This window comes from Dipteris shenzhenensis, chromosome 23, assembly GCF_047967505.1.
Source record: "Dipteris shenzhenensis isolate YYH24624 ecotype China chromosome 23, Dip_SZ_1.0, whole genome shotgun sequence".
NCBI classification, from domain to species: Eukaryota; Viridiplantae; Streptophyta; class Polypodiopsida; order Gleicheniales; family Dipteridaceae; genus Dipteris; species Dipteris shenzhenensis.
In genome coordinates this window covers 44951987-45096165 of record NC_141618.1, presented here as the reverse complement: position 1 = coordinate 45096165, position 144179 = coordinate 44951987, and the positions used below count along the sequence as shown (strand labels likewise).

General features: G+C 43.7%; 2 protein-coding genes and 1 pseudogene across 3 annotated transcripts; 2 read left to right on the top strand and 1 right to left on the bottom strand.

The window, feature by feature from the left end:
* Nucleotides 1–3522: 3522 nt before the first annotated feature.
* Nucleotides 3523–16059, bottom strand: LOC147887445 (calreticulin-3-like). Its single transcript, XM_087394130.1, has 14 exons — nucleotides 15880–16059; nucleotides 15515–15622; nucleotides 15188–15380; nucleotides 14829–15087; nucleotides 14692–14748; nucleotides 14454–14501; nucleotides 14268–14354; nucleotides 14046–14103; nucleotides 13837–13904; nucleotides 13632–13727; nucleotides 13453–13509; nucleotides 13242–13367; nucleotides 13084–13125; nucleotides 3523–3897 (listed from the first exon to the last, which is right to left on the bottom strand). Exons 1-14 carry the CDS (start codon nucleotides 15965–15967, stop codon nucleotides 3886–3888), a joined length of 1299 nt encoding a protein of 432 aa, XP_087250256.1. The 5' UTR covers nucleotides 15968–16059; the 3' UTR covers nucleotides 3523–3885.
* Nucleotides 16060–36444: 20385 nt separating this feature from the next.
* Nucleotides 36445–37685, top strand: LOC147887444 (uncharacterized; annotated as a pseudogene).
* Nucleotides 37686–51908: 14223 nt separating this feature from the next.
* LOC147887443 (protein SLOW WALKER 1-like) lies at nucleotides 51909–122252 on the top strand. 2 transcript variants are annotated; one of them, XM_087394826.1, is made up of 14 exons: nucleotides 51909–52168; nucleotides 52248–52310; nucleotides 52407–52475; nucleotides 84744–84796; nucleotides 85319–85415; nucleotides 85566–85642; nucleotides 85738–85810; nucleotides 86278–86338; nucleotides 86469–86668; nucleotides 100734–100970; nucleotides 101107–101226; nucleotides 101654–101760; nucleotides 120708–120814; nucleotides 121044–122252. In XM_087394826.1, exons 1-14 carry the CDS (start codon nucleotides 51977–51979, stop codon nucleotides 121076–121078), a joined length of 1491 nt encoding a protein of 496 aa, XP_087250952.1. In that variant the 5' UTR covers nucleotides 51909–51976; the 3' UTR covers nucleotides 121079–122252. The 2 variants fall into 2 exon arrangements, with proteins under 2 accessions (XP_087250952.1, XP_087250951.1); XM_087394825.1 differs by having other exon boundaries at nucleotides 120708–120813; nucleotides 121047–122247.
* Nucleotides 122253–144179: the final 21927 nt, after the last annotated feature.

Genomic DNA, 144179 nt, shown 5'->3' with positions numbered 1-144179 from the left:
GGTCCAGGTGCGTGGAAACCCCAAACAAACAGCTTCATTAAATAGCTTTGCTAAGATCAAGGCTAGGAGGTTAATCCCATATGCAATGAACTCAGTGCATAGTCCCTCATGATCCTTCGCTCGGCCATTATGAAGTTTCATTACGGCATCCTTTACCCCCCCCTACTGAAGAGGGTGCAGGATGTGGGACGTGGCATATGCAAGAGGTTAGGGACTGGCTAATTTAGCATGTCATAAAGTGTGCGTCCATAATCATACCAAACCTGAGTGTCAGTGAGTCGTGAGGGAGACCGTCTCTCGAGAAATCTTCGCCAGAAGTCCTTAGAGTTGTTACTAAACAAAATGTTCAGTACTTTCTCCTCATTCCGGCGAACAAAATCTAGTTTCTTTCTACGTACCAGTCGACGATACTCGTGTAGCATCTCTGGTTCGTTCGAAAGACTATTTTTAGTTTCGAATCTGAGTTGACGATGTAAAGCCTTACACTCATCATCGTACCAACTATTACAAGGTACGATCCCAGGGGGGTGGAGCGCGTGGTGTGAGGGAAAGCGTGAAGGACAGTCTCGTGTATTGAGCAGGTGACCAAGGCAACACGATCCTCTAATAGGGGTACAAAGTCAATATAAGTGAGAAGTATGTACAAACGACCAGAGGAAGTAGATGAGTGATCGTGATTGAAGCATATATCATGATAGGTGGAGTAAGAACTCATGTAGCGTCTTTGGTTCGTTCGGAAGACTATTTTTAGTTTCGAATCTGAGTTGATGACGTAAAGCCTTGCACTCATCATCGTACCAACTATTACAAGGTACGGTCCCAGGGGGTGGACCACGTGGTGTGAGGAAAAGCGTGAAGGACAGTCTCATGTATTGAGAAGGTGACCAAGGCAGCACGATCCTCTAATAGGAGTACGAAGTCAATATAAGTAAGAAGTATGTACAGACGACCAGAGTAAGTAGATGAGTGATCGTGATTGAAGCGTATATCATGATAGATGGAGTAAGAACTCGGTGGGGTGGAGGGTGTTGTGCAACGGGGAGTGAAAATGCTAAAGAAAAGATAGGTATGATCAACCCCTGGAAGGAGAGGTGCTACAGTAAAATCAGTGATGCGAGATGTGAAGGCAGAGGATCCCATGATGTAATGAACTACGCTAGAGCCTCCCCTATGTGGAAAGCACGTGAAACCACCTAAGGCGAGCCATCTTTCAAGACCATTATAAATAATGAGATCATGCATCCTGCCGAGGTCTAATAGGGCCTACCCATAAGATGTGATCGGACCTCGTCTATCACTCCCATTCTAAATCCATCCTAGACCACTTGGTGTAGGATGGGAGTAATGATGACAAAAATATTCCCATCCTAAACCCATGCTAGTCCCATCCATGTGCTAAGGCCCTATTAGGCCCCCTCCCATGGTGGGAGGCACCCACATTACGAGGAAAGGGTGGTGTTGCAAGGGGGAAGAGACCCGACGGAGGGAGCACAGCTGCAAGCAAGGAAGGGAGGAGAGAGCCGATGAGTCGAAGCGTAGACGGGGGGTTGATGGCAAGGGAGCTGCAAACAAGGGGCAACACCAAGGAGCAACACCAAGGAGGGAGCAAGGGCGGAAAAGACCCAAGGAGGCAAGAACGGGAGGGGCAGGAGGAGGGGGCGGGGTAGCAACAGAGTGGTGGGGCTGCGAGGACAGAGCGGGCAGCCAAGCAGAGGGGAAAGGGCTGCAGGGCGGCGCTGCAACGAGTGAGCTGCAAAGGGCTGTGGGGCTACGAAGGGAGCTGCACGGAGCAACAAAGCGGAGAGCAAGAGGCGGAGCAGGAGAGCGGGGAGCTGCAAGCGGGGCAGCAGAGCGGGTAGCTACAGGCGGGTGCAGGGAGCTGCAGGCAAGCGCGGGCGAAGCAACCGGAGTGGGGAGCAGGAGGCGGGCAAAGCAACAGGAGCGGAGGAGCAGAAGCGGAGCAAGAGCAGAGGGGCAGAGGAGCAGAGGCGGAGGAGCAGGAGCGGAGAGAGAGAGAGAGAGAGAGAGAGAGAGAGAGAGAGTGTGTGTGTGTGTGTGTGTGTGTGTGTGTGTGTAAAGTAGAGGAGCAGAAGCGGAGGAGCAGGAGCGGAGAGGCGGAGTGTGAGTGGCCTCTAAGGTGGAGAAGTGGAGTGTGAGAGGTAAAGACATGAAACAGGAGACAACCACCTAGTGGGCAATGTTTTAAGTTTTCAAGGCAAAGATACAAAATTAAAAGCATGTCATATATATATATATATATATATATACACAGAGAGAGAGAGAGAGAGAGAGAGAGAGAGAGAGAGAGAGAGAGAATATTAGGATCAAAACAAGGCTAGAAATATCAATACAATAGCCTACTAAGGTTTCTGGTTTTAAGATTTTTCCAGAATGCCCTGAAACAGTTCGATACTTTTCACACTTTGAAATAGCAGCTATGATCTTCCACATGTTACCTGCAATTCTAGGGCAAGTAACAGTAATGGGCAATACTTCCACATCTGCGTCACTAAGCATAAGATATGCAGCCATACCAGTCGCACTCCAGTAGCAATTAACACAACCCTTTATGATACCCATCACATCTCGTGGTAAACCTTCCCCCTAGTATGTGTAAATGGGTACGGAAGAATTATAACATACAAATGTAACATCGCCCAAGAGCTATTGCTTTTCCCCACCAAGGCCATGGAAAAAAGTGCATCCAATTTCTATGTACAAAGATGCAGGTCACAAAACAATGGCTGAAGTATTTCCAAAGCTGAGGCATAGTCAATCTAGCAAAATTACAAGCTCTGTTATAAGGATTAGCAGTGGGACATGATATCCCTATGGTGATATTGGAGTCAAAAAGCATTCAAAGTCACATCAGATCAGCACCAAGGAGGCTAAGGTTCACGTCTTGCTATTGGCAAGGGGTGGAATCGGGATGGGGATAAAGGGCATCTACAATTTTTAAAATATAGCAGAACTGGTTTTTAGGATGCTTGATCGTCAGGTCTCTTCTTTTTGTAATACAAGATGGATGATTTGCAAAGGTATTTTTAGGAGTAGGTTTGGCGACTTAGGAAGACATGTTTCTGAAAACAATAATTAGCATCTTAGTTCATAGAAAATTCCAATAGTTCTACAGATATACTGAAGACACTTCCTGTAAATCTGCTACAAAGGTCTGGCCTAAGGATTTTCAACTCTTTTGTGAATGTTAGATGATCGCGCCTATGAGAGCAAAGCAAGTAAGTACCTTTGAAAGCAGCCAAAATGTCTGGATGAAAATGTCTTGAACTAGTTCAACTGTTAGAAGCTCTAGCATTTCAAGAGACCAAGAGGATTACAGTGGCGACCTCATTGGATGTGAGTTGAATTAGCTCTAGGGCAGCAGCTAACTTACCTCTTTGGATGTGAGTTCAATTAGCTCTAGCACTTACAAGTCATACTACCTAAGCAAAATCTATGATGGAAGGTGAATCTAACAAGGTCCAATGTTTAAAACCCAATTTCACTCACATATGTCCAAGCTATGCATTCGTTGGACAATACTAGTAGCCTTGCATTAAGTCCAAATGATTCCAAAAGTCAGCATTATTCTTAAGTAACAATTGAGCCAAGAAAGGCTTTTCTAGATTCATCAAAAAGAGCATCCAGTAAGTTCCATTTAGAGGATGCCTATCTTGACATATTAGATGGGCAAGCCTCAGACTCTCCCTCCTACTCTTGTGAATATATTCCCTACTGGCCCAGGATTGTGGCCAACAGAACCATTTTACATGAGCTGCCAATATTATATCATTCCAAAGAATGAGAGAAAACAGAATCCCTGAACAGAAGCAGATGGCACTGGCAATTCTGGAGTGTGACTTTTACCCATGCTGCATTCAAGGCATGTTATAACTCATCCTGCATAAAACAAAAGTAGGGTTAGAAATCTCTCTCTCTCTCTCTCTCCCCCCCCAAAAAACACACATCAATGTGTCCACGCATGTGTGTGTGAATCCTGCACTCATCCAAACAAGCATTGCAATTTTAACCTCCTGACTTAGCACACACATACCTTCATAAGATCTAGAATATATCCAATCTTACAAATCAAAATATTTATAAAACAAAGGAAAGAAGGGAGTTGATGAGTGCCTTATAGACAATTATGAGTGAATGAAAAAAAAAATCGTTAGACTTAGTAAGCAAAGCTACATTTATGTTCTCATTAATACCCAAGCATAAGCTGCAACCTGGGTTTCAAAAGATTCTGGAATCAATTGGGTAAACCCAGTGCTTACTAAGCTTTGAAATCCCAACCAAACAACAAAAAAGGGAAGAAACAAAGCAGAAAATAAGAATAAGAAATGCAAAGAGAGAGAGAGAGAGTTATAGTAGGTTAAATTTCCACCACAGAAAAACCTCACGAAAAAAAAAGAGAGAACCAATCCTGACACAAGGGAACAAAGATAAACCAACGTACATATAAGAAAACAACACCAAAGCAGACGCAAGGAAACAACCATTATCATTATTTTCTTAATGAGCGGGAGGAAAATATATATAAGCACAAAACTAAACTACACTCATCTAAACAGGTATCTAACAGTAGATGGATTCCCAAAATAGAACCAACCTAAGAACTAAAAAGAAAATGGGCGTTTGAAGCTCTTTGAATTTTGATTCTACATTCAAGGATCCTAAAAATACCCAAAACTGAAATTTTAAAGATATAACGACTACAACATAGGATAGAGCGGAATTTGTTCCTTGTCTTGTATTATAGCCCTTTCTAAGAAGTAATAGAATTCAACAGAGCATACTCAGGTTGTTGTCGTTCATCGTAGAGATCAACTTCTAAATCTAAAGAATATTGAGAATGCTAAGATCCAAGTAACTACAACACTTCCACTCACTGTATGATTATATATATCTAGATGAATCCGGGAACATTCCCAAACTCATCCTCTAAAAACACAACATAGTGCAGTTTCAATCTCACAATAGTCACTGTATAATTAATTCAACAAAATTCTCAAGGATAAATTCTTCCACCAAAGGAGTTTGGATCTTTGTACATAAAATCTTTGAAGTTTGGAATGTCTGGGACAACACTACACAATATGTGTGTGTGTGTGCATGTGTGCCACACGATATAACACACACACTATACGTGTGTGCACATGTGTGTGTCACGTGCACATGTACCCAAAAGACATGCCCAAATCCATCCTCTAAATACAATACAAACTGTTCAATATAAACCTCGTGATTCATCCAGCAATTGAAAGCCATGAAATCCAGAACGCACAGCAAGACCTAGCTACTATGACATCATCACCAACATCAACAGCACCCAACAATGGGTCTAAATACAGAAGTACATATCTACGTGTACCTACATGTTAATTATGTTGGATTACGGTCGGTGACCTCCCCATCTGTGAGCCCCCAAATGAGGAGTGCATTGGGGGAGTGGAACGTAGGATACTAGGATGGGTCATGGGGAAGCCACATGGGCTGCCATGTGGGTAGCAAACAAAAAAAGGGAAGTACCTGGCAGAGGAGATCCACCATGTAGGGCAGATCTGGCAGAGAACTTTCCAGAGGCTGTCCACACTTGGAGAGGACAGGACTGCACAGAGAAACCAGAAAGAGATGACTGCGTGAACAAGTGGATGATATCAGCATGTGTACGGATCAGTACAGAGGTGACACGTGGCTGTACAGAACTGGCAGGGACCGGAACAAGAGGCAGAACCAGCAGGAAGGAAAGGCGCAGCAGTCCATGGAGTTTGTGGGTTCTTATGGGCTGGTTTGGGGGTAGGAAACAAGGCTGGAGGCCAGCAAAGGCCCCCAACAGAGGCCCAGGAGGGCATTATAGAGTCTCCAGTCGGCCGGTAGGGGGAATCCAGTCGGCCATTATGGGGTTGGTTTTATTGCAGGGGATTCAGCCCCTATAAATGGGGCCATTTGGGGCCCTTCTTGGCATCACTCGGAGCAGCAATCCACAAAGAAAAAAGAAGCAGCAGCGGGGTTCCCTTGGGCTAACATTCAGGAGGTGAAGGAGACATCCCAAGGCAAGCTGCCCACCTAGGCTGACTTGTGAGAAGTGCAGCGGAAATGAATGGGGGGGAGAGAGAGAGAGAGAGCACACCTCACACACACACAACACTGAGAAGGAGAGAAAGGCACAGAAGAACTGCAAGTGATCTCTGGAGAAAACCCCGCTACAACTGGGGGAAAACCTCGGAACCAAAAGGCTGCTCAAGAGCTCTGACACACAGCTCAACAACCAAGAGAACGGGAGCACAAGGGAGTGGATGAACTGCTCCACTAACCTGCTCCTCAAGTGCAACTGTGGGCTGGCACTGCTCCTCTGCCAGGCATCACAATGAGATGATGAATACACATGTGGGGGGGGGGCTAAATTTAGCCCCCCAGCCTCCTAGTCGGCCAGCAAGGGACTGGGCCGACCAGCTGCCTACATGGGCCGACCCACAGCCCTAGATGGCCGACACCTACAGCCCTCTATATGAGGCTGCACAAGGCCCCAAAGCAAGGGCCTGACAGCCGACTGCCCCTAGCCCACAAGGTGCGCCTCAGCCTATATGAGGGGCTGTACCCTCTGCCCTCCAGCCGACCTGCTCTACAGGGACCCGACTGTTTAGACGCCTCCACACAGCCCTAGAAGGGGCTCAAGGACAGAGCCCTAAGAGGGAGCCTCTCCTCAGCACTGATCAGGCTGCCACAACCCTAGACTACCCTCACAGGGGGGCAGGCACACCCACAACGCAGGCCCTCACTCTCTAGGCTAGCCTCACCCACTGGGCGGGCACACCCACAAGCAAGGCCCTTTCTCTAGGTGACATCAGGAGATGTTGACCTCTTACATGACTACCCGGAAAGATCACTGGACAAAGAGTCTACATAACCTTAGAGAAGCATGCCTGCTCAGAGATCTTAAGGTGCCATGCAAATAGTAGGAGGACTTTTTGGTAAGATCGGAGGACCACAGTTTGGTGGGACTCTGCATCACTTTGTGTATTGTGTCCGATTTTGGACGCACGGAAATGTAGCAATGTTGCTTCTTTATTCTTGGATGCAAAGTCTATTTACTAGCTTGCAACACACATCAATGGTGGTGAAGTACACAAGTTTGATTCCATAGTGAAACACTTCTGCGTGTAATTCCTGTCACAATCTGTGACGTATTCCTTTCTCTATACTTATGGATGGTTTAATGAATGGACACTTGTGGAAGGGTATGCCCTTTCGACAGGACACTTCCTATGAGACACAACCCTTCACAAGAGACATTCTAATGAAGAGACACTAACATTGTAATGTAGTTGCAGATGCTCTCAGCAGGTTAACTCTAGCATCAGCTATGGTAATCTCTACATTATTTGTGGATGTTCCGAATTCATTCAAAGGGAAGTATCTCAATGATAGAGACTCCGGCACGGCACTACAAGTTCTTTCGGAAGATCAACCTTCGACTTCCGAACAGAAGATTTTCTCATCCTATTCTTATATGGACGACCTTCTGTATTATCAAGATCGCGTCTGTGTACCACATGACAAGGATGTTCGACGTCTTTTGTTAAAAGAGCATCATGTAGTTCCTTATGCTGCCCATCCGAGCATCAACAAGACTTACAGGTTACTCAGTGCAACATACTACTGGCCTCAGATGAAAAGCGACATCATCAAAATGGTCACATCTTGCTTATCTTGTCAACAAATGTCAACTTACAAAGCAAAGCATTATTTCAACTTCAAATTTCTCAGCTTCAGGACAGCATCTCTGACTTCATTCAGAAAGTCCAACAACTCCAGGATTCTCGCAGTACCACACATACTAAGGATGACATGACGCCACTAGACAACTATGTGGACTCGTTCCCACCAAAGGTAGAAAACACTGAACTCCGTGTCCTCTACCACTTACTCCAAGCTTCCAAAACTAAAAGACTTGACATTAAACTTCCAAAAGCCTACACTGGTCAACGACATTAAACTTCCAGAAGCCTACACTAGTCAACGAAATCGCCGAACAGTTGACCAATGGCTCGCAAAACTGCGCATGTACTTTGATACTGTTGACCTTACTGAAGGCAAAAAGATTGCCTTGGCAGCCTCCCTCCTCAAGAACGCAGCTTTCCTATGGTGGCAACGATGCTTAAAGGACGGCAAAAGTGTGTTAACATGGGAACGTTTTGAACACATACTCCGTAAGCAATTCATACCTGCCAATGCAGACTTGCAAGCAAGTTCAAAACTCCGACAGTTGGAGCAAACAGGCTCCCTATCTACCTACATCTCTCAGTTCACCACACTGGTGCTGGAGATCGATGGTTTAGCTAATGATGATTGCCTTCATGCTTTCATCTCAGGCCTAAATCCCTCGTTACGCATTGATGTCCTCAAAGCAAACATCACCACCACAGCTGACGCTATTGCTTACGCAGAGCGCATTACCAATTTCCAAAACACAGGGAAGCAGAGTTCTAATAGAACACAGAGCTATAGTATGGCCAAGGGTGCTCGCCCTCAAGATAACCCCAAGTTCAGAAAAAACTCGGGTAATCAAAGTCAGCGACAAGTCTCAAGATCTCCACAAGTCTCAGAAATCATATGCTGGATCCCAATAGAAGCACTCCTCCAAGGATCGCCCCTCTTCCTCTTCACAAAGTCATAACCGTCATCACCAACATAAAGGTGTTGCCACTGACAAGAAGAACAACTCTAGCACAAAAGGACTTTGTACCATCTGTACGGGCGACCATAGATGGTTCGATTGTCCCAAGCAACCAAAGCAAAATTCCAATATGGAACCTAGCACTTCCCAAACAGAAGATGCAACCCCAGCATAAGACAAGAAAGGCAAAGCTGTTCGAATGGCAAATACCATCCACATGAGCCTTGCTAGCAACCCCGAACCTTCCATGGCCACTCAAGTACTTTGTGTCCAAGGATCGATTCGTGGAACAACGGTCACTATCCTCATCGACAGTGGCTGCTCTCATAACTTCCTAGCTAGTTCTATGGTCAAAAAACTTCGGTTGACCACCAGCCCTAGTCCCATGGACTATCAGATTGAACTTGCAAATGGAACTACCTTCTTGTGTAACACCAGGATCAAAAACTTGTCTTTTCGCTTACAACATTATACGGACAAGTTGAGCTTCAACATCATGCCTCTTTCTTGGTACGATGTCATACTCGGACAACAGTGGCTCTACGACTATGATCCATCAATCAATTTCCGCAGCCATACTATCCAATTTGTCCACCAGGGAAAACTTATTGAGCTAACTGGTTCTAGGGACTCTCCTTCAACCCAGTTGCCTCTGACCTACAAATCAAGAAGTGGGTTCGTAAACATCAAGTAAGACTTCACTTCTGTTGGTTACGGCAGTAGAGGAGACACCAACAAAGGATCCTCCTGAGTACCTCAACCAACCTTTTTTCCAGCCCTACCTGGATATTTTTCCACAGGAATTGCCAAAGCAGTTACCACCTCGACGACCAGTGGATCACCCAATCGAGCTTATTCCCGGCAGTAATCCACCGTCGAAACCTCCTTATCGGGTTCCTTACACTCAAAATGAAGAAATCCAAAGACAGGTGACCGAACTACTCGACAAAGGTCACATTCGGCCCAATCGCAGCCCTTTCAGATCTCCTATACTAGTGGAAAAAAACAATAAGTCAATACGCCTCTACATCGACTACCAAGCCCTCAACAAGCTCACTATCAAAAACAAGTATCCATTGCCTCGCATCGATTACCTTTTCGATCAACTTCTACACACAACACAATTCTCAAAGATTGATCTTCGTTCAAGTTATCATCAAATTCGCATACGAGAAGGCGATGAGTACAAGACAGCTTTTCGAACAAAGTATGGACACTATGAATGTTTGGTCATGCCTTTTGGGTTAAACAATGCCCCGGCCACATTCATGACACTAATGAACGACATCTTCAAACCTTTCCTCGATAAGTTTGTCATCGTTTACCTCGATGACATCCTCGTTTTCAGCAGATCCCTACAAACAACATCTTCACCAAGTTTTTGAAGTTCTCTGCGCAAATTCTCTCTACATCAACGTTGAGAAGAGTGAGTTCTTCAAGACCCAACTCGAATATTTGGGACATGTTATTTCAGCTCAAGGCATCTCTGTGGATACCAAGAAGGTCGAGGTAATCCGAAACTGGCCTACTCCTAAGAATGTTCATGATGTCCGCTCTTTTCTTGGATTGGCAAACTTCTACCATACAAAGGCCTATCACTTTTCCGAGTTCGCAGCTCCTACATCCGAATTATTGAAAAGCACAACAGTTTTTCAGTGGCTTCTTGAAATAGAGTATAGTTTTCAACAACTCAAGCAAGCACTCACTACCACACCAGTTATGACTATTGCTGACCCAAACCTTCCATTTGAGGTCATGACCGACGCTTCCAACATCGCTACAAGCGTAGTCTTGATGCAAGAAGACAAAGTTATTGCTTCTAACAGCCATAAACATTCCGATATCCAAACCTGATACCCGGTTTATGATAAGGAGTTTCTTGCCATTGTACATGCTTATCGCTCTTGGAAACATTATCAGACCATCACTCTCTAAAGTATATCTTTACTCAGCCAGTCATGAACGCTCGACAAGCACGCTGGGTTGAGTTTCTAGCCAACTTTCACATGACCATTGAGTACATTCCAGGACTACGCAATGTAGTTGCAGATGCTCTCAGCAGGTTAACTCTAGCATCAGCTATGGTAATCTCTACATTATCTGTGGATGTTCCGAATTCATTCAAAGGGAAGTATCTTAATGATAAACACTTCAGCACAGCACTACAAGTTCTTTCGAAAGATCAACCTTCAACTTCCGAACAGAAGATTTTCTCATCCTATTCTTATACGGATGACCTTCTGTATTATCAAGATCGCGTCTGTGTACCACATGACAAGGATGTTCGACGTCTTTTGTTAAAAGAGCATCATGTAGTTCCTTATGCTGCCCATCCAGGCATCAACAAGACTTACATATTACTCAGTGCAACATACTACTGGCCTCACATGAAAAGCAACGTCATCAAAATGGTTACATCTTGCTTATCTTGTCAACAAATGAAAGCAAGCCGACGACTTCCAACAGGACTTCTTCAGCCTCTTCCAATTCCAACTGAAAGATGGAAAAGTATTTCCATGGATTTCATTACAACACTATCACAATCCTCCAAAGGTAACACTCAGATTATGGTAATTGTTGATCGATTGTCCAAAATGGCACACTTTGTTGCTTGCAAAAGAAGTGCACAGGCTCTGAACATCGCTAAACTTTTCATACAACACATTTTCCGACACCATGGATTGCCCAAGAATATCGTTTCTGACAGAGATCTTAAGTTCACCAGTCACTTTTGGATTTCACTGTTCGAATCTTTGGGTACAACTCTACTGTTCAGTTCAGCCTACCACCTAGAATCAGATCGCCAAACTGAAAGAGTCAACCAAGTTCTGGAAGAAATGCTCCGACATTATATTCAGTCACGCCTAGCAGCTTGGGAAGAGTATCTACCACTCCTTGAGTTTGCTTATAATAACTCTTTCCATAGTGCCATCAGCATGACTCCATTCCAAGCAGCTTATGGACACACTCCGATTGTACCAACGAATTTTGTACTTCAACATCGAGTGGCCCTAGCTGATCAACTGGTTCAAGAAATGCAAGACATTCTACTCCAAGTCAGGGATCATATGTGAAAAGCACAAGAGCGGTATCAACGGTCCGCCAACAAACATAGACGTCACCTGGAATTTGAAACTGGTGACATGGTGCTATTATTTGTAGCCCCACATCGCTACAAGACGGTTAAGTCTGTGTTTCCTAAGTTGCGACCAAGATACTATGGACCTTTCCAGATCGTCAAGAAAAATTCACCTTTAAGTTACAAATTGGAATTACCACCATCATGGGGTAAAATCCACCCGACATTTCATATTTCTTGGCTGAAGACGTACATTCCAGGCGATGAAGCAGTTCCTCCTACAAGTGATTATGTCCCAGAAATCGAAGACGATTATGTTCTCCTTATTCCTGAGCGTATTCTGGACCATCGACAGCAAGAGACTCGACATCGACTTAACACAGAATTCCTTGTTCTTTGGCGAGATCTGGACGACTCCAACACTACTTGGCAATCTGATGAAGACTTACAGCAGTACCCTGACATTTTACAGCAGTATTTTCAGAATTTACCGTGATATTTTCTATATCAGTTCATTATCTCCACCAGGGTCTTATTTTGAGTGGGAGGGGATGTCACGATCTGTGACGTATTCCTTTCTCTATACCTTAGACTTATGGATGGTTTGATGAATGGACACTTGTGGAAGAGTATGCCCTTTCGACGGGACACTTCCTATGAGGCACAACCCTTCACAAGAGACATTCTATAATCTATTGAAGAGACATTACCATTGTAATGTACCCTCTCATCAAGGGTCACACCCTTCACAAGGGGTACACACCTCTTCATGCACATATACTTTGGGGTACACACCTTTTCATGTGTGACTCTTCACACTCTATATAAGAGAGGCCCAACTGTATGGATGACACTACAGACATTCAAGCAATACAAATATTCCTTGTTCTTTGCTATTTCAGTCTCCTTTCTGTTCCTTAGCACATTTCTAAATATAGTAAATCTAGGATTTCTTACAATTCCTAGGCTCATCTATCAGTCTTCTGCTGCGGGAAACCCTTTGGTGGGATTTCCATTTTCTAACAAATTATACATACGTAGATACAGACCTTTATCATGTATGTTGTCTTTAGACTAATGTACTCATCTAGGTCCTTGAGCACATTGTTTCCCCCTTTGTCCATGTACTCATCTAGGTCCTTGAGCACATTGTTTCCCCCTTTGTCCACCTGGTCCCCCCTCCCCACAGAAACCCTCTCTCCAACGCTAATACTTTGTGTGTGTCTGCCTTTACACATCACACAGGTAACGTTTCTATAGCACACCAGATGATTGCAAAAGAACTAGCTTGAAATTTTTGGAAACAGTATATGTAGAGACTCACATGATAATCGTCATCATCGTCGTCATCGTGTATAGGACGCCTCTGCAAGGAATGTTCTTATGTCAGTATGATACAAGCTTGCAAATGGACCCATCAGCAAAGTTGAGGAGAGGAAGTGTACAATGGGAGAAAATGTACAAAAGTCCAATATAGCATACCGGGGGAGGCCGATATTTTTTCTTCATATCTTCTCGCCTACGTTCTCTATGATGGGATCGTCTATCATATTCCTGATCTCTTTCCCGCTTCCTTTTTTCCCCCTCCCTCCTTGCCCGTTCAGCTTCCTGTGTTCCAACAAACAAACAAAATTTTCGTTACAGGTGTTTCAAGGGAATTCACATGCTCAATTTGGAAAGCTTCTAGGATTACCGCTTCCTCCTCTTTGAGTCTCCTCTTCTCAGCCTCATCAAAAGACTCCTTCTCAGCCTGTTCATACAAGCAGATAGACCATCACAAAGTTATCACCGTTATTATAGAACAGCAAGCAATTCCATTTCAGGATTAATCAAAGAAGAGGAAACGTATTCGTCTGTATTAAAGACTCTCACCTCCTTATTGTTGCTGAACCATTCCTCTACAACCTGCTTGGCATAAGCAGGATCATCACAAATCAAAATGTTGTCGAACACTGAGCCTGCCTTGACCTGTGATCTTTCAAGACAGTCTTTGTCAGCAGATTCAGCTCTAATCAGCAGAAATCAACGTCCTGCATAAAACTAAGCTTATCAAAAAGAGCCGACCAAAAGAACATACCTGCCAAACCTCAATTCCAATATATTTCAAAGGTCTGAAGACGTACAGATCTGGATCATCTTCAAATTCTACAAAGCACAAGGGAATGATAAATATGTTTAGAGTGTAAACACCCGTCGCCTTCTCTAGAGCAAGATGGACTCTTCCATTTCCATTTGAAAACATAATTATTGTTGAGGCACGCTGAACCATCTTGTAGAGGAGCACACCTGGATTGTCAATCCATGGAATCTTCCACTTCCCTTTATAATTAGGGTTCTTTACTTTCTGCTTGTCAACATGAAAAAGCCCACAGCCAGCTTGTCAATACAGTACATGCTTGCCGCAGAGGTAAGCGAGTAACGAGTTAGTGAGCCGAGTTACCGTAAATAGGCTTTCAATGGACAGAATGATTAATGCTTAGAACTAAACTTGATCTTTGAGCCAGGTACCTTGCCCTTCCATGGACCTTTGTATTGTGGATTCGGGACTTTGGGAACGCTCCATTCCCCATCTCTCAAATCATCCCAGTCAGCAGGCTACAAATAAGAGTTTCTAACGTCAAGTCTAAAACATCCCCTTAAGTCTTCCGAAAACGTCCTTAGAACGGAAACTTTAAACACTAGATATCAACTCACTTTTTTTGCAGTTGTATCGGGTATTTCAGCAGGAATTAAATCATAACCCTGCAAAACGAAGGATAATTCAAGAGGTCAGCATCAAAGAGAAGAGCATAAACCGCGCAATCGTGGAATCATACACTCCCATAAGAGAAATATAAGGAATGAAAAACAAGAGAGCGATGGGACACTCCGTTCAAACACACAAGATGAGAGCCAAATGCAAACTTCTTGCGATAAAAATCCTTCCATTTACCTCCGGCTTGCCTGCATCGGGGTCGAAAATGTACTCCCTATCATCCCAATCAGCTGGCTGCGGAGCACATTGCCGTACGGTTAGGGACATGGGTTCATGAATTCAACCCTCAAACTTAAGAAAATCCGTTGACCCACCTTCTTTGCCTTCACGTCTTTGATTCTGCGTGGCGGCAGGATATCCCAATCGGTGTAAAAGCTTCCCGATTCGCGCTCGCGGTTGTCAACGAGAATGCTATACGAAGCGTCCGGCCGGATTATGAAAGTGTAGAAGTGAGTGAGCTGGTCAGTCTCGCACTCAAGCTCCTTTTTGATCGGATAGTTCTGGCCTTGGTAAGAAATGATAGCATGGAGCTGCTTCTTGCTTGTACCGCAGATATCCGGCCCAAACATGATACTGCAAAAGCTCAGCGATGGAGTTTTTCAGAGGCACAGGAGCGAGGACCGCTACAAAGTCTTACCGGCAACAAATTTGCATGCATTCAATCAACCTCTACCTGTACGGCGTATCGCGGCTGAACTTCTTCTGATTCACAAAACCGCTCATAAGCTTCATGTATGCACCACCACATTCTATCTTCTGCTCAATCTTCACTGAATACTGAATCACAAGATTTCTTCCCTTGTTGCTAAACTCGGGAAGCGCGGCAGATATGGCGTAAAACCGAGAATCGGGGTACGTCTGTATGCCTATTCATTGACAATCACGCCGTTTAGAAAACTAGTTCAAGCTACCCAGTCATTTCGAAACAAAGCACCATTTTTTTCCACGTAGATCGAAATGCTCTCGCGAGAAACTGTTGCAATCTGCTGGAGTCTCTTACCTCGATCATCTGGGTCCGCATACCACTTTCCGGCTGTATGAAGCCAATTTCCCGCCAGTCCTTCACCTTTTTTGTAGTCGGATTTTACCCAGCGACTCTCCCATCCATCTGAAAAGGCCAACGGATTTATAACCACAGGATGAAATGGTCAGTGAGCGAAACTTAAAAGGAGAAGATGGTGGAATGCGATGATCGACATGAGGACAATCCAGGCAGCGTAAAGGGAGACTGCGAAATGGCGGAAACGCAGTAAAGGCGACCGATTTTGCCAAGCGTGAGCATATCAAAATGGGCAAAGCAGGGCAGAAGGGGAGCAGATCAAGGCGAAATGGAAACGAAAGGAGCGGAAGGAGGGAGGAGAGGACCTTCGAAGCGCTCTTCGAAGATGATGTCGGAGGTGGAAGAAGGGATGGAAAGGAGGAAGGTGAGGAGGAGGGGGAGGAGGAGGGGCATGGTGGTCAGGGGGACATGGGAGGGACGAAAATGGAGCAATTGCGAGGTATGGGAAAGGCTATGGGGAAGGGAAGGAGCAGAGAAGAAAAGGAGCTATGGCTATGGAGGAGCAATGCTCGCGAGCTGTGGCTATGGCGGAGTTCTGGAGCTTTGGCTATGGCGGCCAGACACAGAAAAACAAGAAGACGAAGAAGAAGAAGAAGAAGAACAGACAAACTCCCCTTTCACCTCACCCCAGTTCCACATTTTAACCCAACCTTGGTCTCCTGACTTTCCTCTTGCCTTTTTCTACCCCCCTTTTCCTCTCTTCCTCCTGGTCGGTCAACCCTTGCCTCGCCTTGTCTCTCATCTTTGAGCTTTGCATGCATGGAGGCTTTTTTTGGGTGAGTCTCCGGCTATGTTTCGGCTCAAAAGACAGTCGGATGCCTGGCTGACTTATGCAAACAGACTGCACTGTCGCGTACGGTCCGGCAAGAGGGGGTAATGAAGATCCAAGTAATCGGATTGCATGTACCCCTAACTCCGGCACGGTCCAGCAAGCTTCTGGCGGCAAATTTGGCTTGCATGTGCCCCTGATTCTGATAACTCGAGCCCTTGACAAACTGCAATTGGAAACCTCTCATGTGCCCGAGCTTGCTCTCTTGTATCGGTTTTCATCTCTTTCCTCAGATTTCTATCCTTACATGTGCCTGTAACTTTGATAGGTTCCAATGAGCCTCAAACTCGACTCTCTTAGGTTCAGGATGGTGAAAGAAGGAACACGGTTTTCATCTGGAGCTATGGCTATGGCTATGGCAAAGGAGGCCAAAGAGAAGCACAAGATTAGAAGAACTTAACTCATGAGAAGGGCGTCGAAACAAAGCAAAGCACAGGAATAGAAGAAGTTGACTCATGAGAAGGACATCGAAAAGGTGACTTTTAACCCCTCCCCTCACCCCAATTACATTTAACCCAACCTTCCTACTCGTAGCCTTCCTGTCCTCCTCATCGGTCAACCATTGCCTTGCTCCTTGCTCCACCATGTCTCATCTCTTCTCTCTTGTGTCAATTTTCTCTTGACTAGTTCTAGCAAAGAACTTTTTGCACAACCAGTCAAAATAAAGCAGTCTCCCAAAGTGCCATCTCAAAACACAAACATTTGCCCAAGTTTTTTGGCTTGCCCCCCAGAGGGGTAGGGCTTAGTAAATTTGGGCTTGAAAGAGAAATACTATTTTTTCATAAAAAGTGGGGCAACCACCTATTTAGGCCACCTTCTCTCTCTCTCTCTTTGCCCCACCTCCTTTCTTCCCTCACCTCCTTCTGCCCCACCTTTGAAAGTCAAATTCCACGAGTCCTAGGGATTCTTTTCCACCGCAGGGTTTCTCGCAAGATGTTTCACTGTTTTCGTGCGCTATTTCGTGTTTCCACCGGCAAGCCTTTACAATTTCTCGAGATGTTAATCAAAAATCTAAATTTTCAACCAACATAGGGCTCTTTTTTTAACAATGACCTTGACTTTGCCCCACTTTCCTTTGTGTCCCATTCACACTAGGTGTGTCTCACACAAGCCTTGCACTTTTTGGTGATTTTATCTACATTGAGTTTGCATTATTGGATGATTTATTCACATGATGTAGAAAGATCATTACATATTGTGCAATTCATAGCAAGTAGTAGTTTGAATCCCATTGGATTACTCTACATTTAGAGGTTGAGTAGAGACCCCATTGGCTCAATCTCCATGTAAATGCATTGTCACAACTCAAAGAACTTGATTCGGAAGTGTAACCTCACCTTTTGAGGCAAAGTGCTTGGCCTCAACTCAATTGTCTTTAGCCCCTTGATGCATCCTTCTAGCGTGGATTTTATGACATGCCCCCTAGCATGACAATGCACATTTGCTAGCACAATACTCGTATAAGTTGGGTTGTAGCACATATAGTGGCTCTTGGGCTAGATGTCTAAGGCTTTACCTCCCCAATTGGGCATGTTACCCACAGGTTGTTAGGCTAGACAACTAAAGCTTTACCTCCCTAGCTAGCCCAAAGTGATTCAATTCAAGTTGAATGGGTATGTGATTGAACAGCCCATTGACCCTCCAAGGAATTTGGCAAACAAGGGTGACAACTTGCTTCCTTTACTTTCCCACTTACAAAACATGAGTCGCCTTTCATATGGGTCGTATCCCTTGACTTGAGTAGACCCACAAGGCAAGGATAGCTACCCCACCCACATCAAGCCAAGGATTTTGCCTATCAAGATTACCCTACTCACACGACTGCTATCCATGAGGTCAATGGATGCATTACAAGTCATAGGGGTCACCATCTTCCCACCATAGCACACCCATATTGCCAAGGCCATTAGCCGTGGCGTAGTGTTGTCAAATGATATACATCATGGTAGGGACTCAAAAGCAACAAAATTCCTTCCACATAGAACACTTCTCACATCCCCTAAGGGTTTGATGTTGTGCATAGTTCAAGGTCTATTGTAAGTTCATGGCCTAAATGAGGTTTATGAGTCATGCTATATTTAAAAATAACATAAGTCGTAGGGTACATACCCTATTGAACATCCACCCATGCTTAATTTTCTTAGACATTGTTGAGTACTTAAGTGGTTCAATTTCAAAATCACATAGAATTCAGCCCTTACTATGGATATCAATCTCAAATGCTCATATCTTAAAGTCTTTAGTGCACTACCACCAAGGGTAATAAAAAGCAAGGGGGAGGGTGTGAGCAAGGGAGAGGAGGGGGGCAGCTGTGCAAAGGGGGGGGGGGGGTTGTGCGGCAAGCTAAAGTTTTTGTTAGCGAAAGGTAACCCACATTTTCAACATAAGAAGACAAAATGTTGTCGTGTCTCTTGTATCTTGATCTATCAAGAAATTATCTCATCTTATTTGTTGATAATGGAGCGTGTGCACATGGCCACATAAGTGTGTTAGGAAACATGTAAATAATTGCATTATTCTAGAGGGCATTATAAAGGGCATATGAACAAATTGCACTATTTAAGAGGGGAAATAAAGGCATATGAACAAATCCTAACCCTAATCCCTAAGGGGTGAAGTTGTATATATTCATCATCTTCTTCATTATCATGTAGTGAATAGTGTGTTCACTCCTCTCCTCTCACTCTCTCCGTCAGCACCAATGCCACCGCCCTACACCGCTATAGCTACTTCTAATCATTTTCACAACCTTTAAAAGCACCCGTTCATCACATGCACATTGCCTCGTCACCTCTAGCCCTCATTTTTTGACAACTCCCTCACTATTCCAATGGCATCATCTAGCAGTCCTAACACTATTTCACACATTCATTATCATCATTATCACCCCACCTCACTAATCACTTCACGCTAATTAGCCACTTCTAGCCTCTACCCATCCATGCCATTCACCCATTTTTCAAAGGCTTTTTTTAATTGGTTCTCTTTAGGCCATTAGTTGTCTTCCTTTTAAAGCCATTTTTCAAAAGGGCTCACCATAAGCCATGCAGCACATAATGCCAATCAGTCTAGATACCACTTTAGCATTGAGGTAGGACCCACACTAGTATAAGGGCTTCATACTTGCATAGTATGGAAACATCTGCATAGTGCCTTATCAGTTGCACATAGCTGGTAGTACATGGCACAGTCAACATTTGCACCTTGCAATGACATCTCAGCATGTCATATGCATGTTGCGCATTTAGACAACACTTCGTCATTTTCTATTGTGCTTTAAAAAGAATGAATTTGTGCCCTTTAGTTTCTACAAAGGCCGACTAGATTTTCTACTGTGCTTTATTTTAAGCAATTAAAAAGTATGAATTTGTGCCCTTTAGTTTCTACAAAGGCCGACTAGATTTATCATCAGTTAGGTTAGCATACCCTATGTCCGTCCGGAGTTCAAATTCCACAAACCTAGTTGTACAAATTGACTTAGACATCCTAGTCATGATGGGGAGTGCCCAAAGCAGTTTGCTTCTTAATGCCTAAAAGACACCTAATTTAGGTGCTCATATCTTAATCATTTAGCATTTGATTTGGATGATTTGCACCACCATTCGAAACACTAAAGGCACTTGTTATTCACATTGTTTCGACACCATTACAGCCATTTTTATGCATCATTATACCCGGCTATTAGTGGATCTATCGGCACTAATTTTACAACATAAATGGCCAAATATTGGTCATTTGTAATCGTATTCCAGTGTAGACTACCTTTAGAATATCATATGCCACACTTGTAAAGCCATGACACAACAAATACATTCAAAAGCTTCCAAGAAAGTCGCATCTACATGACCGCAAGACACTCCCAACGCCTATGGATGCAACACCTAATTAGCAACTCATGACAATTCTCCTGCTACAAATCCTCATTAGTATAGACAACTTATTGGAAGACCTGTCTGACTATCACAAGTTTAGACATATCTTATTCGATTGGTGTTCTCAACCAATTCATGTACAATTCCAAAAAGATTGATTTCCTTGCAAAAAGACTGATCTCAATTGATGTTCTCGATCCATTCATGTAGAATTCCGAAAAGGTTGATCTCCTTACCATCGGTAAAAAGGTTGATCTCATTGCCATCGGTAGAAGAGTCCTCAAATGCTTGAAAGAGTCCTCAAACGTTTGAGAAAGGTACATGGAATTATGGATTGCATTATGACAAGTATACAAATTTCAACTTTCATGGTTACCTCGATGCCGATTGGGCAGCGAGCGTCGGTGATAGAATATGCACTAGTAGATATAGATTAAATCTTGGATTAGGAGCTTCATCATGGCAATGTGAGAAACAACCAACTAATGCTACATGTGAAGTAGTTTAATTCAAAAGACTTTTGTCATAGACTAAATTTTTTCAAAAGAGCCTACAATTCTCTATTTTTACAATATGAGCATGATCAAAAAACTTGGCAATTTGTACTAGGATAAAGCACATTGAAATGTATTACCACTTCACCTAAGCAAAAGTCCTCATTGAAGAAATAGAGCTTGCTCATTATGTCCAACACAAGAACAAGTAACACAATATTTCAAGCCTCTTTCTCTTGACAAGTCCTCATACTTTTGACAATATCTTGTTCTTTGCCATCTATACCTTAAGAAGGTTGAGTGAAACTTAAGTTGTACAAGATGTAATTAGTCTACAGACTTTTGTTGCATAATTAATATACTCAAGCACATCCTACCCAAATATTGTCTCAGTTGTTATCATATGCATCAAGAAATCCAAGATGATAATCCAAATAGATAACCAATGCAATTTTAAGAGCCACCTTTAGGAGCACTATTCTAGAGAGGACTATAAAGGGCATAAAGACAAACCCTACCACTAACCCGAAATGGTGAAGTTGTATAATTTCATCTTCTTATTCATTATAATGTGTGTGTACTCTTCTCCTCTCACACCCTCCCACCTTCTCCAACGAAGTGTGCATGCATCATGCATGTGCACAGGTTCATGGATTTGTCATTATAATACATATATCAATAGTGTGGTCCCACCATGGATTCTTAACCTCAATTTAAATTCAAGTGCTAAAGATAAGAATGAAGATAAGCTATCAAACACATGCGCCTCATGCACCTGATGATATCCACCAACAAGAATGCATCTTGCTTGCATATTTTATGAAACCTATTAGGAAACAAGAAAGGTACATCCTCTAAAATGACTTAAAGTACACCCTCTTCAAAAAGAGTTATGTCATCCTTTTCTTTTTAGGAGTGTTAAAAAACAGAACTGAAAGACTTGGCAACTTTGAATATTAATTTGTGCATCAATATCAATATGAACTATACTAAAACAAATATTCCACAAATTTTCAATTACATGGCCTATTAAAAGTCAACCAATACAAAACTGACAAAAGACAATCTCATGAGTTTGTTATTATGAATTATACTAAAACAAATATTCAATACAACACCAAAAAAAGAAAATCAATGAATCACAAGTCATCTCAAAAGGTTTTTCTTTTAATTTATGTGTGATATGCTTGACTTGGAAAGCGCACACACCTATGTACAAACATCCTCACCTTTGAGTGTGTGTGAGGAGTGAGTTTTTTGAGCGAGTTTTTTTTGGCAACCCACTATTTCTTGCTCCACCTATTCTAGTTATTTGAAACATAAATTGCAATTCTAACATATACAATAGCATCAAAAATTTAATATGCCCGAAAACTCATGAAAAGACAGGAGACGATCATGGAATCGTTCAATTTTTCGTTGGAGCTTACCTTGTTGTTGGACCGTACAAACCACGCTTTGAGTGAATTCAGCCCAGTTGATAGTGAAATCATCCTTTGTAGGGGCATTTTTTGCAGCTTTGCAATGCTCAAGGGAAAAACCTCGAGCAAATGCAATCCCAAACTGCATATTGGGGGGTGCCTCTTGGTAAACCCAAAAGTAAAGGTCCAAAGTCTCTTGTAGAAGGTGGGTAAAATCTCCCCCCTCGAGGTGTGTGGCTCGTGATCCCACACCAAGAGTATTTATAATATTGAAATAAGTGCATGAGCCATTGATACAAAGTTACATATTCATCTCTTGAGCATCCTTTTACCATACTTTTCTCTTTATCACTCCTTTACTCAGGATCTCATCCAAAATTACATGCCAAAAGGTGGGAAGGCTTTTAAGCATTCTCCCTTTTCAAAAATGTAATGACTCTTGGCCATTTAATACATTTAATAACACTAGCATAAAACCATGGCATTTAGCCTTTATTCCTTTGAGCTTGTTTACTCCCATTCGTCCATGTCATTTCCTATACTTAATAAACCAATTCACCATTAGTAGAATAATGTACCACACATTAATCAAACTAATGAATCAAATACTTAGCAAAATGATCTACATCAAATATCAATGATTAACCAATCATGCTAAGTAATGGTCTTTACAAATGACTACCCATTAATGTGAGTATTTCTTAATGGCATCACCCATGATACTTATTAATGGCACACGTTTAGTTAGGCGTCCCTGACTAAACCATTCAAGTATTAATAGAACCCTCGCCACATTTGGTGCGATCTTATAAATACTTTACGTCATTTCAAACAAAAGTTTTGAGAAATACTTCTTGTAACGTTCCCTCTTACTTGAGGTGCAACTGACCTCAGTTGTGATTTTGTTTATATGAGTTAAGGATATCAGGATGGTCTCGAAAAAACTGCTCTAAAAACCACTGTGCATTTTCTTTTGGATGATTTTTAAACTTCAATACATAGGAGTTATAAATATTTCCTTTGCGCATTGTTCTTTGCTGATCGTCTAGAATACAATCAAGCTCAAGAACTTCAACTTCATCCACAATTAAAGGTGGCTCTTCATAAACAGGATGCGTTGGTAATTCTCCTTTAAAACGTTTCAAGAGATGGATGTGAAAGGCGTTATAAATCTTCCAATGATCGGGCAATTCCAAACGATAAGTCAAATCATTTATCTTGAAAATAACCTTGAAAGGTCCATAAAACCTTGGTGCTAATTTTACTGCAAGGCATTTATCAACACTCTTGAAACGCCTCTTTTCAATTTGTAGAAGGACGAAATCTCCTTCTTTATACATCATATGTTGTCTTTTCTTGTTTGCTTGTTTAGTATAGTTTTCTTGAGCTCTCTTGATGGCTTCAGTTACTTCTCTCATGATTTCATCATAATTTCTTATAAAATCATCAATAGCTTCAATCTTTTGACTAATTCTTGTGATAGGAATTGGTAATAACTTTCCATATATTATTTCAAATGGGGCTCTTATGATAGGAATTGGTAATAACTTTCCATATATTATTTTGAATGGGGCTCTTCCTATAGCAGAATGGATTGTGTTGTTATAAGCAAATTGCAATAAATGCAAATACTTATCCCAATTCTTGGCTTGAGAATCAACACATATTCATTACATATCCAAGAAAGTATTATTGGTTACTTCTGTTTGTCCATTTGCTTCAGGATCGAAAGCTGAAGTAAAATCCACTTTAGTGCCAAGGTTTTCAAATAAAGTCCTCTAAAAGGCACTACAAAACTTGGAATCTCGATCTGATACTATAATTTTTGGTAATCCATGATGTGAAAAAAAATATTTCAAATACATGTGTGCAGCTTGTGGTGTAGACAATGTCTTTTTGCAAGGCAAGAAATATGCTTACTTGCTAAAGCGATCCACGATGGTCCAGATCATGTTATTTTGATTAAAAGTTAAGGGGAATTCAGTAATAAAATCCATGGATATTTGTTCCCAGGATTGTGAAGGAATAGGTAAAGGCATTAATAGTCCTGGTGTTTTTCCTTTGAAACTTTTAATCTTCTGAGAAATCAAACACTCAGCAACATACTTAGAAATATCTTTCTTCATCAAAGGCTAATGAAATTCCTTAACAATACTTTGATAAGTTACAGCTATCCCTCGATGTCCCACATAAGGAGGTTGATGCATTTCCTCCATAACTTGTAATCTAAATGGTTTGGTGATGCAAAGTCTTTTCTCATAAAAGATATATCCATCATTAAATGAATAGTTGGATATAGGACTCCAATTGTTTTGTTCAAGCTTAGTCCATATATATGTGAAAAAGTCAGAATTATCTTTATGATAAGAATTTTTCATTGCCTCAAATGGTTGTATTTCAATCACTGAAATGTTGTTGATTTGTGGTCTTTGACTTAATGCATCTACAACCATATTTTCTTTACCGGGCTAATATTGAATCATTGGGTGAAAACTTTGAATAAAAGAAGCCCATTTGATATGTCTGTCTGAAATCAATGGTTGTTTCAAAATATATTTAATGCTTTGTTGATCAGTCTTGATCAAGAACTATGAGCCCATTAAATAATGCTTCCAAATTCTTAGGGCATGTACCACTGCTATCAATTCTTTGTCATAGGTACTATAATTGAATTCTGCTGGCTTAAGCTTTCTACTTTCAAATGCTATAGGATGATTGTCTTGCATAAGCACAACTCCAATCCCAGTTCCACTTGCATTAGTTTACGACAACAAAGAAGGGTCATGAGAAGTTTGGTAACTGAAGTACTGGGGATTTAACTAAAGCTTCTTTTAAATCTTGAAATGATTTATCATGGCTTGAAGTCCAAATGAACTTTGTAGTTTTCTTTAGGAGATTGGTTAGTGGATTTTCTAAGAGAGCAAAGTTCCTAACGAATTTCCTATAGTAACTACATAAGCCTAAAAATAATCTTAGCTCATGTATATCTTTAGGCTTTGGCCATGTTTCAATACATTCCACTTTCTTTGGGTCTACTTGAATACCTTGAATTGAAACGATATGACCCAAATATTCAATGCGATCTTGAAAGAATAGGCTCTTCTCACGATTGATGTACAATTGATTTTCTTTTAAAAGAGAAAGAGCCAATTTCAAATGTTCCTTGTGATCTTCAATATTCTTGCTAAAAATCAATATGTCATCAAAGAATACCACTAATGCTTTAGAAAGATTCGGTTCATTATTCTACTAAAAGTAGCCAGAGCATTGGTTAAACCAAATGGCATAACCAAAAACTCGTAATGACCCATTTGCGTTCTGAAAGCCGTTTTGTAAACATCTTCTTCCATCATTCTAACTTGATGATAACCAGATTTAAGATCAATCTTGCTAAAAACTTTAGCTCCTCTCAACTTGTCAAGTAAAACATCTACTCTTGGAATTGGATACCGATTCTTGACAATGAGTTTATTAAGTGCTCTATAGTCCACACAAATTCTAAATGTGCCATTTTTCTTTTTTACCAAAAGGACTGGAGCACCATATGGGGAGCTACTTGGTCTAATCAACTTCCTTTCTAGCAATTCTTCTATTTGTCTTTGAATCTCTTTTCGTTTGTAAGACGTTTACTCGATATGAAGCTCTACAAGGAGGTGAATTTCCAGGTTAAATTTATATGTGATGATCTTCATGTCTAGACTTGGGTAAACCTGAGGGTGATGATTCATCTAAGAAACAATCCAAAATTTGCAAGATAAAATCTTTGAAATTATCATTCGATTTAATCACACGGCCGTAATCGAATTAACCAAAACCAAAAATAAATTTTCACCTTTCTTAAAAGCCCTTTTAGCTTGTGTGTGATTCAACAAAGGATTCAGTTCATTCTTTATTTGTCCCTTTAAACAAATTATTCTATCATTATGTGTGATCCACATTTGGTGAGTGTTATAGTCAACATCAGGATTGAATTGATGTCACCACGGCATTCCCAAAATTATATCTTTTCCACTTAGAGGAGCCATTAAGAGATTTCCCTTTTCTTTGTATGGATCAATAGTGAGTTCTACATCTTTCACTTCATACGAACAATTATATCTAGTTCTAATAAAAGCAGCTTTAACCTTGTAATGCGTTGGTGAAACTTTAAGATACATTGCTTTTACTAATCGTTCAGAGATGAAATCGTGTGTACTTCCATCATCATGTAAAATAACAATTTCTTTCCCATTTATTTTTCCTTTCATTTTTAATAAGGCAAAAGGAGAAAACTTACCTAATTTACCTTAGTAAGAAGTGTTACCCTCTTGCTTGACTTCGTCGATTATGTTAATCTTTGCGGTTGGTGCCTTCTTCTTTTCTCGACAATTATTTGCATAATTTCCCTCTTTGTGACAGTTGAAACAAGTTCCCTTCTTCAAATCGGTGGAACAATGATCGGGCTCGCCCTTGTCCGCCTTTGCCCACAATTATCGACTCTACAACAACTCAGCTGCTACTAAAAGCGCATCTCCATACGAGCAGCCCAAGGCAAGCTCCCCCTACAGCTTCAGCGTATGAACTTCATCAGCGCTCCCTACGTCCTTGCGAGCTCCAGCACAACAACCATCTCTTGCTCAACAAATCTTCCACAGCTGCTTGTTGCTATGCCTTAATTCTGTCAGTCGCATTCTCTCCGAGCTCTGCAAGGCCTGCTTCAAAAAACTTGATTGGGCGAGGGGAATTGACATTTACACGAGTTCTACTAAACGGTCGAGCCGGGAAGAGGAGACACTGACCCGCAAGCTGAGGCGACAAGGCCACAAACGCCCCCTAACATTCTTGTTGGTTTGGCTTGAGCATGGGAGTAGTAGAACTCATCGTACTCCTACCTAGCAAACACGACGAAGGCAACTCCTTCAACAAAGCTACGGGCCATCAAGCCAACCACGCACAACAGATAACACCTTCCATTGGAATCCCTGCAGCGCAACTGCATCTACAGCCAGTCCATTCCATATGCAACAACTCTTTTGGCCATTAGCTGCACCTAGCCGACAACCTCCATCGCCTCAGCAATCGGCCTCCATCGGTCGCTCCCTAGCTTCACGCTCCACTGCGTCGCCTTCACCATGATAGCAAAGAAAGCTTCAAAGCTTTTCTCTCTCTTTCTTACCTAAGGTTGGACCTTAGGACATGTGGCAGCCAAAGGCAAAGACACGTGATAGATAAGCACTTAAGCTTAGGTCAAGATTGACCTTGGGTTAGCTTCATGGTTAGGTCAAAAGATGACCATGATTAAAATTTCTACCTTGGGTTGACTCATTTGAATCAAAAGACTGCCACATGTCAGCAGTGCCACTTAAGCACAAAGGCCCTTGTGAAGCATAGTTTGAATTCTGCATGTAAATCCCTGTACCACCTCATCATGACTCCTCTTCTTCACAAAATCTTTGACAAGGCGTAACTCTCAACCCAGAAAGAATTTGCACACGCTCCAAAAACAAAAAATAACCGGTTTTTTGAGTTCTACGCACCCGTCAACTCATATTTTTTGTATGCAATTAGACACTGCCAAATTTGAAAGTATCTTCAACTGGTAAGACCTTTGCTATGGCAATATGCACCCCAACTGTTGAGAAGTCACTGGGGAAGGATTTCACACGTGGTCTACACAAATGAGGTATCTCTTGATGCATCAAAAGCTTTGGAAGATTATAAAAGAAGACATACCCCCACTACACAAAATGATGCTTGGAAGGAAAAAGACGAAGCGGCACTATCACTCATTGGTATGCACTTGGGTCCAAACATAATTCATCATATAGACTCCAAGGATCATGCCAAGGATGCATGGGATGGGTTGAACACAGTGTTTGGCACAAAAGCCAAAAACCAAGAAATCCATCTTAAGATTGAATTCTATGGTATGCACATGGGCTTCAATGAATCCATGGCACAATTTGTCAACAAAATCAAAATCATTATGACCCAACTAGAGGGCATAAACGCAAAAGTAGGGGGAAAAGATGCACTTGCAATTCTCCTTAAAAGCATGCTTACAGAGTACAGTGCACTAACAACCACTTTGAAGAATTTGCCAGATCCAAAGTTTGAGGAATGTGTATCCTCTCTTCTTGGAAAAGAAAGAGAGTTAAAGGCATTGACATAGACATCTACATCAACTCGCAACAGTTATAATGAAGAATAAGCACTATTCAGTAAAACATCAACGAAGTGCTACCATTGCAGAAGGATGGGTCGCTTTATCAAAGTGACTGCTGCAGACTGAAGAATAAACCAAAGTGTCACCATTGCAAGAAGCTGGGACACAAGGAAGAAGATTACAGATTAAAGAACCAGTAGGTCAACTACACATCATCGTCATCAAGCCATGAGCCAAAAGGCGACATCAACGGAATGCATTGAGAAACAAAAAAACCTTGCCAACCTTGCCTATATTTTGTAAATCAAACCTGACCACCTGAGAGTAGCAATGTAAGCACCCAAGGGAGGATTTGAGCTTGCAACTCACATCTGACCACCTTGCAGTAGCCAAAGGATCATGGCACCAAGGGGAGGTGTTGAGAGTTGTGGTGCCATGAGCACATAATTAGAGGCTAAGGTATGGTATAGGAAAGAATCAAAGTAGCCACCCTAGGATATGGACTACATGATGTGGAGATGTGGATTGAGGATACCCACAAGGAGAGATGGTGGATCAAAGGATCCCACATGGTTTGACTATTCTAAAGGCTCTCTCTATATAAGAAGCCTATTATGTATTGTTGAAGATAGAGATTGCAATAGATCAATTGTTATCTACCTTATATCTCTCTCATGGTGTTACGATCCTCCTTGATCCCTCACTTTGTCAAAAATAACAATTTCTTTTCCATTTATTTTTCCTTTCATTTTTAATAAGGCAAAAGGAGAACTTACTTGATTTACCTCAGTCAGAAGTGTTACCATCTTGCTTGACTTTGTCGATTACGTTAATTTTTGCGGTTGGTGCCTTCTTCTTTTCTAGACAATTATTTGCATAATGTCCCTCTTTGTGACAGTTGGCTTCTTTTCTTCTTTTGATTTATTGGGATCCTTTGAGCTTAGTGAGAGCTAATGACTGTAAAGCTATTTAAAGTAACCATTAGGAGAATAATGGAAAATAAAACAAAAAGGAAACAAATGTGAGCAATTAAATATATCAAGATTAATAGGAGAGATAATAAGCACATAGATGTGAATTAATAACCAATCATGCTAAGTAATGGTCTCTACAAATGACTACCCCATTGATGTGAGTATTTCTTAATGGCATCACCCATGATACTTATTAATGGCACACGTTTAGTTAGGCATCCCTGACTGAACCATTCAAGTATTAATAGAACCCCTGCCATGTCTGGTGGGATCCTGTAAATACTTTACGTCATTTCAAACAAGAGTTTTGAGAAATATTTCTCGTAACATTAGTCCTCTCTCTCTCTCTCTCTCTCTCTCTCTCTCTCTCTCTCTCTCTCTCTCAGACATCTCTCTCAACTACTCAAGGTTGAGTCCACCTGCATTCAACACTTGGATCATAGAATATGCCTTTGAGGCATCTTGGGATTGTTCCTACCACATTAAAATTTATGTGTGTGTATGTGTGTAGTAGATATTAACAACACCCCTTTCATAGTGAAAAGTAGACAAATTTGGAGTGAAAAAGAGAAATGTTTTAATAGAAGTACTTTGCAATAAATATCCATAAAAAAGGAATAGACATCATTAAGAATATATTTTCTTTAAAACCAAAGTGATAAAGCAAGTAGTAATGCTTTGAAAAGTTGTTGGCAGCAACACTTTTATTGAAGAGGGGAATCTACGTACCTACCACCATCCAACAAGAAAAATGATAAGAACCATATTTTAACTTGGTTGGGAAGACTGGTGTCATAGACACCCCTCCCTTGTTATCAGGATCACAATAAAGATAGTTGCTCACACAATAAACTTTAAAAAGCTAATTTTTGAAATTGGAGAATTTAATAGTAAAAAATAATAAGCAAAGTAGAAAAGAGGGGGGGGCGGGGCGTTAAAATGTTTAGAGAAAATTAACGATATCTAAAGAAGCGAGATGAAAGGATTTGGACAAGACAAGGATTTTTAATAGGGAGAGGTAATAAGAACCTCAGAATCCATGCTTTGGATAGAGAGGCGTGAAGGCGCGTGTAAGAGCAGAGTGCTAGACGCGACGGTTGTCAGAGTTGAAGGGCGATCGGAGTGCAAACGTCGAAGTTGATGGGGCAAAGATCAGAAAGTAGAGGCGGGGAGGTCAGGCGCAGAGGCAGGGCCATGTCAAGGAGGGAGCAGTGAGCTATGGAGGGTAGAGAGTAGTAGCATAGAAAGTTACATCAAGGGCACAAAACCGAGATGATGAGTAGTGTAGGGTGAAGGAGTGGTAGATAGTGAGTGAGAGGGAAGGGGTTATTATAAATGGAAGTAGAAGCTAGTCAGGGGAGTCGGGGGAATGTGAAGTGAGGGGCTCGAAGAAGGGGAAGCGAGAAGGTAAGTGGGTGCAAAAAATGAGGAAGGTAGACTGTAAAGCGAGGAGAGGCGATGCATTTACAAGATGGGGGTGGGGGGGGGAGAGTACAGGCGGTGCATTTACGAGATGGGATTTTGGGGGGGGGGGTGGTTTAATAAAGTAATAGAGGGAATAGAGGAAGATAGGGGAACATAGGAAAGATAGGTAATAGATAAAGGAATATTAGGGGAATAAAGGTAAACAAATCAATAGGGATAAATAAGAGAATAGAAAATTTAGGATTTTAGGTAAAAATAGGGAATTTAGAAAAATAAAAAAGTAGGAATAAAGGGATTTAGGGAAATAGGAAAGTAGGAAATTAGAAAAAAATTTAGAAAAACATGGTGTTGAAAGAAGAGAAAGGAAAGTGGGAATAGTGAGAAATGAAATGGGGTTGGGAAAATTACGAGAAATTAGGGGGAATTAGGGAGATTAGGGAGAGTTTTAAAGGTGGCGCGTACGGGGATTAGAGGGGTTTAGACAGTAAAGATTAAGGAGGAGTAGTGGGAATAGGGGAACATAGGGGGATTATGGGATTAGGGGAGATAGGAAGTAAGAAATTAGGAAAAATGGAAAATATGGTGATTAAAGAAAAGAAAGGAAATTAGGAAAAATAGGAATAGGAAAAAATGTCAAAGGGGGTGGGAAAATAGGGAAATTAGAGAACATAGGGAAAATTAGGGAAAATGGGGAAAATTAGGGAAATTAGGGAAATTAGGGAGTGTAAATGAGAGAAAGGAAAATTAGGGAAATTAGGGAGTGTAAATGAAAGAGAGTGTGAATGAAAAGGGGGGGGGGGGGAAGGAAAAAAGGTTAAGTAAGTGCAAGGTAAAAAGTGAATAGGAAGTGTGTGTGTGTGTGTGTTTGTCCTATCAAAGAACTATCCTACTACACTACTGAAGCAGTTTCCAACGTCAAAATAAATCAATTGCAAACATCTGCTCTTGCCCTTTTCAAACACTTAATGAGAGTAATCCATTGTTAACCTATCTCTTAACACTGCCTAAGTGAGAATAATTCATATCATACCATTCCTTCTAACAAAGTAACAAAGTGAAAGTCAATTTTTATACTCACATTCATGTCAGAACATTGCAAAAAGTACAGCAATATTGATGGCTAGTCTCCAATAGAATGCTTGTGGGACTGTAGGCTTCACAATGTAGCTCCACTTGTTATCGATGTCACAATATCATAAGCCATTTATAATGGTAAAAATATATCAACCTTCGATGGAGGTGCACTGTGTGGCATCTCAATATTTGACTCACAGGTATCTAGATGCTCCATGTGAATGATGTACATAATTCCTTCTTTCTAGATTGTCATATCATAAATTTTCCAAGTAGGGGGTCCTAAGAGACTTCACGTCATTTTTTGAATGTTAGCTTTTCATAAGAAAAAAGGGCCATCTTGTCAGTATAAAAAAAGAGAGTAAAGGTCATCATAATATAGGATCATATTCCTATGTGGAGGTCATAGTTTTTTTTCCTAACCCCATCTTTTTGCTAAGGTACTTGCTTTTTTTTAAAAGCAATAAAACAAATACTTAGACAAGCTATTCAAATTGAATACTACACACACATATCATCCGATATAAAAACCAAGTTAGGACAAATTTCCTATATCCAAGAAGCTTCCATAGTGACTTGTTTTAGTAGGATGGTATGACAGCATATATGTAGTAAATTACGTAAGTGTATGAGCCGTCCCCTAAAGACATAGAGGTAAATAAGGTGCTGAAGAGAGAAATGAGCATAAGGAGCTATGAAATGGTAACCTTGGGAGCGACTAACCTCAATCAGAACGTTCCATGGTTGTTCTTGATTCGCTGGCTCGACCTCCTACACACTTTGTGTGTATATTACCAAGCTCCTAAAGTCTCTATGTAAGATGGTAACGCCTGTGCTTGTGAAGTCTTTCGTGAAGAGGGGGCATTGTTAGAATGCCCTGACTACTCTTAGTACACAATATAATCTAACTAGCTAATTTAGAAATATTTAGATGCATAGTAAGTTACTCTTTGACTACAAATATTCACAGCAACCAAGCGATCATACCGTTCGTAATTGCATTCCAAATCTCGTTCTTGCTTTGCTAGCTATTTTAGCTTCCATAGTACGCTGCCATGACTCCCCGTTTATGATCTTTCCGTGGTCTTTTCTCTTTCCATATACTAAGGGGCTTAACACATGGGAAGAAATAAGATGGGAATGGGAAAAGGTGGTCCCAAGTGATCCCATGCATATTTCTATCCTATTTCCATCCCACCATGTGCTAACAAAAAAAGAACTAGGGATGGGTTTAGGAGGAAGAGGACACATGGCATCATTTCATGTGTTTAAGAGGTGGGGACCTTGTGGGGACAAGGACACATGTCATCCTTCCATGTTTTGAATCCCTAAAAAAGGGGAACCCATTCTGGCTGCCAGGGTCTAGAGGCCATGGTCCAGGATGGGAGAAAAAGTGGCTACTCCCATTCTAAATCCATCCTAGACCACTTGGTGTAGGATGGGAGTAATGATGACAAAAATATTCCCATCCTAAACCCATGCTAGCCCCATCCATGTGCCAAGGCCCTAAGCCACGAAGACTGTGTGTTCGTCTGTAATCTTGGAAAATCCCTATGGATGCTTTCAAGGTAAGAGTAGAAGATGCATCTGGGAGGCAGTTACGGTGGTTGCTTCTACATGTAGAGCAGATTACTAGCACTTAGTGCAACGAGACTATCGATTGTGGTGAGGGACAAAGAGAATTGAGAATTGAGGTGTATACGTCTCAATCATGTGAGGGAGAGATTGCGCGATGAGTAGAAATGGTCCGAATGGCTGGCTTAAATAGCCAATTCACGTAATAGACCGGCTCGGTCAGTTCATTTCAATGTGATGATCCATTACGTGAGCACTTTCACAAAAAAGGCTTTTGATATTTTTAATGCATTTACACCACATAAAACTCAGCGCCTTTTGAGATAGTCTTTGCAATTTACTTTGGAACAAAAAAAAAGAAGAATCCCGACGACTAATCCTTTTAATTATCCATCGTAAGCCCCCATTTATATATCAATGTTATTTGTTGTTGATAGGGATGTCCCTCACGGGTTGCAGTACACATCAAGAGATTATATCAATGTCCTTTGGGCTTTTGGTCCTTTCAAAAAATATACACACAAAAAATATACACTATCAGACGGTTGTCGTTAACACATTATGAATCCGTAATTAATCTCGATGTATTGTCTTAACATAGGTTGTATAACCTGTTAGTATATCATGGATTTCCTAATTCTTGATAGCAGTACGAACTAATAGATGCTTGAATAAGGAAAGATAGTCATGGTTTAGCTCTGATTGCAATCCCGACATAAAAAGCATACACAGGCATATTTGTGTGTGTGTGTGTGTGTGTGTATGTGTGTGTATGTGTAGAAGACATTACAACACCCCTTTTGATAGTGAAGAGACTACAATTTAAAGTAGGAATGAGAAATGTTTAATGACAAACTTTAAAATAAATAGAGAGGAAAAAAGGTTCGAGAAATTGAAACGGGGTGGTGGGGCGGGGGGTGGTGTAAAAGTACAATGAGACAATTAAAGGAAGAAAGGTAGAACCTGACTCCTGAGAGTCCATGGTGGGGCATGCAGCTCGGAAACAAAGAGGCAAAGTGGGCTTAAATGAAGGTGGCAGAGTACACAAGGCAGATTCTCGCACAAGGTGGTATGAGGTGCGAGAAGGTATGCAGTGTGCAGTAGGCGACAACAGCAGCACTGTAGCAATAGCCGATGGCAGTATGAGAGTGTAGCACAAATAGGGAGCACGGGGGTAGAGGGTGAGAGAGTAGGAGGTAGAGGCTTGAGAAGTGTGTGAGGGGGTACGTTTAGTAAAGAGGGCCTATTTAGATAGGTAGGGGGAGCAATCGAGACTCGGGAAGGTCAAGCGAGTGGGTTTGTAAAGCAAGGAGTCCGACACATTTGCCAATCAGAGGAGGCGGGAGGTTGGATCATAAATAAAGGTCACAATCAGTCATGATTAATGGGGTGTAGAGATCAAGGGTCGAGGGAGCCAAGGCATCATGTAGCGTGAAAGGTGCAGAAGCTAGAAGGCGGGGTAGCATAACATGTGGCGCAGGGGGTTAGGGTTTGGATTAGATAGTCGGGTTGGGGGGGTTGGTTAGGTCAGGTGGAATAGGTAGAGTTAGGTTTACACAGTGAAAATAAAGTGATTTAAGAAAAAAGTTGCAATAGTGCGAAAGAATAAAGAGAGATTTTTACAAATTAGGAGAAAACAAGGCAAAATTATTTTGAGAAGGTAAGGAGAAAATATGAAAATTGAGAAAGTATTTAGAACAAAAAATAACAAGAGAGAAATAAGGAAAAAATTAAAGAAAATAATAAATTGAGTAATCAGGGGAAAAGCAAGGAAAATTTTAAGAGGAAAAATAAGAAAAAAAGGCGGAGGGGGGGGGGTGGGGGGGGAGAAGGAAATAAGCAAAAATGAAGAATAAGAAAAACCAAGGGAAATCTAAGGAAATAAATGGAATAAGAAAAAGTTAAGAAATTCAGGAAAATAAGCAGAGAGTAAGAAAAAATAAGGGTCGTTAGGGAAATTAGAGAAAGGTTGGAGTGAGAAACAAAGAGAGAGGGGGAAGAGGAGAGAGAGCAGGGAGGCTTGAAAGAGAGAGAGAGAGAGAGAGAGAGTAGAGGAAAAATAGGTAAAAAATTAAGAGAAATTTAGGAATATATTTAGGAAAAGATAAAGTAAAGAAAATTAGAAAAAATATATATAGAAATAATAGGGAGGATTAGGAAATAATTAGAGGAGTTAGGAAATTAAGAAAAAAGTAAAAGAGAAAAAAGAAAAAATAAGGGATAATAGAAACAATTAGGAGAAACCAATGAAAACTAAAGAGGTGGTAGAGTGGGATAAATTGAGATGTTTTAGGGGGGGGAATTTAGGAGAAAGAGAGGGGAGAAGGGTAAAGAGAGAGTGAGGAAAATTTTCTAGAGAGAGAGAAAGGGGGAAAGGCATTTTTAAAGGAATTTCAAAGGTATATAAAGGGCAAAAAAAATAATTAGTGTGGTTAAGAGGAAAAAAGGAAAAGTATGTGTGTGTGTGTGTAACTCTCTCTCTCTCTCTCTCTCTCTCTCTCTCTCTCTCTCTCTCTCTCTTTGTGTCTGCCTCAAAAAGGCCTCTATTTTTCTTGCCCTATCTTTCCCTTTTTTGTCTTGTAATGAGGGTTTTTGTGCCATGAATGTAGGTCTTGCAAATCCTGACTTTGTACCATATCCTCAATCTGCATCCTAGCGAGCATGGCATCGATTCGGCGATGTTGGTGTCATCATTTCGAGCATGTATGAGAAGGCCCCATTGAAAGGAATCAACAAGGATGGGGCTGAAGTGGATCTCAAAGAGAATGTGTTACTCGTGTGTCCCGTTGAATAAGTGGTGAGCTCTTCTATCATGTCCTTCTTCCTTTGCATCAGCTTAGAGTGGGCTTTATTGGATTTTCTTGAGCCCATTTTACCAATTTCTGTGAATAGAGACTTGATGATATAGCCCAGCCTGATGATGAGGACATGCCTTTGACATGGGGTGCAACTTTTGCGAGAGGAAGACTGCGTGGTCCTAGGAGTGCTACTTCAACACAGGGGAGATAGATGGACAATTTAGCTCGATCCCTCGGACGTGCAGGGTCTTATCGGTGCATCGATGGGAGGCCTATCCTTGGAACTCCACGGAGCCTTGGTGACATCTGCTAGGGCTAGCGTCGATGCTTCTAAGTCAAATTTCAAAGGAAAGAGGAAACTTGTGATGCAAGAGAGCTCAATCAAAGAAGAGGAGGAGGAGGAAAACGAGGATAGTTCCTTCGGCGAGCATAGGGAAAGTGCGAGCACATCCTCTTTCCGAGGGTGACATGGCAAAGGCAAAGGTCAACGTGCACCAAAGTGATCGGCCAGAGAGGAGTCCGAGGACGAGGATGAGGAGGGTGTGCTTGGAGAGACAGGATTGAGCACCTCCTATGACAAGACAATCGTGTAGGAGTGCATCGAGGACCACCTACAATCATTTCGGTCTTTTGAAGGTCTATCATCTCAAGGCATGGAGTGAGAACAAATAATTGGGCTAAATATAAAAAAAATCTTTGTAGGTGGAAACAATTATCCCTCTGGCCCCAATCCCCTTGTGTCGATTGCTCCCAATGCCCACTATCTGCCAGATCACATCCCACACCCAAGAGATGCAAGAAACATTCTTCTCTAGTGGGTACTTTCTGGGTTTGGTTGTCTTTATCGTGTCCACCACCACACCAAAGATGCAAAAGAGAGACATGGACGAGGATGTGAAAAGGGAGTGGAATGTGCACTGGCTCCAGAGGCATGAAGAATTCGAGAAAGAAACTAGGAACACAGAGTGGGCATTCTTGTCCAATTCCTTGTTTTACATTTGGGATGGGAACCATCGCCACACAAGGTGGATGACTGAGATAAGGACATGTAAGTATTGTAGTCCATTGATTTGGGTGATTCAACATTAGTAGCCATGTTTCATTTGTTTTCAACTCATGTATTCCTTTTTTTATTTTGAGTGGCAGCCTTTCCTAATGATGAGGGTCGGCATATACGCGTCCAATGCAGTTTAGTGGAGGTGCCCTCAGAAGGATGAACAAGTGAGTTCGATGATTTGTCCAGATGAACGCACTGTGTCTTAAGCTACCTTGCCCTCTCTAAAGGATCGTTTAATATGTTGCTTTTGATGCTAGGCTAGCACAGAAGGGGGTTTTCACCACCACTTTTTCAGACCTCATTTGCGAGGCCAAAGTGTTGGGTCATGCATCAGATGTGGCAATCCACCAAAGATTGTTAACCGAGTAGAAACACTGGCTAGCAGGAAGAAGGCAACTACGAAAGTGCATTGGTACAAAAACCCTCTTCCAATCATCGCACAGGTGATGTGGAAGGTAAGGATCAATAACACGACACTTTTCCCTTTCCTTCTCTAGTTTTTGTAATATGTTTGATGACAAGGCAATGAATGCATGTGCGGGACATGTATGACAAACACTTGTGCATAGTCATGCACAGTTGCAGCAGCAAGTTGTCGGATGCCGACTATCAAAAGAAATGGAGCGAAGCATTCTATAGTGTGAACAAGAAGCTCTTGAAGCGTACGTATCAACTTCTAAAGTTGTCTGACCCTGCACTAGGGGCAAGATGGTATAAGTAAGTGAATTGTGGGGTTACACGTGGGACAAAAATGATTAGATTGACAAGCTTGCATACGAAGTGATTGTCTATTGAAACCACTTTCAGTTTGCAGGACTGTAACCACTCTGGATTGGGAGATGAACCCCCTGGGGTTGATCAACAAGGAGAGGTTGTATAGCCTCGCAACGTCGAGGTTGACCAAGGATGATAAAGAAAGGCCTATGGAAGCTCTAGCAAGCGACGACAAGGGGATGCGTGTCATGATGGGCATTCTTGAGTGTATGCTTCAGCACACCCTAAACCCATGATGAATAGATTGCTTTGCTTTTGAATCCTGTTGTCATTGCTTAATTGATGAACACTTGTTTTGGGCTCTTTTCTACAGATGGAAGCATGGTTTTCAGGACCTGACTAAGGCGGGAGACACAGTGATCCAAAATGCATGAAGCTGGACTCCACATTTTACGATGCTAGAGAAATTTCTACTCAATTGAGTGCAACGAGAATAAGTTCTTCAGACACACGCTTTTACCAATTGCAAACATAGGGAGCACCTCCTTATGCACGTCCATAAAAATTTCAAGCCTGGTACTACCTTGACAACCCAAGAAGGCACAAAACTTGCAAGCTGGAGGCATGTGTATTGATATGCTTTGATGGCGCACATTTTTTTATGAGATGTACTTGTGTTTCATAGTGGAGAGACTAACTTGGCAGGCTCAGCCTTTTGGATGTGCAAATTTCACGTTTGCAAAAGTGGCAAATCGGGCTTTGAGCCATTTACCAGGCGAGTGCAAGGATTGGGCCATGATAAATGATCCGGACGCATCAATGTACGAGGAGTTTCAGTTGGATCAAAAGTGGCCAGAGGAAGTGTACAAGAAGTGCCCGCTATTTTTGGACTACCTTGAAGGGGAGCACCCACGGGAGGAGAAAGAAATGTACATAACATACAACAAACTACAGGGCCCCAAAGAACCACAGAAGCCTGCAATGACGGTATTTACAAACTCAAGTGTCTCCCAACAGATTTATCTTCCAAGTTATTTTATGTACTTACAAAGGACTCTATACTACAAGAAAGTGAAGCAAGCAAGTTGGGGGCACGTGCATCTACTGGAGCGGGCAAGAAAGCAGTTGAAAGAACGAAGGGGTAGAAAAAATATCGAGAGGTCAGATAAACCCAATAGGTACGAGACAAGATTGTGACAAAAATTGAGTTGGATTAAGAGTCGCATGGACGTTTTTTATTTTTTTAGAGGGCCTCAAATAATTGGCAATGTATTAGCTTTCGTAGAAATAGAGCCACTAGCCACACAAGTTGGAAGCACCCGAACAAGAGCTGCAAGGGGAGAAGCTCAATGTGGAGATCAAGTGAGGAGGAGCTTCATGTGGCAGAATTCCTAGATGAAACAAGACAAGCACTTAACACACCCAACCCAAACAAGCAAGTAGCATGCTCCTTTGTTCTTTAATATATGTCCTTAATAGCATTCTAAAACATAATTTTCATTAGCTACAGCAGCCACAGTTCACATGGCCACAACTGTAAACATACAAGCATTAGGTGGATGCAAAGAGAACAAGGAGGACCTGCTAAGAGAGTGCAAACAATCCACTTGTAAGTAGGGTCTAGAAGCAACAAGATCCATGCAAATCAATAATCCGTTGTTGAGGCACTTGTAACTGTGAGTTTCTTGAACATAGCTAGTGGCGAGGAGGTCCAAGAGAGGCATCTTAATGTTGCATGTGAGATGTCTATGCACATGGAGATATCCACCGAGCACATTCCACCGAAATGGCGGTGGATTGTTATATGCAATCATTCCAGGCAGGAAGTTCGCTACAAAACAAGTGGAATTACGAGAACTTCAACTGGTTATTGGAGTCTCTAGAGGAGGTGAACCACGGCAAGTGTTCAAAGGTAGATGGTCAAAGCACAAACAGCTCATGCAAAATCATGGTGGTTCGCCTCCCTGATGCATCGCCAATATTTGGACTGGGGGATGCCATTAAGTGGTGGAACGGTTTTCAAGAGAATGCTTGCAATGCATTCGATCTTGTAGATCGAGTGCTTGCAAACAATGGTGTCCTTATATTCATAGGGACACTGAAAGGATTGGAGGCCCTTCTCATTAAGATCGAGGAGGATAGGTGTCTATGTTAAGCAATAGGACGCCGGCAGTGGATGTTTTTTGTTTGCAGATGGTGCACTCAAAAACCACAATGTGTGCAGGGAAAGAGAGAGGTATGTGTTGTTATCATTAAAGGATTTTTCAAGACATGATCACGTGGTGCATATGTTACACATATTCTGATTTGTTTGTGTATGTTATATGCAGGTCCACGTGATGCATGTAATGGTGTATATGCGCCAAGGTAAGGAGCATAGGGCCACCCCCTTGGATGACTTTGTAGAGGATGGGATCAGCACCGCAGAATGGGTGCGTGATGCGAATGATATCCCCATGTGAGGTATTGCTTAAAGCAATTGTGTATTAGCTTTGGCAAAGTTTGGAACACAAGCTGTTGGGCTTGGATTGATTTTTAGTGTTATGGTAGGTGGCATGCAACACAGATGATTGTTTTGGACGGGGTTGTTGCAGGCCTTCTCAGAACATGGAGACACACTCCTCGATTGCAATGCAGGGTGCAGAGATTTGGCAAAACCCATAGTGCAAGAGGGGCAAAGAGTCTTGTGCCTTGCCACAGAGGGAGGGGAAGCACGATTTCTAAGAGGCAGAGTATGGATTCGAGTTTGACATCTGCATGAATGTTTGTTGAAATTCAACTACGTACAATTTGGTTTTTCCTTTATGCAATATTGCACTTTTGTAATCTCATCGAGCTTGTGGCTATGAACAGTTGCCCCCATCTTCGAGGAAGCTGGTCATTTTTTATTTGAATGGGGTGTTGCTACATAGGAGGCTAAAGACTCAGGGTGCCTTGCTGGCCAAGGTGTTAGAGCTCGGGAGCCACTGGGTCCTGTTAAGGCCTGGTGTGCCTGAGTTCCTACATGAGGTGGGGAGGCAATTTGATGTAGCTATTTGGAGCTTAGTACAACAGGACAACTGCAGAGATTTTTAGGCTTGCTAAAGGGAGAATGTCGCCAAGCCACTAGCTACACACCCTTCTTTGTGTTTGAGTACAGCCAAGATGGATGTACCACACAGGCCATAGATGTAGGAAGAGGACAAGGGCATGCAAAGCCCAAGTTTGGGAAGTGCTTGGCTAATATCAATCGGCAACACGTTGACCCTTTAGCAATGTTGTTTGTGGATGACAATGCAGAGAAGATGGATCAAAATCTCGCAAACACATACATAGTCCCACCCACTTTTATGGGGGATTGCATGGATACAGTTCTTCACTCAAGTCTCTTGCCCTATCTACACCAATTAGTAAACCATGCCAGGACAACTGAGGATTTTGTGTCCAAAAACCCCTTCCATGTGCCACCCATAGAAGAATAAATAGAATTGTAATGCTACTCGAAGTATTAAAATTTTTGTTTAAAAGCAAGTAGCATGGACTTATGTCTAGTGCTTGCATGTGATTTCTTCGTCTGCATTCGTGAAATAATGAAATGTATTCTCAACAAGCAGCACATACGTGTGTCAGGGAGAGAGATAGATAGATAGATAGATAGATAGAGAGAGAGAGAGAGAGAGAGAGATTACATCATGCAAATAGACAGGAAGAGAAACATCTGCTCGGGTTTAACAATCACGAATTCATGGTCTGTTACATCCAACTAAGGTGAGAGAGAGAGAGAGAGAGAGAGAGGTCACAAGTGGAATAGGTGGAACAAAATGTGGTGATTGCAAAAAAAAAAAACTATTTTCAGAACTCGCTCAAAAAACTTGCTTCTTGCCCATCCCCCTCACCTTTTGGTAGTATGGCATTCTCAATTAAAATTTTACAAAAAGTTCATCTTTCAAACCTGCTACAAATACACCTTCAAATGAAGATCCTAGCTCTCCTATATTTGAATTGTCATTCCATTGTCAACATTGGATGGTCCATTATTTTTTATGTAAACTTTTTGACATACCCAAAATCCTAACCCTAATCCTATGTAAACTTTTTGACATACCCAAAAGCCTAAGCCTACTCCTATTTAATCTTTATTTTATGTAACAGACTCCTACGTAAACTTTATTGACATACCCAAAAGCATAAGCCTTGCCTCATGAGAAGTTTAAAAAATATGTGTGTGTGTGTGTGTGTGTACATGCGTGCTCATGTGCATTTGTATGTGTGTGTGCGCATGTGTGCGCACATGCACACACACACACACACAATGAGACGTGAAGATATCATGTATCTACTTCTATCAAGCCATCTCTCGCTATGGCCAGGGGCATGGTCTCCATGATCTCTATATTCGGTGGGCCATATCAAGAGTGACACCTAGACTTGAGCAGTCTCCTCTTAGTATAGTGGCAATTAGATGGATCTTTATCATGTGTTCTCTTGTCATCCTTTGTGTTGCTAGCCCCATCACTTTGTGTTGTCTCTTCCCACCAATCCTTCCATGCTGCCCTCATGTCAGCTATCTCCTCCTTCTCTACTCCAATGTGTCCTAGGTTGACTCGAAACCATAGAAGTGAGTGATGTGTCATTGTACTCGATCTGCCTCCTATGGCTTGCTATCTGATTTGCCGTAGTAGTGTCTCTCTATGTTGCCACATCTCCATAAAAAAAAGGCCAACGTAGACTTGGTCTCATGAAAGTGGATCAGCTGTGAGAGTGGCCCAAACCCATATCCGTCCTGAAAGAAACAATGATAACGTCCTTAGATATCATAGTAGGGAGGGCAAGTACACGGGAAGTGCTCCTACGTCTCCACCTCTTGCTAGTGTGGATAGCCTACAAATCTCTTACTCTCTAGGTGTGCCTATGGCTCTCCCTGCATTGATTCTCAGTCGATGGTGTAAGACCCACATCTGTCTTATGGCAATCCTCAGTGCATGTGAGACCTATTTGTCCTCTAGATACTAGGGCTTGATGATCGCTCCATCCTCTGATACTCTCATGAAGTGAGTGTAGTAGAATTGGATCTTAGTGTGGAACTCTTGGTTCCCATCCCAAGTCTGTGATGTATAGAGTTAGAGTAGATCCAACCATATGATGCAGCTGATCTCGTCTCTTGGAATTTAGAGGGATGGGGCATCCAAGCTGTACTAAAAGGGGGGACACGATCCATCTACATGCCCTATCTGTGTCAATCCATTTGGTTATGCATGTGTACCAAGCTGTGCTAACCCACTCTTGGCTAGTCGTCTGGATGACTCGAATGCCAACCTCGGTGGACTCTCGCTAGGCAAAGCCCATACCCTATGAAGTGATGTCATAGCAAATTCTTCCTATATGATCTGACGAGGTACTAAGGGCTTACTCTAAACCATCATGGATCCCATAGTTACACGTATCCTCTCCATTATATGCCACTCAGTTTGCTGATAGGATGCTACATACATGGTTGCCAGCCTCACTAGTGTGTCAAAAAGCCATCCCTTTGTTAGGGGGTCCTAGAAGTCTGGCCAGAAGCATTATCTCTCTAGTCAAAAGCTAGAGCTCCCTCTCCGTGTGTCATGCCCTAGTTGCATGAGTCATTGTAAAGACTAGCCCTAAACACATTTATGATTGTACAATTTCCACCAACTCTCCTTAGAAAGTGAAGTTGTGTCGATGGAGCACTATTCGTGAAGTGTTGAAGATAATTACCTTGGTCTTGCCAAGGTTGGACCATCAAGTATCTCTCCATGCAAAGACTTGTAGGGTGTCTAGGTGTGTCTGTATGTCTATTGTTAAAGAAGGGATGAGGACAATGTCATCTATGTACAACACTATGTGTTTCATCATATCAACTAGCAAGGACCCCTCCCCTTCGATCCGAGCGATCCATCTTATTCAATAGCACAGAATGTGTGGGCTATATTGCATCGACTCCACAATTGAAAATCCCAAGATCATGAGGGACTGCAAACGGAGTACTTTGCACATCGATATGAGGTCACCAATCTTCGTGCATATGTCTAACCATGCAATATGCCATGGCTCCCCCCTACTTGGAGTACCACCACCATTGTGTCGATACACAAAGCAGGGGACCCTACAAACACAGGGAAATATTGCACACTCATGATAGGCCACACATTGCCTGATATCTATGGGTCGGTGCCATAGAGAAAGATCAACTTAGATACAGAGGCATATCAATAGTGGGCATTAGGACAAGCTAGTTTCCAGTGGCAACATTCCACCCTTGACCACATCTTCACCCTATGCGTTGTCATCAAGGAGGCAACATTGAGATCCTAGAAAGTCTATGCCTACTTTGTAGACTTTCAGAAGGCCTTTGACACAGTCCCATGAGCCTACATGATTTAGAGACTCTAAGGGGTTGCAAATATTTGGAGTCATGATATGGGGGGTGATGAGCCTTTATGAGTCGGTTAGAGGAAGAGTATGCACCCCAGATGGCATATCAAATTGGATTGAGAGCACAAGTGGAGTGAAGCAAGGATGACTCCTCTCACTAGGGAGGGGTGACTTACCCTCAGAGAGAAGACCCCAGGAAAAAGTGGGATCAGCTCCTCGAAAAGACATGATTCACCTTCTCCATCTTATGTGAAAGGAAATCTCATCTCTTCGGGTTTGTCAAGCGACATGATACTAGTGTGCCTCAGTCCTCCTGAGGTGCCCTAGAGCTTGGTCACATGTGAGGTGGGATCTCATCTCTTGAAACTCATCATCAAACCACGGGTTCTAGGATATCTTCCTAGTTGGGGGGCATGCTATAGATTGAGTCATGGGGAAGGACCATAGGACAGGTGTCTCATATACACCATATCAAGGGTGGATCTAACACAAGTGGTAGTAGATCCCGTCTTGTGGCTAGCATGGAGGTCGAGACTCTAAAAGTCAGATAGGGGTGGGCACCTAGTGGGGGTGGTAGGGGAGGGCGATAGTGAGATCATGTATATGTGACACAAAGGCTGGGGATGCCAAAAGCTAATGCACTATACTTGTCCCTCCTCCATGTGGGAAGCAAGTGAGCCCTCCTGATAATGACCATCTAAGAAGACCATTGTATATAATCAAAATCATGCACTATTGATATTGGCCATATCCTGTGACATGTGTGTATCCTTTAAGTGCCTCGCTATCCCAAGCTATGCCAGATCTATCTATGGTACTCTGAGGGGTCAGTAGTAAAGTCAAGTAGAACCACCTATCTACATGTGCATTGAAGACACCTAGGAGGAGACTCCCATGTGTATCCCCATGTGTATCCTGTCACTATGGCTAGTCCCCTCTGTGGGCTCTTGTGTGTCTCAATGTAAAACATCACATATCTATTTCTATGTCAACTCTTATATCAATGCTTTTAGATATAATAATTTGGATATCTACTTCCATTCTATTGTGTAAGTTCAAACTCGGTGAGACTCAATGGCATGTATCCTTCCAATTTTGGTATTACATTAATCTAAAAAGATTGACATTTCAATAGATGTCAACCTTGACCTTGACCTTGCAAAGGCACTAAATAAGGGTGCATCATTGGCATGTTGGGATACATTGACATTTCAATAGATGTCAACCTTGACCTTGCAAAGGTAGTAAATAAGGGTGCATTATTGATACATTGACCCCAATGGAACAAAGCTTGGTAAGGATCTAGAAGACAATGCAACCAAGCATCCTAGCAATTTTGGTCCCATTTGTACAAAGCCTCACATTTTAATAGAGGTTATCACTTTTTAATTAAATCCTCACTAACAATCAAGCAACAATAACAAACAAAGCTAAGCTAGACGGTAGCAAAAGCAAATACATGCATCTGACTCAAAGACAACAGAAAGGCAAGCACAATGACTAATGCACAAGCAAGTGAACCAGCACAACGAAAATACAACTACAAAGCAAGGTAGCCCTAGTATAATATGCAATTGCAAGTAAACTTCAATAGATGACCATAACAATAAGTACAACCAACACAACAAGTATAGCACTCAAGGACATGACAACAAAAAACACACAACAAAACATTCAACAATGCAAGCTACCCTTGAGTTTGCAAAGTAGAATGACATGGATTTGGTGAGCATTGCTCTGTGGTTGGTGGTGGGAGTTTTCTTGATGCCAAAAATTCCAACCCCATTCTCGTTGCTACTGTCATCGCTCCTCATTTCCATCTCCATCTTCAAGAATCTCATCCAAATATTCCCCTTTTTCTCCTCCATAGCACAGAGGCCACATGGTAGATATTAAGCTTATCATCAATAGTGACATGTGGTAGATTTCCTAGTTAGCAATCGGATTCTCAAAAAATTGAAGAAGAAGAGAAACAAAAAACTCAAAAATTATCATAAAAAAGGAAAAGGTCATTGATGAAAATGTGGACAAGAATGAGTATGTCTCTATGTTTGGAAATGCATCTAAAAGTGTTTTGAAATATATACAAGCAATTAAAGACACACCGTGTTATGAATGCTTTTCATATGAATGACTACTTTCAAGAAGCATACTTTTTTCTTGAAGAAGGAAAACCATCAGTGGATTATTGGAAGAAGCAAAGACTTTAACCATGTGTTCCACACAAAAGCACTCTGTATATGCAATGATTGCCAAAAAGCTATAGAAAACAATAAATTGACCAAATACTTTGCACCTACTCAAATAGAAATAGATCAACCAATGCAAGATGTTTCCATCATAAAATAAAATAGAGGAAAGATTAGTGCTCTCCAAGGATAACGTTCACACAAATAAGAGAACTTACTTTTGATGGTCAATATGGAGTAAAGGGTAGCATTGTTAATGCTTTGGCTGACACAACAAAAGTACAAAATGTCTTGCCACATTTCGTGCATGATGAGGCTGGATGATAATTGGTCCAAAAGAAATTGGAGTACAAGTGAAGTTATGATTGGAAATATTAGGCCATTGGTTCTCATGGGGGTGCTATGCACCTAGCCCTCTCTACAGAAGCAACAACATAGCTATAAACAATGAATGGTACAATCACTTGCACACTCTAAAATAGCAACAAAGCGTAGAGGTGGACAAGGCTAGGTAGGACACATTGCTAGAATAAGAGAACATGGAAGTTGAAACAGACATGTGAATATACAATCTCATTAGTGCAGGGCAAGTCCTAGAGTATGAAATACCGTGCAACTTGTAGCGCCATGTGATAATCAAGATTATTCGAAGACAACCATAGTGAGAGGTTGAATTTGCTCACACTATTCTTTGGTTCACCAAGCTTTATTGGAAAATTTGGCATTCTTGGACATTGTGACACAAGTCCTTGAAATTCTATCATAATATACTAAATCTTTTCTTCGAATCAATAAAAGTACTTATCCATCATCATTGATGCCATCTATACGGGTTTGCTTGCACAATGGCATGCTTTGGAACACTACACTTGTCTCGCAAGGATGTGATGAAAATGTTGTACAATAATTATAGGTTATTAAGATTTGAATCACTAGTAAAATCACCAGATTACAAAGAGAAGCTATGGAAGGATGTATTCGCCATAATGCGACAAATAGGGCCACCAACATTCTTCATTATCGTCTCCTACACAAAACATTTGTGGAGTCCACCAACATTCTTCATTACCATCTCCTCAACAAAGCACTTGTGGGAGCCACTTGTCACATGTTTGAAAAAAAAGCACTTGTGGGAGCCACTTGTCACATGTTTGAAAAAAACATTATTCCTCACGAACAAGAAACACAACAAACCTTAAAGCAAAAAAACTTGTGAGACAACTTATTAGGGAAAACCCCTCTATGTGTGCAAGATACTATAGCCACAAGCTCCAAAACATGATTTCCATGCTCAAACGTGACAATTCTGTACTAGGGAGCATAAAAAATTACTTCTTTGTTATAGAGTTCCAAGTAGAGATAAATAGCATGAGCATGGTCTTCTGTGGGTGAAGGATGCTCCTATTTTCAATAACAACGAGATTGAGATTGTGGCCTTCATCTATAAATAGATATCATGCACAAGGACCTTTTTGAACGATAATATGCGAGATATTCACACACATGACCATACATCTACATGCACAAAAAAGATTCCGTTTCCAATACCAAGAGCTTGCACTCCATCAAACCATGATAAACAACATTACAAATAAATTTTTAAAAAGATACAGAGTGAAATGTGCTCTGTTTCTTCATATTCTACATTATCCATGGGTAAATGGATACAAGCACTAGATTTAGATATAACAACATATGTCTTATCTAGAAGATCACAACTAACCAAGCCAACATTATTCTTTAAAAGAGAACCAAAAGACATGTTCACAAATGCTTTCAAAAGCAAAATTCGCTTTTGGTGGCAATCCAACATAGATATTCAATTCATGATGGACCCATAAGGTGCAACACCATATCGTTCCTTATACAACACAAAATGGATAACACAATAACCACACATTTACAACAAACTATGAAAGGAAATATGCCTGAAAATACAAACACACAAAATAGAATGCAAAAAATGGAACATGCCTTCTTGCATGCTCAACAAATGAGTTCCCAACTAGCATCTTTCATAACATTTGTCCTTGGCATTGCATAAAACATCAAGAAAGTTCCAATTTAGTAATACAAATGATCTAGACAATAGAGAAACAATTTAAAAAGAAAGCATCACCTCCAAAAGCTAGATGATAATTCCACTAGCATAGTGCATGCCACAATCATTGACAAATACATAAAGCGCCAAGGAGTGGAGGACATTTCCTTACTTCTTTTGCTTTGGAATACAATCACTTAAATGGTACTTGCAAAATAAGATGCAACCCAAAAATTAAGAGGTTTCTTAAATTCAATAAGGTGAAGGACCCAAACAACTACTACAAAGGACAACTACTACTATATTGTCCATTTAAAAATAATGAGTGCCAAGAACTCAAAACGTTCAGCACATGGAGAGATGCTTATCTTGTAACAGAATAAATTATACTAAATAAAAAGAGCATGTTCAACTTCAATTATACGAAAACATGACACCTTGAACATCACAAATGACATAGACAACATATACAATCCAACGAACTAAAATGAGATTGAAATTGCATATGATATTGGCTTAGATATGTAGTCTTGCCAAAAAGTAAAAGAACTAACAATTTCATCATTCCTATTAAGAAACACATTCTCTTACCTTATAAAGAGTACTTTAAGCAAGTTAGAATCCTTAACAAAAAGCAAACGGATACATCTAATGATGTGCTCCGGCAGAAGTGAATACACCTAGATGAAGTTCACCTTTTCCTGACTGGCGAAGCTAGCATAGGCAAAACATATCTTCTACTTCTTCTTGTCAAAAAGGGGGTAGTTAGGTATTACAGCCAAAGACTATTGTTTAATGACATTAACTTGCCCAAGGTTCTTATGCTTGCTTACACTGGAAAGGCAACTTACAACATAAACTACACAACTATTCATTCAGCCATCCACTTGCAAATCCATGGCAAAAACCTCACATCCCTACCATTTAAAAAGCTAGATACTTTGAGCCATACAAACAAGTTCAATTGATTGTCTTTGATGAGTTTTTCCTTGTGGGATGAAGGAATTTGAGCTGCGTGCACCGTGGACCTCCACATGCGATCCTTGAATAGGACTTTTGATGAGCACTTTGGCCATGTGGATGTCATATCTTGTGGGGATTTCTATCAAGCGAAGCTAGTAAAAGATGCATGGGTGTTCAAATCAAATGAGGACACATTATACTCTATGGCCAATACTTATTAGACTAATAGAGTTAAATGTTATGAGCTCCAAAGAACAATGAGACAACAAGATAGTGCCTTCATAACAACTTTAAACACATTTAGAAAATGTGCTTATACGAAAGATTAATTGACTACATAAACAATAAATGCCTCCATCCACCACCACAAGATCACACCCACATGCAAATGAACAAACACAATGAGTTTATCTTGAAATTGTGCAAGGCAAACCGTATATACTTAAAGGAATACATCACTTTATTGAGACACCATACAACCAAGAAACCCAAACACAAAAGTTCCAAACATTCATGCCAAATAATTTCCAAGCAATACAAAACTTCTCCTCATGTGGATCATGTATTTTGCTAAGCATTCTCTAGAAAAAAAAAAAGTATTTTGCTAAACAAAACCCAATGCCTCCATCATTCTCGCATATGAGTTGCATGGAATAGAGATTATTGAAGCACAAATTTCAAAATTGGGACATGGCTACAAATTTGTGAACATCTAGAAGCCATCCACAATTAGTATAAGATCTTTCTTGAACCTATTAGAAGAAGTACTTCAAAATAACCACAAGAGAACAAAAATAAAGGATTGCTTGGAGATTTGAACATTGGCATGTCAAAAAAGACAATAGGCTACAAACCTTCAAACCATGAGGTAAATACAATTACCACATGCATATCAAGGAACGAAGTACTGTGCAAAGCAAGCCTTTGCACATATGCACTATGAGGGACTTCAAAAGCAAAAGGGAGACGCCGATTTGGCTTCTAATGTCATCCTAGATGAACTCGAATCTTGGAACTATTCTCTTCTCTCTTCAAAAAATAGCATCATTCCTAAGGTACCATATGTGCATAATAGTCACCGCTCTCATTGGCTGCCATTGAGCATAAAGGCATTCATTCAAGTTCCTTTTACCCCCTAAGAGGGTTACCCTTCCAAGATATTTGAATAAACACAGAATGCTCCTTCAACCATCTTATTGTCTTATTCTAGATTTCCCTTGAGTGGCAGCAAGCCTAGAAGAGGTGTAGAACATTCTCCTTGTAGATCCCACATAGAGGGCAAAGGGGGGAGATTTTATCATTTCACTTGGATAGCCTATCTCTTGTCAGCAATTTGCACTCCAAAACTTTCCACGATAATTTAGCTTGGCTGAAGGTGTAGCCTTCCGAACCCTCGGTATCCTTTGCCTCCAAACTTCTGTGCTATCTATCAGAGTAGTGGTGGTCCATTTTACAAGAAATTTGCACTATGAGGGACTTCAAAAGCAAAAGGGAGATGCTGATTTGTCGTCTAATGTCATCCTAGATGAACTCAAATCTTGGAATTGTTCTCTTCTCTCTTCAGAAAATAGCATCATTCCTGAGGTACCATATGTGCATAATAGTCACCGCTCTCAAGTTCCTTTTACCCCCTAGCAGGGTTACCCTTGCAAGATATTTGAATAAACACAGAATGTTCCTTCAACCATCTTATTGTCTTATTCTAGATTTCCCTTGAGTGGAAGCAAGCCTAGAAGAGGTGTAGAACATTCTCCTTGTAGATCCCACATAGAGGAGGGCAAAGGGGGGAGATTTTATCATTCCACTTGGATAGCCTATCTCTTGTCGGCAATTCGCACTCCAAAACTTTCCACAATAATTTAGCTTGGCTGAAGGTGTAGCCTTCCAAACCCTCGTTATCCTCTGCCTCCAAACTTCTGTGCTAACCATCAGAGTAGCCGTGTTCCATTTTATAAGAAATTTGCTGCTTCAAATGAGATGTTTAAGACCTTTGCAGCTGTGATTAGCTGAGTGAAGAGCAAACAAGATCTCACACTTCCTATGCATATTGGATAGCCGACTCCATTACTTACTTAAAAAAAAAGAAAAAAAGGAACACACCCACATAACACTCACACACCTGTGGCCCTATCAAGGGGCACCCCGCCGTGCATCGGTGGGCAATGGGTCCACAACTTTGGCACTCACACACGCCACACCGAGGACTCCATGCTCGAGCCTCCAAGACTAGGCCAAAAGCCTCGAAGGCACTCCATTACTTAAATTTGCGCATGAAGGAGACACCGCAATACGTTAGAGTGGGCAACTTCTCTTTAGTTTTGGAGGGCTTGAGTACTTCGTTTGGGTGCTTGAAAGTTTGAATATAAGCTCTACTGTGAGAACTACAAGAGAAAGAGCTTGATCGAGGTTTTGTCACTAGAGAGGAGGGTTCAGGGTTTGTCGACCGTCCAAGCTCCATGGAAGCTCCTCCGAGCTACCAGCCTGTTCGAGCCAAAAAATTTGCTCCCTCCAGAAAGCCTTCTGCCTTGGAATCCAAATATTGGAAGTCTTTCTCCACCAAATCCATCGAACAACAGATAGCTGGCGTTTCTTGCGTGCATTTCTGTCCTGAACCCCCTCATGACTTTGCCGTCACGTCCTCCACCCGGGTGAGCAGCACCTTTCTTATCAGATTGTTAGCTCCGAATTGCAATGGCCCTGGTGTTATGCTAATCTTTGGTCGTGCAGATTACTGTATACGACGGAGAAACCTGTCGAGTCAAGAAGACTATATCGCGCTTTACTGATGTGGTATGCAAAACTCTGCACTTTCAAGCGCAAAGCTGGTGGCAAAGTTCATAGTTTCCACTAAAGTGCCGTGCCCTCTATTTTTCGTGCGATATCTAGGCATATTCGGGCGTTTTTCGACCAGACGGGCAATTGTTCGTCGCTGGCGGTGAGATGGGGTTGATTCAGGTAAGCCAGAGATCGTCGAAATCTGTAAATTGTATCTGTTAAGGTTGCACAAATTTACGGAATAAGATCTCTTTCAGCTGGTTTCACATAATGCAATCAAATGACGCTCAGCGTTGAATATTGTCGTAGATGAGGCAGTAAGGCATCGAGGTACATCATTCATCTCAGAGCTTGTAATTGTAAGGGGTAAGGAGTTGTCACGTCCATGGGTTCTAGGAATGGCTAAGAGGAAATCCAATGATGACTAGTTTAGACAGAACGTGACGCAGAACTATCTTCTGTCCTCCATATGCAGGACATAGGGGAATTACAGCAACAATTACAGTAGTGGAGCAATACTTTTATCGGCCATCTTTGAGGAAAGATGTGGAAGAATATGTGAGAACATGCATGGTTTGTTAGAAAGTAAAGTTTGACAGGCAGAAGGCACCTGGGTTGTTACACCCTTTGCCAATTCCGGATAGACCATGGCAAAGCATAGCTATGGATTTTGTGTTTGATCTTCCACGTATTCCTACTGGACATGATGGATTGTGGATAATAATTTGCAAGTTTAGCAAACAAGCCCACTTTGTGCCAGTAAGAAAGAAAATTACAGCAGATCAAATGGCCAAATTGTTTTTGCAGCATGTCTTCAGATCAAATGGCTAAATTGTTTTTGCAGCATGTCTTCAAGTATCATGGGATGCCTGAATCCATAATCAGTGATAGAGATCCGAGGATGACCAGTCTCTTTTGGAGAGGACTGTTTGAAAATATGGGCACTATGCTGAATTTTTCGTCATCTTTTCACCCTCAGTCTGATGGACAATCGGAGCAGGAAAACTCTACCATCTTGGATATGTTTAAATGCTATGTCTCAGACCACAAAAGCAAATGGGAGCATTATTTGCCTTTACTGGAATATGCTTACAATAATACGGTGCACACATCCACAGGTAAAGCACCTTTAGAAATAGTGGAAGGTGCCAGGAAGATACCTCCCATTTTGCATACAAAAGAGAAAATCTTCGAAGCTGATCGTTTTGTGGAAAGCCTTGAAGAGGCTTACAAGAAGATCAAATATGTCTTGCAAAGAAGTCAAGACAAGCAGAAAAGAGCAGCAGATAAGCACCGTAGGGAATTGGTATTCACAGAAGGTGATTGGATTTTGCTGCGTTTTCAGAAGGCAAGGCTGAAAAATAAGAAAGGCAAGGAAAGGTTGTACACAAAGCTGAACATGCGTTACTATGGTCCTTTTCAGGTTTCTGAAAAGATAAACGAGGTAGCTTACAGGCTGAAGTTGCCTCCGCATTGGAAGATACATAATGCCTTTCATGTGGGCTTATTAAAGCAATATCATGGAGATATTCCCGAGGATTTACCTGATGAGGTGCAGCCTGAAGTGGAAGAACAAGATGAACTTCTGGTCCCAGAGCAGATTCTGGCACACAGGGATAGAAAGCTCAAGGGTAAAGTTATCCGTCGCTACTTGGTAAAATTTCAAAATTACCCATCACTTGATGCGAAATGGATGGAGGAAGGTGAACCGGCAGATTCACCTGGGATATTGCAGCTTTACCTTGATGCTTTCCAATTAGAGCCGACTGCGGTCTAGGCTCCTACAGGTAGTTCAGTAGAGCGAACGTCTGGAGTATTACCTGGTGTTCGAGAGGGGGGAAGCACCTCCACTCCCTTAGTACAGACGGGCTCACTGTGATTTCATGAGGTTGCTTGATGACACTGTATGTTTCATCCGAGATACTGAGTTGACTGTGTTTCTGCTGTGAGACCTCATGATATTGATGCATCTTGACTATTGATCGTCGAGGATCACATAGATTTTGAGCAGTGTATATGGATGGATGCATGCCTCTCCTAGCCATATTTTCACTCTCTCTGTATACTATAGCTGCGGCTTTCTTGTATACTCTTTTATGCTATATTTCATGCTCGCTCATGTGTTTCGGGGTAGCAAACTGTGGTTTGTTGTTTCAAGAGAGGGGTATGTCACGGGGGCGTGAAATTCTAAGTACTTTAATGTACTACAAGACCGTGACAACTTTGGTTTTAAAAGTCCAAGCGTGGGCTTAATAATGTGTAATTAAACGCGGCATGGTGCCTAGCACATAAGCGTAAGTAATCCCTAGGCCCAAAGGCATTCCAAGGAATTAAAAGAGTGGTTGTTGGGAAATGATGATGTGGCATTTTTAATGGGTCCCCTAGAGGGCCATGTACCTTCAGTGGCCCCCCTAGAGTTCCAGGTGGCTCTAGTGCCTTCTACATGCTCCTTTGCCATTCCTGGACCTTCGTGGGTCTTCTAAACTTCACATGTGTGGTTTTCTCTCTCATCTTCTCCCTTTGTTGAGATTTTGGACTAGTTTTTCAGCCTCCTTCAGCTGAATTCCGTTTTTCTTCATAACTCCTCACCCGTTTGGATTCCTCGATTTCTGTTTGGCCCGATGGCTTCCCCTCTGCCTCCCCTTCGTAGCGATATGCTTTTCCCTCCGTGCGTTTGGTAGAACGGGCAGAGCTGAGCACTTCTTTTGCTGGTCGAATTTGCAAAAGTGGCTTTTTTTGGACCTTTTTGCTTCTACCGCCTCCTGGGCCTCTCCTCTTGCAAAGCTACAGCTTTCCGTTGAATTTCGAGTGGTCCCACGCGCTGGTTGACTGGTTTTTCTCAATTTTGGAGGACTTTCCGGCGATGAAACTTCTCCAAAACCTTCTCAATGCATTTCTCTCTGAAGCACACTTCTTTTGAGCCCAAGAACTCCCACTTCTTCACGACATGAGTGCTTCTTTTCACATTTTTGAGTGGAATTCTTGCTGGTCGGCTCTTGTAAATGCTCTTTCTTCATGCCTTTGCACTCCTCTTTGGCTGAGAATGCAATTGGGCATTGGCTACTATGTCCTCTTGGCGATTGAGGACTTGGTTCGAGTTTTGAGGGCTTGGTGAGTTGTGATTTTGCTGCTGCAATTTCTTTTTGCCATAAGCTATTGGTTGGCCTCGTGTGCCGCCTCTTTCTTGGCTCACAGGTGCCTAGGCAGTGCTACATGAGTCATTCTTTGGTTGGGTACTTTGCTGATTTTATTTTGGAGCTTTGAAAAGCTTTGTGAATACCATTTGGAAACCACTCAAAGAGAGTGCAGCTGGGGTGCAGTGTGATTGCATCTGGACAGCCAATGGAATTGCACTCGGAAAAGAGAATGCCTTTGGGTTGAGCCTATGGGTTAAGTGCACTTATGTGATGGTGTTCTATGCTTGAAAGCCTTGCGAAGGCTTAGTGAATTGGGGCTGCGTGCTCAGTTGCAGGGAAGGTCTCCCAGATGCAACTTGTAATCATTTCACTGTGAAATATAAAGAAATACCGAAAGGGGCGCCACGGTGTTTGGGGCCAATCGGGTGCACTTGTCTATGTCTGTTGAGCAGGGGCATTCTAGCCTCCATCCCTTTTTCAGTGGTTTTGTTTGTGAACAAATGGGTAAATGCCAAATGGTGATCATGCAATGGTTAATGGTTGTGATATATGCTTTGTGAGCTGTAAATAAGTGCTGAAGTGATTAAAGGTTTAGTTCCACTGCCCTCTGAGTGATTAGAGGCCGGTTTCAATTGAGCTCCCCATTAAGGAAGAATGGGCTGGCCTTTATAGGCTGCCATGTGCCCCTCCCGAGGCAGCAAAGGGCTTGGGAAGTGTTCCCTAGCTGACTGGCTGGTCGGCCTGTTTCAGGCTGGTTGGCTTACTCTCAACCAGCTCCGCAGCCCCCTATTTAAAGGGGGGTGTGCTGGCCTCATTTCTCATCCAGCTCTCAGCAAAAACTTCCAGTTCTCCAGCACTGTGCAGCCCTAAGCCCTTCCAGAAGGCCCCTGCAAGACAGCAATCAGTTCAGCAGTCCTTAAGGGTGATCCAAGAAGGTGTCCACGTAGTACTATATCCCGGCTCGGAGTTGAGGTTTGGGGTTCCTGTTCAGCAGCAGTTTTCAGCTCTTTTCTCAGTTCTTTCACAGCTCTCTTTAGCTCCATATCTCTCAGCTTTCATATAGATCTCTCAAGCTCCATAGCTCAGATTTCCATCTTCCCTTCATCTCTCATGCTCACGCAGCTCCACTGCATGCCCGGGGACAGCACAAGCCTCTTCAATAGCCTTGCACAGTGGTTCACATCTTATGTGTGGGCAGCGTGGTCTTGTTCGAGATTTGGGTTGCTTCTTAGGCATTTGTGGGTCAGCTCTCCATATCGAAGGGTCATCCTCTGAGTTGTCTCCCGAGCTCTCTGAAGGAGTGTCAGTTGTATTCTTTTGTAGTTCTCCAAGTATAAAGTAAATCCTTCCCCATTTGGGGAGGGGGCCCTCAGTGGGTACAGGGACCCAATCTGGTGTCGTCGACATTATCTCTAACCTATTCTCTCTCTCTCTCTCTCTCTCTCTCTCTCTCTCAGTGCATACGCATACGCCTCGCACAAAGGTTTAAATGTCTTGCTGCGTGTTACACGATCATTCACTGTTGCATGTTACATTGGTATTAGAGCTTCGGTCTGTAATCTAGCTTGACTACCGCGAGTGCATGGTTTTGTTGAGATTCAAAAGGGACACACAGACCAGATCATGGAGCAGCAGAGAGAACAAGAGCAGAGCTTCGACTATCATGAAGAAAAAGAAAGTACGCTTCTGCCAAGCACTCAAGCGATGTTAGAGAAGCTCATGGAATAGAACAAACTCCTCTTGGCTCAGCTTGAAGAAACTTCATGGAAGCTGGATGAAAAGGACAAGCAGCTGGAGGAAAGGCAAAAATAGCTCGAAGAAAAAAAAAAAACTACAGAGGAGGACAAACCTGAAGAAGGCAAGGGACTCTCAGAATTCGAAATTGCTCTTGTTGATGCTTGAGGAGCACAAATAAGAGGCGGCACTTCAGTGTGACAAGATGGCCCAAGCCGAGAAACAACACTGACTCGACCGAGAAGCTATGTTGCTCCAGCACAAACATATGTCAGCTACCACGCAGGCTAGCAAAACCACAATACAAGCCCAAGTCAACTTAGAAATCACCCAAGGATCCACTCATTTTAGGAAACTGCTTTGTTCCATTGTATATATCGACATCAGACCCTATTTCCATTTGTATATGAAGAAACCCATGATGGAATCCTCCTTCGTAAAAGACATCAAAGATGCTCTCATTTTCTCTCCCTTTCTCCCTCTCTCAACAGACACACTAGGGCCCAGGACAATCGTCGGGTTGGACCCTCCCGAAGGTTTTTATTACTTGAGAGAAAATTGGAGTACATGAGTTGAGCGTGGAAGCTCTTCATACAAAATTCAAAACGTGAATTAATATTACATGAGCTCTCAAGCTCCCCTTCTTGGTAGTAAGCCACTTGTCAATTTCTACATTACTTTCCTAATTACATGCCACTAAGGGCAACTCTGGAGTCTTTGAAGCACTTGGTTATGCGAACCGCAACCTAGACTCTTGTTAGGTTCCCGCAGCGCTTAGGAAAATAACTCTTCCTAGTACCTGCAACAATTAATTAAAGCGCACCACCATGGTACCCATTAATTGTTAGCGCTTTGCATGCAAATAACACACTGTGGACTAATTCTAGTCATGGTGGGCGTTCCCACTGAACACATGTGCACACATAACAAATATAAAAAAATATATTTATTCTCTGGTTGACCGAAGTCAACGCCCTTGATCATAATTAAAGGGCTTTGACCAAGGGTCGAGGCGCCTTAATTATAGTCAAGTCTCTCCAACCGAGGTTGGCACAACTCTCCAACTGAAGTTGGCATCGTAGTTAATCCTCTTGGCGCATGCCAAGTCTCGTTGACCAAAGTCAACACTCTCTAACCGTAGTTAGTTGTGTGGTTCTTTGGTTAACCGTAGTTAACCCTCTTGGTAATGAACCAAGTCTCCTTGACCGAAGTCAAGTTTTCTTGACCAGAGTCAAGTATCTTGACTGGAGTCAATTCTTTGACCATTAAAAGAACTCTTTGACCATAATTAACACATATAAAAACTCTTTAATTATGATGAGATGAATGGTCAACTGTATTTTGACTTAGGATATTTACATTGTGGTGACATCCCCTCGGCTTCTAGTCAGTTGACCTCCACTAAAAAGCTTCCTTGTAAACATCCAAAAGCTGTGGATGATCGGACAACATGTCTTCATCCATCCACTTGGCATCTAATGCCGTATAAAGGTACCTGTAAAACTCCTTGCCTTGAGGGCCTGCCTTGAGGGCCTTTGCGTACAGTATGGTACACAATCTGCTTTGGCTTAAGGACCTCCTCGAGCTCATCCACTTCTGGTGGATCCTTTGATACTGGCTCTGTAGGCTTTGGCCCCTGGAATTTCTTTAGAAGACTCACATGGAATGCATTGTGAATCCTCCAATGCTCTGGCAATGCCAACCTGTATGCAACCTTATTTATTTTTTTTGTAACCTTGAAAGGGCCATAGTACCTAGGAGATAACTTTGCATACACTTCTTGTTTGCCTTTGAACTTACGGAGCCTAGCTTTCTTGAACTTCAAAAGTACCCAATCCCCTTCCTTGAGATCTAGCTGTCTCCTATGCTTATCTGCAGCTCTTTTATGCTTCTCTTGAGACCTTTCAGTTGCTGTAAGCTCTCTGGAGGTCTCACAAACTGATCAGCTGCAAATATTTCATCCTTGGTCCTCAGTATAGGTGGCAGAATCACCTTCCCATATATGACCTCGAAGGGGGCTTTCCCTGTAGAGCTGTGTACTGTATCATTGTAAGCAAACTCTACCAATGGTAGGTACTTTTCCCAGTCTGAACCTTGGTCACCCACGTAGCATTTCAGCATATCCAATGCTGTAGAATTTGCTACTTCACTTTGACCATCTGTCTGGGGATGGAAAGAAGAAGAAAAATGCAGATTCGTCCCCATATTATCAAATAAAGCTCTCCACTGACAATGGACTTAGGCATACCATGGTGCTTAAAGATCTGTGCCATGAAAAGCTTAGCCATATGATCTGCCTTTATGGTTTTGCGAACCGGAATGAAATGAGCTTGCTTGCTGAATCTATCAATGATAGTCCAAATCCCATCATTCCCTGACTTTGATCTTGGCAAATAAAAAATGAAGTCCATTGTAATACTTTCCCATGGTGCCTGAGGCACAGGAAGAGGCATAAGTAGGCCAGGTGCCTTCCGTCTATCATACTTCACTTTCTGACACGTAAGGCATTTAGTAACAAACTGATGTATATCTTTCAGCATACCTGGCCAAAAGAAATACCTCTCTAGTGCTAAAGTTGTTGCTGTAATTCCTCTATGTCCAGCATAGGGAGGTGCATGGCATTCCTCCAAAATCTTTTTCCTCATCTCCTGGGTGATGCATAGGCAGTCATCTTTCATTAGATACCCATCTTTTAGGGAATAGTGACTAGTGGACTACCCCTCTTGCATTTGCTGTAAAATCTCGGGGTCTTCGGGACAAGGCATCTGTCACTCTGTTCCGAATTCCTGGGGTATGGACAATCTGAAAATGATACATTGACAGCATATTTGCCCATTTCATATGCTTCTCTAAAAGTTTTGTGTGAGTTAGAAAATATCTCAGACTTTGGTGATCTGTTTTAACAGTAAAATCTGCACCCAAAAGATAGTGCTTCCATGTATGAATGGCATGAACTACAGCCAACAATTCTTTTTCATAAATTCCCAGATATCCTTCAGCATCACGCAATCTTCGGCTCTCGTATGCTACTACATGTTCATTTTGATGTAATGCAGCCCCAACACACTCTCCACAGGGATCGCAATCAACATCAAAAGGTTGATAAAGATTCGGGAGTACAAGAATAGGCTCTGTAGTCAACTTCTCCTTGAGTGTATTGAATGCTTTCTTTTGTGATATTCCCCATGTGAAGATTGCATTTTTCTTAGTAAGGTCATGTAATGGAGCTGCAATATCAGCAAAATGCCTGATGAATCTCCTATAGTAGGAGCAAAGTCCCAAAAAACTACAGACTTCATGCATAGTTTTCAACTCAGGCCATTCTTGGATGACTCAAATCTTTGCAGGATCCATCTGTATCCTATTTTTGGTTATTATATGCCCCAGATAATGGATCTCTTTAAAAAAGAATTCACTTTTCTTGCTATTGGCAAAAAGCTGATGATTTCGAAGTTCTTGAAATACCAAAGCAAGATGTTCCTTGTGCTCTTCTTCTGTCTTTGAAAAGACTAGGATATCATCAAAGAAAGTACCCGTGAAATGCCTGTACTTTCGGAAGATGTGATCCATTATTCTATTGAATGTGGCTGGAGCATTTGTCAACCCAAAAGGCATCACTAGGTATTCATACAACCCGAATGTAGTGCGAAAAGCTGTCTTATGCACATCTTGTGGTTGCATCTTGACTTTAGGATAGCCACTCTTCAAGTCTATCCTGCTGAAAACTGTTGCTCCTTTGAGCTGGTCAAGCACATCATCAATGCGTGGTATCGGAAATCTATTTTTGATGGTCATCTTATTCAATGCACGATAATCAATGCACATTCGAAAAGAACCATCTTTCTTTTGTACTAGAAGTACTGGTGAGCAAAAAGGAGACGAGCTCGGCTGAATCAACCCTTTGGACAACAAGTCCTGCACCTGAGCCATAATCTCCTCTCTTTGAGTGGCACTGACTCTATAAGGTGGTCTATTTGGTGGCTCACTACCAGGCATTAACTCTATCTGATGATCCTCTGGTCTCTCTGGGGGTAACTCCCCTGGCAAAGCTTAAAGTTTACAAGAAACTGAAATTTATCTTTGTCTGCATCATTCATTTCAGCATGCATATCATTCTCTTTTTCTTTTACAAAAACCATGTATGCGGAAATTGCAGACTTTATTGCTTTACCACATGTAACATCAGATACAATGGGGATAGTCTCCCCTTTATTGCTGGCAACTAAACGCTGGTTTTCCCCCCTATGGATAAAACTCAGCACCCTCTGAGGGTATTCTATTGTTACTTCCTTTCGATGGAACCACGGTGTACCAAGTACAACATCAAGCTGCTTGAGAGGAGAGATTAAGAAGTCCTCCTGATCTACATAGCTCTGCACATGGACACGAAGCTTTCCAATCAAAGGAGTAACTTGCACTACATTCCCTTGGAACATTTGATTAACATCAAGAGCTTTGCCTAGCTCTTCAGTTTTTATCCCTAATCTCAGGGCTAAATCTTTAGATATGAAATTGTCTGTAGACCGTGGATCAAATAGGATTAATGCTTGCTGATCTCTTATCTTTCCCCATGATAGCAAAAGCTCTTTTCCCTTTGGGTCTGAGGTACTCCCCAAAACATTTGGGATTGCTCCCACCATTGGCCTCGGTGGTACTTGTGGCTTTTTTTGCTCCTTAGAACCCGAAGGCTTCTTAGGGCATTGGGCAGCCATATGCCCCTCTTTCCCACACTTAAAGCATTTCCCATCTCTGCGGAATTCAGCTATTTGTTCAGGAGTGAATGGGGATTTGCCTTTATATGACTTTGAAAACTGAGTACCCCTTGGCTTTTGAGGCTGAAACCCTTTCTTTTCAAGCTTGGGGTACTCTTTCTTTTCTGATTTTGAAAAATCAGTTTTCTTTCTTTCAGCATGTCCTGCATGCAAGGATAGTACTGTGGATGGATCTTGTAACGGCACAAGACTAGCTACTGAAGCTGAATGCATAAGGTCTTGAATGTTCTTTGCCCCCAAAGCATTCACTATTGCCTGGATTCTTGGACTGAGACCTGCTTTGTAGTTTCTCATTTGGGTTCCTTTGGAGATCTTTTTGAATGGTGCAACTTGCAAATAAGCATCCCAAAGCTTTTGGTTGTACACATCCACTATATCTCCTGCATCCATATGCAAACTGTCCCAATCTTGAAGAACATGATCTCTAAACTGTTTAGGCATAAACTGCTGGTAGAAGGCTTTCTTGAAGTCCTTCCATCTCTTTTGGGCTGACCCATCTGTGGTCTGTGCACTCCACCATGCACTAGCTGTCGCTGTCAAGTGCAAACTGACCATTCTTAACTTGGAGGATTCTGAAAACTTTTTTGTACCGAATGCAGCATCAAATTGCGTGATGAACTCTAATGCTTTGTCTGTATGACCATATTGTCCATTATAGGTCATAAACTTGACAGATTACCTCGGTCTCTCTGGAAGACTCACTTTTCCTAGACTTCTTGTGTTTCCTTCTTTTCCAGGATGGTTTATCTGATAAAGAAGAAGATGCAGAAGTTGAGCTCAAGGTAAGACGATGAAGAACTTGGAGATCGGTGATGGTGCCTCGATCTCTTCTTGCTATGAGACCGTCCCCTATGAGATCTCTCTCTCGGGCTGTACACGAGAGTGTGCCTCTGGCATTGGCACATCATTGCATTAGGCATATTTTCTGCTTGAAACAAATGCTGAGCTCTTGGATCCCTTCAGAGATTTTCCATCTCTTGCATACGGTTGCGTACCATCTGCTCAAATTCTTGCTGATTTTGCTGCACACTTCTCTGTTTGGATGTGCATCCCTATCTTGTGAATCCGACTGGATAGGTGATTGGGCCATTTTCTTACAACTTGTCTGAGATCTGCAAGTTTCTCACACACACTGTGTATGCAACTAATGCATGCAACGTTTGCTTTTCAAAGAGAAAAATTACCTCAACAAGAGGTGTCTTGCATTCACAATCTATGCTAGTACCGGGCTGTCAACTCAAGGCATATACCCACAAAGTTGCCAAGGCATCAACAACTATATTGCCCCTTCTCTGGCTGCTGCAAAAAGCATTGGGTATGCATCTGATTCCCTTTTCCTGAGCACAAAGGCATGCATCCCTTTGCTTGTGCAAATCTCTGATTTTTCTCTGATTTCTGCTTTTTCTGACAGTAAATACTCTCTCAGATAGGTGAAAACTGCTAGCAGAAACAGTCTCTGCAACTTCTTTTTTTTTTTGGACAGTAACCAGATGGGTAACTACTGGTTACACTAACCAAACTGACTGGTTCTGGTTTGGTTAGTCTGCAAATGGAGTTACTGGACTGGTCACAGTCTGGTTACAGTGACCAGACTAATCTGGTTGGGTCAACTAATTGGACCTCTAACCAGTCCACTAACCAAGGTTAGGTTAGCTTAACCTCAAGTCTGCCACATCAGCCACCTGTCTGCCACGTGTCCTGCCATGCCATCACCTTGCATGTGGTGCCACGTCAGCATTAGCTCCCACTGCCACGTCAGCATCCACACGTGTCTGCCACGTTAGTTGGACCTACATGGCTGTATGCCACGTCACAGAAGCCACATCAGCTCTGTCCATGCCACGTGATCCATGCCTCTACATCGCCTGCCACATCAGCGCCCAATTGGCGCCCAGGCCGCGTCAGCATATTCTTGCCTTCATTGCTCTATGCGATGACCTCAGAGACGACAAAATTTCGTCTGCATATTACCAAAGGACCCCAATGACGAATTTCGTCAGCGTCACAAACTGGCAACGGAAAGTTTGTCTCACGGCCTAGGCAATGCTTTACGCCACGATTGGCTCACAGGTGAGGCGCTGCTTTGCAGAAGCTTTGCATCACCAATCCAAAGCCTCTGTGTGATACTTAAGCATGATACGCCTAGGCTTCCGTTGAACGCTGGAATGAAGTAGCCCTAGCTGTCAAGAGCTACAAGCTTATGTAGCCTTGCGTGGTTACCAACTTGTCAAAAACGCTCCCGTCGCCCCAATTTGCCCAACGCAATTTGTCACCTATCAAAGGCATAGCCAACCTCAGGTGAGCTCTTGGAGTTTTACGTCTGTTCCCACCTCAATGCGGATACCTTAGACAGAAGAACATCTCATCAGCGTACGCAGTTTACGTGGAGAACTCCTCCAATTGCGCGCCGACTTGACTCCTTAAACCTTGTCTTGCAAGTTCATACACAGGTACTCCGGGCTAGTAAACAATCTTGTGAGGATCAAGGTTAGCGTTACCTCAAACATGACATCGCTAAACCTCCTGCTCTTGGATCGTCACGCTCTAAGAAGAGCGATGAAAATTCAGCTCTGATACCAATGGAATCCTCCTTCGTAAAAGACAGCAAAGACGCTCTCATTTTCTCTCCCTTTCTCCCTCTCTCAACAGACACACTAGGGCCCAGGACAATCGTTGGACAATTGTCGGGCTGGACCCCCTCGAAGGTTTTTATTACTTGAGAGAAAACTGGAGTACATGAGTTCAGCGTGGAAGCTGCTCGTACAAAATTCAAAACGTGAATTAATATTACATGAGCTCTCAGGCTCCCCTTCTTGGCAACAAGCCACTTGTCAATTTCTACATTACTTTCCTAATTACATGCCACTAAGGGCAACTTTGGAGTCTTTGAAGCACTTGGTCACGCAAACCGCCTCCTAGACTCTTGTTAGGCTCTCGTAGCGCTTAGGAAAATAACTCTTCCTAGTACCTACAACAATTAATTAAAGTGCACCACCATGGTATCCATTAATTGTTAGCGCTTTGCATGCAAATAACACACTGTGGACTAATTCTAGTCACGATGGGTGTTCCCACTGAACACATGTGCACACATAAGAAATATAAAAAAATTTATTTATTCTCTGGTTGACCGAAGTCAACACCCTTGATCATAATTAAGGGGCTTTGACCAAGGGTCGAGGCGCCTTAATTATAGTAAAGTCTCTCCAACCGAAGTTGGCACATCTTGGTTAACCGTAGTTAACCCTCTTGGCGCATGCCAAGTCTCGTTGACCGAAGTCAACACTCTCTGACCGTAGTCAGCTCTGTGGTTCTTTTGGTTAATCGCAGTTAATCCTCTTGGTAATGAACCAAGTCTCCCCGACCGAAGTCAGGTTTTCTTGACTAAAGTTAAGTATCTTTGATCGTAGTCAATTCTTTGACCATTAAAAGAACTCTTTGACCATAATTAACACATATAAAGACTCTTTAATTATGATCAGATGAATGGTCAATTGTACTTTGACTTAGGATATTTACATTGTGGTGATACATGAGACCTACTTCCTCGTCGGGTTCGACCGTACCAAAGGTTACTCACTCACTCGGTCCACTCCGAGTTTCACGAAATACGACGCTAAGTGTGACCACTCAGCTGTTTTGCAGTTTATTCATCGATTTGTAGCTCATTTTGCATCAGCTCGTATTTAGGACGAAGAAGACAAAGTCCACCTAGCCACCTCTCATTGTTAGGAATCAACCAACAGAGGGTATGCATAGCGGAAGACTGATAGAATTGCCCAGGAGCTCACACAGTGTGTGTGGGGGAGTAGAATCACAAACTTCTTAGCTTAATGTGCATCACATAGATGTGTAGACTCATCAATAGACAATGAACCAGCCAGATATAGAAACCACCAAAATAATATATTTCTGCCCAAAGCTATGGACACAATACAAAAGAGCGAGATCCAAAGTCCCACCAATGGTGTGGTCCTTTGATCTTATCACAAGGTCCTTCTCCTATCTGTCGGTTATCTCTAGACCCAAGCCCGCGTGCTCCACCTCGAGCGTCTTTAGACTTTCTATCCAGAATGGTTCTCTCCACCTTACTGCCTATGTATCAGCCTAGGTGGGCAGGACCTTGAGCTAGATCTGCAGCTTCCTCAGCCTTCTTGGTCCTCCAGAATAGGCTCCAAGTGCTTTTCTTTGCTGCTCCTACTGCTCCTACTTGCTGCTCCAGAGAATGTAGAATGAGGGCCTGGAGGCCCTCCTTTTTTAGCCCCCAAGGGCTTGCTGACAAAAACCGACCAGCCTGCCCATTTTGGCCGACTAGACTGGCCGACCAGTCTGTGGCTGGCCCAGCCCTATAAGGGCTCTCAAACCGGGGCACTTTGGCCCACTCTTCTAGGGCCTTGGCCCTCCAATCAAGGCAAGGGCCCAGCCCTATGTAAAGGCAGGTCCCTGCCTAGTAGCAGCCTCCTTTGCTGCTCCACCAGGCCTCCATGTGGCCGACCTGATATGCTGGTCTGCCCTGCCCTTCTGCGTCATCTGCCCTGCCAAATAGCCCGCCATGCAGGTGCTTCCAGTCTGCCCTTGCCGCCACGTGTGCGCTCTCTTGCAGGCCCGTGGATCTTGTTTTGACAGCTGCGCCTTTTGGCCTGCCATGCTTATCCTCTGTCAGCCTTCTGTGTGCTGCCCACATGGCAGCCTCTTTTGCTGTCCTGACCTCGTGAGGTGCTGCCCATGTGGCAGCCCCCCCTTTCCTTTTCTCATGAGCACATGCCCTAGGTCTCCCTCCCCCACGCTCTCCTCATATGGGGGCTTACAAATGGGGAGGTGATCTTTCCAACACTCATCTGGCCGGTGAAGCGGTGACTTGATGGCAGCATTGGTCTAAAACTTATACGAATCCGCGACCACTCAAGTCACTGGTTTCACTGGTTTCAAGTGGGATACGTTTCTTAGTGACCTCAAAGCTCGGTTTCTACCGCCTCAGTACTTGCTGAACGTGAAAGACGAGTCTTCTTGTCTCGCCCATAATGGTCTGCTGGTATTAACGTATAGTAATAAGGTGATTAACCTGGCCCAACAGTTAGGCGTGTTCGAGACCAATAAGCTCAAGCAGTTGATTGGGGGGTTGGACTCTAACATTCGATTCCCTGTCCAGAATTTCGACCTGCTCAATTACGATAGTGTGCTTACCCTGGCTCAAAATGAGGAAATGATGCTGAATGGGAGAAAGCCTAAGCAAGTCCAACCAGGAGCCAAAGCCCCGCAACAGTCCACAACCCTAGCAGGTAAAGGCCCTCAGTCATAGGACAATAGCTTTCAGAAGAAGGACAACTAGCAATCAGTTGGTGAGAAAATGGAGCCTAAGCTCAAGATGACTCCGGATGAAAAAGCTAAGGCGGGCATTACGGGAGGATACTTATAGCCCGACGAACAGAATTGGTACCACGCGGAGCACCGTTGTTTCCATTGACACCACATTACTGGGCATGGAAAGAAGGACTGCCCCAAAGGGTTGGCCGAGAAGGCTGCGAAAGCACCAACTTCTACCGTCGCCACTGCTTTGGCTCAGCCAGCTCCACCTCTTGTTGGAAATAGGAGGATAGAATCTCTCACACCTCTCACTCCGATCTCAGCTCATACAACGCTTAGAAACCTCTAGATATCTCGACACAGAGGGGGATTTACGGCTGGTATTGATTCTATATGTGGATGATCTCATCATCACTGGGGATCATACGAAGAAGATTGCTTAGGTCAAGCAACTTCTCATGGAGGAGTTCGAGATGACTGACTTAGGCATACTTCACTACTTTCTTGGGATTGGGCATACTTCACTAGTTTCTTGGGATTGAGGTGAAGCAGGGAAAGAGCAGTATCTTTATTTCACAGGAGAAATATCGCAGGGAACGGCTCAAACGCTTTGAGATGGAAAATTGCAAACCAGTAGTGACTCCCATGGAAATTGGTCTGAAGTTGAGTGTGCGTGATCCATCCCAGCTGGTTGATTCATCACTATATCGATGCTTGGTGGGGAGTTTTCTTTACCTTACCAATACTCGACCGGATATTTCCTTCGGAGTTGGATTGCTTTGTCAGTTCTCCGCCACACTTAAGAAGGCTCATTGGGACGCATGTATGAGGGTGCTAAGGTACTTGAAGGGTACGTGCACCTACGGCATCACTTATACCAAAGGCATTGCGTTGGGAGGTTTCTGTGATAGTGATTGGGCAGGTGACATTGATACCCCGAGATCAAGCTCTGGATATTGTTTCTTACTCTCAGCAGGAGCTGTGTCATGGCTGACTAAGGAAAAACCTACTGTCGCCCTTTTATCTACAGAGACGGAGTACAAGGCACCTGAAAATCAGAAATGTAAACCAGCAAGCACGAAAAAACACCTCTTTTCCAGATCGGTCCTCGCCGGAAGCTGCTGCTCCTCCCCGCTCCCTTGCTGCACCCTCTCCGTCAGCCCCTCGCTCAGCCCCTCCCTCCCTCCCTCGTCCTCAGCCCCTCCCCCTCCCCCTCCTCTCCCTCTCAGCCCGCTCCCTCTCCTCTCCCTCTCAGCCCGCCCCCTCCCTTTCTCTCAGCCCGCCCCCTCCCCTCCCCTTCCCTGCCTCTCAGCCGCTCCCTACGCACATCGAGGTCCACCGCCACTTTGTTCGAGAACTCATTGACGAAGAAGTCATAGAGTTGATATACTTCTCGACCAACGACATCATCTCAGATGTCTTCACGAAGGTGCTTCCTAGGGAGAAGATGGAACACCTCATTTGACGCATGGGGATCGGCCCACGGCTGTGTCATCAAGAGGGGGTGTTAGAAAAGTCACTGCCCCACCTGTGAGCCCCCGTTGAGACTATAGGGGGAAAGGGGGTAAGGCTAAATAGCTGCATGGAGGACTGCGCCAGCGTGGTACGGAGGCACGTGGAGCAGTACCAAGACGAGCCAGCAGCAGCAAAAGGCCACCAGAGGGGGCCTATTTATAGGCTAGACCAGCCAGGTCTGGTCAGCCCATGTACAGCCCCAAAAAGGGCCCTGACCAGGTCGGTTTTTACAGACTGGACCGACTGGAAAAGTCGGCCAGTTCTAGGGGCTAACTGCCCTCCTATAAAAACCCCCTCCCTCTCCACACTTTTCTCATCACCTGCACTTACAGCCTTGCACACAGGCAAGCGCGCAGAGGGACAGAAGTGGCTCAGCATTTGACAGCATCCTTTGGCTGTTTGTACCTGCTCACCCGTTGAGCTTTTCTCCGCCCACGATTGTGGAAGAATATATCTGAGTTTTGGCTCTTTCTTTGTCTCTTTGAGTGTTGTATCAGCTAGATTGGGAGTGAGTGATTCTATCCTCTATTTCCAACACATGGTCCCTTTGCACTAACCAAGTGTTGAGCGGATGTAGCCCATGCTCCTTGACACCATGAGCCGCCACCTTTCCACTTGCCTTGGATGTGACAGTGACTTTGCCGTCGTCGAATAGAACCGACATGTTGTGTTTGTCCATCTGGCTGACAGACAAAAGATTCTTGCACAAAGCCGGTACATAGAGTACATCGGAAATCAGCTCCTCGTATCCTACAGTCGTGATGAATGGGATACTACCAACACCCTTCACAGGGCATGTCCGATTATACCTCACACTGACCTTGGAGTCAAGATGCATATCTTCCATGGTCTTGAACCACTCTTTCTTGTTGGACATGTGGTTTGAGGCTCTACTGTCCATGTACCAGCCCTCCTTGCCTTCGCTAATTGTGTAGGCTGAGCAGTACTCAATAATGATAAAGAGAGCGCCAATAGTGAGGTTGGCCCATTTAGTCTTTGGCTTCTCCTTGGCTTTGGACTCCTTCTTTCGCTTGAGGTCTGCCTTCTTCTTGAGGAATTCGTTAGTTGAATGACCAAGCTTCTCACAGTAGAAGCATTTCATCTTCTTCTTTTTCTCTGTATCCTCGGTCTTGTTGTTCTTGGAATCCTTGGACTTGCCGTTGCCTGGCTTGTCCCTTACCACCAGTGCTTTCTCATGAAACTCTTGAAACTTCGAGGTAGCTTGTGAAGTGTCAGCAAAACTAGATGACTTGAGTCTACCTTCTGGCCAACTACTACGAGCTGATCTCGTACCACCTTGACTTTCGTCAGATGGTCATGAACGTTGTCTCCCTCACTCATATTTAGATTATATCACTGATGTTGGAGAGTTAGGATCCGATACATGTTATGTGTTTCGTACAGATTCTTCAGGATGGCCCATGCCTCTACATACATCTCCGCCATCTGAACGTGGGGAATTATTGCATCCACCGTCGTCCCTATCAGCATGGCTAGGGCTTGGGTATCTCTCTCTTCCCACGCTGCGAGATCGCCTGTATCTACTAGAATCAAAATTCTTTCTTTCTTGTCCAGAACATCCTCTGGCCTTTCTTCAACACCCGTCACAACTTTCTAGAGTTTTCGAGCCACGAAATGGCTCCGGATCTTCACCTTCCTTGGATAGTTAATCCCATCAAGCTTCCTAGACTCGCCAAAGTTAGGGATGAATGAAGAAGGAACATGAGAAAAAGAAGAGGAAGGACGAGCATGGGATGAAGAGGCTATAGATGGTTCTTTCTCTTCCATCTTCGCTGTAATAGCAAACAACAAACTGAAAAATGGACTTGCAGTAGAAACTTGACCATGTAGCAAACCTGAGTGTCAATTGGAGTCGCCCTCCTGCTGAGGAACCCCCTTTTAGAGCTGTAAACCTTGCTCTGATACCATGTTGGAAATAGAGGATGGAATCCCTCACACCTCTCACTCTAATTTCAGCTCATACAACACTTAGAAACGTTTAGATAGATGATCACACAATTACTACTGGAAATGCTGCAGTAGGTCAAATCAGCAAAGAGGTAGCTGTAGGTGCTCCAAGTGCAAAGATAGGGCTCGAAAGTTGCGAAGCGGCTTGGCAAGACAACTCCAAGGTACACCGCGATGCTGTAGTAGATGTGTAGATGTACCAAAATGCACCAGCAGGGCCGAAACTGATCAGGCGAACATGGGTGACAGAGAGGTGAACATGGGGAGGTGACATAGGAGTGAACAGGGGTGACCTAGGAGTGAACAGGGGTGGGGTGACCTAGGAGTGAACAGGGTGACCTGGAGGTGAACATGGGTGAAGAGAGGTTCAACTTGAGTGACAGGGGACAGAGTGTGGGATAAACAAGCTCAAGATGAGCACAAAGTAGGCAGCAAGGGCGCTGTCCAAACTGCTAAGTATCTCAGAGAACTCTTACAGGCCCTGTTCAGGGCTGTCAAAAACCGGCCAGCAGGGGTCGCCCCCCTGCTTGCATGGCCGACCTGCAAGGGCGCCCTCTTCTAGACAATAGGTCGGCCATTTTGGCCGACCAGTAGCTGACTAGGCCGACTTGGCTTGGCCTATAAAATAGGCCCTCAAACAAGGCTCTTTGGGTAGCACTTGGCAGGCCACAATCCTACCTTGCATGCTCCCTGCATCCCCCTATTATCTCCTGCCCCCTTGTCCCCTCAAATCAGGGACTCATAGGTGGGGACAGTGATATTCTAACACCTACCATAACTACGAACACAATTTTACTTGCTTCGAACGCCATACCCTTGGTGGTCTTTGAAGGTAAGGAGGAGGGCATGCTTGACGAGTAAAATAATGCACTTATCAGAGCCTATGGCACGGCTAAAAGACAACGGGGGAGTTTAGAAGACTCTATCTTCCCTCAGCTTGCCAAAGAGGTGGGGTGCAATTTAGTGCCTCATGGGCTTGCGGTGGACGGGTTCACACCTGGGCTACGCTCTGATCACAGATAAGGTTAAAATTTTTTCTTTCTCAGTTCAGAAGGCCTCTTTTTAGTGCTCTTTTAGGTTGCGACATGATACTAGGTATCTAGTGGTTCCGAGAATATTCACTGGTGCTTGATTGGCGGCATGATTCCTTCACCATTCTCGAAGGACTACTTGAGCCATCCATCATCAATGGTGGGTTGTGCGGAAAGCTCTTCAGCTTTTGCGCGATGATCAATTATATCTCAATGCTAAGAAAAGTAAGTTTGGCTTGATGGAAATCCAGTATTTGGGTTACATCATCAGTGCCAATGGCATTCGCTTGGACCTTGGAAAAATTCAAGCTATCACCAGCTGGGCAATCCCCACGATGGCCCAGGAGATCCGATCTTTCGTAGGGCTTTGCCATTCGGGGACATGATTGAGTATGTCCTTGGCAAGAATAACCCTGTCGCCGATGCTCTCAGCAAGAAAGCCTCCATTCAGACCATAGAAAAGGCCACTGTACTACAGATTAAAGGGAAGGAGCTCGACTCTATGAAAACACAGTACGTGTACTCTGCAGAGTTTGGCACTCATAATCAGTTTTCCTTGATCTTGTGCTTGGCCATTATTCAATTCAAGATGGATGCTTATTCTATAAGCAAAGACTTTATGTTCTCAAAGACAAGCGGCAGGCTCTACTCCATGATGCCCATGATGCCCTCACAGGTGGCCATCGAGGCATCAATAGTACATTGGAGAAGCTAAAGTGATATTTTTACTGGCCTAAAATGCAGAAGGATGTATATAGCTATGTGTAGAGATGCCAAAACTGCAAAAAGGTAAAAGTGTCCCATTAGAAGGCGGCAGGATTGCTTCAGCCCTTACCGATCCTTGAAGGTCTTTTCTAGGACATCACGATGGATTTTCTGGAACCCCTTCCTGCATCTGTAGGTACGCAATGTCTAACCATTGTTGATCGTTTTATTAAATTTTGTATGCTCATTTCGTGTAAGCAAACAACCAGCGCAGAAGACGTAGCCCGCTTATTTATCGGGTATGGGTACTTGATTGGAGGATTGCCATGGGCCATTACCACGGTCAGAGATTCCAAATTCACCTCACATCTATGGAGGGCTTGTTAGAAATGACCCAACAGAGGGTACACACAGCGGAAGACTGATAGTAATGCCCAGGAGCTCACACAGTGTGATGTGGGGTGTGGAATCACAAACTTCTTAACTTATGTGCATAGATGTGCAAGCCAGTAAATAGACAATGTTTAGAGACAATACCAAAAGGTCCTTTTACTACAAGCTTGACACTTCTAGATCTCTGAGCCCGTGTGCTCCACCTCGAGCATATGTAGACTCTTTGTCTAGATCCCTTCTACCTTGCTGTCCGGAAGCCAGCCTAGGTGGGCAGCACCTTGAGCTCAGTCTGCAGCCCTATGTCAGCCTCCTTCTCCTCCTGTGTGTAGGTCCAAGGGTGGGCCTGTGGCTGCTGCTGTCTGCTCCCCAACTGCTGCTTCAAGTGATGTTGAATGAGGGCTGGAGGCCCTCCTTTTATAGGCCCCAAGGGGGCTGGCAAAAACCGACCAGCCTGCAGCAAACTGGCCGACCAGTCTGTGGCTGGTCCAGCCCTATTAGGGCTCACAACCCCGGGCCTTTTGGGCCCACTCTTCTAGGGCCTTGGCCCTCCAATCAAGGCAAGGGCCCAGCCTATATAAAGGCAGGTCCCTGCCTCATGGCAGCCTCTTTTGCTGCTCCAATAGGCCTCATCCAGCCCATACTGCTCTGTACAGTTGCGTGCCACCTGTCCCAGGTCTGCACACCCTCTGTACTGCTCCATACAGTTGCGCCACCTGTCCCCGGTCTTCTCTAGATGTGCTGCCCACATGACAGCCATGATGCAGTCCATCTGGCAGCCCCTTTCTCTCTTTTTCTGTGGGGTACTGCCCTAGGTCTCCCTCCCCCATGCTCTCCTCATATGGGGGCTTATAGATGGGAAGGTGACCATTCCAACAAGGCTTTGTTCGAAAACTTTGGCACCAAGCTCCAGAGGTCCAGTGCATTTCATCCGTAAAGCAACGGGCAATCAGAGGTATACAATCAATTGGCTTTTAATGTACTAAGATCGTATTGTCATGATGCACAGTCCAAGTAGGAGCAATACCTTCCATTATTGCAAGCCATATTGAACGATACCTATTCTTCAAGTATTGGGCGTACCTCATATGAAGCCGCTTTTGGCAGGTGGTTCTCTTTACTCCTCACGAGGATGCTATCACTGTCCCTCAAAGTCAACAAAACTACAGAATCCATGGCGAGATCACGAGTCAATTAAAGACTGCCCCGCGAAAGCATAAGTAACATACACGCGCCAAGCCAATAAGTCATGACGAGATGTTAATTATAAAGAGGGTGATTGGGTTTATTTTGAGAATTATAAAGCAAAGGCTAAAACAGGTGGGCAAGCGATGCCCTAAGTTATCCTTCAGAAGCTTCGGACCATTCCCCATCATTAAGAAGATCAACGATGTCTCTATGAAGCTGCGGTTACAAGAAAGTTAGATGATGCATAGTGTTAGAATTATTATTATATTCTAGGCAGTGGCCAATGCAATGTAATAAGTGGGTTAGGGGCACTTTTCCCTCTTAGAGGTTTTTCTCCTTAACCACGGTCTAATCTCTAGCTATGGTTAGTGATTAGATAGGGTTTTGTCACTTAGACAAAACTCTCATCTCTTTCATTGTACTTCACTTCAGCTCAGTACACTTTGGGGAGTGAACTACATTCAGATCACTCTCTCTTTGCACACTCTTGCTCTTCTCTTGTTTTCTCACATTTGGTATCAGAGCAGCTCTCCTTCCTGGACCTGCTCCCTGCTCCTTGCTCTCCTCTTCCAGCTCCCGCATTTTAGCTCCATCGCCATCTTCCTGCCTCACGTCCGTATAGCTTCATCGTGACATGCAGCCTCCATTCCATATAGTCCGTACAATTGTACGGGTTCCGTACTAGCTGACTGCTCCCGTCCGTACACCTGTACCGTCCGTACACCTTCGCCGCCCGCACAACCGTACGGATTGACAGTCCGTACTGTCTTGCATTCCATATCCGCTGCTTTTGTGGTCCGTACACTGTACAAATTCCGTATTGGCAGCTCGTTGTAGGCTGAAGGTGTCTGTCATTTTTTGGCAGAGTTCATTTGCAGGTTAAGTGGTGCATTCAGCCATTGTTTGGTTGAGCTTTTGGCAGCACATTTGGAGCTTTAGCAGACATTGTAGTTGATTTGCAAGTTTTGGAGAAATTTGGGGCAATTACACTGCAATTTTGCAGTGAAATTTGGGGCTTTTGCAGAAAGAGTGTAATTTATGCAACATTTGGGGCTTTCAGATCATTTTTCCTCTTCTGTATGCAATTTCCCGCAAGAAATTGGGGCTTTTGCATTTGGGTTGCAATTCTGTAGGTAAAAGAGCATTTTGGAAGTTTGCAAGCAGTTCTGGACTCAGTACGAGTCAATTTGCAGACTTTTGCCACTTTTTGCAGATTTTTGGGCATTCAGCAGAGCATTTTGGTGCATTTTGAGCCTTTGATAGGCTGTGACAGTATTTGTCACAGTGGGCAGATTTTCTTTGCAGATTTTAGTTGTGCGTTTGACATCCCGAAAAGGGATTTTACTTGGTTAGTTTGCTGTGTTTTTTGAGTTTATCTGGCAAAAATGGCTTAGAACAACCCCAATGAGGTGTTCGGAGTTCTCACACAGGAGGATAAGTTGGATGGCACCAACTACTTCTTATGAAGTTTCATGGTTCGCAATATCTTGGTTGGCAGACATCTTTGGGGTTATGTCAATGGAGATGAAGCAAGACCAGATACAGTGGCCACACCTGTCACTCCTACAGATCGAGGCAGGGGTAGAGGTGCAAATGTAGCACAAGTAGTTGGAGCAGCCGCTCGTAGAGCAGAAAAGATGGGACTCTAGAGATGCACAAGCTCTTTCAGTGATTTCTCTCTCTGTCAAGAGGTTCATTATACCTCACATTCGGTCATGCAAGACATCAAAGGCAGCTTGGGAGATACTAGAGAGTATGTTTGCAGCAAGAAATGATGCCAGAGTTTCCTTTCTGAAGCGAGAGCTTTCTCATACGCATATGGATGAGGGAGATCCCATGAATTCTCACCTCACTAAGCTTCAGGATTTGAGGGAACAATTGTTGAATATTGATGAAGTCATTCCGGATTCAGAGATGATGACCACCACTCTGAATTCTCTTCCTGAGTCCTATCTTGGTTTCCACACCTCGCTGAATTTGTCATTGAGGGGGGGCAGCAATTCTCTCTCCTTTCATGAGTTGGTAGGACTTCTGTTGCAGGTGGAGTAGACATGAAGAAATATGGCAACCCGGGCTGGTGAGCATGCCATGCTTTCCAAGTTCAAGCCCAAGGGGAAAGGGCAACAAAAGCCACATGCCAATCAGCCCGCACATCAGCATAAAGCTGATTCAGGACAGCCCTCTTATAAGGCAAAGGGTGATGTAGATAAGCAGAAAAAGAAGGACATTTGTCACTATTGCAAGAAGCCAGGTCATTATATTGGAGAATGCAAGAAGCGCATAGCTAAAGAGAAGAAAAGGGATTCAGGTATGGCTGTGTCAGATGCATCAACTCCACATTCTCATGATGGGGGAGATGTTGCAGCGAACTTTGTGGAAGAGCACTATGCCTTTTTGTCTTGCACTTCAGATTTTTCAGTGGGTAGTTCAGATGCTACAACCACTAATGATGATGACCCTTATGCTTTTTTTGACTTGTAGCTATGATCCTTCAAAGGATGCATGCTCTCTCAGTGTCAATGAGACACTATATACTTGGTATTTTGACAGTGGTGCTTCAAAGCACATCACTTCCAAGAAGAGTCTTTTTGTATCTTTGCATCCTCCACCTACCAAAAACAAGGTGACTTGTTTCTTATTCAGTGTGTGGAGTGGGAGACATTATTCTCACATCCACTGATGGCACAGATTTCAGAATTTCAGATGTACTCTATGTGCCGGCATAAAGAAGAATTTGCTTTCAGTGTCCTCTCTCAATAGAGGAGGATTTCAGGTTGTTTTTGATGATGATAAGTGTGCAGTCAGAGACAAAGAGAATGACTATGCTTTGATGTTGTCTGGCACTTTGTATAGGGGTCTTTTTCAGCTTGATTTATATGGAAAAAGATTTGATCTTGCATTATCAGTGAGCACTCCCATTGCTGCGATGTAGAATGCGGAGTTATGGCATGCCACATATGGGCACATGAGCTATGGCAGCCTGATGACACTTCAGAGGCATGCTATGGTTGATGCATTGCCTCCTTTAGAGTCGCCTCCTCCTCATGCATGTGAAGGTTGCATCCTTGGCAAGATGCATAGACTTCCTTTCAAGAAGGATGGTGCAGTGAAAGCTACACGGAATTACAGTTTATTCACAGTGATGTCTGCGGTCCCATGAGGACACCTACTTTTGGGGGTTATCTTGATTTTGTTACATTCATAGATGACTTCACCAACTACACTTGGGTCTATGGTCTCAAGGCAAAATCAGAAGTGTTTACGCATTTCAAACACTTTGTGGCTATGGTTGAGAATGAGACAGGACTCAAGGTGCAGACACTTCGCACAGATCGAGGGGGAGAGTATATGTCTAATGAATTTGAGGCATTTTTGAAGGAGAAAGGTATCACGCATTAGCTTACAGCTAGGCTTACACCTCAACAGAATGGCAAAGCTGAGCGGAAGAATCGCACTGCTATGGAGATGGATAGATGCATGCTTACACGTAAGAAGTTGCCTCACAGGTTTTGGCTTGAAGGCCTCATGTGTGCCAACTATATTTTGAATCGGGCTCCCACAAAGGCTTTGAAGACAATCACTCCCTATGAAGCATGGCATGGGAGAAAGCCTTTAGTGGACCATTTCAGAGTTTTTGGTTGTGTTGCATATGCTTAGGTGCCTGTGGAGTTTCGACACAAGTTGTCAGATTAGGCACTTAAATGCATTTTTGTGGGGTATATTCACAAAGCAAAGGCTATCGTCTCTACAATCCTGCTTCACGCAAGATTTTTGTTAGTAGAGATGTTATATTCTCTGAAAATTCAGCATATACACATGCTGAATTTCAGATTCCAACTTCTTTAGATAATGTTTTTGAGGGGATGCTTCCTATAGCATTTTGTTCCCCTGCTGAAAATCAGAATTTACAGCAACCTCCTCCTGATCCACATGCCCCGATTCAGCCACCGGCTGATTCTGTACCTCCACAGGGTGTGGATGAAGTTGTCAGGCAAGAGATTCAAGAGATGCATGCAGCCAAAACAGTCCCGAATTGGTTGCTACAGACTCTCAGGGAGAGTAGGCTTGAGGCTCCATTGCCTGGCAGAACTTGTAGCGCAGTAAGGCACGCAGGGGGGGCCCTTTCAGTTGAGACAGCTTATGTTGGCACTCTTCTTGATGAAGAGGAGCTTGACAGAGAAAAATCAGACATGGGATGTTGTGGATTTGCCACCAGGTAAGCATGCCATTGGTACCAAGTGGGTTTTCAAGGTGAAAAGAAAGCCAAATGGGTCTATTGATAGGTACAAGGCCAGATGGGTCTATTGATAGGTATAAGGCAAGGCTGGTTGCCAAAGGCTATGCACAGAAGAAGGGCGTAGATTATGAGGGGACTTTTGCTCCTACATCCTGGATGACCACCATACGGTCAATTATTGCAATGGTTGCAAATTTTGTGTGGAATGTCCATCAGTTGGACATAAAAACAGGTTTTCTTAATGGGGACTTGCAGGAAGAGGTTTATGTCAAACAACTGCCTGGATTTGAACTTTCTAGCAATGCACTTCAGGTTTGCAAGCTTAACAAAGCTTTATATGGGCTGAAACAAGCCCCACATGCATGGTATGCCAAGATCGATGCATTCCTGGCAAGTAAGGGCTTACACAATAGTCCCACGGAAAGCATTCTCTATATCAAGAAGGATGGGGGGGATATTTTGGTCATCATTCTTTATGTAGATGACATGTTGCTCATAGGGTCAAATGAGGATATAATTGCAGATTTCAAAGCTAAGTTGAAAGCTGAATTTGACACGATAGATTTGGGCATGTTAAATTTTTATTTGGGGATCCGGTTTATACAAGACAAGCGTGGCATCGTTATGTCTCAATCCAAGTATGTGCAGAAGCTCTTGGATAGGTTCAACATGCATGATTGTAAGCCTATTGCCACTCCCATGGAGCCGGGGCTGAAGCTTACCATGTATGATGCAGGTGAATTAGTGGATGTCACACTTTACAGCGAGGCTGTTGGATGCCTCATATACTTGTGCAATACAAGGCCCTATATTTAGTATGTAGTATCTTAGGTGAGCAGATATATGCACAGCCCAAAGACAACACATTGGCAGGCTGTAAAATGCATCTTCTGTTATTTGCAAGGCACAAAGTCTTTTGGCTTGATGTTTCCCAAGGGGGGTGACTTGCAGATGCATGCTTACAATGATTCAGATTGGGCTAGAGACTATGATACCAGGCAGTCCACTAGTGGTAATTGTTTTCATTTGGGCAAAGCTTGCATTTCTTGGCTGAGCAAGAAGCAATCTACAGTGGCTATTTCCTCATGTGAAGCTGAGTACAAGGCAGCTTTCACAGCGACAGTTGAGTGTGTTTGGCTGCGATGTTTGCTCGCTGATCTTCATCTCATATTAGAGGGTCTTTCTCCTATTCTCACTGATAGTTAGCTTCATCTCATATTAGAGGGTCCTTCTCCTATTCTCACTGATAGTTAGAGTGCTATTGCAGTGGCAAAGAATCCTGTGTTTCATGCTCGCACGAAACACGTTGAGGTTCATTATCATTATGTCAGAGAGAAGTTGCATGTAGGGGAGATTAGTATGATCTATGTGTAAACACATGACAATGTTGCAGACTTCTTCACCAAAACACTTCCACGTGAAAAGTTGAGGCATTTCGCAGTGCCCTAAACTTTTCTCCTTTTGGTGATTGATCACTACCTTGTACACCACATTGGCACTGCAGGGGGGTGTTAGAATTATTATTATATTCTAGGTAGTGGCCAATGTAATGTAATAAGTGGGTTAGGGGCAATTTTCCCTCTTAGAGGTTTCCCTCCCTAACCACGGTCTAATCTCCAACTATGGTCAATGATTACATAGGGGTTTGTCACTTAGACAAAACCCTCATCTCTTTCATTGTACTTCACTTCAGTTCAGTACACTTTGGGGAGTGAACTACATTCAGCTCACTCTCTCTTTGCACACTCTTGCTCTTCTCTTGTTTTCTCACACATAGTGTCTTTCACGTGACATTTCAAGGACAGTCAGGCATGAGCTTCGCAGGTAAGTCTCTTAGCCTTAGGTCAAGTCCTTGTTCAGTAGTACCCACTGGGTAACAGTAGGTTAGTGTTTCGCTCTTAGGCTTCTAGATAGGTCTAGGTCTCAGCCTACGTTAGGAGCCCAAAAGGGCCCCCAAAGGGTTGGACCAAGTGGGCTCCCCATCAGGGGAGAATGGGCTAGGGAAGGGCTGCCTTTATAGGCTGCCCTGTGCCCCTCCCTGGGCAGCAAAGGGCTTGGGAAGTGAGCCCAACCAGCCAGCCAACCAGTTGACTGGCCGATCGGCCTATTTCTGTAGGATCTATTCAGCACATAGTTGGCACACATGACTGCATCAAGCCAAAATTTATTGGGCAAAGACTTGGCCTTAAGCATGCATCTGGCCATCTCCATTGTGGACCTGTTTTTCCTTTCAGAAACAGGATTCTGCTGAGGAGTGTAAGGAGTAGTGCATGAGTGAATAATGCCCTGTGAAGACAGAAATGCATCAAACTCCTTAGACATATACTCTCCCCCCCTATCTGTGTTGAGGGTGACAAGCTTGCATCCTGATTCATTCTCAACCATATTCAGCCACCTCTGAAAGCATAAGAAAACTTCAGATTTGGCTTTTAAAGAATATACCCAGCAATATCTTGTGAAATTATCAATGAGAGTCATGAAATATTTGTACCCTCCAATGGCATTTGTCCTCATTAGGCCACAGACATCACTGTGCACTAGGTGTAATTTCCTTTGTGAGAGTTTTGGACAATCCTTTTGGAAAGGAAATCGATGCATCTTACCCAAAAGACAACCCTCACACACATGTTTGGAAACTGTGTGAGTTTGAGGTACATCATTTGCCATCTGCTGTGAATGTAGCTTTGCAAGAGCTCTATAATTGAGATGGCCCATTCTCTCATGCCAAAGATGAGTTTCAGCAAGCTGTGAATCTGAAATAGCAAATGATTCAATAGAAAGTGCAGCTGAGTGATGATCAAGGTGATAAAGCCCCTTTTGCAAAGTGCCAGTGAGAACTATGGCATTGTCATCACGAAGATCATAAACTAGGCATCTGTAGCCATCAAAAATCACTCCGAAACCTGAAGTAGCAATTGCTGAAATTGAGATCAAGTTGACTTCAATTCCAGGCACAAAGAGAACATTTGTCAAAGTGACAGGATGACTTGAAATAGATGTGAGCTGCACATCTCCAATTCCTTTTACAGCATATGAAGCATTATTAGCACATGTGACAGTCCCCCCTCGAGGTGCATCAGCTAAAGAGTGAAACAACTGTCTACAAGATGTGACATGCTTGGAAGCACCACTATCAAAGTACCAGGACTGAGCATCATTAGCAGTAAAGAGTGCATCAGCTTTGGAGGGATCAAATGAGCAATGGACAGCCCATGCCCAATCATCCTGAAGAGCATGTGCATGTGAAGCATCTGTTGGCTCATGGGATTCAATAGCATGTGAGGCATTAACTGTCAATCCTGCTTTCTTTTTCTCCGAAGCAATGCGCTTCTTGCATTCTGAAATGTCATGTCTAGGCCTGCGACAATAGTTGCATCTTTTCTTCTTTGACTTATCTGCTGTATTTTTAGATGCATGGGAGGAATTGCAGCTGCTATGGGCAGATTTTGGCTTACCCATAGGCTTGGAAGCCTTGCCTCTTCCTGTCTGCTGTGAAGCAAATGCATGATAAGGAATAATGGCTTGTCTATTAGCTCTACTTTGCTCTTCCTGCAAGAGCAAAGTAACTAGCTGATCAAAAGAATAGTGGTCTGGATTACCCATGGCCACTAATCGAAGGGTTGTAGCAAACCCTTGATATGTATCTGGCAGTCCATTCAGTGTGGTACTGACAAGCTGTGAATTTGGCACCACCTCATCAATGTTGACAAGTTGTTCCATGAGGTCCTTGACCTTTGTCAAGTATGCATCCATAGAGTCACCTTCATTCATACCGACTTTCTGTAATTGCCTTCTCAAATATGCAACATGTGCTTCATTACGAATCTAATAGAGAGAAGCCAATTCGTCCCAAGCATCCTTTGCTGTCCTGCAAGACTGGATGTGTGGAATAATGATTCTCTTGCATGATAAAGCAATACATGAATGTGCATTTGCATCTCTTGCATCCCATTTTGTCTGTTCCCGAGTTGGAAGAGTAGTAGTAGGAGTGCTAGAGGATGAGGCATCAGGAGGAGTACCCCTTGCAGAGGGACCAGCAGTAGATGCAACCACTGTAGCATTGGCTGGCCTCAGACCAACCCCAGAAACAATATTCCACAAATGCTTTGCAACAAGAATATGTTTCATGAGATAAGACCACATCGGATAGTTGGTGCCATCCAACTTATCATCTTCACGAAGAGCGCCAAATAGATCTTGATTGTTCCCAGCCATAGCAAATGTGATATCCTAAAAAAGACCTGAAAACTCAAAAGCCTCAAGGCTATCACTGCAAAAAGCTGGCTGTCCAAAAATGACAGCAAATTGCAAGTTTCCAACCCAAAACAAAGGGCAAATGCAAATCTGACCCAAATGTGACTGTGGCAGGCAATGTTCACTACAAAAACAGCAAATTTGGCAAAAGCCCCAAATTTAATGAGGGAAAATAGGCCAAAGAGGGGAGGGGAGAGTCACTGTGTTACTTGAACCATTTCGGCTTAGAGTTATAACAAAAGCTAAGCTTAGATGTTGAATGGCCTTCAACTGACTGTCGCTTTGCAGCAACATGACCAAAACATGCTGCATTGATTATGAAGAATCTTGCATATTCCACACTATATTCCTGGGGAAAGCTCTGCCAACTGTGGAGCAGCTTGCGCAAAAAAGCCACTGCTTGCTGAACTGCTGGATGCAATATGAGGCCCCAAGGGGGCCCTTTTATAGGGGCAGATGCCCCCGCAAATCCCACCGACCAGCACTCTGCTGGCTGCCTTTTCTGGCCCTCCAGCTGACCCCACCAGCCCTATTTTATGGGGCTGTGGGAACCCCTTTTGGGCTGTGTGCTGGCCAACATGGTTGGCCAGCTGACCAGCCAGCCTCAGCCCTATTTAAGGGCAGGGCACTGGCCTTTTGCAGGCTCCTTCTACCATGCAGGGCCCAGCCCTTGTGGACTGCCTTCCCTACCATGTGGCAGCCCGGTTGCAGGCCTCAATTCTGCCCACAGCGAATCACCATCTGCTGGTTCTGTTGCAGGTCATAACCCTGCCCACATACCTCGCCAAATTGCGCCTCTGGCTTGGGATGACCCTGCCCTATTTAGATGTGAGGTGCTGCCCATGTGGCAGCCCCCTCTTTCCCTTTTCTTTGGGCAGAGCTTACCCTAGGTCTCCCTCCCCCATGTCTCCTCATTTGGGGGCTTATAGATGGGGAAGGCGACCTTTCCAACAAGCTCAAGGGATTTATGAATATGTGGTAGTCCCTTTCGGTGTCAGTAATGCTCGAGTGATGATGAGCCGGATTTTTTAGAAGCACAGATCTTTTGCAGGAACATTCTTTGATGATATCATAGTATTCAGTAAGGATGAGGAGGAGCATAGACAACATCTAAGGATCGTGTTTGGGCTTCTGAAGGATGTTTAGAAAATGAAATCCCACTAGAGGGTCTCCCATAGCGGAAGATTGATAGATGAGCCCAAGAATTACACACGGAATTGTTTTACTATGGAATCAAGCTTCATAACATGTGTGTACTTCACAACCATTCATGTGTGTGCAAGCCAACAAATAGACTGTGCATCAACACGAATCTAGAAGTAACACTTATATATTTCCGTCCGTCCACAAACTAGACACAACCAAATGTCCTACTATATGCCTAGCACCTCTAGATCTCTGAGCCCGCGTGCTCCACTGACCTTAGGTAGACTCTCTGTCCAAAGATCCCTTCCACCTTGCTGTTTGGATACCAGCCTAGGTGGGCTGCCACTCTTGAGCTAAGTCTGCAGCACCTCTCTCTTGTGAGCATTGTCTAATCACTGTCTGCACATCTGTGCATAAGTACGCATTAAGGAAAGAAGTAGATTTGAATATACCATTGTGTGAGATCCTGGGATCCTAATAACTCTATCTAGGGTTAGTTATCCGCTGTGCATACCCTTTGTTCCATTATCTAGCACAACATTCATGGCCAAGGCCTTATTGACTAGTGAGATAATGTCTATCAATTCCATCAATTGACCCTCAATCATGGGCCAAATGATGGGTCTACATGAGTATATCAATTAGCTTACATGTCTATTTATGTGCTATTATTTATGAGCCCCATGCCCAACGGCCTAAATTGAGCAATCCTGGAGGCAGCATGCATTCCCCAACCAAAATTTCCTCGTCTGTGGATGCGAGTGAAAAACAAAATGAATATAAAATGTGCAAAAAATGGATGAAAGGATCATAGGATTACAGTTTTGATTAAAGTTTCAAACTTGCTTCTAAGTTGATACATAGAAGTAGGTAGTTTGGTGTGAGAGACGAGATTCATGCCATTGCAAATGGTTTTCTGATATTGTGTTTATTGGCGGTTTTCTTTTTCTCTGCTGTTATACGCACAGTTAGAAGTAGAATGATCGTTGCAACATGCAGTCAATGGAGTTGAATTTATACTATGCATTGTTGCAAGGGTTTGAGGCTTTTGTTTGTGGACGTGTTAGGTTTTCGACATCAATAGTCGCCTTGTACTTCGACAGCTCAAGGGGCATTCAAGGTTTTTTCTTTTGCTCTTGATTTCTGAATGAGAAATTCGTATCGGGTTATAGGCATCGGGTGCTTCATATGCAAAGGCATAATCATGCATCCAGCACACACCGCCCCTTGAAATGCCTGTGCGCACATCCCCCTGCTCTTTCTTACAGGCTCGTGTGCACATATGCATGTACTTGCCTGCACCTTCAGAAGTTGAGCATTATTGGGTTTGTAGCTTTAAGTCATATCAGTCTAGAATTCAGCCCTGGTTGTTGCGGTAGAAGCTGGCTTAGCCTCTCTTTCTAGCTCTTTACTCCCAAGCATTCCTGCAATCACCACTGAAATCCACTTTTTGACCGATGAGTATGGTGTGTTACTGCTCACGCAATTGTGGCCATCCAGAAAAATCGCAATGTTCATAAAGTAAAGCTGTTCGAACATCTGTGCTTTTGTTCTTGCTGCATGGTCTACAGGTTATGCTGGTATGGTTATGTATTAATCTATGGAAATTCTTCAGTAATATCAATCTGGTTGGTCAAAACAGGCCTGTGCACTGGGTTAGGTACTCTCCTTTGGATAAGCTGCATTTGCTGTCAGGTAGTGATGACAATACGGTACGATGGTGGGATGTCACAGCTCAGGTATAGTCTGACTTAGTCATCTTCCTGTTTTTACTTGTCATACTGAAGCATAGTGGTGTGAATTTTCGAAGCACCACATACAGCAGTCAATTTAAATTCTCTAGTTTTGTGATTCGTATGGAACTCTCTGCCTTCTTTTCTCGTTTGTAGGCTGAGTTATCAAGGATGGAGGGGCATACTGATTATGTACGATGTGGATCCGCAAACCCCTCAAGCGCAGATCTTTGGCAAGATATATTACAATTTTCTTTTATCTTTGTCCTAGAATTTGTTTCACTTGACTACAGTCCTGAACTTGTTGTTTTGCTGTTGTGGTCCACAGGGCTACAGGTTCGTATGATCATACGGTGAAGCTGTGGGATTTGCGCACAGCAAAATCAGTTTTAGAATTGCAGGTAATAATCTCTTCTCGGATTCGACTTTCAATCATGAGAGATTTGCTAATTTCAACTACAAGGATGGTAATATAGGAACATTGGTCCTTGTTTGGAAGGGGGGGGGGGGGGGGGAAGGAACATTGGTCCACTCATGGCTCAAGATTCGCGACTCAAAAATGAAGTCATTATATCCAATCTTCTGGACTTTGTTAACATAGTAATTACACTTGTGGAAGAACTATTGCAGTATCAAAGAACCTATACAACCACCCCTTTCCCATCAAAACCTTGCTGCGCCTGGTGCTCTTTTCTTGCAGGGGCTGGGGTGGGAAAATAGGGAAGCTTTTAGTGGATTTCTAAACCAGGATTGCTGCTTTTGATAGTGCATCACTCCAGGGCCATCCTATGTTTGATGGTGTTGGATCTCTTTTTATGATCATGGAATAAATACTTACAGGCATATGTTTTGGGTCGTGACACACCAGCATGGAAAGCCGCTGGAGGGTGTACTTTTTTTCCCATCTGGAGGGCTTCTAGCTACTGCAGGTGTGATGTTGTACAATCATTCATTTCTCTTTTTCTTGATTTTTGCGATATAATTAAAATAGCTTAATGTAAGGAGACTAATGCTAGCTCTAACAAAGGTAGAACTTTTTTGTCTTTGTGACATTGTCAGGTGGCAATATTGTGAAGATTTGGGATGTCTTAGGTGGTGGCAGGCTTTTGCATGCAATAGGCAGCCATCAGAAAACTGTGACTGCCTTGTGTTTGACTCCGCCAATTAAACCAAGCCATACACTTCCTGAAGCTGCTCCACGACTTTTAACTGGATCTTTAGATGGTCATGTTAAAGTGTTTGAAGTCAATAACTTGAAGGTATACCCCCTTCAATGGAAGCACATTGAATTTAGAATGTCCATGTAAATTTAACGTTAAATGGCTTGGTTTTACCTGACTAATTTAATTATTCCTCCAATGTTTCTAAATATGACTGTTTGTTCACAACTCTAATAGCCTTTACAATTCTCACCAACATGCTTGAAACACAGTTGTAAGTGTTATATATCATGAGTCGTTTTCCATTAGTCATTCTGGCAAGAAGGAAAGTTTGATACAAATGAGGATGTATTGCTGCTTTGTTGGTGGGCATAGTTGTCTCTCTTTCCATTTTTTGTTGGAGTAGAAGGGTCACTGTCCAACCTGTGAACCCCATATGAGGATTGCAACAGGGCAGGACACCTGCATAGGACAAAGAGACGAGAGAGGCTGCCATGTGGGCATATTATTGGTGCCACATTGGCAGATATAGGAGGATGATATTGTCCACATGGATTGCTGCGCGGGCAGCACATAAGCTGCCACATGGCTGTCATATGGCATGCAAACAGAGCTGTCACATGGGAGAGATCAGCCATGTGTGCACAGGCCAGTTCACATGGCTAAGTGTTATGTCCCCAACTTGGTTCGTACCTAATCTGGGTGGAGTATCTCACCTGGGCATAATAGGTATTAGCAAGGGATAATAACCCTCGTAGCTAGGGGTGTGTTGGCAAGCGTCTTACGAGAGATCTAGGATTTGGGTCTGCTGGGTGGCCGACCCAGTCTGTAGACTGGCTGACCAGACCAGCATTTGGGGGCTTATAAAACCCCTTACGACGGGCTCGGTGTTTGCCCAGTCTTCAACCCCCACATAGGGCTGTTTACTGAGCCTTGTCTCAGTGTGTGTGCTGCCCATGAGCAGCCCCAAAGAAGGGCAGCTCCATGGCAGTCCCACGTGGACTCTTCATCCTCTTGTGGAGGGTAAAAACTAACCTACGAAGGATTATCATTTGCAGGCCATGTGGCAGCCTGTGTGCTCCCCACATGGCTGCCTCTTCATCCCTCTCCCTCTGCTCTACGGGTGCAACTCCCTCGTAGTCTTCTGGGGAGTTGACCCTAAATCTCTGACACCCCCTCTCAACGAGCCGTTGTGGGCCACAGCTCTCACCCCTCCAAGTATGCACTCCATCTGCTCCTTGGGAAGAGCAATGAGGAACACATCGAAGGCATCTGCTATGTCTGGTCCAAACAGCCGTATATCAGACATCAACATCTGCTCTCTAATGGCCGCTGGTGTGGTCCATGTCATTTGGAAAGTGTTCCACACTCCATCTGAGTCGTACTTGGTAACTCATCCATGATATTGCCCTCCAAATGCCAGTGATTATCTGACGAATTTGTTCGTGGAAATCTATTTTCAAAAAAACTCTTCCTGTCTCTGGATCAATGCTCCCTGTAACCAATCCTTAGGTTCGGAACCTGAGTCGTCCAAGATCACATCCGTACAATCTTTGTGCTCTTCTCTCTCTGATATGAAGTTTTTGACAGAGTCTGCTCTATAATCCTTGAGCATCGTGCACCTGGAACCTTTTAGGAAGGTTTCTTTGACAAGTGACCTTAAAAGCTTCGTGTCCTCCAAGAAGTCCACATCGCCGGGTCTTTTCGCCCTTGTATTCTATGCTTTCAGTGGTGCAGTTCAGCCACTGTTTGACAGTTGATTGGTGCAGTTCCAGCCTATGTTTGGAGTCCTCTGAGGTGCAGATTTCACCCTTGGAGTTGATCTTCCAATTGTGATTTTACTCAGCAGTAAAGAGCAGATGTTTTTCCAGTACTCGTGCCTTGCAGTCAGTTGCAGTTTGCTGTGCATTCCTTTCTGTCTCTAGATACTGTTCTCTCTCTCTAGACGTTTTTTGGCTGTCTCTCTCGATTCACAGATGTACTCTCTCTTTTCTGTTTGCATATTCCGCTGCACTTTGACATGGTATCATGGGGCATTAGGAGGTTGCTGCTGAGCACTACAGGCATGGACAGTTTGGGAAGAAGGAGAACCTTTGCAGTTGGCATTCTGAAGGCGTGGACAATTCGGGAAGAAGACGAGCCTGTAAAGGAGGTGTGCTGCAGGCGTGGACAGTTTGAGGAGATCCTCTGAAGGAGGCGTCGTTGGAGCAGTCTCTTCCCTCTTCTTTTTCAACATCCCTCCCTTTCTTCTTTCCCACCCATTCTGCCTTCTCTTCTTTCCCACCCACCCTCCCTTTCACAAGAGCAAGCTTTCCCTCCCGAAGATGGCACGTCTACTTGAGATGGCTGAGAAGCAGTGAAGATGCCCGTTCTACCTGTGAGTGTGAGTGAGTAGCCTACATAAGGCTTGTACTGTACTTGTCTTGTTATACTTGATCAATGAATGAAAGCCTTTGTCATGTCTTCATTTGAGCATTATTTCCTCACACCCTAACTCTCTCTCTCTCTCTCTCCCCTTTCACCATGTTTCTAACATGGTATCAGAGCCACCTTCCATAGCTGCCACGTCACCCTTGCCCAATTCTGCTTCAGCCTCTTTCCTTCTACAGCCGCCTCATCTCTTCTTCGTCTAATCTCTCCACAGCCCTGCTGGTCGGCTTGTTTTCAAGAGGCGGGTGCACATGTGCTGCTGGTCGGCATCACTGCAACAGAGCTGTCCATCTACACGCATAGGTTGCAGAATTTCGAGCCTTTTGGTAGCATTTTCGACCAGTTTTGGAGCTCTCCTTCGCCGAAATCAGAATTTCTGAGCTGCTGTTGCATAGCCGCCTTCAACATAGCATTTTTGGAGGTTTTCAATGCCAAGAACAGGCTTCTATTGCTGCTGCTGTGTAGTCAGTCGGCCACTTGACAGCTTTCTCTGCAGCATTTGAAGGCATTTACGAGCTATTTCCAGCACTTCAGCCCACGACTTGCTCCATGCAGATTTCGGACCTCTAGCTGCCCTGAAACCCTAAAAGTCGATTTTTGCAATATCTGCTCAGATCTTCCAAAATTTTTAGAGCTTTTATGATTTGAGGGCTCCTGAGTGTTGCAAGAACACTCTCCTGCAAGAAAATTTGAAAAGCCCCAAAATTTTCCAAACCCTAATTTTCTGCTTAACCCTAATTTTCAAAATTTAGGGCATTTCTGTTTTTTGCATCCCTGAGCTGTATTTAAGTCTCCTGCATGTAGACATTTGGGGATTTCTCAAAATTCATGTAATTTCATTACTATCTTGTACATTCATTTGGGCATTTTGCCTCCTTTGGGCATAATTGCTCACATTTGAAGATCTTCTTCGCATTCCGTGACTCTCCAATCAGCACATTGAGAGTCATGACATGATCTCCCTTGGTAGCGGCTCCTATGGCCTTCATCGACACATCATTCAAGGGCATCCTAGCGTGGTTCTTCACCGACATACCTCTTCTCATCACGATGTGCACACTCTTGTGCGGTAGCTATTTCGGGATCATGGGTTCTCTGCCCTTGCTATGCATAAAATGAATGAAAATATTTCTATGTTTGAGTTAAAGGTTTTCAGTCTTGAGTTGTCCCTCTAAATTGAATGTTTTTGGAGTGAATAAGAGGTACTCTGTCTTGGGTTGTCCCCCAAAAATGAATGTATTGTCTTTTACTTTGGTTGATGGTATTGACCACCCAGTTCAGAGTAAGGGGGGATGACGAGTGATGGTTTGCCCTTGCCGGTCGCAAGCTGACTGAGAAGTCACTATCACACGGAAGGTGTTGGATAGTTGGACCTGCTCTTTGCAGTATTGCGGTGGAGGGAGGATCGGTCTACTCTTGCGTGTTGAGTCTCATACCTCTTTGCTCTGAAGGGGGGTGTTGGAGATATCATAGTCAAAGAGTGTGTTAGTTTGTAGTACTAGGTGATCTAGTACTAGTTTATGTGTGTGAGTGCCACGTGTCATCATGGGACTTATCCCATATGCTCTAGGTGCTAGAGTATGAGTGAGTAGCGTACATAAGGCTTGTACTTCACTTGTCTTGTTATATTTGATGAATGAATGAAAGCCTTTGTCATGTCTTCATTTGAGCATTATTTCCTCACACCCTAACTCTCTCTCTCTCTCTCCCCTTTCATCATGTTTCTAACAAGAGGGCCCTTGAAGAGGGACAATTAAGGAAGAGATGGGGAACGTCCTCCTTTGCTTTGGACACCTTCTGCAGCATTCGTCTCCCTGCCAATTCGCCTAGCCCGGCTTGCTGTCCAAACCACCTTATGCGTAATGAGCCACAATAGATAGGATTGTTTCTCAGGAATGCTCTTGTCCCACATTCTCTCAAATCTTTGAGTTCAGACCTTTTCAGAATTGTGCCTGAGTCATTTTTGATTGAGTTGATCTACTATAAGGGCATGGCCGTTAAAAAAGGTCGGTACTTGGTAAATTTGTTTTTGGCCTGCCCATCTAAGCTCTTTGAGAGAAGGTTGAAGCCGACCCCCCATCCATGGGAGGGTGTCTCTTTCCCAAAGGTTCGTTGTTCTTGGAGTAGTAGTAAGTCAAACCTGTTTAGTATGAACCTGTCTTGGAGGACTTCATCATCAAGCCATCTGCTCTTCCCTCTATTCCAGATATCATCCCAGACCCTAATTCCCTTCTTGTTGAGCCTTATTGCTCCTTTGAGCAAAATGTCTGGAAGCGGGCTGTCACTTCGAATTGTCGAAAACCAGATGGAATCTTGTGTGCAAAACTTGCCTGTCTTTCTAGTGAATCCTTTCCAGACTAAGAACGGCTTCAGAGATCCCCACGCATTCCACATACCTTACCACAATTCAGACCCTTTAGCCAGGCACGGCTCTTTTTAAAGAGAGCTGCCCCTAGCTGAAGTTTTTTGCAGTGTTTACATTTGGTGATCTTTATTTGAAAATATTCCTAAGAGTTAGGGTGGCCCAGAGTGAACCCGGATTTTGGTAGGCTTTCAGGATCCATCGAGCCATAAACCTGACCGAAGAATTTTCAATATCTACAATGTCCAGACCTCTAACAGACTTGAAAAGAGTACAAACTTGCCACCTGACATTGGCCTTTTTTTTTTTGGACCCACTTCTTCTCCCCAGAGAAAGGTCCTAAGAAGGTTGTTTATCTGGTCAAAACCTTTCTTTGACGGGAACCAACAAGAAATAAAATAAATTAGAGACGGGTAGATATAATGATTAAGCACAAACTTCCTTCTAGATAGTGCTGGTTGAAGGCCGTGCCATCTTTGCACTTTGGATTTGATTTATCAACTACCCAGAGGCGGAGGTCCTGAAATTGCGTAGGACTGATGGCGGGGTTGAAGACAATCTGATTGGTCAGATTGTGGAGGAGGTCGTCGATGGGGCGACTGTGGGCGGGGAGGTCGCGGAGGAGTAAGAGGAGGCGGTGGTTGAAGTGGACCGCTTCTACGACGGCAGGGTCGGGTATTGAGCCGTACGTGTCGTTGAATGACTGGAGGCGGAAGCAAAATCCCTCCTGAGTTATTTCTTTGAGAAAGTTGTACTTCGAAAAATTGTACAACTTATTAGGGTGCTCCTGTTGGAGCTCTCGGAATTCCGCCCAAGTCCATCGTCGTTCCATTGGCATGTACAGGGGGTGGATCCGGCGATCGATGTGGGCGGCACTGCGGTAGTATTGCCAAAACTGCTCCATTTTGAGGAAGGGATGTTGGGGTAAAGGCACTGGCCACCCTATGTAAATAGTACTTTATGTTGTACTTTAGTGTAGGACACTTAAGTACGCTAAGTACACATTTGTACTTAGCTGTACTTAAGGGTTACTACCTTATCCATAATATAAAAGTGTGTACTTGGGGAGGTACCACTCATTCATTGTGATTATCCCCACAAGTGTGTGTCTACAGTGAGTCACTCCCTACTCCCTACTCTCTCCCTCACAATCTATCAACTGGTATCAGAGCCAACGGGCTCTCTCCCTTCCTTTCATCCTCACGGGCTTTCTCTCTCTCGCAGCCAACGGGCTGGAACAGCGACGTATTCCGGATTCTCTCTCCCTTCCTTTCATCCTCACGGGCTTTCTCTCTCTCGCAGCCAACGGGCTGGAACAGCGACGTATTCCGGATTCTCTCCTTCTCTCTCAGCCAACGGGCTGGAACAGAGAGCTCCTTCTCTCTCATCGCGATGGCAAAGGCGCTGGCACACGCGTAGACAGCGCGAGAAAGGAGCGGGAGAGGCGTGGGCGAGCTCGCGTAGACAGCGCGAGTAAAAAGCGGGAGAGGCGTGGGCGAGCTCGCGTAGACAGCGCGAGTAGCGAGCGGGTCAGCGCTGCAAGGCTTAGTGGGAGAGGCGTGGGCGAGCTGCAGCACGCGGCCCAGCGAGCACGGCTGCAAGGAGGGGCAGCACAACGCGTGGCCCAGCGAGCACGGGCAAGGCCGATAGTCGTCGGCCACCAGGGCCGACACCAAACGGCCAGGCCATCGCCAACTTCAAATCCACCCTCCCTCGTCCTCGATTACAATTTCCAGGCGTCGGCCAACAGGACCGACACCAAGTCAGCCAAGCCATCGCCTCCTTCAGCCATACGCCGTACAAGCCCTTTTTCCTCCTTTCTTGGTACATCGTTTTTCTTTTTTTCGTGACGCAAAGGCACATCACCGTACCGTGCAAAGGTACGCAGGATAAGCTGTACTTTCTTGCACTTCGACAGCAAGTTTTTTTTATTTTTTGTGCTTTCCCGCACGTCGAGGAGGATCTTTGAGTCTCATTGGGCTCATACATTGAGGAGAAATTCTTTCCTGTTTATTCGTTGTCCACGGGACAGCACTGTATTTCGCCATTGGCATATGAGCTAGGTGTTCTACTTAAGGCAGGGCTTACACTCGCACTGAGGCATTATGCCGCAAACAGTGTTGAGACAGGTCTTATCACTTGGCCAGTGATTGTACACAGTGTTGGCACTGGGTATATGCATGGTCAGATCTGTTTAGACACATGCAGTGTATGCCATTGGATGCAGGTCAAACCACATGCAGTCACATGCCTTGTGAGCAGTATCAGTTGATGCCATTTACTGTGTTAATGCATGAAATGTGCCGTCCATTCAAGGGGCTTTTAATGCTATTATGCGTGGGACATATACTTTAGTTTGTTGCTGCAAGTACATCCACATTTGGTACAGATTTGGTCGATTTTGACCAAGTTTGACTTTCGTCAAATTTGGGGCTTTTGTTGCCTGACCGGCAATCTGTCAAGTGGAAGCACTCTACATACATCAGACTATCTCGTGGAGCACTACTATGCTTTGAAAGTGCAAATTTGACTTACAGTGTTTGGTCAAAGGTCAATCTTTTCAGATTGTATGTTAAATCTCTGATTTTCTTCATGCATTCAAAGGGCTTTTGAGCCACCTCACTTCCAAACTGTAAATTCAGTTGGGGGGGAAGTTTATGAAGCATATGGAGGTCTAAAATCAGGGATTTTCATCAAAAAATCAGAGATTTACAGTTTCTTTTTTTTGACAGTCCGGGACTGTCAAACATCAGGTTTGGCCATCTTTGCCTATCAACAAAGTCAAAAATACTGCTGTTTTCTATTATATCAGTTCTGGGATTTTTCTGGAGCGATTTGACGCAGCCGTACCGCACTTTCGCCAGCGAAAAACACAGGAACAGTTTGCTGTACTGTTTCTGCAGCCAGTGGGAGAAAAATATTCAGTTGGTTTTGTGCCACTGAAACAGTACCAAATTCACTTTTGATCGTACTTCCGCTGCGGGGGAATTTTCTTGGAGTGACTAGTGCTTAATTGCACGACTACAGGGAGTCAAACTCTACTTTCTTTACCATGAGTTCCGGCAGCGACGTGTCGTCCTTGTTCCAGATAAAGAAGCTCGAAGGAGCTAAAAACTACGACATATGGAGGACACAATGCTACAATGTGTTGATGCAGAAGGACCAGTACAAGCCTATAAAGGAGAAGGGTGTTAAGCCCTCCAACGTTACTGATGAGCAGTGGGAGAAGATGGACAACTTGGCCATGTCGACCATTATGCTTACAGTTGTTGATTCACTGGTTGTAGGCATCAGGGATGAACCTACTGCGTGGAAGATGTGGAAACGTCTTGAGGATACTTATGCCAAGAAAAGTGCCACGGGAAAAGCTTACTGGCTAAAAAAGCTTGTTGGTCTTCAAATGAAGGAGGGGACACCTATGTCCACTCATATTATTGAGTTTAACAGCATATTCAGCCAGGTGATCAACCAGGGGTTGAAGCTTGATGATGAGCTGAAAGCTACACTCATCCTATGTTCTCTACCTGAGTCATGGGACACATTCAGGACTTCTACCAGCAACTCAAATGCCATTCTGTTATTTGCAGATGTGGAGAGTGCTCTTCTACAGGAAGAGATGAATAGAAAGAACAATGCTGTTGGGAAGTCGAATGCTTTGAATGCACGCAGCAGGTCCAAGACACGTGGAAACTATAAAGAAAGAGAGAGGAGCAAGTCCCGCTCTAAAAGGGATCTTGTATGCAACTATTGCGGCAAAAAGGGACATATTGAGAAAAAGTGTTTTCAAAAGAAGAACGACCTGAGAGCCAAAGAAGGCAAGACTCAAGGCAAGTCTAAGGGCAAGGAAAAAGAGGAGCTGCATGTTACTTATGTTAGTGACAGTGACAGTGGACGTGAGATATGTTTCACCTCTTCACTGGAGGCTCATACACTTCATGCTGGTGATGGATCAGATATGCTTTCCTGGATTATAGATTCAGGTGCTTCCTTTCATGTTACACCCTACAGAGATCTGTTTGTCAGATATGCAGGAGGGCAGAAGGGAGTTGTCTTTCTTGGTGATAACCATGCATGTTCGATCATTGGCATAGGTGATGTAAGGCTTGTTCTTGAAAATGGCCAACAGTTAATGCTCAAAGGAGTCAGGCATGTCCCTCAAGTGAAGAAGAACTTGATTTCCACAGGTTTATTGGATGACGATGGTTATCAGACCACCTTTGGCAGTCAGAAATGGAAAATCAGCAAAGGGGCAATGGCTATTGCCAGGGGTCCTAAGGTTGATACTTTGTACTCACTTCATGCTGGACATTGTCCGCATTCCGATGTAAATGCTGCCGAGCTGCCAAAGATTTCATTGTGGCATAGCCGGCTTGGCCATATGAGTATTAAGGGAATGGAGCAATTGGCTCATTTTGGTTACTTGCCGAGTCTAAAATTTTCAGATTTAAAGAAATGTGAATTTTGTCTCTACGGTCGTCAAGTACAAATACCTCATAAGAAAAGGTCAGATCAGAAATTACAGCTCTTGGAGCTTGTACATACAGATGTGTGTGAGATGCCTACACTCTCTTTAGGAGGTTCTAAGTACATACTGTCATTCATAGATGACGCCACTCGCAAAGTGTGGGTCTACACTCTCAAAAAGAAGAGTGATACGTTCAAGGTTTTCACTAAGTTTGTTGCACTGGTCGAAAATGAGACAGGCAATAAACTGAAAGCTTTACGATCTGACAATGGTGGAGAGTATTTGTCCAAAGAGTTTCAAGAATTCTGTGAGGCAAAAGGTATTCAAAGGGTGTTGTCTGCACCATATGATCCTCCACAGAATGGTACCGCTGAAAAAATGTTCAGGACCATTCAAGAGAAAGTCAGATCCATGTTGTCACATGCTGCATTGCCCCACACATTTTGGGCTGAAGCTGTAAAGACAGCTGTGCACCTTATTAACAGGTCACCAAACAAGAGACTATGTGGCAGTGTGCCTGAACAGGCATGGACGGGTAAGCCTCCGTCTTACAAACACCTACGGGTCTTTGGTTGTGTCGCGTATGTGCATGTACGCAGGGAGGACAGAACTAAACTGGATCCAAAGTCTCTTAAATGCATATTCCTAGGTTACGGTGACAAAGGTGAGATGGGCTACAGGATTTGGGATCCCAAGAACAGAAAACTTATACGCAGCAATGATGTCGTGTTTGATGAAACCATCATGTTCAAGGAACCTGTTGTATAGCAGGGACCTTTAAAAGTAACTATTGATGATGACTGGCATCATGGGCAACACGAACAGGCTGTAAATCAGCCACAACAGCAGCATAACCAGCCATTAAATGATGCTGCAGCAGGTCCTAATGGACAGCCAGGTATGGCAGAAGACATCCCAATGGATGAAGCACAGTTAGGTGATCTTCCTGACATGCAAATGCAGCCAGGAGACATGGGACAGCCACCTTATCTGGGTGATGAACAGGCTGGACAGCCAGCTCAAGACGATGGTCATTGGGTTAGAAGGTCAACTAGACCGACGCGGCAGCCAGAAAGATTTGTTCCAGGCATTGATTATTTGATGCTCACTGATTGTGGAGAGCCTTCATGCTACAGAGAGGCTAGGCAGAGGGCAGACAAGGTTCAATGGGATCTTGCTATGAAGGCTGAAATGGACAGCCTTCACAAGAATGGCACTTGGGAATTGGTATCCTTGCCTACTGGTAAGAAGGTACTGCCATGCAAATGGGTTTATCGACTTAAGGTCACACCTGGTGAAAAGCCAAGGCATAAAGCCAGACTGGTTGCCAAGGGGTTCAAGCAGGAATATGGTGTTGACTTTGATGAGATATTCTCTCCTGTCGTTAAGATGACAACACTCAGAACTGTATTAGCATTGGTTGCATATGCAGATATGGACTTGGTCCAAATGGATGTCAAGACGGCATTTCTTCATGGTGATTTACATGAAGAGATTTTTATGCAGCAGCCAGAAGGCTTTACAGTAAAGGGAAAAGAGAAGCTTGTGTGCAGGCTGAAGAGAAGTCTTTATGGTCTTAAGCAGGCACCCAGAGAATGGTATCATAAGTTTGATACATTCATGCGAATCCAAGGATATAAAAGAAGTGACATTGATCACTGCTTGTATACCAAGAAAGCTTCAGATGGCAGTTTACTGATCCTCATTTTGTATGTGGATGATATGTTGATTGCTGGAAAATCTCATAAGGAGATCAATGCCTTGAAGAAAAGATTGCACCAAACCTTTGATATGAAGGATCTTGGTGATGCCAACCATATACTGGGCATGCGGATACTTCGGGATAGGGAAAAGCGGTTGCTATACTTGTCTCAGAAAGAATACATTGGCAAGGTCTTGCAGAGATTTCACATGGAAGGGGGGAAGAGTATTGGTACTCCATTGCCTCCTTATGTGAAAATCAGTGCTTTGGACAGCCCTCAGACAGATGCTGAGAGAGCTGAGATGTCAAAGATCCCGTATGCATCAGCGTGTGGCAGTCTCATGTATGCTATGGTTGCAACCAGGCCCGATATTGCGTTTGCAGTGGGAGTGGTTAGTAGATACATGGCAAACCCCGGCAAGAAGCATTGGAATGCAGTGAAAGGTATCATGAGATACCTGAAGGGTACACAAGATTTGTGTATATGTTTCGGCAATCAAGATGCAAAAGTGCAAGGTTATACAGACTCTGATTATGCCGGTCACCCTGATACCCGGAAGTCTACTACCGGATACGTTTTCACTTTCACTGGAGGTGCAGTGTCGTGGGTATCTAGAATGCAGCAATGCGTTGCATTGTCTACCACAGAAGCTGAATATATTGCAGCCACTGAGGCATGCAAGGAGGCTATATGGCTATCTCGGTTAGTGGCAGATTTGGGTTATCCATTGGAGATTCCATTGTTGCATTGTGACAGTCAGAGTGCCATACAGTTGGCACGTAATCCTGTCTTTCATGCAAAGACGAAGCACATAGATGTGAAATATCACTTCATCAGGGAGGTGCTTGAAAACAAGCAAATTCAGCTTGTTAAGGTGCATACAGATGACAATCCGGCAGATCTGTTAACCAAAGGGTTAGCTGCAGAGAGGTTTGCACACTGCAGATCTCTTATGGGTATTGGTTGAGGCCAATATTCTTTCTCTCCTTGAGGGCACACTGCCTTTAAGTGGGAGGTTGTTGGGGTAAAGGCACTGGCCACCCTATGTAAATAGTACTTTATGTTGTACTTTAGTGTAGGACACTTAAGTACGCTAAGTACACATTTGTACTTAGCTGTACTTAAGGGTTACTACCTTATCCATAATATAAAAGTGTGTACTTGGGGAGGTACCACTCACTCATTGTGATTATCCCCACAAGTGTGTGTCTACAGTGAGTCACTCCCTACTCCCTACTCTCTCCCTCACAATCTATCAAGGGAATGCGCCAGTGAGGTTGTACACCGTCGTCGGCATCAGTCCGTGGGACTGGAGCATCTGGGGCGAGGTGGTATCCTCCTCTTGTGCACTTTGGATGGGCGCGTCGCCAATCGTTGAAAGACTGGATAATGAATTGCGTGAGGGGGCGCACCTCCGAGATCTCGTAGAGGTAGAGGTGGGAGTCCTCGAGTTTGTGCTTCCAATGGTGCATAAGTGCACTATCTAGTAGTTCTTGGAATGACTGCAAGTCGGGGTGCCACTGTACATTTTTGGGCGGGGAGGAGGGAGGAGCTTGCAGAGCCTCGTCATCTGCAATGGGCATGGGTTCCTCCTCTGCTATGCTTGTTGGCGTTGTATCGTCGGCTGTCTGGACAAAATTGGCTGCCTTGAGCAGCGTGTTGAGAGCCTCTTCAAGGAGGTTGACAGGAGCTGTAGATGAGATGGACGGTGAGGTCCCGTGCTGTGCGGTGGTGGTGTTTCAGGCGTTGGAAGAATATTTGGGCAGATTGGTGCGAGGAAGGGGAGGTGGGAGAGGTTGGGTGGCTTGCTGGGTGAGCTGGGCGGGATCCAGAGGAGGTGGTTGTGGGATTTCGGCAGGGGGGCGGTAGAATTAAATATTGAGATGGCTTCTTGGTCTTCGTCTTCGACTATTTCCTCGGGATATGCTTGCGATTTCAAAGCTTAGTAAGCACTGGGTTTACCCAAGAGGTTATGGAATGTTTGGAAACCCAGATGGTAGGGGAGGATTTAGCAGGGGGGGGTAGAATTAAATATTGAGATGGCTTCTTGGCCTTCATCTTTGGCTATTTCCTTAGGATATGCTTGCGATTTGAAAGCTTAGTAAGCACTGGGTTTACCCAAGAGGTTTTGGAATGTTTGGAAATCCAGATGGCAGCTTATGCTTGCGTATTGATGAGAACATAAGTGTAGCTTTGCGTACTAAGTTCTTTTGCTCTTTTTTAAAATTTCCCATTAAAAACTCTCTTTTGTTCTTTTGCTTGTTTTATACATTTTTATATTAATTTGTAAGATTGGATATCTTCTAGTCTTATGAAGGTGTATAGTACACAATGTCTTACTCATCTCTGATTACGAGTGGGAGAAGGATGCTTATGGAGCTGCGGACGAGATAGTGTGGCTATGAAAGCTACTTTGCAAGGAGGTGAGTTCTATGAAGGACACGAAGCTTCTTTGGATGCTCCGAAATTATTCCAGCTCCTTGGGTTTGGTTAGACATCTAGGAGCTGAGAGGGGGTGTTAAAAGGTGATCAGCCGGGGTAGCTTGCTCGAGCCCCCCTCTCCTCCTTTGTGGTCTACAAGATATAGCTCTTCGCCTAGCAAGGGCTCCATTCACTCCTGTCGTTTGTCTCCCCGAGTCAGAGACTAAGGAGGGGATATTTGTCGTTCTGATGTGTGGGTCAACACACTAATGGGTTCATTATGTCGTTCTCTCTGGTCTCGATTGCATCGTGAAGTTGAAAGTGATCCAAATTGGCTCCTAAATAGGCGTTGCGTGAGCTGCATAGCCGTCCCTCATGGGGAATGGCTGAGAGAGAGAGAAAGGGAGAGCCATATATATTTTTGTAGAATATCGATGTATATCATCATCTATGTAATGTCTAGTAGTTGACATGTACTGTGATTGTCAAAGTTTCTTCAAGTTTCACTCTATTTATGAAGGTTGTAGTTAAGATGTTTGAAAGAGATTCAGTGTTTCAGAACTGTGAACAGATCTCATCCACTTTAATAAATGTGATCTTCAAATGAGAATTAACAATTGTTGGTGCCATGTGCGCGAACACATGCATACCCACAGGCACATGATTGCGCATGCGTGCACACGTGGGCGCACACACACATATAGGGATGAACGTTTTTAACTTTTTGAGTTCACTAATTCTGCGATGCAAGTACAGCATGACAAATTCAGCAATTTATTTCAGGTGACACATGTGTCTAAATATCCTGCTCCAATCCTTTCGATGGATTTTTCGCAATCAGCCACAACCATGGCAGTAGGCACATCAAGTGGACAACTATTTATTCGGCAAAAGAAGAAAGTTGTTACAGATGAAGATAAAGGAGGTCCGGTTGGGCTTCAAGAAGAACCAAGGCTAGAAAAAGTATTGCGCCCTAACAACTATCGCTATTTCTTACGTGGCGCTACAGAGAAAGCCACGGTATACTGCCTATACACTTTTGCCTATACACTTTATAAGAGCCAAAGTGGGATCATGGTGTCATGCATTTTCTTTGTAAGATTGAGAGTGAAGACCAATTGCTAGCAGGGTTACTAGCTTTCTTTGTTGTTAACAGGAGGGTGATTATGTTGTTCCTCGCCAAAGGCGGCGGCGACTTGCTGAACATGACAGATTCTTACGGAAATTTCAGTACAGAGAAGCACTTGTTGCCTCTCTCAAAACATCAGATCCAACGGTCAGTCATTATGATAGACATCATATTATGAATTGACATCACATTATGAATTGACTGTCTTTATCAGGGTTTTGTTGCATTGTTGTGTTGTATTTTGTTTTTGTGGGATGCTTACCTTATAGGGGCAATGGCTGTTTTCTTGGAGGTCCCTCTTTTAGTGCCATCATGGTTTGGAGACAGCTAGACTGGTTTGTATGCTCTTGATTTACTAGATTGGCCAACCCATTATACAATGCATGGGCTAGTTAGTGGTACATTCTATGGAAGCCCTCAAGAGATACCTGGCAACAAATCTGCATTTTAGGTGCTTGATGGCATTTCCTTTAAAATTTTTGGGCTGAATTCTCCACTGTGCGGTCAGATTTCAATAAATGCACAAGGAACTCTGGCATGATTGAAATTGACTGGAAGACTCTTGTTGTTGCAGGTTGTTATAGCTGTAATGGAAGAATTAGTCACTCGTCGGGGTTTGGTCTCAGCTGTGTCTAGCCTTGATGCTTCCTCTCTTGAACTTCTCCTAGCATTTCTACAGAAGTAAGAGCCTTATGCATGCAAAAAATAGTCAAATGTTGTCCTCTTTTTTCTTTTTGCTAATTGACAATATTATGTGTCATAAGAATGTTGGTGTGTTAAGTAGAATAGCTTTGCTTACTAAGTTTTTTTTGGTTTTCATTTTTTACGCTTTTTAACTTATATTTTTATTTTTCTCATTTACTCATAAAGTTGCTTACAAACTCCCTTGTTTCCTTTGTTCTTTCCCTTGTTCCATAAAATTTTTAATTTGTAAGATTGGATATATTCTAGTCTTATGAAGGTATATGTGTCAAGTAGAATTTTATTGTGTCATTTATGCGAAGGAGACATTGTACAAGGGCAGCAACCCAAAGTTTTCTGAAAATAGTTAGATTATAATTTAAGGTTTTAAGAATCGTTGGGCTTTAATCTGTTTTGGCCAGAAAATGAAAGCAAAGCTTGCATGACCCTAGTCATAAAACATCCCTCGTATCAAAATCCCCATGGAGTAGGCAGTCTGATTATACGTCAAGATACATCCGATAATGGATTAGATAGTGTAGGCAAGAAGCCCGTGATAGTTCGCTATCTGCTATTTGGATGAGATGTCCGTCGTGGCCTCTTGGAAGCTATCGGATGCTTGACGAGTGCCACGGTAACCCTTGTCGGCCGTACCCTAGGTCTAAAAATGGAAGAAATGTTGGTGAGTGTGATCTGCGTTTCTGTCCTTTGTTGGGTGTGCCGCATCTCGATCTCGGGGTCCTTGCCTCTCCTGCTATTTGTGGCTGGGGGGAGGGAGAGGGAGGGAGAAAGAAAGAAAGAAAGAAAGTTTATTAAAGTCTTCGGAAGACCGATGGGTCTATGAGACTGAAAAACGTGGTACAAACGAGTTGTGGCGATGGAGCTACTAAACGAGCATCCACACCAATGTAGAATGCAAAAAATGCAAAATGGTAGTACTAAGTCCTAAGTACACCATAGTCATGTCGGTGGTCGACTATATATCAATCTCATCATCATCATCATCAGGACATCAGGGTGGATGAGGCAATGGAGGCATGAAATCGGCGATTTGAGTGCTATTGGCCACTCACGGGTGCGGCCCTGGCATGTCTCTTGGTCATAGCTTTGTGTCTAACAAGGGCTATCGTGACCCCTGTCGGTCGGGCTCTGACTCTAAACAAGGAGGGGATGTCCCCAAGTGTGATGTGTGTGTCAACCCCTTGTTTGAGCTGTCCGGTCACTGGCTTAGGACATCAGGGTGGATGAGGCAATGGAGGCATGAAATCGGCGATAGAGTGCTATCGGCCACTCACGGGTGCGGCCCTGGCACGTCTCTTGGTCATAGCTCTGTGTCTAACAAGGGCTATCGTGACCCCTGTCGGTCGGGCTTTGACTCTAAACAGGGAGGGGATGTCCCCAAGTGTGATGTGTGTGTCAACCCCTTGTTTGAGCTGTCCGGTCACTGGCTCTAGGTCACGGTCATGTCAATGCCTCGTCTTGGGGTCCATGTGATCTAGCTGAAAAAACTCTGTGATAGAGCTCTGGGAGGGATTAGCCAAGGAAAAAGTGGCCTCATGTCTCCGTGCTGGAAATATCCTCTCGGGGTGTCTGAGTACGTCATGAATGAAACCTGCCAAACATCGCTGGTCTGGATAGGAGAGGATTTGGGCCAAAATCCCATAGCTATCTCTGAAGAGGCAGTAGAAACGCCCTCAGATCTCATAGTAAACAAGACACCTGAAGATGAAGTGCTCCTCTGTCTCAACCTCGTGCATGTCACATAATGTGCATATACGCTTGTCTCTGGATAGTCCCTCTGCTCTACCGCTCTCGATATGAAGTCTATGTGAAGAGACCCAGAACTGCCCAATAGAGATCCTCAGTGAGTGGGGTAAGTAGATCTGTGTGTACCCTGGGGGTCAATGAAACCCTCCTCTGTGATATGTAAGCAGTGATCTCTATAGAAGCTAAGCTTCACTAGGAGTTCACTGGGTACCAACCAGGTCCGAAATGTGTGTAGCTGTAAGAGATTCTCACGGAGAACTCATGTGATAAGAGGGGAGAAAACGGAGCATCCATGCTGTACTAGAAGGGAGGTAGTCAATCCATGTGGAGCCCCAGTCGCTCAAACCATCTCTCTGTGCGTGCATACCAGCACCTTTGGTCCCCTCCTGCTGCAAGTGTTATAGAAGAGGACAGTGCTAGCCATGGTAGCCTGCTACGCCCAGAGGTGTAATCCCCATACTTCCTGACTCAGTACAGATACGTGATAACATGAAATGCAGCATCTAGTTGTAATGGGGGTGACCCAAACTCAGCCTGAATGATCTGGTGAGGAACGGATGGCTTACCACGAATCATCCGTGATAACATGAGAACTTGTAGGCCCTCCACACATCCGACAAGTCTGGCCCCCAAGATGGGCTGCTGTACATCCCCGTCGATGGACCAAGGAGTCGAAAAGCAACCCCTTGGTCCGTGGATCCTGAAAGTGTGAGCAGAAGCACTGCCTCTCTAGTCTAGCCAATGAAGCATATCCTCTCTAGTCTAGCCAATGAAGCATATCCTCTGCCCACGTGTGCCTCCATCATGGGTCTCATAGTAAAGATAGGTCCGGAAAGACATCCCCAACATAAATGTATGATGAAACTATCTCGACAGGTGACCCATCAAATGTGAACTGCTCCTGGCGCATGACGGCTCGAGATGTATTGAAGCTCATAACCTTGGTTTTACCTAGGTTGACCTTCAAATCATGAGATTCACAGAAGGATTGTAGTGCGTCAAGGTGTCTCTAGAGCCCCTCTGTTGAGGAAGACACAAGAGCCACGTTATCTGCGTAAAGCAATATCTGGATCAGCGTGCCTGCAAGAGAGCAACCATCCTCCCCTGTGTCTGCATCACTGTCTCAAGCTCGTCAATGTAGAGGCCAAACAAGATAGGTGATAATGGACACCCTTATTTGATCCCAATAGTGCTCATGATCTCGTCTGTTCATCTAGATCCTGCTCGGACTCTTCCTGAAACTCTCTCGTTAAGTGCCATGACAACCTAAATGATCTCTTGGTCATAACCAAATCTTGTAGGCGTCGTATGAGGCAGGCTCTCGGAACCGTGTCAAATGCCTTGCGGAAATTCACAAAGCAACAATAAACCCTCTGCTTCCGTGCCCTCGCCTCCTCCATGATATACTTGAGCGTGAGAATGTGGTCCATGGGAATCAAGTACTGATGCATAAATCTTTGACACGACATGTCCAATCATAATGGTCCTGTAGTTCTCCGTGCTCATGGGATCCCTTGTCTTGTGGATGGGTGAGATAGTGTTAATGGTCCAGGTGCGTGGAAACCCCAAACAAACAGCTTCATTAAAGAGCATTGCTAAGATCGGGACTAGGAGAGTAATCCCATATGCAATGAACTTAGTGCATAGTCCCTCATGATCCTTCACTCGGCCATTATGAAGGTTCGAAGCAGCGGGCGGAGCAGCGGCAGCAGCAGCGGGAGGCGCAGTAGCAGCAGCAGTAGCAACAGGAGCAGCGGGAAGAGCAGTGGCGGCTAGAGAGAGAGAGAGAGAGAGAGAGAGAGAGAGAGAGAGAGAGAAAGAAAGTTTATTAAAGTCTTCGGGAGACCGTGAAGGTCTATGAGACTAAAGATAACTGATACAATGAGCATAACGGTGGTGGTCTCAAAAGGGGCCAACCAACCGTTTCTACAAAAAAGAGGTTATGAAGGACTGTGTGTCTAGTCCTGATATAAAAAATATGTGTCTACCTCCAGATGATACAAAGAAGAAGAAGGGGGGGGCACCAAAAATGGGGCAGAGGGGGGAGATACAGTATACATGTGCAGGTGGTGATCATCAGAGACCAATCATAGAGGGGCCGTCAAATGGGAGGTCGGAAAAAACCCTGCGATAGATGATTGGCATCTGACGTCACGCGGCCTAGTCGAGCTCGGTCGTCGGGGGCGGCGGGTGGCCCTGTGGATGAGGGCAACGGTAACCCTAGTGGGGCGGGCCGAGAGCAGAGACGAGATGTCATGGACCTGGATGTGTGAGTCTGTCCGCTGACGCAGCTGTCGTGGCTCTGGCTCTCGCTCACGTCCGCGTCGTCGGCTAGACTGAGAAGAGGTATCCTGTGACTGAAAGAAGTCAGTGATAGGCCGCTGGGTGTCCTCACGCTGTGTGTGCTGCTCGTGTCGCCGTGCTCGGAGAGAGGTATCTCGGTGGCAAGTCATCTCATGTAAGAAAGCGGCTAGGCATCGCTGATCCGGGAACTGTAGCATGTGTGGGAGGGAGCCGAATCCGTTGCGGAAGAGGCAGTGGTATCGGCCTCGAATGGCATAATAGATAGGACATCTGAAAGCAAAGTGCTCCTCCGACTCGATCTCTTGCAAGTCGCAAAGTGGGCAAAGGCGGTCCTCTCATGGGAGAGAGAGAGAGAGGGAGGGAGGTCCTTGGGAGGCCTCGCAGGCCTATGAGACAATTTGACAAAGTACACCAATAGAAAATAACTCATACAAGCCTCAATGGGCTGACGCAAAATGCGTGCTAGATTCAAGCCTCAATGGGCTGAAGCAAAGTGCCTGCTAGGGCCCTTGCTGAGTGGTATGCTAAGCTAAAGAGCTCAAACAGAACTCAAGAGGAGATTGAAAGGTGAAACTTAAAGATGAGACCTTGCACCGTGGTGGCTCTCCAGTGGGCTGCAAAGATATCTTGGATCTACGTCTATCGAGCTGTCTCGTGCTGTGGCGGAGGACGTGGTCTCCTTGATCTCTGGATCCGCTCTGCTATGTTAAGAGTGACGCCTTGTCTCTGGTGGTCTTTTGTGAGGAGAGCTGTGATAGGCCGGACATCGATCGTGTCGCTCTAGTCACTCTCCGTGGTACGTGCTAGGGCCCTTGCTGAGTGCTATGCTGAGCTAAAGAGCTAAAGAGCTCAAACAAAACTGAAGAGGAGACTAAAAGCCGAGACTCAAAAGCTGAGACCGTGCACCGTGGTGGTTCTCGGGTGGACTGCAAAGGTATCCTCGATCTATGTCTGTCGAGCTATCTTGCGCTGTGGCGGAGGGCGTGGTCTCCTCTATCTTTCGATCCGACGGGCTATGTCAACAGTGATGCCTCATCTCTGGCGGTCTTCTTTGAGGAGAGCTGATATAGGCCAGACATCGATCGTGTGGCTCTGGTCACTCTTTGTGTTGTGTGTGGTCTTTGCGTCCCTTGCTTGGCAACATTGTGTCGGCTCTCTCTGATGATCCATAGTACCCTCATATCAGCTAGCTCCTCCTTTCCACCCCACCGTGCCTTGGAGCTGACTCAAATGCAAAGCTCTATTACAATTATGGGGGAGAGAGAGAGAGAGAGAGAGAGAGAGAGAGAGAGAGAGAGTTTATTAAAGTCTTTGGAAGACCGATGGGTCTATGAGACTGTGAAAAACCTGATACAATGAGCTGTGGTAGTGGAGCTACTAAACGAGCATCCACACCAATGCAGAATGCAAAAAAAGCAAAATGGCAATACTAAGTCCTAAGTACAACACATAGTCATATCCCGACTATATATATCAATCTCAGCATCATCGTCGGCATCATCATAACCATCATCCTCATCATCGTCAGCAGCAGGACATTAGCATGGATGAGGTTGTGGAAGTGGAGGCATGAGGTCAGCAATAGAACGCTGTCGCCTCCTCAAGGGTGCAGTCCTGGTACGTTTCCTGGTCGTAGCTCTGTGTCTAACCAAGGCCACTGTGATCCCCGTCGGTCGGGCTCCGAAAACAAGGAGGGGATGTCCTTAAGTATGATTTGTGAGTCAACCCTCTTTCTGAGCTGTCGGGTCACAGGCTCTGGGTCATGGTCATGTCGAGGTCTCGCCTACTGGGGGTCTATGTGATTTGGCTGAAAGAACTCCGTGATGGAGCTATGAGAGGTATCAGTCGAGGGAGAAGTCTGCTCCTGTCTTCGTGCTTGGAGTATCCTATCGCGGTGTCTGAGCATCTCATGAATGAAACCAGCCAAACATCATTGGTCTGAGTAGGAGAGGACACGGGCCAACATCCCATAACTATCTCTGAAGAGACAATAGAAACGTCCTCTGATCTCCTAGTAAATAGGACACCTGAAGATGAAATGTTCCTCTGTCTCAACCTCCTGCATGTCACACAGTGTACATATGTGCCTCTGCTTGGGTAACCGCTTTGCTCGGGCGCTCTCGATACGAAGTCTGTGTGAAGAGACCCGGAACTGCCCAAGGGAGATCCTCATCGAGTGGGGTAGGTGAATCGGCGTGTATCCTGGTGGATCAATGAAACCCTCCGCTGTGATATGTAAGAAGTGATCTCTGTAGAAGCCCAGCTTCACTGGAAGATCACTCGGGCCCAACCAAGTCGGGAATGTGTGTAGTTGTAGTAGATCCTCACGGATAACCTGGTTGACCTGGTGTGATAGGAGGGGAGAGAAAGGAGCATCCATGCCGTACTAGAAAGGAAGTAGTCTGTCCATGTGGAGACCTAGTAATGCAAACCATCTCTTTGTGCGTGCATACCAACACCTTTGATCTCCCCCTACTGCAAGTGCCATAGAAGAGGACAGTGCTAGCCATGGTATTCTGCTACGCTCGGATGTGTAATCCTCGTACTTCCTGACTCGGTGCAGATATGCAATGACCTGAAATGCAGCATCTAGCTGTAATGGGGGTGACCCAAACTTTGCCCGAATGATCTGGTGACGGACGGATGGCTTACCGCGGATCATCCGTGATAACATGAGAACCTGTAGTCGCTCCACCCTAGCCCACTCTGTATCCGACAAATCTGGCCCCCAGCATGGGCTGCCATACATGCGTGTTGGGCGGACCAAGGAGTTAAAAAGTAGCCCTTTGGTCCGTGGATCTTGAAAGTGAGAGCGGAAGCACTGTCTCTCTAGTCTAGCCGATGAAACATATCCTCTGCTCAGGCGCGCCTACATCGAAGTGTATGATGAAACTACCTCAACAGGGGAGCCATCAAATGTGAAATGCTCATCGCGCATAACGACTCGAGTTGTATTGAAGATCATAACCTTGGTTTTACCCAAGTTGACCTTCAAATCATGAGACTCACAAAAGGACTGTAGTGCGTCAAGGTGTCTCTGGAGCCCCTCTGTTGAGGAAGACAAGAGAGCCACGTCATCTGTGTAAAGTAGTATCCGGATCAGCGTGCCCGCGAGAGAGCAGCCTACCCCACCGGGTGCCTACATCACTGTCTCGTGCTCGTCGATGTAGAGGCCAAACAAGGTAGGTGATAATGGGCACCCTTGTTTGACCCCGATAGTGCTCATGATCTCGTTTGTCCATCCAGATCCTGTCCGGACTCTGCCTGAAACTCGCTCATAAAGTGCCATGACAGCCCAAATGATCTCCTAGTCGTAACCCAGATCCTGTAGGCGTTGTATGAGGCAGGCTCTCATGACAGTGTCAAATGCCTTGCGGAAGTCCACAAAGCAACAGTAAACCCTCTGCTTTCGTGCCCTCGCCTCCTCGATGATACATATGAGCGCGAGAATGTGGTCCATGGTCCCATGATCCCTTCTGAAACCGGCATGTCTCGCTGCTCTGAGTCCTCGACACTCCGCAAATCTGCTGAGCTCAGAATCAAGTACTGATGCATAAATCTTGGACATGACATGTCCAATCATAATGGTCTTGTAGTTCTCGGGATTCATGGGATCCTCTGCCTTGTGGATTGGTGAGATAGTGTTGATGGTCCAGGTGCGTGGAAACCCAAGCAAACGGCTTCATTAAATAGCTTGGCTAAGATTAGGGTTAGGAGGTTAACCCCATATGCAATGAACTCAGTGCATAGTCCCTCATGATCCTTTGCTCGGCTGTTATGAAGTTTCATTACGGCATCCTTTACCCCCCCCCCCCTAGTGAAGAGGGTGCAGGATGTGGGGCGTGGCATATGTGATAGGTTAGGGGCTGCCTGATTTGGGATATCATAGAGCGTGTGTGCATAATTAGACCACACCTGAGTGTCAGTGAGTAGTTGGGGGGACTGTCCCTCTAGAAATATTCGCCAGAAGTCCTTAGAGTTATTACTGAACAGAATATTCAGTAGCTCCTCCTCGTTCCGACGCACGTCGTCAAGTTTCTTCCTGTGTACCAAATGGCGGTACTCGCGTAGCGTCTATGGTTCACATGGAAGGCTGTTTTTTGTTTCAAATCTGAGCTGACGGCGTAAATCCTTACACTCATCATCGTACCAACTATTATAGGATACGGTCCCAGGATGTGGTGGGCGGGTGGAGCGGGTGGTGTGGGAAAAGGCGTGTAGAGTAGCCTCGTGTAGTGAGCGAGTGACTAGGGCAGCACGGTGCTCTATTAAGGGTATAAAGTCTATGTATGTGAGAAGTATGTACAGACGCCAGAGTAAGTAGGTGAGTGATCGCGATCAAAGCGTATATCATGGTAAGTGGAGTAAGAGCTCAACAGGGTAGAAAGTGCTGTGCGGCGGGGGTAGAAATGCTAAAGAAAAGATAGGTATGATCAGCCCCTGGAGGGAGAGGTGCTACGGTAAAGTCAGTGATGCGAGATGTGAAGGCAGGTCCACAACATGGAAGCCTCCCCCATGTGTAAAGCAATTAAAGCCACCTGATGCGGGTCATCTGTCAAGACCATTATAGATAATGAGATCATGCATCTTGCCAAGGTCTACTAGGGCCTGCCCATAGGATGTGAGCGGTCCTCGTCTGTCAGTCGAAACTCGTAGCATACCTGCCTCCTCAAGGTTAATGTCTGGCAGTAGAGTGGAATCATCCGTGAAGTCCAAGAGTGGTGCCTGACAAGCACCTGTTCTTGCGTTGAAGTCCCCAACTAGGAGGACTTCCCCACGGCTAGAGAAGTCAACGCTGGACTGTTAAAGAGCAACAAATGGGGATGTCTCATCCTCTCCTCGAATATCTCTAGCAAAGCGAGAGGTATCGAGTGGGAAGTAGCAATCTACAATAAACAAATCCTGGCTATCCATGTATCGGATCAGAATCCAGAGAAACTTGGGAGTGTGGATCTCTTTGCTCCACTGAGATGGTCCCCAAAAGTGTGGATCTGTAAAGGACTGGGACTCCTCCTGATCCTTGAACCCCTCCTATATCCCTCGTCTCATCTCTGTAGGCAGACTCTCATGTATACTCGTTGACTGCTGGTAGTGGGCGCTTTGGACTCTGATGTGTCTCTGTGTAAAAGATTATGTCGTGACCTGTATAGGATTTCGAGAAGCTCCCTGGTTTTGACCATAAGGTACCATTACAGCTCCAGATGGTACAGGATAGGGTCTCGGATGTCTGGGTGCCTGATGGGGGCTTGTAAGGAGTCATCCATCTCGTACTACTGTCCACTTTCCCTCTTTGCGGGCCTGATCCCGTTGCTGCAACCGGAAATGCCTCTCCTCAATCTGTAGTGGAGTGAGGTCCTCGTCCATGGAGATCGCTGGCTGGTCTCGTAAGGCTGACCTACGACGTAAAGCCGAAAGTTGTGCCTGGGCGTCATGGAACCGGATGATAAGGGGCTGCTCGGGTACCTCCCAACCCGCCATGCTCTCTCAATCCTGTGCTCAGTCGCCCCTAGCGTAGTGGTCACGAAGGCCTGCGCATTTGCCATCGGGGAAGCCTTAGTGCGGGGAATTCCACGTACTCTGATGTTGAGAGTCTTGCTGGCTCTCTGCTGCTGCTGTAGGATGGTAGCCAAAACAATTATCCTTGTAGGTTCCCGTTTGGCTACGTCGACCCATCTGGACGTCTCCTCGATGGTAGATTGCATGCTCACAATCTGTGCCTCCACAACTGGGATGCTCCTTGGGACTTTACGTACAACAGTGACCTCCTGTCGGAGCTGTGAGATCTCCTGTCTGAGCCTTTGAATAAGATCATCCTAGACTCGGATAGCCTGAGACTACTCCTGTATGAGTCGTGGAGTCGTGTCTGCTCCTGGGTGAAGTGTTTCTGCTCCTGTGCGAAGCGTGACAGCTCCCTCTCACGCTCTCGGATGCTCTGGACCTCCATCAGCAAATACTCCCAAGCCTCTGATGGGTTAGCTCGTCCGTGCTCTAACGGAAACTGATAGGACTGTGGCTTGAAAGTGTGAGGAAGAGACTGGAGGCTGGGTAAGATGGGTGCGGTATGGGGATGGTGAGGCGATCCCAGCAGGGTGAGGGAGTGTGGGCTGACTGAGAGGCAGAGGGGAGAGAAAGGTCGAGTAGTGTGGAACAGTGTGTGACCCCTCCAAAGTAGGTGTCATAATTAGAGAGAGAACTGTAGCAGGAGAAGAAGGGAGAGATGGTGTCAGTGACAACCCCTCTATCCTAGGGGAGGATGGGGCAATCGATGTCATGGGTAGGGGTATATCAGAGCCAGTAGTTGTAACAGTAGAGGCTGTGGGCGGAAGTGGAGCTGGAACCGGAACTAGAGTTGACGCTGAGGCTGAGTATGAGGATGTAGCTGAGACCGAAGCTGAAGCTGAAGCTGAAGCTGAGGCAGAAGTGGGCCCCGCTTTTGCTTTGCTGTCCACTCCAAGTCCATTGCGGTTGTAGCGTGTGTTCACATCTTCGAGTTTCAGCTGTCTGTTTTTTGGCTTTGTTGTCATCTTTCTTGGCAGCTTTATGTGTATCCTTGCCACCTTTTCCCATTTCGTTTGATTGACCCGTGTTTGGTGCAGCTCTTAGTGCAGGAGTGGGATCGGGAGTGGGAGCGGGAGCACGAACATGAGCTCCCCCCCCATGATGGGAGGTACCCCCAAGGGGGCTGAAAAGAGACGGAGAGTAGGGGGCTGTTGGCCAAGAGAGGCAGCCAATCAGCTGCTGTTGATGTTGCCACAGGAGAGAGCAGCCAATATGCTGCTGTGTGAGCGAGTCGGGGCTGTAGGTAGGCGCGACAGTGTAGGGGGTTGTAGATAGGCTGAGAGCAGGCCGGGGGGCTAGGAGAGGTGTCGCGACAGGGGGGGAGTGGCTGAGGGGGTAGTAGGAGTAGTAGAGGTGTGGCGAGGGAGTGGCTGAGGGGTGGCGGGGGGGCTGTAGGTAGGCTGAGAGCAAGCGGGGGGGCTAGTAGGGATGGAGGTTCGTGAAGAGAGAGAGAGAGAGAGAGAGAGAGAGAGAGAGAGAGAGATATGTATTAACACCTTCGAAAGCCTTGCAGGCCTATGAGACATAATACAATATCAAAGTGACACATGCTCAGACAAGCCACAAAGAGCTGAGGCAAAGGGCATACTAAGACCCTTCGTTGTTTTCTAGACTAGACTAAATACGAAGCATATCTCCAAGTCCAAAAGTAGGGACTAATAGCTAGCCTCAGTCACAGAGGAGGAATTAGAAGACATATCCAAGTGCCATGGTGGCTCTTCTGTGGGTTGCAAAAATGTCTTGTATCTCTTTCTGTTTGGTTGTCTCATGCTACGAATTGTATCCTGTGGGCCATATCTATAGTGATGCCTCTGGTGGGGTGGTCTCCTCCAAATAGAGCTGTAATGGGTTGGACCTCCATCGTGCGTGCTTTGGTTCGTTGCTGCATCATGGGTGGCTCCTGCGTCTCTCGCTTTGGCTCTACCCCTCCTCATCGCCTCATCTCCCTGGTCCATATTGCCCTCATGTCGTCAGTCTCCTCCTCCTCTATCCTAACATGCCCAGGTGCAGACTCGTATGTGTAGAAGTCTGTGACGTGTTGTTGAGCTCGATCCACTATTGTCTCTAGCTAAGCATCCTTGCCCTACTTTGTGATCTGACGTAGAAGGGTCTCTGTATGACCTCTCATTTTCATCAAATAGAGATTGACGCAAACCTGGTCCTGGAAGTGAATCAATCAAGAGAGAGGCCCGAATCCAAGGCCCTCTTGGAAGAGGCATCTTTTCACGTTTCTCCTATAGCAACTAAATAGATACCTTCGTAATCCTGTTCGCGTAATGGCTCACCATCTCGGCGTCCCCCCGGCGCTTCTTGAAGAATCGACTTTGCAATCTGTCCAGGTACTGTGGTGGTAGGAACCGTGTCCTAATGTCCTTCATGAACTCCGTCCACCCGTGATGAGGTATCTCTTAAGTTTGCATCATTGTCACGGGGCGTGAAATTCTAAGTACTTTAATGTACTACAAGACCGTGACAACTTTGGTTTTAAAAGTCCAAGCGTGGGCTTAATAATGTGTAATTAAACGCGGCATGGTGCCTAGCACATAAGCGTAATTATTCCCTAGGCCCAAAGGCATTCCAAGGAATTAAAAGAGTGGTTGTTGGGAAATGATGATGTGGCATTTTTAATGGGTCCCCTAGAGGGCCATGTACCTTCAGTGGCCCCCCTAGAGTTCCAGGTGGCTCTAGTGCCTTCTACATGCTCCTTTGCCATTCCTGGAACTTCCTGGGCCTTCTAAACTTCACATGTGTGGTTTTCTCTCTCATCTTCTCCCTTTGTTGAGATTTTGGACTAGTTTTTCAGCCTCCTTCAGCTGAATTCCGTTTTTCTTCATAACTCCTCACCCGTTTGGATTCCTCGACTTCTGTTTGGCCTGATGGCTTCCCCTCTGCCTCCCCTTCGTAGTGATATGCTTTTCCCTCCGTGCGTTTGGTAGAACGGGCAGAGCTGAGCACTTCTTTTGCTGGTCGAATTTGCAAAAGTGGCTTTTTCTGGACCTTTTTGCTTCTACCGCCTCCTGGGCCTCTCCTCTTGCAAAGCTATAGCTTTCTGTTGAATTTCGAGTGGTCCCACGTGCTGGTTGACTGGTTTTTCTCAGTTTTGGAGGACTTTCCGGCGATGAAACTTCTCCAAAACCTTCTCAATGCATTCCTCTCTGAAGCACACTTCTTTTGAGCCCAAGAACTCCCACTTCTTCACGACATAAGTGCTTCTTTTCGCATTTTTCAGTGGAATTCTTGCTGGTCGGCTCTTGTAAATGCTCTTTCTTCATGCCTTTGCACTCCTCTTTGGCTGAGAATGCAATTGGGCATTGGCTACTATGTCCTCTTGGCGATTGAGGACTTGGTTCGAGTTTTGAGGGCTTGGTGAGTTGTGATTTTGCTGCTGCAATTTCTTTTTGCCATAAGCTATTGGTTGGCCTCGTGTGCCGCCTCTTTCTTGGCTCACAGGTGCCTAGGCAGTGCTACATGAGTCATTCTTTGGTTGGGTACTTTGCTGATTTTATTTTGGAGCTTTGAAAAGCTTTGTGAATACCATTTGGAAACCACTCAAAGAGAGTGCAGCTGGGGTGCAGTGTGATTGCATCTGGACAGCCGATGGAATTGCACTCAGAAAAGAGAATGCCTTTGGGTTGAGCCTATGGGTTAAGTGCACTTATGTGATGGTGTTCTATGCTTGAAAGCCTTGCGAAGGCTTAGTGAATTGGGGCTGCGTGCTCAGTTGCAGGGAAGGTCTCCCAGATGCAACTTGTAATCATTTCACTGTGAAATATAAAGAAATACCGAAAGGGGCGCCACGGTGTTTGGGGCCAATCGGGTGCACTTGTCTATGTCTGTTGAGCAGGGGCATTCTAGCCTCCATCCCTTTTTCAGTGGTTTTGTTTGTGAACAAACGGGTAAATGCCAAATGGTGATCATGCAATGGTTAATGGTTGTGATATATGCTTTGTGAGCTGTAAATAAGTGCTGAAGTAATTAAAGGTTTAGTTCCACTGCCCTCTGAGTGATTAGAGGCCGGTTTCAATCACAGTGGTCCTTGTGCTACTTGAGCCACCATGTGACCACCTCGCATATCGATACGAGAATACACCTCTCGTTGTCTTTCGTAGGCACAACTGAGAAATAACTCTCGAACTTGTTGAGCCAAGAAATCAACACTAGGGATTCGGTCTTACCTTCATACCGAAGAAAATTGAGCTTTGCGGTGAATGAAGCTTTGATTGGTTGCAAGGCTCGCTCCCTTTTCCTCGTCTCCATGTGGGCGGAGTAGAGGAATGAGGAGATGGCGATCCTGTTCCTCCTTCGCCTCCTGAGTTGTGCGTTCTCTGAGCTCCCTGGCTTCTTGAGCCTCGCGATCACACTCTTCTTTTGCCTCCTGAGCTGCGCTCTCGCACTCTCTGACGGCATCATCCCACATCTCTTGGAGCTGAAGCATGCGTGCAAAAAGGATCTTTGACTGCTGTTGCTGCATCTGCATCATAGGTGCCATGGCAGAAATTGTCATTGGGGCCTCACGACCGGAGGAATTATTGGTGGTGGAGGGGCCTGGGAAGCAACGTCCTCCACACTGGGGTGGGACTTGTCATTGGCATCCATGGTGTCCTTTCTGTACCATAAAACAGTGGCTGCCCCTTACTGAAGCACCCTAGCTCAGGAAAGAAAATCTGAAGCTCTATACCAATGTAGCAGGGAGAAAGAGAAACTCACTCTCTCCTACTAACGGCTAACTGAACTGAGAGAATAATGCAGTCACCAACATAAGTGAGAGCTGTGTTGTGAGTGAGGGATGAAGAGGAATATAAGGGGCCTCCGAAGAGGGAAAAGTATAACTGAATAAATGTCTCTGCCCAACAGGGCTGAATACAACCGTAGATAACTGAAAGAATAAGCACTGTATGAAGGGACAAATCCCTCACTTAGAAAGGAAAGGAAAAGTACTATATGGAGGGAACTCCCTCACTGTAGAGTTGTAAACTGAGGGATGTTCTGATGCAGACCCTGCTAGTATTGATATCTGGGCTGATCCGGCCTGTAGGTATCCTGTAAGGATCACGGGCTGAAGGGCAGATCTGCTGCTGTCCTGCCTGGCTTGATCCTGCTGCTGATCCAATGCTGCTGGCTGAGGAAAACTGCCCTGCTCCAGGCAGGAAGTGGATGAGAAATGAGGCCAAGGGGGCTGGCTTTTATAGGCCCCCAAGGCTTAGAAGTGAACCGCCGACCCAGGGCAGTCTGTTTGACTGATCCCAGGCTCCGATCTGTCCCTACCAGACTGGTCAGGTCTGCTAATGTCACTGACTGCCACGTGGCTGCTGACCTGGTACTGACGTGGTGCCTGCGTGGCTGGTTGGCGTGCTGCTGCTTGGCAGCTCATGGACACTGGTGCTACCTGTGTTTTGTTACAGTCCTCCCCACCCAAAAAGAATTTGTCCTCAAATTGTGAGAAGTCAGTGTAACCATAGAGGAAAACAGTGAGAAGAGTAGATGGTCCTGGATCACATCCATGCAGCAATGATGATGCCCAAAGCCTCCCATTTACTGCATCAGGCGAGTAGATATGGGTACTGCTCCACAATAGATGAGGACTGCTAAGAAGACTCGTCATCTGGAATGTATTGGATGTCTTAAAACCTGTTACAACTGTTTGTTGTGTCTGGTGAGATGGCTGTCCAAACAACACATATAGTACCCATAGCCAGCACTGATACTATAGCTCCATGCAATGTTGGTCCAAGCTGCTGTATTGAGTCTGAAATTGATAGTTCATTGTAGATGGTCTTAGCATGAACAATGTGCGCAATAATGGCTGACACCTGACCACCAAAATGGCAGCCCTGAAGATGAAGCATGAGCATGCTCCCATGGCAATCCCGATTTGAGTACGCCAACACGTGATACATTTAGTAGCTCTTTGCCTGTGGCTTGAGGCCTTATGCAAGCCTTGTACACATCTTATGTAGAAAGTGAACTGATCACAATGAATCAGCAGATCTAAATGATGTTGCAGCCATGAGTGCAATTGTCAGCATCAAAACCCCACCTCCTTTTCCCAAAACAAATTGAGCTGCAGCCAGAGAAATCAATCCTTGGTTTGCTTCAAAAGGAGAACCAATACTAAAACTGGTAATCCAAGTGATGTTGCTAATACCAATGGAATAGGACTCCACCTGAGCCCACCAAGGGTGTGTGATTGAAATGCAGCATTTGGCTTGTCTGCAAGTAAGACTGATCAGCCCAAACACTTTTAAAGGAAGGAATTAGACTTAAGATCTCAAATTCAAAACCGTTGTAGTAAGAGGGCTCACATCTCTCTAACTGTAGAGGAGTAAGGTCCTTGTTCATGTATACCTGTTTTTTGCTCTTGTAGAGATGTGCGCTTGCGTAATGCTGCTAGTCGAGCCTGTTTGTCTTTGAAACATATTACGAGAGTCTGATCTCTAGTGGGATCACGTCCAACCCGCCATGCTCCCTCAATACCATGCTTTGGTACCCCCAAGGTGGAAGTAACAAAGGTGGTAGCATTTGAAATGGTTGAGCTGGTGCATGTAACTGCGTGGACCTTGATGTTGAGAGCCTTACCGGCTCTTTACTGCTGCTCAAGTGGAGTAGTTGAAACGGTTTCCTTTGCAGGCCCATGTTTCACAACATCTATCCACTTGGAGGCCTCCTCAATGACCATCTCCATCGTGGCAATCCTCTCCTCTTCTGTAGGATTGCTCCCTAAGGCTATCTTTGTATGGCAACGAAGGTCGTCCACCCGTTTCAGAGATCAGCGGCCACTGTCTAGGGCTGAGAGGAAATTGTATCATAGGGTCTCTATCTATCTTTGCTGCTCCACCTCTCTGCCCCTCATATGTTGTATCTCCATGAGGACCTGATGTATCTGCTGTAAGATGTCCAGATGAACCATAGACTGCGGTCTGATATGGCATGGATACCTTATGGCAGGTAGGGTGTTACAAGGGGGAGAGAGGAGACACTGTGTGAGTGGTAGATGGGACAAGATTGGCGACTGGGGTGGATTAAGAGGGGCTGTCTGGGTGGCCTTAGGGCCCGGGGAGTTGGGAGTGGGTGGGTGGGCAGAGGTGGAGTCGTCCTGATATGTCACGTTACTATCAGATTGGTTCCTGCTGGCGGGTGTACCTTGTGTTGAATTGGTCCTTGATGTTGTTTGGAACCGCACGTTTCCCCTTATCCTTTCTCTTTGTCTTTTTCTTTGGGCTTCTTTGCATTGCCTTTGTCCATTTCCAGGCCATGAGAGGGAGGACAGGAGTCCTAAGTGAGGAAGTTTGAGGGAGGGGGGCGGTCCACTTATACAGACTGTAGGAATCTCAGCGGACCATCTAGGAATGTGGCTGTAGTGGGTAGGGTTGTGAGGCAAAGAAGGCAAGGGGAGAGGTATGGAGAAGTTGCTGGTGCCAAGAAACGAGAGCCACGTGGTTGGCTGGAGCAGAAGCTGTAAGAATCTCAGCCGACCATCTAGAACTGTGGCTGTAGTGGGTAGGGCTGTGAGGCAAAAAAGGCAAGGGGAGAGCTATGGAGAAGTTGCTGGTGCCAGGAAACCAGATCCAGGTGGTTGGCTGGAGCATAAGCAAACTATATGGTACTGCTTGGTGGTAGCGGACAGGGAAGCCGCAGGATAGCAGAGGCTTTGGCTAGGAAGGAGCAGAAAAAGAAGAGGCTGTGGAGGGAGGTAGGTGCACTGGATGGGAGCTGGAGCTGGAGCTGGAATAGACGCGTGCTACATCTGATGTTTTAATATGATTACATTGGAGAGCTCGTGACATCATTGAACATGCATGCTTACATTTTCACACTCCATATTAGTTTTGTTCCCCTGGTATGGCCTTGTAGGCTAGTCCTAGTGATTTAGGCTAGTTCTAGTTATTTTTGGGACACGAGTCCACTACGTCAACGTATGATACCTAGTGAACGCATGACACTTGGGACTTAGTCGTAACCCTAGCCTTAGGGTTTATTATGATGTACCATTTTTCAGTCGACACTGCAATAGACGTACGCTTAGTTTTACCCTCTCCTACTGCTGTTTTGATTCTATTGTGCTCTTCCTGCTCAACCAAACCCCATCGATTGCTTCATCCCCTCTCCAATCGCTGCCTTCTACCGGTGGAAGAGCATGATCTCAACTGGCTGACATCTGCTGCTCAGGTCCTTGCCTGTATTCGGGTGTTATTTGCTTCTTTCTGGCGGCTGCCATTCTCCAGGGAGGTCGTCTCATACAGCTGCAGCTGTCATCGCCATGTTGGAGGAGGTTTTAGCTCTTTACCGCCTCAGGCGGTTTCCATCTTGGAGGTATGTCAGCTGCTTCTGCTGTAACTGCCATTCTAGAAGAGATTTGTTGTCATCCGTGGTGCAGGCCCACCTGCTACAGATAAAGACACCGCTCATGCATTTCTTGTTTCAGCAAGAAGCAGCCTACATTTGCTACTTCTAGGTGTTAGGCTGAGTACAGGATAGCCTTTACAGATGCTTTGGAGTGTGTCTAGCTTTGTAAGCTAGTTTCAGATCGTGATGTCAGCCAGACCTCTTCTACTACTAGCTACACTGTGGCCATGCTCGTAATCCTTTCTTCCCTGGGCGTACCCACATTGAGGTTCACTATCACCATGTTAGAGAGCAACTGTGACCTGGAGACTTACAATTGTCCTATGTTCTGACGTAGGATGACTTGGTAGATCTTTTCACGAATGCTCTACCGCGACCCAAGTTTGAAGCTTTTCGGCAGTTTATTCCTGGTACCTTCGTTATGTGATTCTGCTTTCCTTGTACCATCATAGGTTGCTATATCCATCACGGATGAACATGTGCATCCATGATTTAGTTTCCAGGTATTCTTGTTTCCAGGATACCTCACTCATACCATGGAGGGGGGTTTGTTGCCCCTTTAGCCCTGGTATGGCCTTCTCGGCCAGCTTGGACATCTTGGTCGACTTAGGACATCTAGGGTGTACTTGGCCCTACATGCCCACTCACTGATACTTTCACTCTATCCATTTGCAAGTACACTCCATTGCTTTCTTGCTCTCTTGCATTCCATGTTCCCTTCCATTGCGCCCCATCCAATATTTTTCACTGCCGTGGCAAAAGTAGATGTCCATGATCTTCTTTAAGGCATCTTAGAATGCTGTTGGCATCTTGGATCTGGTAGGTATCTTGTTTGACTGGCTTACTGTTTTGCTGTTTTTTCTGCTCTTATTGTCTATGCATGCAACTTATTTTAATGACTCAGGTCTTAAAGTTTGATTTTGTGTGCTTGTGGGATTTTGACAGCCTTCGCTTTGCAATTTGCTTGTACGCAGGTATGTGACGGTGCCTAAATATTCAAGGTTATTGGTCCCATTTGCACACAAAGTGCTAGACAAATGTGCTAACGATTTTGGGCTGAATTCATCTATTTCACATCAGGTAATAAAGCACAGATCAATATAATTAATTTCACACATCAAGTGTTCTAATTCGTGTCTATTCAAACTGTGCATGCCATCTGGTCTAGGTTCTTGAAAAAAAATGAGTAACTGACATCTGGGTGTTATTATCTATTTGTTTTTTTGTGTCCGTATTCACTTCCAATGGATTTTTAACATTTTTAATGTGGGCTCAACGTATTCTAAGCTGTCATTTTCATCGGATTCTGGCAGGTAGTTGTATTGCGGGAGAAAGTGGGCACTGAAGTCCATCTGCAAGAGTCTCTGCAATCTTTGCAAGGATTAATCCAGCCTTTAATTCAGGCTTCTGTCCAATAAAAAGGCTTTACTCTGTTGAGTATGAAAATATATTGTCGAAGTTGCAGTAAGCCCGAAAGTGGAAGGTGCTAGGTCACAGTCAACTGCCCACACCACACATGTAGCCACGATGGGGTACATAGCTTGAAAGGGCTAGCACCACAGGAAAGGAATAAGTAGGGAATGGGATGCAGCTCAGTCTCAGTAGTCAATGAACCCCTGTCCATATCAGCATATGAAAGGCTGATACATGGCTGAAGAAATGTGAGTTTGAGCACAAATCAGTGCCTCATAAGTAGGAGAAAGTCCGAGAGCTTTGAACAAAGGCATTTTACAGGAGACTTTGCAGATGTATTGTTGGTTAAACAAGCAGTTTTGTGTGCACAAAATAAGGTGAACTATGAACTCAAGGCCCCCCCTTTCCCTGTAATAAGGGTTTGAAACATTTCTGGTGCTGTAGGGAATCATAATTTTCAGAAACCTATAAACAAATGGGAAAGGAGGGATACAAGCGTTGAGGTTGTTAAAGCTGCTCTTTTCCTATTGTATTCTTATACTTGCTTCCGTCTTAGCCGGTCCAGGCAAATTCCTCGTCTTCTGGGTATGTTCTTAGGAGTTATAAGGACTGCTTTGTGACCTGTACCGCCTTTTGGTTGCTCTGAGCAGGGAAATGGTAGAACTTAGTCCACATCATGTGAAAGGCTTACGCTCTGAAGCTATGTGAGTGGAGTCTTAGTGATGTAAGGCTCCCATATTATGTGTCAAAGCAAACCTGGGCTTTTGTTGATATTCATCCTGTCTCACCAGCGGGCAGGCTGATCTTTCAGGAGTCCTCTTTCAAATGTATCTTGAGGTTTTCTTCAGAACAATGGATTTAAAAAGTTATGTACTCTGTGGCACTTTTACAGGACCAGCTATGCTCAAGTTTTATGGGTTAGACTGTCAGAGCTAGTCATGACTTTAAGTAGGTTCAAGAGATGGGAATGTGATTACATATGAAGCCAGACTTACAAGGGAAAGATCTATAATCCTTGTGTCCGTTTTTTCTGAACAGTGTGATGCTTGGCCTAGCAATGAGTTTATGATGCTCATTCCTTGGATCTAATTCCCAGCACAATGCCAAACAAGAGTACCCATAGTCATTTTAGCAGGAGTCTATTTCCGAGGGAAAGACCAGCTTGTGCTTTGAGTATTCATTGACTTAACACTCCAAAGCAAGGTGTGCTAACATGGATAAGTTGTATGGGGAAACGAAGCAGGGGGGGAAGAGAGAGAGAGAGAGAGATTATTAGCTTCTATAGAAGTTCAAAACATATTTTTTAGAAACATAATTAATACGAGTGTGAGTAGAACCAAAAAAGAAGAGCCCAATGCTTCTCTTGAGCTAGAGTAAATAACAAGAAAGTAGATAGTACAGGATCTCATGAAAATGTTAGTAAGATCTCAGATGTGGCATTGTGAGCCGTGAATATTATTCCTCAACCTCTTGTGAAGGTGGGACCATGTTTGGTGGTGTAAAAAAGTGGTCCTTCTTGAATAATTCTTGACGGTTGAATTGTGTTTGCCGTTTGATTGTTTTTAAAGTCATATCCATGGCATTATCTGTGTCAGCTCAGGTTTCTAAATTGGGTCAATCAAGGTGGAAAGTCACCTGCTAATTGCATGCACTCTCTTTTAGCGAGGAAACCAAGGATATGGACTTGACCACAATCCATTCACGCGTAGTTTCTAAGGATAGATGTATCTATGGCCTTTTGGATTGGTTTTTAAGTTTGTTGCTTGTTGAGAGGGTCATGACATCCATGCAAATTAGTTGTAGTCCATGGCATTGGTTGTGCTAGCTAGAATTTATCCTGGGACAGTCAAGTTATAGAAGTCACATGTTGAGTGCATGACAATCCCCTTGGGGGAGGATTTTATTCTAGTTGGGGTGGATTTGGGTCAATCATTATAGAAGTCATACGTTGATTGCATGATAATCTTCTTGCTGAGGATTTTTTTTTGAAATGAGAGGATGATATGGGTGGGGAACTAGTTGGATCTCACAAAGAGTCTCTCTTTGTTAAACCATGAAAAGGGATTCATGTTAGTCTTGGTGGTGGATGAAGCATGATACGAGGAGTCGTGAGCCTCCCAAAAGAAGCAATGACCTCAATGGCATAGTATGCTGTATATTTCATGAGCTTCCTTAGGTCATGATTTTGCAAATGAATTTCTACTCCTTTCCACTTAAGGAAGCAAGTTTTGTCACTGATGAATTTCATTCCCCTCAATAATTGTTGCATGATGTAAATTCAAGTTTTTGATTAGATATAATTATTACAACATTAGTGATATTTTATGTAAATGGTTTAACTTCTATTAATGAGTTAATGTTTAGCCTTGGTACTAACAATTGTTTGTCCACTAATATTAGCATTCCCTTTGCCATTGATTCTTGCTTCCTTAAGTATGCTTCATCCCTTTTTTCTCATAGATATCTATGTTAGACCTCCGCTTGTTTCATGAGTCCCAATAGCTGGCCTTGTATAATCTTGTGGTGCCTCATGTTCATAATCAACAACATAAAGTATCACTGTATCAACAACTTGCAAGTTGATTGCCTCTACAAGAATTGAATAATTATTATCCTATACTTATTTGGTGGCATGATTTTGTTTGGTTGCCTTCTTTGAAGTCATTGCCTTTATTTTATTCTTTTCCAAAGAAAAGAGAAAACTTGATGAAAAAAACCAAGGCATCAATAATTTGTGAGGCCTTGATCTAAAGAAGTGCTTGTTGCTTGCAGCTTGCCCCTCAAGATCCCAACTCCCTATCTAGGATCTCTCTAATGTAGGCACACTAATAGTGAGCGTGGAGGACTACCTAACCAATGGGTACCTTGATCCTTGTGTATAAAAGGTGCTTGTAGGAAGTGCCTTGTAAAAATGTTATTGCTTTTTGGTGCTCTTTTTAGATCCCTTTGTACCTTGCTGTCAGATAGCTTGTAGGGTGTAGAGATGATATCATGCCATCTGTTGATGAAGGTGGCACTTATTGCCTTCCAAATCACTAAATGGCAACATGCTACCCAGAGGTTCCAAGCAGTACTGTTGGCCACAGTCTCCCAAAACTATCCTTGGGAAATGGATTAGGTGATCGAGCCCTAATTCTATTGTGCGAGTGATACGTCCATATATCTTGTAGGTTGGACATACCATCTCAATGGAGTATGCATTTCATGTCTTTATCAACCAAGGTGCCATGCCTCAAGTTGTTGCATTTTCCTCATCCGAGTCACAATCCTAAGGGAGCACATGCATATCCTTTATGTAGCAAGGCAACTCCGTAGGCATTGGGAAATAGTATCCATGCCTCTTGTTATGTAGCAATGCAACAATGTCAAGCTTCATCAACTCTCATCTATTGACGAATTCAACCAACTTACAAAATGAAAGAAATCAATCAATTGCGGAAGATTCGTCGGCAGGGTAGCATTACGGATAGCCAAAAGGGTTTTCTAGAACTTATAGAGATAGCCTAGCCTCGAGTGGTCGGGGAAGTTTCTTAGTGTATTTCGATGGCTTCCGTGGCTATTGCGACGGTGGGATAAACCAAACCCTCTGTATTGTTGTCGTTTCCTTCGTCGCCTTCATAGTTTCTGGGACTATGGGGCAAAATAATTATATGACTCGAGTGAATGAGATGCGAGTGCCTTCCTTTAGGATTCTTGGGAGACTTCTTCATGGAGTGGCTTCACGATAAATACGAAAAAAGCAATTTAAAATATGACGACCAAAGATCAGATTCTAATATATTATTCTTCTTGCACTTGCTTTTTTTAATCTACCAAACGAATCGCGCCTTCCGCCTCGATCACATAAACCACTAGTCTTTTCTAGTCTAGTCATTGGAATTTGGTCAGTTTTTGCAAACAGTGCGCTCCCAAGCTAGCTAGGTTTCGATGGGTAAACATCCAATAGGTTGCTAGCAGAAGAAATAAGAAATCTATGTAGGTGAAGGCTAGTCCATGAGGAACTCACGAGGAACTTTCTACTCTAGTTGTGCTATCTCATAAGGGAACCTTTTGCTTTGGCCAATGATTCTCTTGTGAAGGGCTCTAAGCCGAAGCATCCATATGTAGGTGTAGGAGAATTAAGGGCGCTTCTATTGACCTCTTGGTTTGTCCTATCCGGGGAGGTCAAGACAACTTACTTGGGTCGCAGATTGCACACCTCTCAATGGTTTGCCCTTCTTAGAGTATATCTTAACTCAAGTCTAGTTGCACTTGACCTAAGGTCAACTAACCATAATTGTGGAAATGGTCATAAGAAGGGTATGGGTCAATGGCTCAACTTTGTTCGTTGTGAATGACCAATTGGTCATATGTCAATAAGATCAAGTAGGGTAGGCCAAGGTCATGATGCAAGAAGAAGGCTTTGATTGGGTATTGAAAATGTCTCGACCAGTGAAAAGCATCTTTGAAACCGGATTCTTCATTAAGAGATTCATCGAATCTAGAAAATGACACATGTTCGACCCTTAGTGGTTTAGAAACAAGGGTTTAGCAAGATGGGTGGTTGGGCTAATGAAGTTACCTAGGTTGAGAATCCATCCTGAGAGGTGATGTTATATTCTCTTGGTTCGATGAGGAAGTTATGATGCACAGTTGCATCGTGGGTAAAAGAGAACCGGTTTAGTCACTAAACATGATGGACTTCTATATCTATCTTTACTTTAATCTATATATACATATCTATATATCTATCTATCTTATTTACTTATTTCGAAGATGCTAGGTGTCACTCAAAGCTTATGCCACATGGAGCTCAAAAGCTGCTCTCTTCTCTTCCCTCTTTCCTTGCCATGTGGGCAATCTTGCCCAGCCTCCTTCCCTATGTCTTGTTGTAATTTTATATGTGGTTGTTTGTCAATTGTGTGGAATGCTAGAAGGAGATTTGGTAATGAGATTTGATAGCCGTTTAGACAAGCGGCTAGGCAAAAAGTTTATCTGCCTTTGAGAGGTCCGAAGAAGCTGGTTGAGCTTACATGAATTCCGCTGGCACCCATTCTCAAGCCGTAAACCCATGCGAGACGAGACAACGAGGGGAAGGAGTGAAAAGAAGGGTGGAAGGAGTTCCGGTCTTCTTTCCTTGCCTTTGCTTGAATTCTTCCCGCCCCACCCTACAAGGCTAATGGTTGTCCTTGCTTTTGGTCTTCTGTCGAACATCGCATACAAAAGAGAGCCTCAAAAAGCCCTTGACAGAAGCTACTTCAGACAACTTCAATCAACAACGACAAAGCTGCAGGCACGTACGAGGCAAGCAACTCTCAAAGAAGGTAGAAGCTACACAACGTATGAGACATCTGGCTGCAATGACACAAGCAAGCACCAGGGGCTGACAACTTCCAGAGCATCAACAACAAGCAACCGACAACACACGCTCAACACAACAGCTACAAGCGACACACAACAGTCATGATGCTTCAGCAACAACACTACCGCGCCAAGCATCTGTCAAACACAAGGGGAATGAAACAAAACATCAACTGCCTACAAGCTTTCGCAACTCCAGCCTCCTGCTTTCTGCGTAGGCTTCAGCTTTACTCTTGCTTATCCCATCTTCGCCGCCTTCTTCACCGCCTTCTTCACCTTCTCAATAGTCTGCCTCGCCCCCCTGCATTTCGTGAATTGTACTCTGCTCCTTTCTATATTCATTTGTATTCAAAGAACACACCATACGGAGGTTGGAATCGTGATTATTTTTGTGAATAGCAATTCTACTAGAAGCGAGCGAGGGCCAGCATGCCATAACTGTAGACTCTTTGGTTCCCGGCATGCAGGGCTTTGCACGGCGCAACGTCAAAGGAGCATGGATTTCCTTGATGAAGCTCGCTATGATTGCACTCTACTTGTAGGAAGCACCCTAAAAACTTTCCGTCAGGAGAGTCCCATCGATGGAACGAGGGATGGATTTTGAAATGGAAACCATGATGGAATGTTCGAGGGAGTGCTTCACGGAATTGCTTATGAAGCTCCAACAAGATTCGTGACAGGTGCTTTGACAGGAGCATCCTTGAATAAATTCTTGACGTGAGGTTCGACTAAGGCTTTCACGGAAATCTCGACATATATCACCATGTTTGAGCCATCGATGGCTTGCAATGGCGTAGATGTTTCCGTACTTTTTGAGACTTCCTGCAAGGAATTTGTAGGTCAAAGAGACCCGGCGCAACAGCTCCACACTCTTGACAACACTCCCTCCCATCCTCTCTACACTCTGTTCAACCATCTACTTGATCCCAACATGCCTCTTCATTTTTTGTACCCTAACATGGTTGCCTTTATCAATAAAGCTCGCAGCTCTTCCATGCCCGAATGATATAGCCCACGGATCATCCCTTACTATTTCATGTGGTCGCAAAAGCTCAGTAAGCATTACTTTTTCTCACGACTATTCATTTGCATTCCTCTCACAACATGCACGTGAATTCTACAAATCTACCAAGGTAGAGATGTTGAGGGCAAGCTTACGATGGTTTGCATTGGCATGTTTCGGTAAGAAAGGAGATCAATAACATCCAAACAGTTGCGTCCCATTCTCAATGAAGTCCAAGTTTCTGGCCTGCCCCTCGAGATTTGGCAAAGCAGAAATTCTTGTTTTTTTGAAAAGAGAAATTTGAAGAAAGTGGTTTGTGGTCATGTTGCATGGCACGTTTGTTGTTGGCCACGTGGCATCTGGTGATTGGCTCGCATTTGCTTTGGGTTTTGGCTTTGCATGGCCTTACATGGAATTCGTTGAAGTTCGTTCCTGGAGGAAACGAGAACCTGCACCTGTTTAATGCGACCGCCGTTTGCAGAGTTCTCGAATTCCTGTTGGAGGAAATGCAACCTGCGCCTCGTATGATGTTTTTCTTTGGATTAGCATGTGGAGTTTATTGCTTTACCATCAGAATTGTCAGTTCTCTTCCTCCCATGGTCCTCCCTTGTGCTTTACTCTTCATCTCCTGCTCTACGTAATAGCCACCCTTCTACCTTCTTCTCCCTTTCTCCTCCACGCTCTTCTTTGCAGCCAGCAGCTCGCAACCATATGCGAATCATCATTGCTTCTCCTTCCTTGCTGCCGCTGCTTCCGATTGTCCTGCATGCAGCGCGTGGAGAGGCCACGGTCGCCAATCGTATCTGTAGGGCTTCAACTGCTTTGGTCTGTTAATTGTGAGAGTGGCACGTAGAGGCAGAAACGGAGGACGACTAGAAGGAGGACGGGGTTGGCCACTGGCGCTCTTCCTCGATCACTTCACGCTCTGTTGCCTTACCCACCAGCGTTCGCTTCTTCCACCTCCCGCCTTTCCACCTTGCCCTCCCTGGATTTTCTCACGCTCACACCACGCCTGTGCACCACCTAGATATAAGTTTACCTCCAAAACTGCAGGTCGTTGTGGTTGACTTGCCTGTTTGACACGTCAAACTGGAGCGAACTTATACAATCCACTTCACAACTATAAGTTATCTACAAAATTGTAGATCGTTTTGGCTGACAGTAAGCATTTTAATGTGCAAACTAGAATCGATTTATTTTGCAGATCGTTTTGGCTAATAGTAGACGTCTTAATGTGCAAGTGAAATCGATTTATTTTCTAATGATTTTGGCTAACTTGCGTGATGGCTTATTCTTGCTTGTACAACTGCTTGAACCAGCGTGAAATATAATTATACACATGATTGCATTTGCTTCCTCCTTGTCTCTGCTTCGTTGACATTTACTAGAATATTCTTCGCTTCTGTTTATTCGCTGCAAGCGTTTCAGTGGAATGGTGGAAAATCTTTTTAATAATTTTGAAGAATACAATTATTAATGTAGTTTTTTTTGTTCATTAGTATTCTCATTGGTATTGGAGGTGTAGCTCCTATTGATCAACTTTGGAAAGTTGTGGAACATTGCATTGACCATAGATATCCTTCGACCAAAGATACAAAAGTTAGTGGAAAACTCTTGGGCTTTTCATGCATTGACCATAGATATCCTTCAACCATTTCATGCCATCTTTGGAACATCATTCACTTTGATATGCTATGATGGAATAAAGCTTTGAAAAAAGATTACTGTAGGCAAAGGCAAAAAAATACTACGAAAGCCCTACTTTTAGATGAGTCAAACAACGTTTCCACAATCATTTCACTAATTCATTTGAACAAAAAACATAAATACAATATTTGGATGAACAAAGATGAGGAACTACTACAAAGACTTGTTCAACAAAATCCAACACTATGTACAAAAGATATAGCATTGTTATTTCATAGCAATGATTTGGAAAAAAATTGCTCAATACAAGCTACTCTCAACAAAATATACAAAATGAGAAGATTTGTCTTTCTAAGTACCACAACACCAATACCAACTTCAACAATCATCGCTCAAACTTGTAAACATAAACGAAAGAGAAATCAAATAACCCACCAACAACAGTATGCACAAAAAATTTTAGACACTCCAAGCTACCCTTATGTTTGTTGTGGGTCATTGAAATTCAAATCAAAATTATGAAAAATGAAAGACAAAATCACAATATTTCTTCAAATCAATTTTATAAACATATTCAATTCTCACTCATCAAGTAATTCTCTTTGTTCCATGTTATATAAAGACATCAACAATAACAAAGTACCATTGCTATGTTCTACAAACATGAAGATGGATGCTAAAACAACTTACACAATAAATCTTAATGACATTGAAGCACACTTGGTCTCTATCAGAATACCATTTGACCAAATTTGAGAACTGACCTATGAAGCTCAATTTGGTCTACATGGTAGTGTTGTTAATGTATTTGCGGACGTCGATAGAGCACAACGAGTGTTGCCTTGATTCTTGAATGAGAATGACACAGTTGCAGCTGCAATTAAAAGAAAACTAGCATTTAAACACAACTACATGAGGGGGATTGTTTGCCCTACGCTCACAATGCTTGAACTAAAAGAAGTATTGGGAACACCTTTGTACAAGCAATACAATGTGTCCATAAATCCCCTTTGGGAAGACCATGTCAAAGTTTTTCAAGAGGAAGACCTAGAAAACCAAACCAAAGAAGAACCATTCAATGAAACAATTGATGAAGACCTTCACACCGATACTTTAGTTCATGGAATATACACAAGCCAACAAGTTGTTGATTTTGAAGATCAAATATTGCAATTGCTCCTTTTGAAGGATACTCACCATTGAGTATCTTCAAAGACAAATACAATGAAGAACTTCCATTTTCCAAGTTCTTTGGTACTCCCCGAACTTACAATATTCCAAAACGTACTTCCTACCAAGTCATTGCCACTTGGGAGTTAACAAGCATTGACCGACGATTTGCACTATGCATAGAAAATATCTTCTTTAAGACTATGAAAATTCTCGTACGACAAGTACTATCGTCATCTTGGGTTCAAATGCGAAAGGCACAAACAAATGGCAAATCACTACAAGTAAAAGATGCACTTTTGGATACAAACATTGAGAACTCTTACAATCTAACATAGGCTATCGTGACTTCTCTCATCTTCGTACATTAGCAGATTACAAGTACTACCTCAAGAAAAACCTTTTCACAATGTTGCAATGATTAGGGCCACCATCATTCTTCATCACATTGTCTTTTGCTGAAAAATTGTGGGAACCATTGGTAAACTGCCTCCACAACCTAAATGATAAATCTGAAGCTAGTAAACACCCCAACCCAAACATGCAATTGCAAAACCTAATCCGAGCTAACCTTCGAATGACTACCTAGTATTACGTTCACAAATTTCAAGCCCTTAAGACACTACTTCAAAAAGATCACAATATTCTAGGGAAAATGGATGACTTCTTCTTAGTAATTGAATTCCAAAATAGAGGAATCCAACATGATCATGGCCTTCTTTGGATTGATAGTGCACCCATTTTTTGTGTGTCCACAAATGCAGAGATCGAGGCTTTTGTTGACAAGTACATTTGCACAAACATTTCTTTTTTTCCCTTTGCACAAAAAGACATTCAACTCATAGACATCATAAAACATGCTTCAAGCAAACAAAAAAATGTAGATTTGGATTTCCTCGATTTCCTATGAAAAATACCCAAGTAATATTACCGTTACAAGAATTTTATTTTGACAACACTCTAAAGAAGACCATGAAGTCAATTAACTTACTGTTGTTGGAAGATACAACATTGCTATTAGAGTATAGTAGTTTCTTAGAAAAACTCGAATTGTTTGAAGAAGAATACATTTAGACACGTTTCACAACCAACACTATTCTTGAAAAGACAACCAAACGACATATACACAAATAATTTCAATCCAACCTTGTCATCACTTTGGAGAGCAAATGCATTATATATTTTCAGTGATATGTGTGGATATGGAAATAATAATTTTATTGTTGGTGCTTCATTTTGATGTACAATTCATACTAAACCCACATGGGGAAGCATCATATTGTACTTCATACATGACAAAAATCGATAAGGAGACCTCAGAGGAAGTCAAAGTAGCACTCTCGCAAAGTGTGACATCAAATACTTCTCCAAATGAGTGCATTCACTATGTTGGCAATGCAATTCTAAATACACAATACATAAGCTCCTAACAAGCTGTTTACTTATGCCTATCATTGCCACTTTCAACCTCATCAAGACAATTCCAATACATTAACACAAACCCTCCCGAGAAAAGAACATTGCTCTTAAAACATCGAGAGAAACTTCATCTATTACATCCAGAGAGCATAAAAATATTTTTTGACAACATTATCAAAAAATACTTAACGTGCAAGCACTCTTCATGGCATTTGCTTAGCAAACTTTGCAAGTGAATACATAGTCTCAACAAAAAAAGAAAAACAGCAAATATATTTTTGATTTAATAATTATAGCAAATTCCATGATCCAGAAAACTACTATGGAGAACTATGCACTTTGTTCCTTCCATATCACGATGTAGAACCCTCGCTTAATGAAGACACTCCTACATGGCATGCCACATACTGTAATGAAAACAAACATATAATAAACCAAAACAAAGAAAAATACAATAAACTTATTTCAAAATTCCCTACAAATTCACAAGCAACTTCTAATGCTTCTATATCATCAACTAGCCAATCCAAACTTCAAAACATGGAAAAATATGACATTGGAATAGACATGCCCAACGTTTGATATTCAAAGACATCATGTTACAAAAGAGAATCAATCCCAACACAAAAATCCATCTTTTTTTAACAGGAAATGCTGGGACAGGGAAAACGTTCACGCTAATGGAAATTGTTCAAGCACTAATAAGACATTGCTCGCACAAAAAACCCATGATATAAATCTACCAAAAGTCCTCTTGTTGGCATACACTAGAAAAGTAGCATTCAACATTGGTGGGACAACAATCCATGCAGCTCTTCATTGGCCTCTAATGGCATCTCACTATACCAGCCTATCTGCAGAAACATTACAAGACCTATCACAACTATATAGGGATGTTCAACTAGTTATTTTTTATGAGGTTTCTTTGATAGGCCATAGCACATTGGTGGTCGTCGACATGCGCCTTCGTGAAATAAAACACAACCACCTCCAAACATTTGGAGGAATTGATGTTATCTTATGTGGAGATCTATGCCAAGCAAGCCCAACAAAAGATTCATGGATTTTTATGCAACAATCAACAAACATATCAATGGTGACATCATATTGGAAAAAAATGTTTTCCTCTTTGAACTAAACATACCAATGCGCCAAACAAATACTCAATTCATACAAGTACTAAACAAAATTAGGACAGGGGAACATAATTTGGACAACATAGCACACATAAGCACGCAATATCTAAGGAAACCATTGCAAAAACAAACACACCTCACCTCTTCTACACTAATGCTGCAAAGGACATCCACAACAAACAAGTATTTGAATTGCTAAAAAACAAACCACATATCCTACAAGTAATAGACAAGAAACACAAAACATGTAGCAAAAAAATTGCAATACCAACTCATCCAAAAAACACCGCAGGCTTGCACACAACATTACATTTAAAACCAGGAATGATTATTGAAATTCGCTCAAGAAATTTAGACATTTTTGATGGTTTGGTCAATGGCACCGATGGAATATTCAAAGACTTTAACACAAACACAGAACCTAAAATAGTGTGGGTTCTATTTGACAATAATGAAACTGGAAAAAAATGGATATCGCTGAGTGATTTCATTCCCAGCTTGTATAGGTCAATCACATTCCTTCGGCATAGCTCCTTGCAATAGCAAGGAGAGGTATGTGAAAAGCAAGAGATCAAGGAGGCTCAAAGCACACTGAATAAGACATGACAAGGAGATAGCAAATGCATATCTATTTCAACAATACAAGATAGGCTTCTTATATAGAGAGAGCCCTTAGAAACAACACTTGTGGGATCCTCTAATCCACATCTCTCCTTATGGATGTCCTCGATCCACATCCTCACAACATGTAGTCAACATCCTAGGGTGGCTACTTTAATACATTCCTATACCATACCTTAGCCTCTAATATGTGATTATGGCACCATATCTCAACACCTCCCCTTGGTGCCATGATCCTTTGGCTACTACAAGGTGGTCAGATGTGAGTTACAAGATCAAATTCTCCCCTGGGTGCTTACATGGCTACTCTCAGGTGGTCAGGTTTGATTACAAGAATATAGGCTAAAGGTGGAAAGGCTTTTGATTCTCCCTTTGCTATTGGATGGATGGGACCCACAAAATCCATCCCCCATTTTCAAATGGTTTTTGTGCAAAGACTGTTGTTAGGGAATTGAAGTCCTTGTGTTGTGGTTTAGTAGTCTGTTGGCATACATCCTCGCATACATCACAGCTTTTGACATATTCATAGGCATCTACCCAAAGTGTTGGCCACCAGTATCCTGCGAGAAGGACTTATCTTGCTGTTTCTCCCCCTTGGAAATGTCCACTCACAATGCCTTCGTGGGATTCATCGAGGATTGGCATGATCTCATGTGGCATTACACATCTCCTTAAAACTTGGTCCTTGCCCATCTTGTATCATTGCCTAGTAATGAGTTGATAGGGTGCAACTTTTAGAGTTACTTTCTTGGCATCCATTGTTTTCATTTTAGGAGGTGGTCTTCCTGCCATTAAGTACCCAAAGATGTCTACACACTAGTTGGGCATAGTGTCTATTTGAAATAATCTTCCTGCCATTAAGTACCCGAAGATATCTACACACCAGTTAGGCATAGTGTCTATTTGAAATAATGCGGCATCTGGTAGGTCATCTTCTATTCCTTCCGGCTCTTCTCCTATCCTCAATCGTGACATGTGATCGATAATGAAATGTTAAGATCCTTTTCTCACCATGATTTTGAAATCGAATTCTTGTTAGCAGTAGAAGCCATCGAGTGATCCGGCCAGTGGTACATGGCCGATTCACAAGATATAATAAGGATTGATGATCTATGTAGAAGATAAATTCAATAGCCAATAGATAGTGTCGAGATTTCTTCATGCTGTAGATCATTGCCAAGGTTTCTCTTTCTATTGTGGTGTTTTTCACCTCCGCATCATTTAGCTATCTGCTTGCAAAGTATACTAGGTAGTGTTTGTTGTGTTTGCCAGGCTGACATAACACACTCCCTACTACATAGCTGGAACCATCAGTATGTACATGAAATTCTATGTCTTGATTTGGTGCCATTAGAATAGGGGCTGTGATCAATCTCCACTTGAGGGTTTCAAAGGCTTGTTCGGATGAAGTTGACTAGGAGCTTATATAGGGGTCTTACAATCATGGCATACCTAAGTATGAACCTTCTATAGTATCCGGCATGGCCCATGAAGACTTGGACACCCTTGGCATTTATGGGGGGGGGAAAGTTCCATGATGATCTTTATTTTATCCATGTCAATTGCAATCCCAAGTTGAGAGACTATGTGTCCCAAGACTACTCCGTGTGTGACCAGGAATTGGCATTTTAGAGGATGCAAAGAGATTCTAGACTCCCTACATTTTTTTAGTACTTCAAGTAATTTCAATTGATCCTTTTTTCTTGAGTGTATGTACAAGTCATCGAGGAAGACTTGTAGGAACTTTTTGAGAAATTCCTTGAAAAGGCGATGTACATGACCCTTTGAAAAGTGGATGGGACATTGCATAAGCTAAAAGGCATGACTCTATATGCAAAAATGCCCCATTTTGTGGCAAATGTTGTCTTTACCTGACCTTGAGGTGCAATTTATACTTGGTTGTACCCTCTGAACCCATCCAACTCCCATCCAAGAAGCGATACGACCCTTTGTAAAACTGTTTCTGTCAATGGTAGGGGATAGTGATCTTTGATTGTTGTTGCATTGAAGTTCTTGAGATTCACACATATTCTGAGCTTCTTGTTTTTCTTAGGAACAATCACAATTGGTGACACCAATAGGTATGCTCAATCTCATAAATGAAACCAGCATCCAATAATTTTTCTAGTTCTTCATAGACATGGGTGCCATACTTGGGATTTGTCCTATAGGGTCCGCATACCTTTGGTTTGGATCCTTCCCTTATTGGTATGGCATGTACTACAACTTTTGGGAAAATCCCTTTCATTGCTTTGTAGGACCAAGCCATGCAATCTCTATATTCCATCAGCAATGCTTTTAAATCTTTTTCTTCTTATAGAGTGAGCTGTTTGCCAATGTATATAGACTTTTCTTCCTCTCCGTATAAGGCAAGATTCAGTTTCCTTGTCTTGGCTGGTCCTTCATAAACTTGGGTATCCTCAATATTCTCTGTTTCTATGATCTCTGATTCCCTGACTGGCCTAGGCATTGCTATTGTTGCTTCTACCTTGGTGTAGTTTTTAAAGTAATCGAGAACTTCCATTAAGCCTTCATGGCACTTTAAAGTGCTTGCTTGGCCGCTAGCTCCACTGGATGTTGTGGAAGATGTTTGGTCAAATTCAATTGTGTTCCCTTGCTCTTCTTTTTTCCTGGTATTCACAATTTCACTCTTCATTCTCACATTGGGTTTGAGCTTGCAAAGTTTTTTGCTTTGTGAGACTAGTGATGGGTTTTCAGTAAGAGTCTCACTCCTAAGGAGAGGTTCTTCGGCCATATATACACCTTCAATCCCTTTAGTATCCCATTCAAAATTTGGGGACTCAGGTGCTCTTGTGGGGTTATTCAAATACAATTCCACCACTCTAGCCTTTGCATCTTTCGAATTCATTAAAGTGCTCTATCTTGGCCTTTTGGCATGGCACACTTTCCTTCTTTTTTCTTGACCAATTACTATTGGTTAGTGGTGCTGGAGGGTCTATCTTGGGGTATTCTATGGCCATGAGTGCCTACAGGATTGCCAAGTCATGCTCAAATACTTGGCATTATCAACTTCTATTTCTAGATCCCAATCAAAGTTTGCACCATAACCTTCTATTATGGCCTCTTCAGGGTCACTGCCCTACTCGATGCTTTCCATGAAGACAATCATTTCCACCTCGTTTGATTCATCATCCCAGATTGGTGCTTCTAGTTGGATCATTTGGGCATCCACATCTGGCAACATTGGATGTGTTGTTTTACAGTTATCTATTATAGCCAATGCATGTATCCAAGTATTGATGTCACTTTGCATATACCCTTCTATTTGTTTTAGTACATTTGGAGGTACAAGGGATGTATGACTGGTGGCTGTAGTGGGGGAAGTGTCTTCAACATTTCTAGGAATTATGGCTTTGATTTCCCCTATTCCCAAATTTATCTTAACAACGGTTTCTCTATTTTGGATTGTGATTTTATAAGTGCCCCAATCATGGAGTACCGAAGATTCCCAAAGCCATGTCTTCCCAACAATATCTGGTATGTTGTGGATCCCTTAGGAAGATCCAAGATGGTAAACTGGAGAGTGAAGCTGACTCCAGCAATTGTTGTTGACATATTGTCAACAATACCCAATCTCTTCATTTTAGTGTGGTCGGCTAGGCGGATGTTGAATGTTGCCTTTTGCATCAGAGGTAGGCCCCATTCTTCATATAGATCTCTTGCTAAAATGTTTACACTGGCTCCGTCATCCTAGGCTATCAATATGTTGGATGTATCCTAGCTATTGAGTCAAGCCTAGATTGCACTTGCTTTTGGAGTCCCTTTAGGTGCCACGGTCTTTGAGCCAGTTGATTGGGAAGTTCATGTTTGAGGCCATTGTGCAGAGGGAGTTCTAGAGGCAAAGCCCCCCTCATTACTTGGGTCATCCTCATCGTTTGAGTCTCGCCTTCTTCTCATGTGCTTACCAGGGTGCTCGTCCACTAGAGGTCACAACATCTTTTCAATTTGCCTCATAGTGTAGAGTTGGTCCTTATTAGCTCCCTTTAGTCATTGTTCTCTTGTTGAAGTCTGATGGCTTCAACTTGCAGTGAGTCGATCTCCCCTTGTAACTGAATAGCATCTATAGTGCTATCATGGTTGAGCCATGTGCCTTTGAGCTTGATGATTGGTTGTGACGACAGTCTCTATTTCTCTATTTAGCTGCAAAATTCTTTGCTTGATCCCACCAAGAAAATACTTGTGTTTTTGTAGCTAGAAACCCACTGTAGTGTTTGCCTACAACTTCTAATGACTCTCTATCATACTCTACCTGCAAAAACTGTCTACATGGCTTGCTACGCTTGACCACCGTAACAAAATCTCACTAGACCATTTGAAAAAAATGAGGGGGCAGCCAAATTTTGACCATTTGGGTCATTGTTTGCTTGGGTGTATCCAATCGCAAAACTATTTTTGGGGCCATTTTTGGGTAACGACTCAACACACTCCTAGGTGAGACTCTGCTTTTGAGACAGACCTGCACTCTTGCCAAAAATTTCCTGGCATCATGATGCCGCACTGGCATAATAATGAGACAAAATATATCATTCTGGACACCAGAGAGCTTGACACATGGTGGCTCTACCATGCTTCGCTTAGCGCATCATACAGCTCTGCCCTGCTTCATGCAGCACAGAGTCTTTGGCCTGACCACCTGTCATCGCATAGCCTTTTGTCGTAGCTTTTCCACCTGTCATCGCGAAGACAAAGGTCTTTTGGAACAACATGAATAGAGGCTACATTCCTGCATTTACTTCTCATTTTGTGGCCTTCTTTCCTTCTCCAGCATGTCAAGATTATGTTCTCTCCCATTGCAAAAGTCCAAATTCTTGATGGCAGAAAATCTCTACAATGACTTAATTGTTCAAATGGACAAGCAATAGAGACAGAAAGGAAATGAATTTTTGGCAAACGATGATGATAACGAGAAACAAATAATGGCAAGGAGAAGGAGATCTAAAACAACCACCATGCTAGTTCTTGGAGTTATATATTAGTGCACCAAGAAAAATGTTTTTCCTTGTGCATCCAAGGAAAATGCAATTGTTGATACGGCCCTTGAGGGGTCCCTTTTAGGGGCATGGGCCATATCGACATGCCATATTTGTCCAATGGCATTTGGATATTATATAATGCATGTCGATATGGCCCTCGCCCCTAGAGGGAACCCCTCAAGGGCCATATCATCAATTGCATTTCTAAAAGTTTAATTGTATTTTTCTAGATGTATCTCAATGCAACCACGGTGGTGGTTGTTGGAGCTATCTTAGCGCTATTTTGGTCCTAAACCAAGGAAAAGGTAGTCCTACTTTACTAGTATTTTAGTCCTTGTTGCAATACATCCTAAATGAGGGCAAGATTATTTTGAGCCACCATAGTGACTAAAGGCCCGATGGTGCCATTCAGGTAAACATTCAAGCCAAAATTTGAGCCACCATGGTCACTGGAAACCCGATGATGCCATCCAGATAATCAACTACAATTCATCGAGTAAAAATTGAACAAAACAGATTACATCTACATCCAATAACAGTTTATATAAAAATTAATAATAATTTATATTGAGAGTCTCGTGGAGCAAAAATTGAACAAAAGAGATTGCATTTATAAAAACCCAACAATTGCTAAGAGCCTTAGCAGATGAAAGATTACATCTAGCGAGGATAACCACTCAACCATTGTTGAGTGTTTATATAAAAACTAAAAATAATTTATACTGAGAGCCTCATGGAGCAAAAATTGAACAAAAGAGATTACATTTATAAAAACTCAGCAATTGCTGAGAGCCTTAGAGGCCAAAAGATTACACCCAATGAGCCAAAAGATTGCTGAGAGACTTAGAGGCCAAACGATTAGATCCACCAATTGTTGAGTGGTTATGAGCACGGCCTTTTTAATGAGATCCAAGAACCTTTTCATAACATCTCCTTGGACTAGGTTCAAGAGTTATAGAAACTAGTCGATGATTGATGAGGAGCAATAACTCCTCATTGAGAGCTCAGATTGTGAAGCTCTAGAAGGCAAAGATATCAGCCTTGATAAGTCCAACAATCTTGTTAATTTAGATCCACATTTGGCATGTGTAAGCATGTAAATGCAAAAAGATACTCCACACAATCATACCAACCTATGCAGGTGGGATGGGACCATTCAACATAGCTTTATGTGAAAAGATCTCAATCATATATAATCAAATCATGTGAGTGCTTAATATTATTTTCCCCCCTAAAGAAAAGAACATTTTATTAAAGTTGAGAATCAACCATACAAATCAGCAATCCAAAAGGTGCTGATTAGCCATTGGGGAAAAGAAAATGTTCAACTGGCTATTAGAAAAGCCAACCTATATCCATAGAATCTAGCTCATTTTGCCTAGGGAATCTTAGCATAGTGGCTAATAGCCAAGGTGGGGGTCTATACAACCATCGAATACCTCTATGGTAATGACATAAAAGATATCTGTAGGCATGTCCTTGTAGAAATTCTTTTGCCTTTCAGCAATGACCAGCTGCTCTAGATCCTAGAGTCCCATGCTCTCAAATGGCACACAAAGTGTAAAAGTCCTAGTAGATGGTGACCTAGGTGGCTACTAGGGGACGTGATGGTCACCGACCACAAAACTACAAGAGACAACCCAAATGTTCCAAACAGTGATGTTGGAGACTATCTCCCATATGCTCGCCTCTTAAACTTCAAGCATGTAGGCAAGAGGGGGATTGAGATCATATGCCTCTATCCTGAGAATACACTGGCGATGAATCCTAAAAACTAGAGAGGATGGATCAATGGAGAAGGCATGGCATCCCTCCATCAACCACGCAACCATCCCCCAACTGAAATTTGACTACATCTTCTGCATACTAGCCACACTATGGAGAGCTCTCACCTGTCCTTTGCATTGTTGGGCAGCCCCAAAGATAGTACAGAATTGTCTCCATGTCTTTTTATGTGCATTGATGGCATCTACCATCTATTTGTATCTGCTCCAACCACATGGGTCAATAGGTACGTTGTTTTGGTTCTTGCTCAAGCGGCCTACTGCTTTGACTCTCTGCCATCACTCATGTAAATGTCTCTCACAATATTGAGCTAGAGAAGGCTCCATGCACTACTAATATCTAAGGGATTATAGTAAAAATTGAATCCTAAAAGGCAGCTCTATCCTTGAGAACATTTTGTGCTAGCGGTGGTGGATTAAGGCACGCAATCCCTCCCACCATGCCTCAAGGATCACCACATCAATTGCGAGTTGATTGTTGTAATCCTTGATCGTGAGTACGTAAGCATGACCGATTTCACTGCTCTTGCAGAAATTGTGGCTGATTTGGTTTCTCAATGTGAGAATCCTGGAAGTGTTCTTAGACTCGTAAAGAGCTACAAAAATATCCCATGCTTCTTTTGATGTCTTGACTATGTTGAGCTATCCTAGCATGACATCTTGCACATATTGCTTGATTAGATTACATGCATACTTTTCTTTCTTGTCCCATTGTTCCTGTGCTTGGGCAATAGCAGGATCTGCTATACTATAGGTGCGGACACTATTGGTGCAGTTGTAGATCCCGCTGTTGGTGCTATGGCAAGAGGTGGAGTAGAGCTACTGCTAGCTGGATCATCCACTGGTCTACGTGTAGACCCATTGACATACTCCCATTTGTCTTGAAGTACAAGAATGGTCTCCATTTGGTATTTCCATGTGCTGTAATTGGAGTTGTCTAGCTTAGCAGATGCCTCTAGATTGAGGTTGCTAGTCGTAGACATGGTGCAAGAAATGTACTCAAAGTGTCTATGAAATCGCTCTTTAAATCAATTGCAAAACATTGACTATATTGACTAAAATCTGAATTGTCGGTGAAGTAGAATTGCAATATATAATCCAATCTATTACAAGGCTTGTGGCAAATGATGCTAGGAATAGCCAAGAGGCTTTACAAGGCTTGAAATGATGTGAACAATGTTGGGAAATAGCCAAATATGCTTTACAATGATGGCATGTGTGTGTGAAATAAAATCATGTGCTATCTACCCACTAAACAATCGGTCAATGCCTCTGAACACACTGAATTCTACTCTCTAAACTGTGGAACATCAGGTTTCATTTAATGTGATGATGTAAAACCGCATGTGAGCGAAGGGTATGGCTTCGATTGGCCACTTTGGAGTTCTCTCCACTCTAGATGATCTACTATACTTTGAACTAGATCTAGACCAACCGTCGAGTGATAAAAAAGCAACAAATAATTCTTTTTCTTTGTTCATTTTAGTTGCTGGGTCAGATGCATCGATGTAGAGGCTGATGTGCATGTCAAGAAGTGAATTGGTCACCGAGGCTAAAAAAAGTGTGATAGTTGTGCTGAAATGTGCACATGATGTGATGAGTGTATAGAGCATAAAAAATCAAGTGTTTTCCCTTTTTGAAGTGCCCTCAAATTCTTCCTGGATTAAGAGATACGGCTTGATCTAGGTGGAGAGGCAATAGGGTGCAAAATGATGTTGTGGTAGTGATGTGGCCACTGTGCTCACATGGAAAAACTGTGCTTAACAAGGGGTGTGCCTGTGAAGCCCTATGTTGAGGTGGCACGTGTGGTCACATGCAAGAAGGGGCAATTGTGCCTGAGTGCCACATGGTAGATGAGGTGGCACTTTGACTTTGACTTGGTGATGTGATAGCTTGACCTTGACTAGCTAATGTGGCACTTTGACTTGGCCAATGCTGACATGGATGCTGATGTGGATGTGTTGATGTGGATGTGCTGATGTGGCAAGTGGTCAGGTATGCTGACGTGGTGATGATGTGGCACTGATGAGCATCTACCTATGTGGTAGATAAGGCTGCCATGTGTCTATGGTGACATGGCAAGCTAGGGTTGTTGTTGATGTGGCCTTGTAGATAAGGGTGCCACATGGTGCCTAAAAGACCAGAGGTCTTAGAGAGACAGAATCTACTAATGTGGCCCTATAGATAAGGGTGCCACATGGTGCCTAGAAGACCAGAGGTCTTAGAGAGACAGAATTTGTTGATGTTGATAGTGTTGGGGTAAAGGCCAATGGCCTAGTATATACCCCTTTGTACCATACATACATAATAAGAGCTTACCTTGATCTGGGTGAGTTAGCACCCATAATTTTCGGTGTTCTCTCTTTCTTTGTTGCTCTCCAATAAGACCTCCTCTCCATCAACTGGTATCAGAGCTTGGTTGAGCGAAGCCAACAAGGAGACTATAGCATTGCGGTGTTGCTGTGCCAAGAGCCTGAACTTGTTGCATGGAGTCTCCTATTGCCTGTGGGCTGCCCCTGGGAGCTATATTTTGACATATACTAGCTCGTTTTTATTGTTTTAGCCATATATATCAGGTTGCCTCGACTGTTCCAGCAATCTATTGCCTTGTTTGAGCAGGGGAGAAGGAATATTATCTATCTACGGTCAAAAATGACCTGCTGCTCTGCAATTCTAGCCACTGGAAGTTGCTTTTTTGGGGCCTGAAAGCAAAAACGTCTTTCGCTTGTGGCGGACTCTAGTTGATCAAAGGCGGCTAGTACATTCAGATTTTAGTTGGGTTTATGCCTTCAAGTTGATGCATATCAAGCCAAAGGTTGGCTGAAAGTGATTGCTTACAATTGATGCATTTTGAGCCTTTGTTTAGCTGAGAAAGTGAGCATAAGTGAGCAGTGTTTTTCTGAAGCTGTCTTGTATCCCAGGAAGGGATTATTTTTTGTGTGTAATACTCTTCCCACTAAGGGAATTTTTTGGACAACAATTTTCAGAATTATTGGGCTATTTTATTAGAGTTTATGCCTCAAATGCTTCAGGAAAAGCATTTGCTGAAAATTTGTCGAGCAAGAAGCTCAAATGCTTGTGCACTGATAATGGAGGAGAGTATACCTCTCATGCATTTAAGAATTTTTGTGAGCTACATGGCATCAAGCAGGAGTTGACTACTCCTGAGAATCCTTCTCAAAATGGGGTTGCTGAGAAGATGAATAGAACTATTCAAGAAAGGAATATAAGCATGCTTTCTAATGCCGGTCTACATCATGGCTTTTGGGCTGAGTCTATCAAGATAGTAGTACATCTTATCAATAGATCACCTAGCAAGGCACTAGATGGGAAAGTGCCAATAGAGGTTTGGTCAGGCAAGCCACCATCTTATGGGCATCTTCGTGTATTTGGCTGTGAAGCTTATGTTCATATCCCTAAGGAAAAATGCAACAAGCGTGATCGAAAGTCAAGGAAGTGCATTTTTCTTGGATATGGTGATTCAGGCGAGATGGGTGATTCAGGCGAGATGGGATACCAATTGTGGGATCCAGAGGCCAGGAAGATAGTACGCAGCCATGATATTATCTTTAATGAGGACAAGATGCACAAGAAGCCACAACAGACTATTGAGATATGCAAAGTGGTGTTTCAAGAGGATGGATAACCACCATATGAGAGGCATGCACAACCTATTCCACATGATGCAGGGCATGGACAACCCATAGATCATGAGGTGGGAGAGCCACATCTAGGTGGACAACCTCAGGTTATGTAGGAAAATCAGTTGGGACAGCAAGATGCTCATGGTGAGCAAGTGTTGAGATGTTCCACTAGACTCTCACGACCTCCACAGAGATATGCTCCATCTCTAGATTATGTCATGTTGACAGATTGTGGTGAGCCTTCATGCTTTGAGGATGCTATGTCTAGGAATGAT

Coding starts and splice junctions, on each gene's coding strand:
- LOC147887445 (XM_087394130.1), bottom strand. CDS start 15,967: ATGCCCCTCCTCCTCCCCCTCCTCCTCACCTTCCTCCTTTCCATCCCT. Junction 14,749..14,828: donor AAGACGTGAAGGCAAAGAAG/GTGGGTCAACGG, acceptor TGTGCTCCGCAG/CCAGCTGATTGGGATGATAG. Junction 13,510..13,631: donor GGTTCAGCAACAATAAGGAG/GTGAGAGTCTTT, acceptor TTGTATGAACAG/GCTGAGAAGGAGTCTTTTGA.
- LOC147887443 (XM_087394825.1), top strand. CDS start 51,977: ATGGAAGCTCCTCCGAGCTACCAGCCTGTTCGAGCCAAAAAATTTGCT. Junction 84,797..85,318: donor CAGCTCAAGGGGCATTCAAG/GTTTTTTCTTTT, acceptor TGGTCAAAACAG/GCCTGTGCACTGGGTTAGGT. Junction 101,761..120,707: donor CTCCTAGCATTTCTACAGAA/GTAAGAGCCTTA, acceptor GCTTGTACGCAG/GTATGTGACGGTGCCTAAAT.